The 135,755-nt window shown below is 35.5% G+C and overlaps 7 protein-coding genes and 1 long non-coding RNA gene across 13 annotated transcripts; 3 read left to right on the top strand and 5 right to left on the bottom strand.

The window, feature by feature from the left end:
• Positions 1-26,555: 26,555 nt before the first annotated feature.
• LOC111909958 (uncharacterized mitochondrial protein AtMg00810-like) lies at positions 26,556-27,425 on the top strand. Its single transcript, XM_023905751.1, has one exon. It carries the CDS (start codon positions 26,556-26,558, stop codon positions 27,423-27,425), a length of 870 nt encoding a protein of 289 aa, XP_023761519.1.
• A 5,343-nt stretch (positions 27,426-32,768) lies between these two features.
• On the top strand, positions 32,769-51,666 carry LOC111909944 (cytochrome b561, DM13 and DOMON domain-containing protein At5g54830-like). The gene is made up of 3 exons (XM_052770416.1): positions 32,769-35,832; positions 35,918-35,967; positions 51,540-51,666. Exon 1 carries the CDS (start codon positions 32,937-32,939, stop codon positions 35,664-35,666), a length of 2,730 nt encoding a protein of 909 aa, XP_052626376.1. The 5' UTR covers positions 32,769-32,936; the 3' UTR covers positions 35,667-35,832; positions 35,918-35,967; positions 51,540-51,666.
• A 132-nt stretch (positions 51,667-51,798) lies between these two features.
• Positions 51,799-53,190, bottom strand: LOC111909942 (probable CCR4-associated factor 1 homolog 10). The gene is made up of 2 exons (XM_023905733.3): positions 52,963-53,190; positions 51,799-52,792 (listed from the first exon to the last, which is right to left on the bottom strand). The coding sequence occupies exon 2, from the start codon at positions 52,763-52,765 to the stop codon at positions 51,938-51,940; it is 828 nt and encodes a 275-aa protein (XP_023761501.1). The 5' UTR covers positions 52,766-52,792; positions 52,963-53,190; the 3' UTR covers positions 51,799-51,937.
• A 3,927-nt stretch (positions 53,191-57,117) lies between these two features.
• On the top strand, positions 57,118-58,561 carry LOC128133255 (uncharacterized). The gene is made up of 2 exons (XR_008231678.1): positions 57,118-57,665; positions 57,777-58,561. It is a non-coding gene; the product is annotated as an uncharacterized LOC128133255 (long non-coding RNA).
• LOC111909941 (uncharacterized) lies at positions 58,166-74,646 on the bottom strand. Its single transcript, XM_023905731.3, has 10 exons — positions 73,630-74,646; positions 73,484-73,525; positions 63,161-64,168; positions 61,717-62,616; positions 61,106-61,255; positions 60,555-60,664; positions 59,634-59,994; positions 59,243-59,386; positions 59,034-59,152; positions 58,166-58,777 (listed from the first exon to the last, which is right to left on the bottom strand). Exons 1-10 carry the CDS (start codon positions 74,560-74,562, stop codon positions 58,369-58,371), a joined length of 4,176 nt encoding a protein of 1,391 aa, XP_023761499.1. The 5' UTR covers positions 74,563-74,646; the 3' UTR covers positions 58,166-58,368.
• A 6,386-nt stretch (positions 74,647-81,032) lies between these two features.
• LOC111909940 (uncharacterized) lies at positions 81,033-88,380 on the bottom strand. Of its 6 annotated transcripts, none has more exons than XM_042900879.2 (9): positions 87,386-88,379; positions 87,174-87,224; positions 85,839-86,849; positions 84,328-85,212; positions 83,827-83,976; positions 83,322-83,428; positions 82,124-82,657; positions 81,910-82,025; positions 81,033-81,598 (listed from the first exon to the last, which is right to left on the bottom strand). In XM_042900879.2, exons 1-7 carry the CDS (start codon positions 88,313-88,315, stop codon positions 82,579-82,581), a joined length of 3,213 nt encoding a protein of 1,070 aa, XP_042756813.1. In that variant the 5' UTR covers positions 88,316-88,379; the 3' UTR covers positions 81,033-81,598; positions 81,910-82,025; positions 82,124-82,578. The 6 variants fall into 6 exon arrangements, with proteins under 6 accessions (XP_042756813.1, XP_042756815.1, XP_042756814.1 ...); XM_042900881.2 differs by having other exon boundaries at positions 82,124-82,171; XM_042900880.2 differs by having other exon boundaries at positions 83,830-83,976.
• A 4,341-nt stretch (positions 88,381-92,721) lies between these two features.
• Positions 92,722-100,655, bottom strand: LOC111909939 (uncharacterized). The gene is made up of 10 exons (XM_023905728.3): positions 99,430-100,655; positions 98,755-98,789; positions 97,541-98,557; positions 96,184-97,083; positions 95,661-95,810; positions 95,172-95,278; positions 93,974-94,334; positions 93,738-93,881; positions 93,509-93,624; positions 92,722-93,242 (listed from the first exon to the last, which is right to left on the bottom strand). The coding sequence occupies exons 1-10, from the start codon at positions 100,544-100,546 to the stop codon at positions 92,837-92,839; spliced, it is 4,353 nt and encodes a 1,450-aa protein (XP_023761496.1). The 5' UTR covers positions 100,547-100,655; the 3' UTR covers positions 92,722-92,836.
• A 10,637-nt stretch (positions 100,656-111,292) lies between these two features.
• Positions 111,293-120,802, bottom strand: LOC111909957 (uncharacterized). The gene is made up of 10 exons (XM_042896523.2): positions 120,378-120,802; positions 118,977-119,981; positions 116,238-117,236; positions 115,125-116,018; positions 114,641-114,790; positions 113,856-113,962; positions 112,804-113,176; positions 112,428-112,679; positions 112,228-112,337; positions 111,293-111,758 (listed from the first exon to the last, which is right to left on the bottom strand). The coding sequence occupies exons 2-10, from the start codon at positions 119,715-119,717 to the stop codon at positions 111,350-111,352; spliced, it is 4,035 nt and encodes a 1,344-aa protein (XP_042752457.2). The 5' UTR covers positions 119,718-119,981; positions 120,378-120,802; the 3' UTR covers positions 111,293-111,349.
• Positions 120,803-135,755: the final 14,953 nt, after the last annotated feature.

The raw sequence follows: 135,755 nt of genomic DNA, 5'->3' as shown, positions 1-135,755 counted from the left end.
CATTTCTTAAATAAAAAACCGTATAATATTCAATCAAGTATATATGTTGATAAAAATAATTTACAATAAAGGATATGTGAGGAAAAGGTAACACAGAAACTAAATCCTGTTTTTAGATGTTCGGAGATAAAGGATATGCTTGGTAACAAAATTTTGAAAGTTTTTAGAATTTAAAAAAGTAAATAAAAAAATATTAATAATTCTGTGAAAATACGAATCTAAAACATTTTACTTTAAATAAATAAAGTTATAACATAAAAGTTAATTCAAATAGTTTTTTAAAACTTTTACCTTTTATATTTATTTCATTTTACATTTTTCTCTTTCAAAAGTTTACACTAATTTTGTCTAGCAATTCTACATATGTAACAGTTATAACTTCAAACTTTTAGCCTGAACTAATTTTGTAAAAACATACCAAAAATTTTGTCAAAACATACCCAAAATATTGCACATGATATCTTTCCTTCTTAATAAAAGAGTTGTAACTATTACATATAGCATTTTCTCATAATTTTGATTTTTCTTTATTTTATTTTCAAAAAATGATATGTTTAATTTTCTATGATTTTATTTTCAAATTAAATAAAATGATATTGATTAGCATTTACAGAACAAATCAAATTCATAATCCCTAATTAATTGGTATTAATTTTAATTAATTCTTTAAAATCAGTGGTTTGACAATTATCACATTCTATTCAATTTCAAAACTCAAACCAATCCATAAATCTCGCTTACCTTATTGCATTCCTTCAACGAAGATTCATCTAGGTACACAATTGAATCTAATACCTTACTTTATCATCCATATTTATAAAGGGAAAGAGCAACATGAAATAGAAGTTATGGAGTAGAAGAAAAATCATCAGTTTCACCCATCATGTTCTACTTCGTATTCTTTTCCATCTTGATTTTAGTTTTTTCATTGGGTTCATAGTAGATCTGCAAATCAAATCAATTTCAAATGAATCCCCATCTATGTTTTTCTAAAAAAAAATATGTCTTATATAGAAACAAGCATTTGCCAATTCTTAGAACTTCTCTATGAAGTCTGAATCATTGAGTTTGTATCTTCGTATCTGTCAGTTTTATATTTTCATTTATATATATATATATATATATATATATATATATATATATATATATATATATATATATATATATATATATTAAAAATCAAAATTTCTAGTTAATGTTTGTTCTAGTTCTTTTTTTTTTTACTTCTTATAATTTTCTTTTGTTTTATGGTTTTACTAGTTGTGAGACTCATGTATTATATGGGTTAATTTAAAAAAAAAAAGTTAAATATAAAGTCAAAATATTTGAGAACGTTGAATTTATAAGAAAATAAGAAAAATAATGAATTATTATAATTGAAATGTTTTTTATCTTTAAATTTAAATAAATAAACAAAAGAAACTAACGAACTTTAATTTTGGGAATTTAAAAATTAAAAGGTAAGTTCATTAATGACATTGATATCAATTTATTACAATTATTATATTAAAATATTATATAGAATTTAATAAATAGAAAAACTCATAAAATAACACGTGAAAAAAAAATTAATTCAAAATAACCACAAAAATGACATTTATCAAATTGAAATAGAGTATGACAAGTGTCAAAAAAAACTTTCATTTATTACAGAAGACATGTCTTTGGGAAGCTTCATATTTTTAAATCGTGATGTTTATTGCTATTAAATAACCAACGCCGCTTATGTGATTGGTCTTTTGTTGTATGATTTTTTTTCAAAATGTAAGCTCTTATTTCCTTTTTTATAGACCTAGTGTGTAAGGACTTTCCATGTTTCTATTTTGGGTTTGTTGTGGTACCACTCTTTGTATATACAATCCTTGTGAAATTAATATATATATATATATATATATATATATATATATATATATATATATATATATATATATATATATATATATATATATATATATATATATATATATATATATATATATATATATATATACCCTTGTATTGATAATCTTATAGTTCTATATGTGTGCGATTGTTTAGGGGCAATTCCAAAACGATTTGAAAGGGTTGATGTTTGACAACAAAACTCTTTGAGTGTTCCTCTATCCAACAAATGCAGATTAGCCCCCATTTTTCCTTTCATTTTCGTCTGTAGTTAATTTAAATGTGAAATGTGACCTTAACTATATTTTAACTGAAATACTAATTACTTTATTATTTCAAGTAGATGATCAAATGAGCCTCCTAGCTTAATCTTATGACTTTGTTGTGTTTCAGGCATGAAATTTGCATTCCTTGAAGTAATTCAGATTTTTTATTGAAAGAAAGTTTGAGAAGGTTGTGCATATTTACTTCATTTTTGTTTGCATCTATATATGTTTGACTTTTAATGAATTTTTTTTATTAGACGGTTTGCAATTAAGATTCCATACTTAAAGGGATGGTTCATAAGCTATTACAACGTTTGTTTTATTTTTTAGGAAAATGATGAGTATGTTATGTACAAGTCCAATTAGTTCACAACATTATAGTGTTAGTCAGTTTCCTGTTTCTTTTCTAATTTGATTCTTACATATCATTGATTTGGAGTTTTTGTTCCTTTTTTAATACATATAGAAAAACGATGTTTATATTTTTTGTTCTTTTTGGTTTTATTAATTTTTGGTGTGGATTATGTGCTAACAATTTACAGATTTATGTAGGAGTTTTCGTTTATGATTAAAGATATAAATTGTTGTCTTTTTAGTTTTAATAGTGTGAGAATCATCAACATTTGGGGATGTCAAAGAGAGAGGAACATATCTGAAAATATTACCATCAAAGCACATAGATCTAGAAACTCGAGCTCCCCGTTTAACAAACAACTTTCCCTTTTAATCTTCAAAACATGTTATGTACCCATACATTTGCATAAACAGAAAAATCTTCTAAGAACCAGCGAATAACAGTTAAAATATGGAATATTGAACCGTTTGATAAAAAGCTTTAACCGATGGGTAATAAAACTGACTACGACCCACTATGATCGGTAGGAACACGTCGCAACAAAAACATGTGTATGGATCGAAACACGTTTGGATCTTATCGGGACGGTTCATCCATTATGAATAATTATGATCCATTAATTACGATCCATTACAATCAATTAGAACACGCCGCAACAAAAAACAACATGTGTTCGCATCGGAATACATTTGGATCAGAATACCATTGTGACTTACTCCAATCCACTCTGATGCCCTATGATGCATTTTGATGCACTCTGATCGATCGCAACGGATCATATTTAAACAATAACCTTCAAGAACAAAAACTTAAACATATTCCTTTTGGTTTTTTTGGGTTTTTCTGAAGCGAAAACAAAAAATAAAAAGATATATTTTTGGATTTTCGATTTCCTGTGGCTTCAAAAATAAAAGAAAGTACAAAAACATATTTTTTGATTTTCATGTTTTTCAGGATCAAAGAAAAAGAAAAGATAATAAACGAAAAATAAGAAGTGCTTTTGAGTGTTTTAGACTAAGAAAAAGTTAAGAAATAAACATAAGAAAAAGTTTTATGAGAGTTTCAAGAGATAACCAAACTCAAAAATCCAACCTCCAAACAACAAACTCGAAACTTGAAAGTCTGATGAGGTTCGATAGATTCGACACTCGCAACCTCTCACAAAAAAAATTACCTCATATGTGTGAAATAATCAAACTTATGGAATTCCATTCGCATCAGAAATTGAGGATAAGTTGTGAGACTAATAGGTGCGACAAAAATGCTTTGCTTCCAAACACTTTCGTTGCAAACGGGCTCCGAAACTTCTCATTTTGCGAACATGTTTTTTATCCCAGAGGCGATATCTGATGACACACATTTCAGAACAAGTTACCATTAGTGTTGGCTATCACATACTTTTTGTCCTTGCTTCAATTCATTTTCGACCAGATAAAGATTAACATATTCTATTAAAATAAGTGAAATACACTTTAATGTTGCAAGTCAACACCCATTTGAATTAATATTGCGAACAACATTTTACCTTGACCCCAACTACATGTATTTTTCCAATAATAAGATTTCCCCTTCAAAATAGGCTTCAGTAATTATCATGAAAATTTAGGGGCCCATTTAAGTTGAGATAAACTATGTCAATAAAAGTTTCTCAATGATAAGTTTGATGTCAATTTATACTCACCTAATGTTTTAAATGGTCTTAAAGTCTCATGTATGCCTAATCATAAGTTAGTTTTGAAATTCGGGGTTCCAGAGAAACATTGATCAGAAAAATGGCTTATGTAATGACACTAAACTACACGTGATGTCTTAACAAACATGTTATCGAGATAGTTATCATATATGGAAGTAATATTGGAAACCAGACCTTTATTCCAAGAATGACATTAACTCCATTTGAAAAAAAATCTCATTTAAATTCCGAAGAAGGCAGTTTTCATTGGCCATTTGTTTTGCAATAACAATTAACAAAATCCTTAGTTTGAGTTCAGATAAACCCGAGACTCCGAGAGTATGTCTGAATCCTTTAAACCAAGGCGTTGATACCAACTTGTAACGTCCCATAAATAATGACATAAATTTTTCATTTTAGATTAATAAATCGTTAATACATAACACTTCCATAAAACCAAGTTAATCGAGATTTATCAAAACATCATCAGATCAAAGTAAATTACAGAATGCGGAAACATGTGGTGTGTGCTCTGCAATCATCCCGAGCTCCCTCTTTTGAAAACAGAAGTACATGAAACATAAATTGAAAAACATAAAAACAAAGCTTAGTGAGCTCCCCAAATTACCTCATACTATATATACACAAGTAAACACATAACGGGCCCCGCCCGGTATCGAGCCTCGCTCGGTATACAAATCTGTAAGTCGTCAGGCCCCGCCCAGTATACATATAAAACATATAAACATATAAACATATCAAAACATAACATATGCGATAATCACAGAGATACATATCATACAGAATGGTCATCGGACCCCGCCCAACATCGGGTCGTACCTGGTAATCATAAAAAAAACACATACATATAAATAGCATACATTATACGCATCGGGCCCTACCTGGCATCGGGTCCTGCCCGGTAAACATAAACACATAACACATGCAAGATTCATGCAGACAACAAGTATACTAAGCATAATAAACCATGGGTTGGCATTGGTCCAATGAATCCCCAAGCTAATCAATACCAAAACAACACCCAATTAACATTTGGGTTCCAATCCATAACCATAGGTCCAATAATCCATACTTGGGGTAAAAAGACCATTTTACCCCTTACCTAGTTTGGTCCAATACTAAGGCCCAAACTCACAATCTAAAAGGCCCAAAATCCAAATAATCAGCTAAGGCCCAAATATGGCCCATTTTTCCAAATTAAGCCCAAACCCTTACATGGGCCTTACCCTAAAGCCCATACATGTAACACCCCGATTCTCAGGGATTAATATTATGACTTCATTTTTTTTACGTTCAAGGTCTACTTGACGAGTCGGATGCCCTGACTCGTCGAGTAGCAGCGGGATTGGGCCACATAGTTAAGTGACCAGCTCGCCCGAGTCGGATGAGTGACTCGACGAGTTGGAGTTGGTAGATGAAACCCTAATTTTTGGGGTTTTGCTCCCTATTTCAGGGATCATTAGCACCCCCCCCCCCCCTCAGTCCCCTACAACCCCTTAAGAGCCCATAAAACCCTATTTCGTGTGTGAAGCTTCATTTGAGTGTGTTTGAGCTTTGAAAGGTGAAGTTGGTGAAGGAAGCTTGAAGATCAAGCAGCTAGAAGCAAGAAACTCAGGTGGATCTACAAAACCCGCCTCCTCTAGTTTCATTTTGAGGTATCAATTCGTGAACTTAGCCTTATTTCCTTCTAGATCTCACTTGGGTGAAGTTAGGGCCTTTTTACCTTGATTATGGAGCTATAATTGGTGCATGAGCTAGATCTGAAGTTACAACTTCAGATCTGGACCCTCCTTAGGTTCTAAGTTCATAAAGTTCGAAGCCTTGCTATGTATGAACCCTTCCTAAGGAATTAAACCCCATTTCAATCTTCAATATTGCCTTTTGAGTCTTTAAAGCCATGCAAGCACGTAAAGGTGGCAACTTTACGTTGATATCACACCCTCTGAACTCAGATCTACTGTTTGGATCGATGGGTTAGCTCAGAATCGTTTGATTATGGGTATAGATTGCATGGACTCGGCGAGTTGGATAATTCGACTCAACGATTCAATGAAGGATTCGCGGTCATGGGTTATGATTGGACTCGGCGAGTCTGGGAAATGACTCGGTGAGTCTTCTGAGGCTTCCCGACTGATTAGACACACTGGACACGGCGAGTTAGAAGTTACACTCGACGAGTCGGGTCAACATAAACGGTTGACCGTTGACTTTGACCAAAGGAAGGACCAATACCTTGAGAGGGCAGTTTGGGTAAATTGGAATTTATTATGGCAATTATTGGTGGAATAGGTGTTGGTGTTCGAGAGTGTGACTTGGAGGAGTTTGATATTGTATCTTCGATCCACTTGCAAGGTGAGTTGTCCTCACTATACTAAGGGGTCCAAGGCACCAAGGCCGGCCTAATATGATATGTTATCCTAGCAGTGTTAGATGATGAGTATGAGTTAGTGTTGCATGCTAGTGGTTATGCCAGTTAGGTAGATCTGTAGGACTACCTGTGTTGTTATATGATTATCTGCATGCTCAGTAGATGTATTATATGTTGATATGTTATGTGGGATGTGTTGAGGTGATACTGCTCCGTGCGGTAACCAACAAACTCGGGAGCATATACCAGATACGGGCTAAGGGAGACTCGTACTCTGGGCTAGGTGGCAAGCCAGATGTGAGCTGTGGGCCCGAAAGGCAATCCAGACTCACACTGTGGGCCCAGGCGTAATCCAGTCGGAAGAGCATTCTAGATACGAGCTGAGGGAGACTCGTACTGTGGGCTCGGTGGCAAGCCAGATGTGAGCTGCGGGCCCGGAAGGCAATCCAGACTCACACTGTAGGCCCAGGGGTAATCCGGTCTGTAAAGTTGTGGACCTAGTACATACTGTTATTTATGTGTATGTGTTGTGTGCAGTGTATTGGTATTTTGGGGGAACTCACTAAGCTTTCGGGCTTACAATTTCAATTTATTGTTTCAGGTATATCAGGGGTTCGCGGCAAGGCGAAGGTGTGATCGTACAACTCCTCATGTTTTGCTTATGTTTCTGGGAAAACTCTGATATTAAACATTTTTAAAACAAGATTGTAATGTTTTGATGATTTTGAAATGTTTTTAAAAGTTCAAATTTTGCTTGATTTTATGGGTGTTACAATACAAAGCCCATTCCAAAAGAGTCCAGGTCCAAAAAGCCCAAAATGTCAACCGGCCAGACATACGCATGGTGTACATCACACGTCCAAAAGATGGGTCTCAACCCAAGTATGCATGACGTACTAGCAAGGTACGCAAAACGTACAAAACAGTCACCCAAAACTCATTCCAATCCTCTTAATCCCTTAAGCCATGACGTCTAAAATTTAGAATAACATAACCTCATAGACTTAATCCATAAAGTCAAAGGCTTTAAGCCTTTTCATGGCTCAACAGGTCCAATCATGATTTCAAGCACTTAAAATTCACAAAGTCACCAATAACTCAAGCATAGGGGAAATTAATGCATCAAGACTCCAACTTTATATCAAATCCAACTCAAAAAAGGCAAGATCTAAAATCCTAGGCTCTTAGAGAGACTAAAACTCACAAAGAGCTCTCAAAAGACCATAACATGCATAGTTCAAGCCCTAACTTAGATCTTAGGATGTAGAAGCATCAATATGAGAACTTTATACCTTTAGTAGCTTGTAATTGTGATGAAGAATCTGCATCTAGAAGCTCAACTCCAATCAAGAGTTGATTACTAAGTTTCTACTTCTTCAAGGTACAAAACTTAACAAGTCAAGACCCAAGCAAATCTATATGAGAATACCATCAAGGTTGCAACTTTACACCTCCAAACGCTAGATCTATCTGAATAAAGCTTAATTAGATCCAAAAGCTCCAAGCCAATCAATGACTCTTCAAGAAGCTCCTTCTTCTTCCTCAAACACCAAATCACACTTAAGCCACTATGAAGCTCAAGAATCACTCAAATTGAGGCTAGGGTTTCATTCTTAGGGTTAAAGAGGATGGAGGGTGAAGGAAATAAGGGTTGGAGGTGAGTTAAGGATGGAGGCCCGAACCAACGCCTTTATTGATACCCTTGGTCTCTAAAACACAACCCAAACCCTTTCATTAGATAATCAACATCACCCACATCTAAATGGGTCTAAACATTTCTTCCCTAAGGTCTGAAGCCTCCTGGTAACAGATATTCGGGTTGTGGTCCCAAATTATGAATCGACTTAAAACAGGATGCTACACTATAATTATCAATTATTTAGGATAAAAAGACCATTTTACCCCTTACCTAGTTTGGTCCAAGACTAAAGGCCCAAACCGAAAATCTAAAAAAAAAAACCAAAAACCAACGAACCATCTAAGGCCCAAACATGGCCAAATTTTCCAAATTGGGCCCAAACCCTTACATAGGCCTTACCCCAAGGTATACTAATTTTTCCTAGTCCAAACACTTGCATTCAGATGGCCCAACAAGACCCCAAGCATCTAAGCCCAAAAGAATGGCCCAAAATCAAAGCCCAAGATACGAAGCCCATTAGACTGAGTATGCGGGGGGGGGGGGGGGGGGGGGGGGGTACTCAGTTGTATGCTAAGGTACACGCTAAATGGCTTGTACACCCAACGTACTCACCCATTCAGCCAGAACTCACTTTTAACCCTTAATCCATTAAGACATTGCTCTAAAATGTAGACCTGACTTCTTTGAGCTAGATTATCACGTAAAGTTGCTAACTTTACGTTCATGCATGTCTAAATGAAGCTCTTAAGCTTAAAATGACTTAATGGGTGACTTAATGCATGTATGAGACCCAATACCCCCATAAAGTTGGCACCTTTATGCTCAAGGAACTCCTAATAAGCCCAGATCTAAAAGAATAAGTCATTTAAACGTATTAACTCATCCACCAACCCAAAAAGGGACCAAAAGCTTAACAAACCAAGCCATAAAGAGATCTAAGCATTTACAAGCCAAGGTATGAACTTGATACCTCCAAAATCTTGCAAAAAGGGTGATGATGCTGCATCTATATACACCTCACCAAGAAAAGCACCTTCAATCTTCTTTACTTCCTTCACAAAGGGCAAAATAACCACCAAAATCTTCTCAAGAGCTCAAGAACACCAGAAAGAAGGCTTAAAGGGTTTTAGGAGGTTTCGGATTGGTAAAGAAGCTAGCCCTAGGGACTTAAGGTCTTTACATAGGGTGTACCACCATAAAATTAGGGTTTCATAACCTCCTCGTACGTTGGGCGTACGAGACCTCATAATCCTGTTTGCATCTGCTTAGTACACTAAGTGTACCATATGGTACGCCCCCACGTACTACTCCAAGGGCTAAAATGTAACATTTAAATAATAAAGGGCAATAATGAAACATATCAAGATCCAAGTGTTACAACTTACCTATGCACATTCCAGGTGTTGAAGTCAGACATTATAGAGTATGTTGTCGGCTATTGACTGTTGACCTGTTAAATGTTGAAGATTTTGGGTTGGAAATATATTTCTTGACCCAAAATAGGAGATAAATGGTTAGGTTTAAGAGAGGTGATTTGGGTTGTTTTGTCCAATATGATGTGTAGGTGAAACGTAAGGATGAAGATGGAGAGAGAGAGAGAGAGAGAGAGAGAGAAAGTGAAATAGGAGGGAGAGAAAAAGAAGGGGTATGGTGGCGGTGGTCGGTAGGTATTTCATTTTTTATTTTTTTTATAATTATTTAAATAATAAAATAAATAAAGAAATGTAAAAACAAATAATAAGGGCAAAATTTTCTTTTCAACTTTTTCAGGGCCAAACAATGAAAAATGCTTGATTTTGGACCTTCTATGTAAATCGGAAACTTTTTGGACCTTATCCACAGTTTTTAAAAAACCACAAGGACCAACTTTGTAGTTTTGTCATTATTTATTTTGTCTTTTATTTAAAATTAATTCTAAATAAATAGAAAGGACATATAAGTTTTTTTTTTATGTTGATGATGGACTATTTGTTAAAAGTTTTAAACCACAATGATCATTTATGAGACTTTTTGAACTTATAGACTATGAGGGTCTTTGGCAAAGCCTAAAAAAATAAGTTTTTTTAACTTATTCCAGGTTCCACATTGGTATAAGTGAAAAAAAAATGTTTGGGTAAAACTTACTTAAAACACCTTATAGTTGTCCGATAAGTCATTTTTTGATAAGTCACTTATCAAAAACTCTTTATTTCACCATTCAACGAAATTGACAAATATACCCCTTAATCTAAACCTACATTGATACAAAAACATACGCTATGAGTTAATAATGTTATAGCGTTTTGACACCTCGTCAAACATTTTTTTAAAAACTCCATTTTAGTACCAATAAGTTAGAAAGTTAAAAATTATTTTAAATAAGGTGTGCCAAACGCCCTATATATGTGGAAATAAAACCACGACATTTGTAAAATTTTCTCTAAGAACATGTGGCATGGGTATGTTAAGGGGGAAGTTATGGCTGAGGTGGCAAAGAAAATGGTGTTATAACACCATAAACACCACCCCTCGTACTAGTTAATGACATGTTATTTTGCTTTTCGTTGTAACGACACAATGCCACCCCACTTCTAGTTGTTATGACATGTTATAACATATACATACCAACTCCGCTTTTAATTTTTATTGTGTTGTCATTTGATGTGACAATTTTGGATGTTATAACATTGGATCATACTGGATGTTCTAAATAAAAACCAACTTTTTTTTTAATGATGAACCGTAGAACCAGAAGAGAGATTGCAGCACCACTCTTTCAAGATACACCCTCCCTGTATGCTATTCACGTCGCCCACCTGCGCCTCCTTCGTCTCCGATTGACGTTGCCTGCACCTCCACACCCGACCTCGACCCTCCAACTCATTCGGCCTCCATCCGATGATTCCCCCTTCTTTCATGTTGTTCACGCCCACCCCTGGAGGTACACCGCTCGACCTATCTTCAATCTCTACTCTATTTTTTCTCAAGTCATCTTTTGATTTTATTAGCTTTTAGGTTTTGGTATTTGGTAAAATCTTTGTAATTAGTTTTTGGGAGTTTGACCTTTGTGTAACTCCTGTTATATAGCTCAAGTCAACAGAACTAAATCTTTTAAATTTGGTTCTATGCTTTTCATAATTGATCTTTCATCATCAGAGATTTTTCTTGTACACAAATCTTGTCGTTTACTCAAATAATGGTGAGCCATGGGATGGTGTTATTTGTGTAAATTTATGTTTATGTCACTGTGAAATACATATACAATTTGGTGAATTGCAAGATACAATCTACATAAACAATTTGATGTGGCTTATGTGGCAACTCTCTGATCAAGTTCTATATGTTTTTATAGATTTGTCATTCTATATGTTTTTGGTCAATTGCAAGATACAATATACGGTTATAGCACCTTGTACACATATTGTTTGTAGGAAATACCCGAAGGATATATTTGGCTTGAGGTTGAGAAAGCCATAAAAACCTATACTTCATAGTGACAATTGAATCTGGAAAGTCCTTATTTACTTGTTTGGCTGCTGGAAAAAAGGTTTTGAGATCAGTTTCATTGTATACCTTAATACCTGGGTGTCTAATAGCTTTTATTGTATATTATCCTTTGTTTACTGGTTTCAACATGTTCATTACAATGAGTTTATTTATCTAAGAGGGACCAAATAATGTTGATCACCAGTGCAGGTTTTGAACCTTTATCGTTGTGTTTTCAATAGCGATAAATACCTTGTATGCTTAAGGTTAATCCTTAAATCATCAAAGGTTATGTTCTCATTTCTCAATATTCATTACTATTATCGAAGATATGATTTTGGTGTTTGTAAATTGATCAGCACTGCCAAAGTATGCATGTATGTTTTTTTGTTTGTAGATTGCCCACCAATCAAATCACGCATTGAACCACCTGTTTTATTTATTTATTTATTATTTGTGTTTCATAATGGATGATATATATGATTAACTACTCCAATGAAACAAGCTTTTCAAAGTTTTTAATTTATTTGTATATTTAATCTATTTTTAATTAGATTAAAAATACAAACAAACCCTACTTGAAAGGTCTTTTAAGTTTAAAAAAAATTATTTTTTCTTAATTTCAGGTTAAGCAGTCAAACACTAAAAAAAACAAATCGTCTTTTTCTTGCAGACTGTAAATATTGAGTTCATATCTTCTTCTACAAATGTGGTTCGCAAACTATAAATGTTTTTACCTCTTAAAAACCGAACAACACCTTAGTATCAATAATTAAGTAATTTATACATCACCATAAATATGGAGGAACTCATAGGGTCATCCGGCATACATATTAGCCAATAAGCTCTTAATGGATTTTATCATTACAAATACACATCTTACTTAATTAGCAACTTCTTGAGTTCATGGGTTGGAATGGATGATTCTAGATGCAACTCAAGCTTGTTCCACATCATTTGTTTTCAATTAACTTTCAAAAGCATTTCCATCAATCTATTCCTTAATTACTCAAACATTTCCACAACCTCGTTCTTCAATGTCTGATGATCCTTACTAATTGTTAAATCAAAACATTGGAATCATCAACAAAATCTCATAAGTTGCCATTGAAGCCATATATTGTGAATCCACAAAATGAATCTCATGGTTGTTTATGAATATCTAATTTGAGATTTGCTTTTAAATCATTGAAGTAGAGTTAATTCAATCATCAAACTCCATCAAGCATTCAAGCTAAATTACTTATGATTTCCCCATGGAAAGAGCTTCCAAAACCTCAAATCTCCACTGAACTCCACAACAATCAACTAGGGTTATTTCCAAACCTTAGATCGAGATTTAGCAAGTAAAGGTGAGTTTCAAAATTCCAAGCTACTCTTATCTTCAAACCATAGTTACTCCTTCAATCACTTCACTATAAAAGTATAAACTACCATGAAGGCTTGAAAATCGTCCAATGCAACTCCTTAATCTTCTCCAATTCAAAATTCTCTATAACGGAGAGAATACCACCCACTAGCATAAGTACTTCCACCTATTTGCACATTGGACCCCAAGTTTTGTATTTTCTTAAATGGACACCATTTGACTAGTTTTTTTCAATAGAATTTCTTATGTTCACACATTTGCCCCATATTTTCCTACTCATAACAATATGGTGTTGACTAAGTCAAATTAATCCTTCAAGTATGCTTACTTGACATTCTTAGTAATTTTTATTTATTTAACAAAAATTTAACCATCCCATAAAACAAGATATTACATGCAGGGCTAACAAAATGGGCAAAAAGTTTTTACTATATGGGCTAAGAAGATGGGCTTGTAAATCCAGTTTTAAGTGGTGCTACTGCTACATATTTACCCGATCCCAATGAGTTCGGTTTCATGGAATAAATTACACGCCTGCCTTTTGAGGAAATAGTATTTAATACTTTTTGGTTTACATTATCACCAACCAAATTTATTTCTTGATAAGATTAGAATCACCTTTTTTTCTTATATCTTGTCTAATAAGTCCATCAATTCAATTCAATTGAGCTGCGACGGTATACTGTGAGGAGAGGAGAGCTAACATAGGGATGTACCGGCGCCGGTGTCTGAGAAATAAAAGAAAACCAGCTAGCTATTTCAGAGAAGATAAAGGAGAGAAATTCGAGTGACAGGCGACCCCTGACGGATATATATGGCGGAGACCTGAGGAAGATAACCTTACTTACTGAGTGCCAGATCGACTCCAAACTTACTGTTCTAAATTGATTTTAGTTTTCCCTCCAATTTCATTTTAGTTTTCGTTTACCCTCTCATTAATACCTAAAAGCAATGAATATGTACAATGAGGCCCTGCACCCTGTTAAAGTTCATCACTAGCCCAATAAGAACAAATATTATCTAGAAGAAATTAGCTTGTTCTAGAATGCTCTAGAAGATTCTAGAACATTATGGAAGACTATGGAAGACTCTGGAATATACCGGAAGAGTCTAGAATACTCAAGAACGACATGGAAGACCCTGGAAGGTTATGGATCATTCTAGAAGACACTAGAGCAACCTAGACCTCTCCAGAACATGATAGAACGTTCTAGAAACATATGAAAGCATGTAGAGTATGTTAGATAGTTCTAGAGTTATCTAGTATGTAGTAAGTGTATGCTAGTATCTAGAACCTTCATAAGAGGCCTATAAATAAGTATGGAGCTCATTTGCTCTAAACATTCCAGAAAACCTCAAAGAAAGCAAAGTGTGTAGTAGTCAAACAAAGTGTAAGTTCTTCTTAAGTGTCATAATAAAAGTCTTGTTGTTTCCCACACAAAGAGTTGTGTTCAACAATCTGGTATCAGAGCCAGGTTTCTTGATAGTGAGAACGAGTTATTCTCATTGTATCATAAATAGTTTGTGACTCTGCAAGTTTAGTATCGAAACTAGCTTGTTTGGTATTACCGAGGTACTGCCAACATGATGGGTGATCTCCAAGTCATCGGAGGAATCAAGAAACTCAACAACAACAACTATAAAACGTGGGAAACATGTATGAAGTCCTACTTACAAGGACAAGATCTATGGGAGGTCGTTGGTGGAAGCGAAACTACGCCACCAGAGGAAGACGTTAATGGTGCTTTACGTAAATGGAAAATCAAAGCAGGCAAAGCAATGTTTGCCTTGAAGACCACAATCGAAGAAGAGATGTTGGAGCATATTCGGGATGAGAACACCCTGAAAGAAGCTTGGGACACGTTTGTGATGCTTTTCTCAAAGAAGAATGATACGAGACTACAACTTTTGGAGAACGAGCTATTATCAATCTCACAACGTGACATGACGATTGCTCAATATTTCCACAAGGTCAAGTCGATATGTCGGGAGATTACTGAACTAGATCTGCAATCTGTCATTGCAGAAGCTCGAATGAAGAGGATCATTATCCATGGACTGAGGCCGGAATATAGAAGCTTTGTTACTGCTGTACAAGGATGGCCCGTTCAACCATCACTTATAGAATTTGAGAATTTGTTGGCCAGCCAAGAAGCTATGGCTAAGCAAATAGGAGGCATCACGCTGAAGAGTGAAGAAGAAGCACTCTACACAAGTAAAAATCGGAGGAATTTCAAGCCACATTCTAAAGAAGGATACAAAAATGCTGACAAAGGGAAGAGTCAGCCAGGAACCTCACAACCATGGAGATCTCAAAAGACCGACAATAAGAGTTCTCGGGGGAGGAGGTTCGAAGGCAACTGAAACAACTGTGGAAAGTGGGGCCACATGTCCAAGGATTGTTGGTCAAAGAAAAAGTCTGTGGAAAGCAATGTTGTAACTTCCAAAAAGGAAATAGAGGATGAATGGGATGTTGAGGCATTATGTGCCATAGAAAAAAACAAGTTGGCACTCATGGCAATGATGGGAGAGTGTATCAACTATGAGAATGACTGGATCATTGATTCAGGATGCTCCAATCACATGACTGGTGATCAGAACAAACTACAAGACATGAAGGAGTACAAAGGGAGTCGCATGGTACTTACAGCCAACAATGCACGACTTCCAATTGCTCAGATTGGAAAAAAAACGATCATGCCTGGTAATAAATCTGACATGGTGTCACTACATAATGTATATCACGTGCCAGGTATGAAGAAGAACTTGTTATCGGTATCGCAACTAACATCGTCAGGCAACTACGTCTTGTTTGGCCCACAAGATGTGAAGGTCCATCGAGATCTTAAAATATCAGAAAAGCCAACAATGGAAGGACGGAGAGTGGAGTCCGTCTATGTGCTCTCAGCGGAGTCTGCATATGTAGAGAAGACTCGAAAGAACGAGACACCTGATCTATGGCATGCACGATTGGGACATGTTGGCTATCACAAGTTGAAGGTAATAATGGAGAAATCCATGCTTAAAGGGTTACCTCAACTTGAAGTCAAAACATATATTGTTTGTGCTGGATGCCAGTATGGTAAAGCTCATCAACTACCATACAAGGAGTCAAATTTTAGAGCAAAGAAGCCACTAGATTTAATTCACTCGGATGTGTTCGGTCCTATCAAGCAGACATCAGTTAGTGGGATGCGGTACATGGTGACGTTCATTGATGATTATTCGAGATATGTGTGGGTTTTCTTCATGAAAGAAAAATCTGAAACATTCTCAAAGTTTCTAGAATTCAAGACAACGGTCGAAGGAGAAGTGAGAAAGAAGATTCGGTGTCTACGCTCAGACAATGGAGGAGAATACACATCGGAAGAATTCAATCGCTATCTGAAAGAATGTGGTATACGTCACCAATTCACATGTGCCAACACACCTCAACAAAATGGTGTAGCTGAGAGAAAGAATCGACATCTTGCAGAAATTTGTCGAAGCATGCTACACGTGAAGAATGTCCCAGGAAGATTTTGGGCTGAAGCAATGCGAACTGCTGCCCATGTGATCAATAAACTTCCCCAACCAAGGTTAGGTTTCATCTCACCATTTGAGACACTATGGAACATGAAACCTACTGTTAGCTACTTTCGAGTATTTGGTTGCGTCTGCTACGTATTTGTACCTAGCCATTTACGTAGCAAGTTTGAAAAGAAAGCAGTCAGGTGTATATTTGTTGGATATAACAATCAAAGAAAAGGATGGAGGTGTTGTGATCCAACAAGCAGAAGATGCTACACTTCAAGAGATGTAGTGTTCGATGAAGCATCTTCATGGTGGTCCTTAGAGAAGAAAGTATTACCAGACTCGGAAAATATTGAAGAAGTTTTAAAACAAAAGATGGAGGAGGAAACTGCACACATTTGGTCAAGTGTTGATACACCTGAAGATCCGAGCGACACTGATGTCATTGAGCAATAAGTAACTCAAACAAGTGATACCGGTGAAAGGGAGACGCCGCCTCCACAACTTCGAAGGACGGAAAGAATCCGAAAGCCTAATCCCAAGTATGCTAATGCGGCCATTTTAGAAGACGGTGTTAAAGAGCCGGAGACATATGAAGAAGCAATTAAGAATAAAGCTTGGCAGAAGGCAATGGAAGAAGAAGTTACAACCTTAGAGAGGAATTAAACTTGGGAACTAGTACCAAGACCAAGAGATATAAAACCCATTTCCTGCAAGTGGGTTTATAAAATAAAGCGTCGCCCAGATGGATCAATTGAAAGATACAAGGCCCGTTTGGTGGCTCGAGGGTTCTCACAACAATATGGATTGAACTATGATGAAACATTTAGTCCAGTGGCGAAGATAACTACTGTACGGGTGCTGCTAGCTCTTGCAGCTAGTAAAGACTGGAAATTATGGCAGATGGATGTAAAGAATGCTTTCTTGCATGGAGAATTAGACCGGGAGATCTACATGAACCAACCAAAGGGATTTGAGGATGAAGTTAATCCCAATCATGTGTGCAAGCTGAGAAAAGCTCTTTACGGATTGAAGCAGGCACCAAGAGGCTGGTATGGTAAGATTGTTGAGTTTCTTACCCGAAGTGGTTATTCAGTTGCACATGCAGACTCAAGCCTATTCGTCAAAGAAAAAGAAGGGAAGTTGGCAATTGTGTTGGTTTATGTGGATGATTTGATCATTACCGGGGATGACGAAAGAGAAATCCATCAAACAAGAGAAAATCTATCGGTGCGATTCCAAATGAAAGAGCTGGGGGAGCTTAAAGACTTCTTGGGGCTAGAAGTTGATCGTACAAAGGAAGGATTGTTCCTCTGCCAACAAAAGTATACAAGAGATATACTTCAAAAGTTTGGCATGTTGGAGTGTAAGCCAGTATCAACACCAATCGACAACTAGTAGGTAGTCTTATCTACCTAACTTTATCTCGGCCTGTCATTGCTTATGCTATTGGAGTTATGAGTCGATACATGCAAAATCCGAAGAAACCTCATTTGGATGCTGCCCGACGGATCTTGAGATATGTCAAAGGTACAATTGACTATGGTCTCTTGTATAAAAGAGGAGAAGATTGCAAGTTGGATGGATATTGTGATGCTGACTATGCAGGAGACCATGATACCCGAAGATCAACCACTGGGTATGTGTTCAAGCTTGGGTCGGGGCCAATATCATGGTGTAGTAAAAGACAACCAACAGTATCATTGTCAACCACGGAAGCGGAGTACAAAGCAGCATCCATAGCAGCTCAAGAAAGTACATGGTTGGTACTCCTAATGGAGGACTTACATCAAAAAGTTGACTATGCAGTACCACTTCACTGCGATAACCAATCTGCAATTCGGCTGTCAGAAAATCAAGTATTTCATGCTAGAACAAAGCATGTAGAAGTGCATTATCACTTTATCAGAGAGAAAGTCTTGATGGAAGAAATTGAGACGCGACAAATCAAGACCGATGACCAAGTAGCTGACTTGTTCACCAAAGGGCTGAGTATTGGAAAATATGAAGGTTTTCGCTATCAGCTTAACATGGTACGAAGAATGGGGGATAGTGGTGAGGGGGAGTGTTAAAGTTCATCACTAGCCCAATAAGAACAAACATTATCTAGAAGAAATTAGCTTGTTCTAGAATGCTCTAGAAGATTCTAGAACATTATGGAAGACTATGGAAGACTCTGGAATATACCGGAAGAGTCTAGAATACTCAAGAACGAGATGGAAGACCCTGGAAGGTTATGGATCATTCTAGAAGACACTGGAGCAACCTAGACCTCTCCAGAACATGATAGAATGTTCTAGAAACATATGGAAGCATGTAGAGTATGTTAGATAGTTCTAGAGTTATCTAGTATGTAGTAAGTGTATGCTAGTATCTAGAACCTTCCTAAGAGGGCTATAAATAAGTATGGAGCTCATTTGCTCCAAACATTCCAGAAAGCCTCAAAGAAAGCAAAGTGTGTAGTAGTCAAACAAAGTGTAAGTTCTTCTTAAGTGTCATAATAAAAGTCTTGTTGTTTCCCACACAAAGAGTCGTGTTCAACACACCCGTTGGCGTTGATGCCCTGGGCATAATCAGAGAAGATCTAGCGATAGGCATTGGCTTCCTCCACCTTTTTTTTCACTTGAAGAAAACTTACATCAACCGACCCATCATGTCTTTTTTATTTTACCACAATCAGTTTGCTCACTTACGGATCCCACTTGAAGAGATACTCTCTGCCACCAACAACTTTTCTAGTGAAAATATCAGCAGACAAGATGGATTTGGATGGGCTTACAAAGGACAACTCTTGCGGTCAGGTGAATTGATTGACATCCTTGCACGGAGGTTAGATCGGGAATCCAATCAAGGACGTAAAGATTTATATATGACCGAGGTTTCGATGCTTTCTACACTCAACCATGAAAATTTGGTATCTGTCATTGGGTTTTGTGATGAAGACCATGAGCAGATGATCATATACAGGCACAAGAGCCATGGAAGTCTCGATGAATATCTAAGTGAGCCTAGGAATCTCACATGGATGCAAAGATTGCAGATATGTGTTGGAGTTGTGCGTGCATTGAGTTACATCCATTATGATAAGGGACCCGATTTTAGCGTCATACATCGTAATATCAAGAGCTCCAAGATTTTACTAGAGGATAACTGGAAACCCAAATTATTTGGTTTTCAACTTTCCATGAAAAATACAGCAACTCGAAGACACAGACTTCTTCTTGACGATCTTAAAGGGACGGTCGGGTATATAGACCCAAGATATGAAAAGACTGGAGACGCGCGTAACTTATAAGTCAGATGTGTACTCGTTTGGGGTTGTATTGTTTGAAGTCCTGTGTGGGAGGACAACATTCAATATTCCTGCTGAAAGGTGTTCAGCACATTCAAAAGAGGAATCACTTGCTGATGAGATCTTGGAGCATGATCAAGCCGTCAAGCAACAATACAATAATAGAATGCCAGAGGAGGATGAGATCATGGAACAACCACCTGGTCCTGTACTAGATCCCCTAGACATGTTTACGTTTATCAATAGAAGATATAAGCACATAGCTGCATATGCCAGAAGGGGAATTACTAGCTCCATTGGCCATACTCCGTTATGAAGACAGAAAACTAGACTGTATGATCGATCCGGATCTATGGGAAAACAAATGGACCCACAATCATTCAACATCTTCTCAGAAACAGCATATTACTGTTTGAAGGAGCAAGATCAGAACGTCCGGAAATAGATCAAATTGTCATAAGGCTTGAGAAAGCACTGAATCTTCAACAGAGACATGAAAATCGTGTAAGTGATCAGTTTTTTTTTTTTGTGTGTGTGTGTGTGTTGTCTTTCATCTGTCCTTTTTCACATTGAATTGGTTGCAGTTAACATTAAAGTAACGTTCAGATGTTGCCACTGAAGTTGAAGGTCCATCAACCAATCATTTGGAGGTAATTGATTTCTTTCTTAGAAAATGGAAAAAGAAATTGAAAGTATTAGGTATATTGATACACTAGACGGAGAGCTCTTGCGTCTTATAAGTTATATTAAGGGTGAAACTCGTGTATTACACGGCTTTATTAAAATTAAAAATTTAATATCAATATATAAACATTAAATATTTTATAAATTAATACTTTTACATAACAAAATATAAAATTTTGAAATATTTATAAAAAAATCAAATCGTTTGGAGCATTAATGAGAATTAATTTTCAAATTAATATATAGAATTACTCGTTTTCCTTATAAAGCCTGTTAGAATTTTATGGGATTTTATTTTAAGAAAATTAAAATCCTTAAAAAATGACAAGTGGAAAATAAAAATTCTAAAACTCCTACAAAATGACATGTGTCAAAATGAAGGAAAAGATGACATGTGGCAAAAAGATTTTCATTTAGTATGGTAGATATAGTGTCTTCTTACAGATTGAAACGAAATGTCTTTGCTAACCAACACTAGAATTATGTCTTAAACTATGGGATTGAAATGTTGTTGTTGTGAGACTTTTTAGCTTTAAGTTATAGCATTCACTCTCATACGTTAAAATACACAATTCAATGCCCATAATTTCCCCTTCAAATGCAATGTTGTCTTGCAGTGGGAGAGCCTGGAACACTTGAAGATTGGATTTCATGATATAGAGTTGGCCACTGAGAATTTTTCTCAAACACACTGCATTGGATCAGGTGCATATGGTAAGGTGTATAAAGCAGAACTCAAACATGTTGATGGCCAAAATTCCTCGAAAATAGAAGGGAAGAATGTATGTGATCTCCCCAAGATACGCACCACCGTAGCTATAAAATGCATCTTTAAAAGAGAAGACACACAAGATGAAAAAGGATTATGCGCAGAAATTAAAACATTTACCAGTTGCAAGCATCCCAACATAGTCTCTTCTTGGTTTTTGTGATGAAAAATCTCATATGATTCTTGTCTACGAGTATGTATCCAGGGGAAGCCTTGATGATTATTTGAGGGGAATTCATAACATGATTAATCTTAAATGGGTACAGCTTCTGCAAATGTGTCTTGATATTGCAGAGGGACTAAATTACCTTCACAATGAACAAAGCATAATACACCGCAACATAAAGAGTGACAACATTCTGTTGGACGATAATTGAGTGGCAAAGATTGCTGACTTTGGGCTCTCCAAATTGGGTCCCATATCTGAACAGGTCAGTTACCTGGAGACAAATGTTGCAGGTACAAATGTGTACTTGGATCCAGAATATGAAAAGACGTATAGGCTGAAAAAAGCATCAGATATATATTCCTTTGGAGTAGTTTTATTTGAGATCATGTCTGGAACTTTGGCCTATGATACAAACTCCATGAAGGAAAATGACAAGGGGCTTGCATCATTTATCAGACAACACTTTACACTTCCAAATTAAAGGGAACACTGAAGGATACGTTAGATCCAAAGCTAAAGGTAGAATTTGATGATAACGTTTTTACTCTTCACAAAGGGCCCAATCAAGATTCCTTGGATACATTTTTAAATATCTCATATCAATGTTTAGGATCCAGAAACACAAGCCCAACGTCCAAAAATTGCAACTGTCATCAAGGAACTCAAGAAAGCATTATACTTTCAAGTACGTAACGTCCTGTTTTGAGTTACTCATTAATATTTGCAACTGAGGCGAATTTATGTAGTAGCTAGGTGGTCGGAGGACCCACCTAATTTTTTAAGTTTACTTACAATTCTCTACTATTTTTTTTTTTTTTGGAACTGCCTATAAATGTTTTCTAGTACCTACCATATCCCATAAAATTTTAGAGTTTCTATAGATTTTTTTTATTTTTTATTTTTATAAAAAAGTAAAAAAATCACCTAATATTTTAGAGTTCTATTCTAGATTTACCTCTAATTTGATGGTTGTACTTAGATAGTAAATTTTGGGTCGTACTACTTCAAAGTAATTCACACAATGTCTGGTACAGTAGCATGCACATATTGTTGGTTTAATCCAGAGGGTATTTTGGGAAATTTAAGTTTATTTAGTAGCTTGACACTTTCAAAAGGCCATGTTGGCCATATTTCCTTTTCTTTAGGCGTAATCAAGAAGTAGGTTAGTTGCCCCATTAGTTTAGGAAACATTTTCCTTATTTTCCTTTTAATATGTAGTCGATTTCCCAGTCAAGTATTCGTATGAAAAATCAGAAAATTAGCCCCACTCTGTTCTTTTCAATCCTGCAGTAAAGTGAGTAGATTTTGCCCCCACCTGCACAGGCCTTTCTTGTTCTTTTTGATTACCCTATGAATAAAGCTCTTAACTTTCCTGTGTAAAAGACAATATTTTGGTATCAGAGCATAACCTGGTGTATGCCCAAATACCAACCTCGTACCCTCAACATGGGAGACAGAAATGAAAGGAACGAGAAAGACGGACCCATCACGCTTTACTACCCCATGCTCTCAAGAAGCAATTATGTTGCGTGGGCAATAAAGATGCGTGTTTTCATGCAGGCTCAAGGCGTCTGGGACGCTGTTGAACCCCGCACCCCCAATACGGTTGTCGAAGTGAAGAAGGATAAGATGGCCTTGGCGGCCATTTATCAAGGCATACTGGAAGATTTGTTACTCTCGTTGGCAGAGAAGCAAACGGCTAAGGAGGCATGGACAGCACGCAAGACTATGTTCATGGGAGCATATAGGGTTAAGACTGCGAGAGTCCAAACCCTCAAGGCGGAGTTCGAACTGTTAAGCATAAAAGAAACTGAGAAGATTGACGAGTTTGCTGTGAAAGTGAACAATGTAGTAAGTAACATAAGAGCTTTGGGTGATGTTGTAGAAGAAGATTATGTGGTAAAGAAATTACTCCGTGCGGTACCGTCCAAGTTTGTTCAAATAGCCTCTACTATTGAACAGTTAGCTGATTTAGACAACATGTCAGTTGAAGAAGTAATTGGATGATTGAAAGCTCATGAAGAACGGGTAAAGGGGCACAACGGGCACACAGAAAACACAGAAGGAAAACTTTTCTTGACTCATCAAGAGTGGTCTGATAGAGAAAAAAAGAGATGAGGATCAGAAGTCATCCCAGCGAGACAAACGACCCAATGCCAGTTCACGTGGCCAAGGGAGAGGTAGTGGGAGGAGTGGTACCTGGTCTGGACGTGGTGGGCGTCACGGTGGTGGCGCTTATCACAATAGAGATGGAGGGCACGGATCATCAAACAATAGTGACAAAGAGAAGATACAGTGTTACAACTGTCAAGACTTTGGGCACTACATTTTCCAATGCCAAAATCAACGTCGTGAAAGGAATCTAGAGGCCAACTTAACACAAGTACCAGATAATGATGAACCAGCTTTGTTGTTGTCCAGTGGCAGAGCCAGGGTTAACGTAAAGGGGTATCCCGAACCAATGGGTTCGATTTCTTGGTTTTTCAGTTTTCCAGACTCGGTTTCGGGTTTAAACGCAAACCCATTCAAAGGTTTAACTTGTTGAGAATTGAGAATCTTGTGTTGCTTATATAACAGATGTATAGGGGCTATGTTTCATTTTAGGGCCGATGTGGGATAATTTAAGAATTATAAGAAATAAGAAAGAAGGTGAAGGGATATAGGATAAAAACTGATAAATAAAAAAACTTACCATATGTCAAACCCAAGATTCGAACTTCGAACCTCCGGAAAAACACCATGTCGTCATAACCAACTGAACCAACTAGAGCTTTTGTTATTTTTTCGCAAAACACATTTATATTAAGGAATGCAAAATAAACGAAATTTTTCGGAAAAATTTATACTACTAAATTTTTTTTGAGGGGCATCTCGGGATACCCCGGGATCCAATGTGGATCCGCCAGTGTTGTTGTCTGCATACAACTCTGAAAAGGTGTTCCATGAGGTATTTCTTAATGAAGAAAAAGTCACGCCAAAGCTAAGATCAGAAGGGAATGAAACAAGCAAATCTAAGGTGTGGTACTTAGACAATGGAGCCAGTAATCATATGATAGGAGAAGAAGAAAAGTTTCGTGAAATCGATAAGACCATAAAAGGATATGTCAGGTTTGGGGATGGCTCCAAAGTTCGAATAGAAGGCAAAGGAGCAATATTATTTCTGTGTAAAAATGGTGAACAAAGACTACTTCAGGAGGTGTATTATATCCCAAGCTTATGCGACAACATAATAAGCTTGGGACAGTTAGCTGAAGAGGGTGACAAGATACTCATGCATGGAGCATTTTTGTGGATTCATGACAGAACCGGGAGGCTGCTGATGAAAGTCACAAGATCAGCAAACCGTTTGTACAAGATAGCCTTGAATGAGATTGAAGGGAAATGCTTACTCGGCAGTGAAGAAAATGAAAGAAGTTGGTTATGGCATAACCGTCTAGGGCACGTGAACTTCACTTCACTTAGATATATGTCAGAGACTAACATGGTTCATGGGCTGCCATGTATTCGAGCCCCCTTGAGTCCATGCGAAGGATGTTTAGTTGGGAAACAAACATGAACCTCACAGCCAACAGAAGCCAACTTCAGAGCAACAAGAAGACTCGAGTTAGTGCACGGGGACTTGTGTGGTCCAATCACACCAGTCACACCATCAGGAAAAAGGTATTTCTTACTTCTTGTAGATGACTTCACTCGTGTTATGTGGATTCATCTCATGAACACGAAAGATGAGACTTTGGGTGTGTTCAAGAGATTTCGGGCGCTTGTAGAAAGTGAAACATGTGACAAGATCAAGACTTTTAGAGTAGACACGGGTGAAGAGTTTGTGTCCAAAGATTTCGGTAACTATTGTGAAGAAACAGGTCTGAATCGACACTACACGACACCCTACACCTCCCCCTCCCAACAAAATGGGGTCGTGGAGAGGAGGAATAGAACAGTAATAGAGATAGTTAGAACAATTCTGAAGTTCAAAAGGTGCCAAAGAAATTATGGGGAGAAGCAGCAAGACATGCAGTGTATGTGCTTAACCGTGTGTCAACAAAGGCATTAGAAAACACAACCCCATACGAGTGTTGGACCGGAAGAAAACAAAATGTTGAACACCTGTGGGTGTTTGGCTGTATCGCTCATGCAAAAGTCATGAAAGGCCATCTCAAGAAACTTGAGGATAGGAGCAAGAAATATGTATATCTTGGAACAGAATTCGGAAGCAAAGCATACAGACTGCTTGATCCCAGCACTGGAAAGATTTGTGTGAGTAAAGATGTGTGCTTTGAGGAAGACAAACGGTGGATATGGGAGAACTCTGAACGATTTAAAGAACATTTAGGTTGTCCATTGGTTGTGGAAGGATACAACGAGGAGGCTGGTGAACAGGTACAATATGATGCACCTTCAAAAACTTGGGGCTTTAGTGAAGGTGATACCACAATGGACTTCTTCAATATAAGTCAACAAGCCCACTTCAAAAATGAACAGAGCCCAACAGAACAGGCCCACAACTCCAATAAACACTCTTTCGTCCTCACCATCTAACCTTAGTACACCCACAAGTTCAACATGATCAAATACCAGCACCTCAGAATCAACAGGTGGCGGTGCACCAAAGAGATACCGCCGGTTGTCGGATATCTACAGACAAGAAGATGAACTCCTGCTCACTTTGGATCACGAAGAACCAAGCTCTTTTGAAGCAGCAAAGAGTAATGTCGAGTGGGTAAAAGCCATGAAGAGCGAATTGAGTGCCATTGAGAAGAACAAGACATGGGAATTAGTGAAGCTACCATAGGGTCGAAAACCCATTGGTCTCAAGTGGGTCTTTAAACTGAAACGGTACCCAAAAGGAAACATCTTAAAGCATAAAGCTCGGCTAGTAGCGAAGGGGTATGTTCAGAAACAAGGGATCAATTTTGAAGAAGTCTTCGCTCCAGTGGCCCGACTTGAAATAGTGAGAGTACTTCTAGCTCTCGCAGGCAAGAATGGATGGCGAGTCCATCATTTAGATGTGAAATCAGCATTATTACACAGGAAGCTGGAGGAGGAAGTGTATGTATCGCAGTCGGAGGGTTTCGTTAAGAAAAACTCGACAGGTATGGTGTACAAACTGTCCAAGGCGTTGTATGGTCTTCGACAAGCCCCTCGGGATTGGAATGCACGCCTTGATAAGTACCTGAAGCAGATTGGTTTCAGAAGATGTGTTCATGAGTATGCAGTGTACATAAGAAAGTCGAAAGAAAACGTGTTAATAGTAGGGGTCTATGTTGATGACCTCATTGTCACCGGAGGAAATGAGGATGAGGTAAACACATTCAAGAAACAAATGAACTGGGAATTTGAAATGAGCGACTTGGGGCTGTTATCATACTACTTGGGTATCGAAGTGACTCAAGAAAAGAATGGAATCAGCTTAAAACAAACAGGGTATGCTAAGAATTTGTTGAAAAAGATGGGCATGGAAGAATGCAATGGAGCAAAGGTACCCATGGAGCACAAACTGGAATTAACAAAGGATGAAGATGGTGAACCCGTAAATGCTACTAAATATAGAAGTATTGTTGGTGGTCTGAGATACTTATGCCACACTAGACCTGACATAACATATTCAGTGGGAATTGTAAGTCGTTTCCTTGAAAGGCCCACTAAACTTCACCATCAAGTTGTGAAGAGAATTCTAAGATATATACAGGGAACTCTCAATCTTCGACTGTTTTACCCTCAAAGCTCTAGAAAGAATGAAGTGATTGCATTCTCAGATAGCAATCACACCCGAGACCTGGTTGACAGAAGAAGTACAAGTGGAATGGTGTTCTACTTGAATGAAAGTCCAGTGACATGGAGTTCCCAGAAACAGAGATGTGTTGCACTGTCATCGTGTGAAACGGAGTTTATGGCAGCAACTATGGCAACATGTCAAGGAGTCTGGCTTCGTTGTTTGATCCAGGAGATAACAGGGAAAAGCTAGGCCCAGTAACAATCCACATTGACAATAAGTCAGCTATTGAACTAGTAAAACATCCCGTCTTCCATGGGAGAAGCAAGCACATAGACACCCAGTTTCACTTTATCAGAGAATGCATTGAAAGGGGGGATGTTGCTGTAAGGCATGTTGTAAGTCATGAACAGAGGGCTGATATCCTCACCAAACCGTTGGCAAGAATCATGTTCAAGGACATGAGAGAAAAGCTTGGAATGGAGACTCTGGATTAAGGGGGAATATGTTGGTTTAATCCAGAGAGTATTTTGGGAAATTTAAGTTTATTTAGTAGCTTGACACTTTCAAAAGGCCATGTTGGCCATATTTCCTTTTCTTTAGGCGTAATCAAGAAGTGGGTTAGTTGCCCCATTAGTTTAGGAAGCATTTTCCTTATTTTCCTTTTAATATGTAGTCGATTTCCCAATCAAGTATTCGTATGAAAAATTAGAAAATTAGCCCCACTCTATTCTTTTCAATCCTGTAGTAAAGTGAGTAGATTTTGCCCCCACCTACACAGGCCTTTCTTGTTCTTTGTGATTACCCTGTGATAAAGCTCTTACCTTTCCTATGTAAAAGACAATACATATATTGATTAAAATATTTAATGACCAATATATTGAAATTTACTATTTTTAAAGATAAAATAATTTTGTTGAGCAGTGTTAATGAGTAAAATATACTTGTTGAAAACTGTGCAATGAAAAAATTTCTTGTTTCTTGTTAATACACAGGGACATCCTCAATATTCAATTGCTGCATAAGACAAAAGAATTAGTATTACATTAGTTATTAGTTCATTTGCTCAAAATATATATACCAACTTATCACTCTTGGAGCACTTGATTACAAGTAGTCAAACATTTTATCTTTCATGTCAAGATGGTAAATTTAAATAAGGTTTTCATATGAGTTAAATTACAATTTGTTTTTCAAATTGATTATTGTGTCCCAATACTATATATTATTCACAGGAAAACCACACGGGCAATCTCAAGATTTCACTTGAAGACATAAAATAGGCTACGGACCACTTCAGTATACACAATTTTGTTGCAAAAGGAGGGTTAATTTGGGGCAGTATACAAGGGAGAAGTTACAAACGCGAATGGAGGTCACACCGCGATTGGATAAAGATAGTAATCAAGGAAAAACTGAATTTTTGACTGAACCTGAAATTCTTTTGGAGTACAAACATGAGAATATCATTGGCTTAGTAGGCTATTGTAACGAAATGGGTGAAAGCATCATTATTTATGAGTACGCGTCAAGAGGAAGTCTTGATAAATACGTGAGGAGGGACGATGGCCTTAATTACCTAGATGAAACGACTTCAGATATGCATTGATATTGTGACCGGTTTGGATTTTCTTCATGAGGATACGGTAATACATAGAGACATCAAAAGCTCTAACATTCTACTAAATGATGAATGGAAAGCAAAAATTGCTGATTTTGGGATTTCCTTGATAATTAACTCCAATAACTTGTTAGGACAGAAGTATACAATCAATAATTCTAATTGAAATAAAACAAACGAATTCAAATATATTTAATATACAAGAATCAATTTACAGAAAACATACTTGTTTGATGATTACATAGAAATTTAATCATGAAAATGTAGAGATTGAAGTCTGCCTGAAAATGTAGAGATTGAAGCCTGCCTTGCAGTGTCCTAAGACGGAAATTTCGTTGGTAGGGATCTGTCACGAGGATACAACAATCAACCAAGGCCATTTTGACTAGCATCCAACCCAATCCCTCTAGTCTAAGCCTTTGATCTAATTAGTAAACAATTAGTAGCAGACTTTTTAAGGGAGTATAAAGTTCCTCTTTCTTCCAATGTGGGACAAGTCCCATAGAGAGAGTTTTCCATTTAATAAAGTTCCAACATAACTAAGGATATTGAACCTTAGCAAGAGAATCTGATGTGTATTCACTAGGTGTGGTTTTATTTGAGATGTTGTGCGGAAGATTGGCTTTTCAGGAAGATAGCGGGTTTCTAGGTTTATTGGCTGAACGAAAATGCAAGGAGGGAAAACTTGATGAGATCGTGTTTGAAGGTATAAAGGACCAAATTGCGCAAAAAATAATTCACTACATTTCAAAGCATAGCCTTTCAATGCGTACAACACGAGAGAGAAGAGAGACCAACAACAGGTGAGGTGCTACGACGAGTTAAGCAAGCACCGGAATTTCAAGTAAGTTTTCATATTCGTTGGTAATTAATATATGTTAAATATGCGGATAAAATTAAAGGTATTAAGGCTAAACTGTAGAAAAAGTTTGTGCAATCCTTTACAAGTATTAAACTCTGTTTTTTCATTAATAATAAACAAAGAAAGTTTATTTTTAGCAAATAAGCTAGGAGGATAATACCTTGAAAGTTGAAACCATGTTTTGTTGGATTTTTTAGTTTATTTTTGAAGTAAAATAATAAATAAAAAAATCTAAATAAAAAGATTTTTCTAGATATAAACAAGTGTTTTGATGCAATATATAACTGAAATATGTATTTTTAATTGTTTAACTATTACAGGAGGACTATGAAATATGGGAACCCAAATTGCCTAATGATTATAAAAAAATAATCCCCGAGATGTACAATATTACTAAAAGGGAAAAGGACCTGTATGACTTGCTTTCCAAAGGCATCCTCCTTCAAGAAGACCAAGTGGTAATTAACACATAATTCTCATGCCCAATCGTTTTGTGTTCTCTACATGCCTCACAATCTCATATCATTTTGCTCTTTAGAATCAATAAAAACCAATACATTGTTTCTATTTGTTGCTGTATGTAAATTTACTAAATTGATTTTGTCACTTGAATATATGCTGAATAACCGGAAACTCCTTCAACCTATAATTAATTTAATTACTCTTACACATGATCGATTATGCACAACTGCTTACCAAATGCCACAACAAACTAAAACTACGTGCATTTATAAACTAGTTTTCATTGATGTATGCTAGTCGTTAATATTTTTTTATGTAATTGATCTTTTCATACAAACTATATATTGAGATCATTATAATTAATGTGGAGAACAGTCTGAAATCATACATACATTTATTTACATATAATAGAAATTGGGTTTGATTTGTTTTGTTTTGTATGATAGTTGTTTTCTCTAGGCCGTAATGGAGAAAAAAATGAAATGATATCAGCAAAAAGGCTCTCGTACATAAAACATTGTCCACATATATGGCGATCAGTCCTTGAATCCAAGTATCATTCTCTTTTTTTATGTATGTCAGTATGTGTGTGTGTGCTTATATTTTTCTTGTAAATATACACCATTCTTAGATCAACTAAATTATATATTGCTATATATATCTTTCTGGGAAACTAAAGGCATTACTAATAAAAAATGACAAGCATTATATGTTGCAAAATGTCCAGGTTTCAGGTTGTAGCGGAGGTGTTAGATATTTTGAATCTAAAGATTAAAATCAAGACAAGAGCTAAACCTTTATCTCAAGACGTCGTTTATGGGGTTTATTTAGTCTTCAAATTTTCTAATCCAAAAGCAGTTTTAGGTAAACCTTTGTATGTGAACCTAAAGTACAAAATTCGGAGAAAATCCTCACATGCATATTTTGCAACACGGAGAGACAACCTCAACGACTGGATGATGATCGAGTTAAGGAAATGAGATGTAAGGAGATGAGAGGTAAATATGATATAGGAGATGACCATTAGGATAATATCTTTAGGGAAGATTAAATGAATATAATGGGGATAGGTAATTGGGTTAATTGTTTGATGATCTAATCGATACTTGTATTATGAATTGATGATTAAACATAATAATTATATTATTGTGGGTTGAAAACCCTATGTGCTCACCGGTTTCCAAACCTGACCCACTCAATATATTTGTATCACAGGTATCGATATGAAGCTATATTACACTGAGAGATTAAATGAGATGTAAATCACTAGTGTAAATAAGGTCTGTTTATGCTTATGTTTTTGTATTGACCATGACATCCCAAATGTTTTAACATGAATAAAATACATTTCTTCGAAAATGCTTTGATAGTATACTTATCATGTTTTCTAGGAACAAATTCCGTAACAGTTTTCTTTAAATGACTACTCTGATTTTAAAATAAAGCATAAACAAATCGGTTTTTTCTGACCGTGAAATTTGGGGATGTCACACTAGAATGAATATTGATGAGGATATAAGCCTATTTATTGGCAAGGATAGGAACACACTAATTTTGATAGGCAAAGACAATCATTAATTAGGCCCTAAACGGTATCCAACCAATCGCAAGACGTTATATGGACACTTCTAGAATCTTCAAGCTTGAGGGATGTGCATGGCCGCGACCATGCACCTAGGAGCAAATTCTCAAGAACCAACAACACCATCTTAGCTCCACTAACGCATTCTCCGGCTATTGTTAGAGTGCATTCAGAAGTTAGGCAGCTCCTTTATAAGGCCAAGGGCGCATTCAGCAACACGACAACGTCGTTACAAGTGCCCAACTCTTTTACTAAGTGCTCAAAACATTTACCAAGTGCCCAACGCATTATTCAAGTAGCACACTTTTTCCTTACTGCCATCGCTTTCTCCTTCCTTGCATCAGTTTCTCCTTCTTGACAACGCTTTTTGATTCCTAGAAGCACATTAGTCAAATGCTCTAACGCATTTAAGACTTAACATCATTTTTTCAATGGAGCATTCTCTTAGGGAGCATACTTCCACCAAGAATCATTCTCTTGATCAAGGGTATATTCTCTCTCCGGCTATTAATGTCAAGTCTTCACACCCCAATGTAGAGATGTGTTCTCACCTACTATAATATTATGTCTTATACTCATCTTTTCATCTTTCATTATCATGTCGGCATCATATCATTCCCTCCCCCATCTTTCATTCCAACTTTTGTGTGTATTATATACTCAAACCTAAAATGCAAGAGCCTTTCTATTTTTTCTAATATCTCCCCCATCTTTCATTTCAACTTTCTGTGTGTATTATATACTCAAACCTAAAATGCAAGACACTTTCTATTTTTTTCTAATATTAAACAACCTAAAAACGCATACTTAGCATATGAAGTTCCGGTTCCGATCCGATTTTGCGGTTCTAAATCTCAACGCTCCGTAAAAGTGTCCACACTAAAAGTCTAAAAGTGCTCTTATAGCATTGGCCTATAAAAACGCATACTTAGCATATGAAGTTCCGTAACATTGAGCGGGCCATATAGCCTATATCATTATCTTATTAAGGGAACTTTTTGGCTAAGCTACATAAATAAGGGATGAAAAGCAAACTATGCACCGGAAACAGACAAAACTTAACGGCGAACTCTTCATTCAATTTGTCATTCTCTCTCAACGGCCAACGTCCAATCACCAATCTCCGGCGATCATTACCGGTAATCTGCCAATGCCACCACTATTTTTCTATCCCCCTTATTCGTTTGTCTGCTATCTTTAAAATCCATTGGATATCTCATAATATTGATCGATTTAATGGGAAATGCACGATCTTTATTAATAATTTCATTGGGGTTTCTCATATACCTGTTCGAATTCTCCGTATCTGATCCCGATTCGAGCCACAATTGTCCCAAAACCAACACGTCTTTACTTCATTTCACAAGCCAGTTCGTTATGTCTCAGCATCAGCTAAGAGGGTATTTTAGTATAATTGATAATTGTTCTTTTAAGGTTAGCAAATTCGATATGCTCTCTGGGGGGTCCGATGTTTATTGGTGGGGTGCTGTTGGCGATAATTATGAGAATTTAACATCTGGGTTTGTTATCTCTGATGAAAAACTCAACACAACTACTTATAAAAATGATAGCTTTAATGTTACTTTGATGAGTAATGTTACTTGGGATGATATCAAGGTCGTATCTGTTTGGAAGAAATCAATGGCTTCTGATTTCGGACATTTGATGTTGAAGGAAATGACCGAATCCCCCTCCCCCTCCCCCTCCCCTGCTCCTGCCCCTGCCCCATCAACCATTAATTTTACTGGAAGTTCTGTTGTTGAGATTGATGGAGAGCCTACTATGTTTGATAATTGTAAAGTTTTATCAGACACTTATAGGTTAAGGTGGACATTGAGAGAAGATGATAATGTGATTGATATCGGACTGGAGGGAGCAATTGATATTGGAAACTATATGGCTTTTGGATGGGCAGATCCGTCCAACAAAAAAGATTATATGCTTGATGCTGACGTGGCAGTGACTGGTATTACCGAAGAAGGAATGCCTTTTGTGGATGATTATCATATCACTAAGTATAGTGCATGTATGAAAAACAAGAATGGTAGAGCTGAAGGTGTTTGTCCAGACATCTTGTATCATAATGATGAAAAGGTCAACAACACAATATTGGTTTATGGACATAGGAAAGATGGTGTCTCATTTATTCGATATCAAAGACCAATAAAATCTGTTGACAAAAACTACGATTGGGATGTAGATCTAAAAAAGAACATGACATGTATATGGGCTTTAGGTTCAATCAGGCCACCTGATTCCATCCAACCTCTTTACCTTCCTGAAAACCATGGCAAGACTTATGGTCATGTTGATGTTAATATCTCAGAGAGTGTTAACGAATGCTCGGGCCCACTTGATGCCAAAAACAAACAAGATCAAGATCTTGTAATAGCCGAAAAAAACGAGCCACTAGTTGTTACTTTAGGTCCAGCTTTACATTACCCAAATCCACCAAACCCTTCAAAGGTTCTTTACATTAACAAGAAACAATCACCTCTTTTGAGAATTGAAAGGGGTGTTCTTGTAAAGTTCTCAATACAAGCTGGTCATAATGTGGCATTTTACATCACTTCTGATCCAGTTGGTGGAAATGCAATGAGTAGAAACGTATCAGAAACGGTTTATGCAGGTGGACAAATGGCACATGGAGTACAATCAAATCCGAAAGAGTTAGAATGGTCACCCGATCGAAATATTCCTAATGAAATCTACTATCAATCTCTTTACACCCCAAAAATGGGGTGGAAAATAGAAGTTGTAGATGGAGGGCTTAGTGATATGTATAACAACAGTGTTTTCTTAGATGATCAACAAGTTACATTCTATTGGACACTTTCAAAGAAATCGATATCTATTGCAGCTAGAAGTGAGAAGAAAACCGGGTATCTTGCTATTGCATTTGGAGAAAAAATGAAGAATAGTTTTGCCTATGTGGGATGGGTTGATGGAAATGGAACTGGACGTGTGAATACGTATTGGATTGATGGAAATAATGTACAAAGTATACATCCCACAAATGAAAACTTGACATATGTAAGATGCAAAAACGAACAAGGAATCATAACTCTAGAATTCTCCCGACCTTTGAAGCCAGAATGTGATGGAGATAAAAAGGTGGAATGTAAAAACATTGTGGAGCCCACGTCTCTTCTTAAAGTGATATGGGCAATGGGGACAAAATGGTCAGCAGATAATTTGACTGATAGTAATATGCATTCAAGCACAAGTAGTAAAGCAGTTAGGGTTTCACTTTTACGTGGTTCAGCTGAAGCTGATGAGGATTTAAAACCTGTTTTAGCTGTGCATGGGTTCATGATGTTTCTTGCATGGGGTATGTTTCTGCCAGGTGGCGTTTTGGCTGCTCGATATATGAAAAATTTTAATAGTGATTTCTGGTTCAAGATTCATGTTTATTCACAGTGTTCAGGGTTGACAATTACTTTCCTTGGGATTCTTTTTGCTGCAGCTGAGGTTCGGGGTTTACATCTTAACTCATTACATGTCAAATTTGGAATCTTGACTTTAATATTGGGTTTTATACAACCGATTAACGCGTACTTTAGACCTAAAGAAGCTCCTGATGGAGAACAACCATTGCGCCAAAGGGTAGTTTGGGAATATATGCATGGTTATGCTGGAAAATTGGCTGTTTGTATTGGGGTTATTTCTATTTTTACTGGGTTGAAGCATTTAGGGGATAGATATAATGCTGAGAATGTTAAGGGGTTGACTTGTGCTTTGGTGATTTGGGTTTTGGTGGGTGTTGTTAGTGTTTTATACTTGGAATATGTTCGGGGAAGGAGTGTAAGAGAGAGAAGTGGAGGGAGAGGTAATTTTGTTTTGGGTGATGGTGAAGATGAGGAAACTGATCTTTTAAGTCCAAGCACGATAGATGAAGGAAATATGGAAAGAATTATGGGTTCTTCAATAAGAAAGGAAATTCAGCTGGAACCTTTGGGCAGATAGGATTTTTATATAAAAAAAATAGGCGTTTTTAGCAGGTTTTGTTTTTCTAATTCATTGATGCAAACTGCCATTATTTGTTCTTGGAAGGCTTCTAGGGTCAACATAGAATGATGTTCCATTCTCTGGAGACAAAATGATATGTAGTGTGGTTTTCGATGCTACTCAGGTACTGTTTTTTATTACCTTAGTTAAGATCTTACTAATACTGCAAAACTTTGACTTTTTCTATTTGGTTTTTGATATTCTTGCAGATTGGTATGCATTTGTGCTGTTGCAGGTCAATTTTCTTCTAAATCTCCAGGTAACTATTTTGGTCCTTGATAACTCTTTACTTGTAAATATGCTTTTCATGCTGGTTGTATTTCTATGGAATATGTGTTGGAGGAGTTGATTTAAAGAATTAAGAGTAATCAGTAGGAAACTTTGGATAATCTTAACGATCGTGTAGGACTCACTTTCCTCGATAAACAATTCAAAGATATACGCCTTCGTTGCACAAACCATTTTTGGATAGTTTTCTACACAAAAACTTGAAGAATCACTAAAGTCTATGTGTGTTTTCTTTCTCAAGTATGAAAACTGATTTTCGAGAATATAAATATTATTTTTCATGCCAATTGGATAAACGTAGAAATTGGTGGTTAGAAGTAGTTAGATGGTAGTTTTGGGTGCAATTGACGAATTGACATAAGAGTCGAGCTGTTATATCCGCCAACAAAGTTAGATGAATTCATTGGATCTGTTAATACCATTGTTGCCCTATGCTTGATCCCATTGTCAGTTTGCTAGAAATCCATGCCATCTTAGGATAAATCCAATTATACGAGGGTATACTCACACCTCCAAACTCACATTATACTAGATACTAAATCTGTCAGGCCTCAAGTTAATCCCGATCACACCAAATGTTATGACACTAAATCTAATTATATGAGCGTTTACTCCACTCTTGAAGATGATAATATATAGAAGTTTCTACACTACTCCAATGTTGATATCTGACCCTATTATAAGCCATGTGTACCTATTCATTCATGAGGCATCCAAAGCCATGCCCGTTAATGCGGCAAAACTTCAGATTGTAGGTAATCCTTTTATTCATGCATGTAAACATGTATTTTTTTTTATCAAAAGAACTACTAAGAAAAAAAATCAATCTCTTATCCACTTGCACTTGATGGTCCGACCCTTCAAGCACATATCTTGGGATGATGTAAACAAGTGTGTTCCAGTCGCTACGTGTAAGGCTTCCACATTGAATTCAACGCCTGGCATTTTATTAGAGGAAAATTGAGTTTCCCACCCTTAGAGATTTCAAATGGGCTTTAGCCACATCTATATTACCGACTTGTGTATCAAATCCCCTATTTCTAGATAACCGCTTCGTTAAGTGCCCTTCATATTCTTTTGAGTTAGAACAAATCCCACGAAAATCAGGTCGTGTGTCATCAACTTGCACACTGGGCTATTTCTAACACTTAGTGTCGAGACATGCTATTATACACTTGGTTATAATCCTTATCCAAACTAGGATCACTACCATAATATATAGAAATAAGTGAAATCGGTTTCAAGCGTAGTGCAATATCAATGATTAAGTTTCTTAGTAACTCTGTCTCTTTACTACAGACAACAAAGGCTGTAAACTTTGACTTTATTGTTGAATTAACAATACACATTTTCCTTTTAGAAACCAATGAAATGGCATCTCTGAAGAAAGAACGCCCAACCACTCCTAGGAGAAAAAATCTTCTACGTTGGTATTTGGTAATCCAACTTGCATTTGTAGTCAAAGGAAATCGGACATATGACAAACCACAATCCATAGTTTTATTGAGTTATTTAAGCACCCATCGTATAACTAGCCAATGATGACTGCTAGAGTTACTAGTGAACCTACTAAGCACTCATCGTATAACTAGTTATTTAAGCTCCCATCATACATTAAGCAACCACTTGCTTTTGAATATACGAGTTTTGATACCACTTTCTCGTATTTAGGCATAAGCTTCTCACTCTTATCCATAGGAGTCCTAACCAAAGAAAAATTTGGACAACTGAATTTCTTTAAGCCCTTTCTCAATATAATGAGATTGTGTAATTGAAATTCCTTTGCTATAATGTATGATCTTAATTCCAAGGATCATATCTGCTTCTTCCTTTCATGGAGAATCTTGATGACAAAAATTTGTTAGTTAAATCAACTTGTAACAACGTAAAATTCCAATTAAATTTTTAATTTTTAAAACCACAAAATGTATATCACATCACAATTTCAAATCCGAAACAACAGTGTTTTCAAAACAAATTCCCAAGATCTCTCAAAAGTGAACTCCATCGGTATGAGTGTGTACGAGTCAAGCCGTCGCCTTCCCACGGTCCTCGCTGGTACATGAGACATCAAACACAACAACTGTAAGCATAATGCTTAGTGAGTTCCCCAATATACCACATACCACAAATACGCCTCTCGAAGCTAACCCGACCCTCCGGTCAAGATGTCTCAGCGGGACCCTCCAGCCCCGCAGCTCGTTGGACCCTCCGGTCCGGTCATAGCTCATTGGGCCCTCTGGCCCGGTCTGAATCGTTGGACCCTCCGGTCCGGTCTATATAGTCATACAGCATACAAACAACACATAGCATAAAATCTCAAATATAACACATAATCTCATACATAGCACATAAGACCCTCTAGTCAACTCAGAATACCACTCAAGGTACGTATAGTGAGAAGACTCACCTCGTGGGAAGTCTAAGATCTCGCGTACTCGCTATCTCCCAAAGTCCAACGACGACTCTACCTCGCCTAATCATAAAAATATCATATTAATACTCAAAGACTTTCACAACAACATTGTTACCCCTTAACACTAATCCTCAGAGGGTAAAAGACCATTTTACCCCTCCTTGACCCAAAGTCCTCATGTTGACCAAAACCCTAAAAGTCAACAAAAGTCAACCCTACGAGTACGCGGGGCGTACTGCTTGATGTACGCGGGGCGTATATCGCCAACCCATGGATCGGGGTCTCCACCCAGTACGCTGCGCGTACTGGAAGTTACGCCCAGCGTAACCATCAGACTTTAGCATTCCTCATTTCTGGTCTTAATCGGTTAAGCCATTACTCCAACTTCTAGATCCGGCTCTGTTTATGCGTCTATACCCATAAAGTCGAGACCTTTAAGTCTTGGCATGGTTGTAGAGGCTCCAACACTTCATAACATCACTCTATTCCAACTCAAGGGCCTAGATCTCATGCATGGTGCAATGTTCACGACCAAGATTGCATTTTTATGAGTCTACAACTCCAATAGATCAGAAATATGAAGTATCTAAGCTTATGGAGGCCATTTGCACAAAAGTCTCCACCTTTGGGACTTAAACCCTAGAAAATGACATCTTAAGCATATAACATGAACCAAGTGACAAGATCCAAACTTTTTACCTAAAAATGAAGCTTTAACCCTTGCAAAGCTCAGATCTACACTTGAGCACCACTTCTATCCTCTCCAACAAGCTCTTCTCCTCCTTTGCAACCTTGGAATGGCACCACCAAGCTTAGAATACACACACAATGGCCAAAGAACCAAGGTACACTCTTTTTAGGGTTTCACTCTGAGGGATGGTGGCTGAGAAGTCCAGCCACACATTCCTTTTATAACCCCTCCAAAGGAAATTAGGGTTTGGGGTCTGAATGAGTTATGCCGTGCGTAACCTTGGGTACGCCCCGCGTACCTGAGGGGGAACGCGTCCAAATGAGGCGCGCGAGTACGCGCAACGTACACCTTGTACGCCCAGCATACTCGCCTACCATGAAACCCTAAATCATCAACTTAACCAAGATGCAAGGCCAAAAGAAGAGTACCGGGGTCCCAACTTGCCCCTCTTCCTGAATCGTATCACCCCTTTCCAAGGAGAGACCTTTAGGAGCACAAGGTCACCAACCTGAAACTCGAGTTCGGACCGATGCCTGTCCGCATAACTTTTCTGGCGACTCTGAGCAGTCAACAACCTCTGCCTGACCTGCCGGATCTGCTCAGTCGTCTGAAGCCCTATCTCCATACTACCCATCACGCGTTGCCCTACCTCACCCCAGCAAATAGGGGTACGACATCTCCTCCTATACAACAGCTCAAAAGGTGGCATACCAATGCTCGAATGATGGCTGTTGTTGTACGAAAACTCTGCCAAGGGTAGATAGGTGTCCCAACTCCCTCCAAAATCCAAAACACATGCTCGGAGCATATCCTCAAGCGTTTGAATCGTACGCTCGCTCTGTCCGTCCGTCTGTGGGTGGTATGCGGTACTAAAATGTAGCCTCGTACCTAACTCCTCGTGGAACTTCTTCAAAAATCTGGAAGTAAATCGCACATCTCGATCTGAAACAATCGACAATGGAACCCCATGCCGCGATACCACCTCCCTCACATACAACTCTGCCAACCTCTCAACAGAAGAGCTCTCACTGATAGCAAGGAAATGAGCGCTCTTCGTCAACCAGTCCACAATCACCCAAATTGCATCGACTCCTCTCGCAGTCCTTGGCAATTTGGTGATAAAATCCATGGTAACCTGTTCCCACTTCCACTCGGGAATCTCCAACGGTTGCAGCTTACCATGCGGACGCTGGTGCTCGGCCTTAACTTGGCGATAAGTTAGGCACCTCTCGACGAACCAAGCAACATCCCTCTTCATACAGGGCCACCAATACTCCTTTAGGTCCAAATACATCTTGGTAGCCCCGGGATGGATCGAGAACTTCGAACGATGAGCCTCCTCCATCAAAATGGTACGCGTCCCGCCCACAAACGGTACCCAAATCCGACTCTGAAACGTCATAAGCCCCCGACTATCGGTAACGAACTCCGACACCTGCCTAACAACCCGCTCCCGCTTTCGGTTCTCTGGTCTCGCAGCCTCAGCCTGGGCCCCTCGGATGGAGTCCAATACCGGAGTCATCACCGTCAACCTCATACAAATGCCTCAGATCGGGGGGCTCTCCGACCTGCGGCTCAAAGCGTCGGCTATGACATTAGCCTTGCCCAGGTGGTACAGGATCTCACAATCATAATCCTTCACCACATCCAACCATCTCCTCTGGCGCATATTCAGGTTTGGCTGATCCATCAAGTACTTTAAGCTCTTGTGGTCTGTGTATATCGTACACCAAACCCCATACAAATAGTGACGCCAGATCTTGAGGGCAAACACTACAGCCCCCAACTCCAAATCGTGGGTGGGATATCTCGTCTCATGAGGCTTCAACTGCCTCGATGCATACGCGATCACATGCCCTGTCTGCATCAACACCGCTCCCAACCCCGATATCGATGCGTCACAGTACACCACGAAATCCTCCACCCCTTCCGGTAGTGCGAGCACAGGGGCTTCGCACAACCTCTGGCGAAGGGTCTCAAACGAGGTCTGCTGCTCTGGACCCCACGAGAAAGTAACACCCTTCCGGGTCAACTTGGTAAGTGGCACGGCGATCTTGGAGAAATCTCTGATAAACCTCTGATAGTAGTCTGCCAACCCTAAGAAGCTCCTGATCTCCGTAGGTGACCTCGGCACCTCCCAACTCATCACAGCCTCGATCTTGGCCGGGTCAACCAAAATCTCATCCTGGTTAACGAGATGCCCTAAGAACTGGACCTCCCGTAACCAAAAATCGCACTTGGAGAATTTGGCAAAAAACCTCTCTGCTCTCAGAACTCCGAGGAGCTCCCTCAAATGCTCCTCATGCTGCTCTCTGGTCCTGAAATACACCAGAATATCATCAATGAATACAATGACTGATCGATCCAACATCGGCCTACACACCCTGTTCATGAGATCCATGAATGCCGCTGGTGCATTGGTGAGCCCGAATGGCATCACCACGAACTCGTAATGCCCGTAACGAGTCCTAAACGCCGTCTTCGGGATATCCTCATCCCGAACTCTCATCTGGTGATATCCCGATCTCAAGTCAATCTTGGAGAACCAAGACGCCCCCTGCAGCTGATCGAATAGATCGTCGATCCTCGGTAACGGATAACGGTTCTTGACCGTCAACTTGTTCAACTCCCGGTAATCAATGCACATCCGGTGTGAACCATCCTTTTTCTTGACATAAAGGATCGGCGCTCCCTAGGGAGAGCTACTGCGACGGATGAACCCTTTCCCCAACAGCTCTTGCAGCTGTGAGGATAACTCCTGCATCTCTGGTGGTGCTAGCCGATACGGCGCCTTAGCGATAGGCGCAGCCCCTGGAACCAAATCGATACGAAACTCCACCTGCCTCTCGGGAGACACACCTGGCAACTCCTCGGGAAACACGTCCAGGAACTCACGCACTATCGGCACCTCATCCACTGAACTTGGCCTCCCAGTGGCCTCTCGCACATCTGTCACGTAGGCTACGAACCCCTTCCAGCCCTGCTGCAAACTCCGCCTCGCTCTAGCGGCCGAACAGAAAACCGAACCACCACGAGTCCCTTCGCCGTAAACCGTCAGCGCTCCCCCACTAGGATCTCGGATCGTCACCAACTGACGCTCGCAATCTATGACAGCCCCAAAACGGCTCAACCAATCAATTCCCACTATGACACAAACATCCCCCATAGCGATCGGAATCAAATCAATCGGGAACTCCACCCCGAATATCTCCAGCATGCATCCACGTATCACCTCGGTAGCACATACCTCACACTCATCTGCTATGGAAACCCGCAGAGGTCGACTCAACGCCTCCCTCGGAATGTTAATGTGCCGACTAAAAGCCAAAGATATAAAAGACCGACTCGCACCTGAGTCGAATAAAACCAATGCAGGTACAGAACTCACAAAAAAGTACCTACGCATAACATATAGCAATTACAATAACATAAACTCAACATAAAATAGATAAAGATTACATACCCGCCACGACGTCTGGTGCTGCGCGAACCTCCTCCGCAGTCAACTGGAAGGCTCTCCCGCTAGCCTTCGGTGCTTTGGCCTTCACTGGTCGGGTCTCGGTAGCTCGAACCACAGGTGCAGATCCCTACGCTGATCTCTGAAGCTAGGGGCACTCGGCCTTCCGATGGCCGGTCTGGTTGCAATGGAAGCAAACCGAGAACCCCTTCGGACAGTCCCTCGCAAAATGTCCTTCTTTCCCGCATTTGTAGCATACCCCAGTCTTGCACAGCCCGTCATGGCTCTTGCCGCACTTCCCAAAAGCGCGGCCCCTCGAACTGCCTGTCCTCGAATCAGCGGGCTTTGGCCGCTTGGCGGCCGGCTGCGACTGTGCCGGTCGCCGATCACCCCTCTGCAACTTAGTCTCCTCCCTCGCTTGTGTCTCAAGCTCGATCTCCCTCTTCCTGGCGTTTGCCTAGAGCTCGGCAAATGTCTGATAAGTCGAGTTCGCCACGAACTCGCGGATGTCCCTCCTCAAAATACTCAGATAACGGCTCATGCGAGCCTGCTCAGAGGATACCAACTCCGGGCAAAACAGCGCCCGCTCATGAAACATCCTCGTAATCACTGTCACCGACTCTGTCCCCTGCTTGAGGGTCAGATACTCCTGAGCTAAACGTTCCCTCTCCACTTGGGGAACATACTCGTCACGAAACATCGCAGTAAACCTCTCCTGGGTCACTGCAGTCAGCTCAGCTGTAGAATAGCTCGCGGTCACGAATTTCCACCAGTCCTTCGCCCCCAAGTGAAGCTGGTTGAGTGCGAATCGCACCCTCAAGTGCTCCGGACACGAGCACGTATAGAAACACCCCTCCATGTCTGAGATCCACCTCATAGCGGCGATCGGATCCTGTGTACCATCGAACTCCGGTGGTTTCGTGTTGTTGAACTCTCGGTACAGCAACGAATCACCACCCTGGGGTCTCGCAGCAGCAACAGCTGCGGTGGCTGCAGCAACAGCAGCATCAGTCAAAGCAGCGTAACGCTCGTCAAACGTCTCGATCAGTGTGGTCTTAATAGACCCAAACATCTCCGGAATCTCGGCTCTGATGGCAGCAGCCACCTCCTCATGGATGATCCGATGGATCTCCTCATCGCTCGCCCCACTGCTCTCGGGGTTATGGCGTGTCCCGACCATATTCAACCTCTGAAATACAACATAAGAAATATCAGGGATATTCTCGAGTATACTCACACTCGATAACTCAAACATCCTCACTCCTGGTATCCCCAAGGATTCTTACTTGGACTGTGCACCAATCCGGTGTTTTCAATAGTACGGGCCCAATACTATTGTCCACATCGAATCAATATACAATCCAAGTCCTCCTCCTAGGATCCCAAGCCGTAAATACTCTACTCTCGCTATGCATTGGCTACCCTCAGTAGACCTATCATGAGCTCCTCACTGCTACCTACTCACTCTCAAAGTATCTCATAGCAGCAGTAATCTCGTAGGCTAAGGTATCACAAATCAGGCCACTCTAGTCCTTATAGGAATACCTAGCCTCTCTATCATGCATAAAACAATATCTCATAACTCATAACATATAATGTAAGGGTATTTTGGGGATTCACCGTTCGGGCGCTGGCTGACCGTACACACCATCCACTTTGCTCGTTTCCAAAACTTCTTTTTCTTTTTAGAAAATTTGTAGTTTTGGTTGTAAAATTTCTCAAATCCTCGGTTTGAGTTCAAATACGCCCGAAGGTGCATCGGAATCCCTCAAACCAAGGCTCTGATACCAACTTGTAACAACGTAAAATTCCAATTAAATTTTTAATTTTTAAAACCACAAAATGTATATCACATCACAATTTCAAATCCGAAACAACACTGTTTTCAAAACAAATTCTCAAGATCTCTCAAAAGTGAACTCCATCGGTATGAGTGTGTACGAGTCAAGCCGTCGCCTTCCCACGGTCCTCGCTAGTACCTGAGACATCAAACACAACAACTGTAAGCATAATGCTTAGTGAGTTCCCCAATATACCACATACCACAAATACGCCTCTCAAGGCTAACCCGACCCTCCGGTCAAGATGTCTCAGCAGGACCCTCCAGCCCCGCAGCTCGTTGGACCCTCCGGTCCGGTCATAGCTCATTAGGCCCTCTGGCCCGGTCTGAATCGTTGGACCCTCCGGTCCGGTCTATATAGTCATACAACATAAAAACAACACATAGCATAAAATCTCAAATATAACACATAATCTAATACATAGCACATAAGACCCTCTGGTCAACTCAGAATACCACTCAAGGTACGTATAGTGAGAAGACTCACCTCGTGGGAAGTCTAAGATCTCGCGTACTCGCTATCTCCCAAAGTCCAACGACGACTCTACCTCGCTTAATCATAAAATATCATATTAATACTCAAAGACTTTCACAACAACACTTTTACCCCTTAACACTAATCCTCAGAGGGTAAAAGACCATTTTACCCCTCCTTGACCCAAAGTCCTCATGTTGACCAAAACCCTAAAAGTCAACAAAAGTCAACCCTACGAGTACGCAGGGCGTACATCGCCAACCCATGGATCGGGGTCTCCACCCAGTACGCTGCGCGTACTTGAAGTTACGCCCAACATAACCATCAGACTTTAGCATTCCTCATTTCTGGTCTTAATCGGTTAAGCCATTACTCCAACTTCTAGATCCGGCTCTGTTTATGCGTCTATACCCATAAAGTCGAGACCTTTAAGCCTTGGCATGGCTGTAGAGGCTCCAACACTTCATAACATCACTCTATTCCAACTCAAGGGCCTAGATCTCATGCATGGTGATTGCATTTTTATGAGTCTACAACTCCAATAGATCAGAAATATGAAGTATCTAAGCTTATGGAGGTCATTTGCACAAAAGTCTCCACCTTTGGGACTTAAACCCTAGAAAATGACATCTTAAGCATATAACATGAACCAAGTGACAAGATCCGAACTTTTTACCTGAAAATGAAGCTTTAACCCTTGCAAAGCTTAGATCTACACTTGAGCACCACTTCTAGCCTCTCCAACAAGCTCTTCTTCTCCTTTGCAACATTGGAATGGCACCACCAAGCTTAGAATACACACACAATGGCCAAAGAACGAAGGTACACTCTTTTTAGGGTTTCACTCTGAGGGATGGTGGCTGAGAAGTCCAGCCACGCATTCCTTTTATAGCCCCTCCAAAGGAAATTAGGGTTTGGGGTCTGAATGAGTTACGCCGGGCGTAACCATGGGTACGCCCCGCGTACCTAAGGGGGAACGCGTCCAAATGAGGCGCGCGAGTACGCGCAGCGTACACCTTGTACGCCCAGCGTACTCGCCTACCATGAAACCCTAAATCATCAACTTAACCAAGATGCAAGGCCAAAAGAAGAATACCTGGATTTCGGGCTGTTACACAACTTGTCTTTGGTTTGTTCTGAATAACAGTTATCATCAACATATAAACAAATGATTACTTTATTAGTAGACTAACTAAATTTAATTTATGCACACTTATCCAATCTATGTGGAACAACACCACTCGACAAGATAACCTCACCAAACTTTTGATGTCATTGTTAAGTGCTTGTTTAAGTTCATATAGAGATTTAACCTAACTTACACTTGTCATGTTCTTTATTACCTATGGTGAAACCGATTATTATACACTTCCTTTTTATGTCACCATTCATGAATGTTGTTTTGATGTTCATTTGGTGAATCAATCGATTATCAATAGCCTCCAAGTCTAGTTGAAATCTAATAGTGGAGATTCGTGCTATCATAGCTTATATACATAGAAATTGCCAATTCAAAGTTTTTGCTAAAGATACTCAAGCCTTGAACTTATATAGTTCTTTGTACTTTCAAGTTTCATCTTCCTTTAGGGATTTACTTATAATCTAATGATTTGCAACTACATGGAAGATCTGATAATACCCAAGTATTATGTCCCGTGATGGCTTTCGTCATTGATTGCCTCTTTGTAGAAAGCAACATCTTCAGAGTCTACTGCCTCATTGGATCTTTTTGGAACCGCGTATATACAATATACAAACACAATATGATTACATGGAAGTAACCTCATCTATAGTCTATAGGATCCCTTATAGTTGAAAATTAGGAACAAATGATGTTGCTTTCCTTTCATTTGGCTCATATGGTTGTAGAGGGACTCATTAGGAGTAAATTTTTAGTCATCTTCCTTGTTAGTTCCGCTTTTACTTGAAACCACGTCTCATAAAAAATTGCATCTCCTGATTCTATTACGGTATTAACCGAAATAGATTCATAGACTGTATAATATAACCATTATAAGTCGTGGAATGCTTTACTTATAAAATTAAATACAATATATACCTCTTTCACTAATTTTTTTTGTTTGATTGTGAAACGTCCCAAAAATAAGACCCAAAAATTTCATATTTCAATTAATAAAACATTATCCCAAAACATCAACATAATCCTCAAAAGATCAAATGTATCAAAACATCACAAGTTATCATAGTTATCATGAAAATGCGGAACTATATCGTGTGTGCACTACAATCACCCTAAGGTCTTTCCTTTTGCACCAGAAGTACCTGAAACCTAAACTGAAAACGTTAAACACGAAGCTTAGTGAGTTACCCACAATACCACATATCATACATAACTAAACACATAACATGCCCCGCCCGTACTCGCATAACATGCCCCGCCCACTGAATATAATGGGCCCCACCCGAACTCGCATAATGGGCCCCGCCCACATAAAAATCATATAAGCATAACAAGGTAATAGGATACATAATAACCATCAGGCCCCACCCAGTAAGCATACAAGCACATACACATACAAGAGTCGCATAGACATCTAGTATTCTAGCATAACAGATCGTGGGTCAGCATTGGTGCTTTGGATCTGCTACACCCAGTGAGGAAACTCACCTTAGACTACTGAATCTCACAAATAATACTCTAACTGCTGGCCCGCTGAAATCTCCACACTATCAATAAAAATAACATCCAATTAATAATTGGATCCCGACTCACACTAGGAGTCTAAACTCGGGTAAAAGACTATTTTTACTCTTTACCTAACTTAGCACAAAGCCAATACCCAACCCAGCTATCCAAAATGATCACCTAAAGCCCAAACGTGGCCTAATTTTCCAAATTAGGCCCAAACCCATCATGGGCCTAAAATCAACGATCCAACCCCAAAAATAGGTGCTTACATCATGAGCAGACCTTGGTCACGTCGTGGGGACCAACTCGACTCATTCCCGACTCAGCGAGTCAACTCAACTCATCAAGAAGATTCCAGTCTCCTTCACGTCGTGACCCAACCTTGAGTCATGTTGTGGCCTAATATGGACAAAATAGACGGGATGGCTAACATTCTCACATCGTGACGACCCTAACCCTCACCTCGTGAGATTTGTACTGACGAGCTTAAAACAATAAGATCTTAATCCTTACAGCCATAACTTGGGGCTTTCCAGGGGGTCTTCCTTTACCCAAAGGATGATAAAAATTGTGGCTTTTCAATCATGCATGTCCAATGCATGGCTCAAACTCTTACTAGACCAAAAGTGGGGAAAAATGAGATCTAGACTCAAACTTGGAGTCCTAAACTACACCAAAACTCAGATCCAAAGACTATGTTAAAGAGAATGAGTCAATGATTCATAAAGTTGCCAACTTTATGGACCCATGCAAGCAATCTCACCCAACCATGAAAAAAGGAGCTTATAACTTAGATCTAGAATGAAAAAGGTAAAAAGGTCCAAGACTTATGACTTACAATGGTCCAAAAGCTCCAAGAGATTGCAAGGTGGAAGCCAAAACACTAAGAGGTTGCTCAACCAAGGTCTCCTTCCACTTCAAGTAGCTAAAAACTACCAAAGAATGCTTCAAAGATCTCAAAAATGCCTAAGAGCTTCAAGAGGGTCGAGATTAAGGTTTTCCAGAGGCTTAGAGGGTGAGAGAGGTTGAGGATGGATAAACCTAGCCTCTCATTCAATTAAATACCCGAAAATTAGGGTTTTGGGTCATTAAGTCGCGCTCACATCGTGAGGCCTTATGCCTTACATCGTGAGTTTCCAAAAACACGGGTCAATAGGTCAATGGTCACTCACGACATGATCCCCAAAATCTCACGTCATGAGGACCCTCATAATGCAAAATAAAAGAATGGATTTTTGTACCTTAGGGTCCCGGATGTTACAGATTGGTGTTACGACCATCTTAAATCCATAACCTCAAACATAACTCAAATTTGTTTTTCTGTTAACTACAAAATTAATACAAAGGCACAATGTTTCTTTTGTTTCAAACTGTATCTAAAAAATAGCAAGTCATTAACATGGATTTTCCCTAAAACCCATCATCACTCAAACCCGAATAAGACAATATGGAATTAACTGTTTCAGAACTCTATTTGTCATCTTTGGCACACCTTTTGTTATTGTGTATAAGGAATTAAGGATTCGAAGTATCATGTATTAAGCGTATTAAGCCTACGATTAAACATACATTGGATCGTAATACTCTCCATTGCTTTGGGTGTGAAGTCTTTTAATTAAGTTACTTTGTTGCAACTCAACTTCATTTTATACAACCTTAAATTTATTTATGGTATTGTCTTTAGCATGTAGTAAGATACATACCAAAACCGGTGTATGGTCTTCAATAAATGTGACAACATAGTTCTTGTCTCCTAAAGACTAGTCGGTATGTAAACCACATAGGTCTCTCGCTTTAACAAAACCTAAGCTTGCCTAGTTATTGTAGATAACATTTATTTTTTGTACTTTCCAATTAGTGTCAAAAGCTAGAATAAAATTACTTTTAGGCATTTCAAACAAGTGCTTATAATAAACGTAGTATAAACGAACATGCCAAAGAAAAGGCTCAACAATATTAGGATTTGTCATATAAATTGAAGCATGTATAAAGATTATTACTATGATTTGGCATAACCGCGCTACTACTTAAATATCCAAATTCCTCAAATAAACCACACTCACATTTGTTCAACAAACTTCCAAAAGATAAATCTTTCCTAATCGTTGAAACATGTGCATAGCAAAGATCAAGATTTTTTTTCAGGGCTAAACTCTAATACCATTAATCCTTCACCAAGAATGAGAGAGATAGAGTATTTCACTTGTTATGACATATCTTCATATGCCTTGAACCATTTTTTTATTTTTGCATACATGACTTGTTCCACTTTTGTTAATCCACAAAGCCATTTATTATCAACTAGTTTATAACCCGTGGGAATCACGATTATAAAATTAATTAAACTTTTATAGTAAAACTCAAAATTATTAATTACTTATGTTAAATAAATTATTAATTAAGAGATTTTTTTAATTATATAAAATTATAATCATTGATTTAAATAAATACGTAAAATTATATCACTTTATAATTTGTATTAAATTTATTTTAATTTTTATTCTAATGTTATTAATTTAATGTAATTAGAGTAAGAAATTTAAAATTTGAAATTTGAAATGGAGAATCAATAGGTTGACAAGTGGCATGTATTAATTAAAAGACATAATAGGGTGACACATGACAAAAGAATAATAAAATATGCATTAATTAGGAGGCAGAATATGGTGACACATGTCAAAAGGAGAATAAAACTATTCTTTTATTATAATAGGGATATATGATATGTAAGAAATTTGTTGGTAACGTTGTTTTTCCGAAACCATTCTTGCCTTGGTTAATTGACAATCATAATTGAAGTCAAAGGATTTGCCACATATCCAACACACTGTGTTACTTAGGTTTGTCTAAAACCACCTTTCCCTTAATCCCTTCGTCCAATATATTCTCTGTAAAGCGACTCGGAAATATCTTTTTTCTTAGGTTTGTCATTTCTTGTGTCGGGATGAATTCCAATGAATCACTATTTGTACCAAAGGCATCTCTTCCTTTTTGTGTATGAACACATGCTTTCTAATAAGATGGCAACTTGACAATTACACTAGATACTAAGATAACTTATTGTACTCATCATCCTCTCACTAGCTCCCTAGTCATGTTGCCTCAAGAGGTTCACCTTCCATGATCTCCGACATGGGGATACTCCAACACATACACAACTTCATTGCAGTAAGGAAGAAGTACATTTTCTTTTGCCATATCTAGAAGCCATTTCCTTCAAGCTCAACCAACTTGTTGAATTCCGTCATGATAGTCACTAAATTTAGATTGTTGGAGTTGATTGAAAGGTTTAATAGTGTCAAAAGAAAACTTGGATAATCTGAATAATCACATTGGAATCACTTTCTTGAAGAAATAATTCAACCCTATACAATTTGGGTTGCACAAACTCTGTGATAATGAAATAGGGCACTCAAACGCCTAGCACACAAAATTAAGAAAATCACTAAAGTGCATGTGTGTTTTCTTGTTCAAGTGAGACCATAAACATTTATCTGTTAGCATTATAAATTAGTTAGGGCTTATTTTATGTTGTGCTTTTTGTTCAGGCCTTTAGCTTGGTTAACGGTAGATAATTTTCCTATTTATATACTTATTGTACGTTCTGTCTTTTTATAGTTTTCTTTCAATATTTAAACTCTAGCCGTTTTCTCTTTAAATTGTTATTAGTTTACACATTATCGACATAAGTAGTGTTTTTGCAGTTTGGCATAATTGATGGAACAAAGTGACCGAAAGGAGAAATATGTGTTTCGATCTTTTCTATAGCATGATTATATGTTGTTCTTGCTAATCTTGATAGATATCTTGAACCTGCAATGTTTTGATGTTGGAGTGTAATAGAAATTATCCCCCAAAATTGCATTCTAATCAACTGTTACACCAAGTTATATTCTTGTGGTTTTTATATAGATTTAATCCATTGTTAGATTGTTTCTCTCTCTCTCTCTCTCTCTACACCATTTGATGACTCTTACATCATGATGCTCATTGTGTGGTGTATTTTTCATGTAGAACATTTTCATTACAAAGGGATGATTCTTGGAGCAGAGATTAAACATCAATGGAGGCTGTTTTGCATCTTGTACACAAAACTTGATTCGTATATGTTATTCTTAACATTATCATTTTTCAGCTTTTTATTGTGTTTTATAGCTGATTATGAATTGAAATTATTTCAAAAAAAAAATGCAATATTTCACTTCATATGCCTAATATATTATACCCTGTATATCTTTCTACATCAATGATTCAAAACTGTCCATACAAACAATTTAAACAAGAAACACAAAGGTGGGACCATATATATTGAAATCTTAAAGCTTGTTATTGAACACTAATATACAATACTCAAACATGATCAAACACATCTAAAGATGCAACATTTTTTAACCGAAAACAAAACTTAAATTTTAGTAATTTTGAACCTCCGTTTCAACACCTAAACCATATAAAACACCAGCATACTTCTCAGTGGATCCATTAAAGTAACTTTCTTTCAATTTCTTGAAAGCATGAGAAGTAAGCAAACTATCGGATCCTGCTTGATGACAAACACCGATTCTTTTAACTTCCAAGATCTCTGCAAGTTTATTCAAACCACCATGAAGATGATTGCAAAACCTCATTAAATGTTTGATATCATAAATGATTGGGAAGTAAATCCTGATCAAATTAAAGAACCCCATTTGAGATTCAGGCAATTCCTTTCGTGTCAATAGCTTAAGCAAGTATCCGAAATCATACCCACTATGAAAAGTCACCCAACAAACATTACCATTCAAAACAATCCCAGATGACATTAAAAGTTCCCCAAATCGATTTGCATCAATACCCTCTTCTGTATTCTTTTGGAAATCAATCCCACACAGTTTCAACATCTCAATGGAATCGTTTGCAAAGATGTCTTCATTAACATTAAATTCCCTGAAATTGAACTGCCAAATGCAGTGTTTTTCAATCCCACAAGTGGGAAGATTTCCATCCTCATCGGAAAATGTTAAACCCAATTGAATCAATTTCAACATATCAACATTATCCTTTAATGTGTGATAGTTGTAGTCATTTATATTCTTGAATTGTGCCAAAGGGCGAAGCACAACACCAGGGAATTCAGTATCCATTGCAATATAAGGGTAATCATCAACAATCTCCCGAATCAAAGCAAACTCTTCTTCAAGATTATAATCCCATACCTCCCTGATTTCAACGGAATCGCTTTTGGGCAGCAAAATAGACATATTGAATCGACAATTTTCCAGCTGGATCTGCAATACCCAGAAAAAGAAAAAAAAAAACGAAAACCCTAATTTCAAGCTCAAACCCAGAAATAGAAACAGTGAAAAATCTAAAAACTTCGATAATAATAGATCTTGAAGATTGAGAACAGGATTAAAGGGTATACGTATATAATTTCAAGATTGCAAAAAGATGTTACCTTTTGGGGTTTGAGAAGAGATCTTGAAGTTGTGAACACTTAAATCGTTTCTGGTTTCTAGATTCGAAGTGTTTAATCGACGATTCTTTCTTGATTTAAAGGGTTGAAAGAGATGGAGCCTTCCTAGTTCCTCCAGCTGAGCTAGAGAGACGGGGCGAAGTTTGGGGGTGGGTTGGAAAGCTCCTGGAATCGACTTGGATAGGCTTAAGAGGTGTTCGGATAAATAAGTTTGTAGCCTTATTGCTTCTTATTCCTTGTTGAGATGGGAATAAACATTTTTTTTTTAATGTATTTGGATTAGATTGTGGTGGTAATAGGCAATAAGCAATAAATATTTGAAGTGTTTGGCAAACAAAACAGCTTATATGGGTAAAATCACTAATAATCAATAAGCATTACCTCCTTGCTTATTAAAATCAGCTTATTTAACTTATTCCCACCGCAATAAGTTAATTTTTTAAGCATCCTATCCAAACACTTAAATTAGCTTATTGTGGTGAGAATAAATAATAAGCAATAAGCAGACATTTTTTTCCATATCCAAACACCCTCTAAGTGGGGAAACGATATAAGGTAAAGTATAGTGTCAAAACTAAAAAAGACATCAACGACGACCTTTACCTTCAACCAGGAGGAAAGCCCATGCTTTCCCCGTAACATTTTGTGTGTTTTTTTATGTCAAATATAAAAATTTAGACGGAATGACCAAAAGTATTAAAATGTTAAAATGTTTTTTAATCTAACTACCACCTAAAATTCATATATTATCTAATGGCAACCATCGAATTACATACATCTATGAATTACACACATCTATCGAGATTGAAAAGTAAACTTTGAATGACAATTTAAATAGATAATCATCCTTCATTTGTTTCCATATAAATTGTCATTCACGGTTCACTTTTTCACATTCGATGGATGTGTGTTAGCCAATGGTTGTCGCCATGTGATGTATGGATGTTGTGGTAGTTAGGTTTAACAACATAATAGGAACATCAACATTAAAGGAACACTCAATGAGTATATCTCACCATCATTCCCACAACGATGCTTAGGAGGAACGTAGAAAGTTTAAAGTGACCAACAAGCAATAAAGAAGTGCTTAGTCCACCATTTTATTCCTAGAAATTAGTAACAAATATATTTCATTTGTTTGTAATAAAAATATTTGTTATGTTAATGAATTATTTGTTAATAATAATATCCATTAATTTCATGGTAATTTTTAGAAAAGTTTCAATATTTTGGTTATTGGATAATTTTCAGAAACGTACCAAAATTTTGATCAAACTAATTAAAAGGGACAGAATACTAACTAAATATGTGAGACCAGCTGAAAAGGGTTTTTTCGAAGTTTTAGCAGGTATTCTGTGATTTTCTGTAAAACAAAAATTAGTTTGGGACTTTTTCATAAATTTGACTAAAATATTATGACTTTTCTGGAGATTTACCTTGTAATTAAAACAAAAATAAAGATAAAATGGACACCAACATCTCCTCCACCACCTACCCTTCCCTCTATTATTCTTTTTCCACAAATTTACTCTTTCATCATCGGTGATTAAATGTAGGTCTTAGTACGAGTTTAACAAACAAGAAATATTGGCAACATTTAAAGTTGACAACTACTTGAAATCTAACATAAGACGTCATGTCACTACATACTACATACTCTTTTCGGTTACCATTGAGCCAAAAATAGGTTATTTGAAAACCACGTTTTAAAACTCTTCTTCCTTTAAGGGGTATTGCCACAAAAAAACTCCTTAAGTTTGATAAATAATAACAGTTTGTGTTTTACCCTAACTCTAAATTTATGTTTATTAATCCCTAATATTAATATCTAACTGACTTCTGTCAAATTTGTCTTTTTTATCAGGTCAAATGGTCAATCAAATATTTTTCGGTTACCTTGCCATCTTGAAAGCTTGTGTGGCAAATGAGGTGTAATGTTGACAATGATAGAGGGAAATTACCCTTTCGTTGAACTCTATTGCAATTTTGTATAATATCTATAAACTAATTTATATAATATAAAGTGCCTCTAATTACTTAAAAAATCAAGCAGGTTTAGGTAAGAAAAAGGTATAGGCATGTGGTCGGGATTCAAACCCCATACCTCACAAACACAAAATAATCCCCTAGGACATTCGTCATTCCCACAACCCCATATTGCTTCTTTAATTTCATCGGTAGTGAATGCACCTCCACACCGTAACGATCATTGTAAGAAAGAACCCAAAATTTATTGCTCCTGAGATGATGTCTATGATGATGCAACTCTTTAAACTTAAGCTTAAAGAAAGTGTAAATCTCACGTTTGATTTTGACTGGATTGGCGACCCAAACTCGACTGATGTTCAACCCATGGTTGCGGGAACGTTTGAGATTCATATTAACAAGCCCTTGAAAAAAACTTGTACTCTCGTCCCCTTCAAGCCCCCACTTGCACCTTGCTTTCTGTCTAATGTCAAGTATCTTAGATTTTTTAAGGTCTTGAATTTTTAATATAGTATGATTTCTTTCCTTGATAAAATCGGCATCTGGCTTTCAGCCAAGACATCCAAAGCGACCACTTTGGTTTTGAGAGTAACAATTTTGTCTATATTGAAGTTTTTGATATAAATATGCCAGCTTTTAATGTCATTTTTAAGCACTCTAAGCTTTCGAGAGATTTTTTTCAACTCTAGAAAAAACTGTCAAACTGGGACGCGTATTGACCCAAGAATCCCTGACCACGACAGCTAACTCATCGTATTGGAGCCAAGAGGGAAAAAAAGGAATGATAGAGGACCGAAATTCGGGCTATTCGAGTCAAGTAAAACCGGATAGGGTCGAAGTATAGTCGCATAAAGGCTAGGGTAGACGAGTTGGGCCAAAAATGATAGAACTTATCTGAGACTAAGAACCTATCCAATTTACTAAATTTTGCAAGTCTCTGTAGTCGTTCGAGTATATTTCCTTCATCCAAGATTTAGCTCCACAAGACCCGAAGACTAGAAGAAGGAGTTGAAAATGTAAGCACCTCGTGTTGAGAAGTATGACCATTTCCGTTCGTCAATGTTTCGAACTTTATTGAAGTGGCGACATAAGATCCAATTTTTTTGGGCAATCAAAATTATAGCAGATAACTGATCCCAAACTAAAGATTGCCTGCATACCTAATGGGCATAAATATTCACTAAAGCATACGGATATTTAATGGATTTCCAAGTTCTTGTAACCACTAGGAACCATCTATATTTGTGAATTGAATCCATTTCGAGGAATGAGGGATCCCAGACCCCCCCCCCCCCCCCCCCCCCCCGGTGTCACCAAAAGAACCAACAAAAGAAGATTGAAAACTCACAATTTGCCACTTTTTGAAAACTTTTTTTGAAATAAGTTATAAGTTATAAGTTATAAGTTATAAGTCACTTTTTGAAATAAATTATATATTATAATAAGTTATAAATCAGTTCAAAAAGTCACAATTTGCCACTTTTTGAAAACTCTTTTTCAAATGCTAAACAAAAGGAGTTGTAAAAGTTCTTATTAGGTATCTAAACACTTTTTTTTATTTGTTGATTTTTCAATAAATCAATAAGTCAATAAAGAGTTTTTAGATGAACACTCAAACACTATTTTGGATTACTTGTGGCACTTTCTTAATCAAAACATCTTTGACCATGAAGCCCATTTTTTATTTTTCGATTAGCACTATTGATTTTGTTTAGAGTTTGAGACGGCAGTATTGTCCCTATCCGTGAGGAACGTATTATCTTTAACCCCACCTGATAGGTGCATGTGTCTACATCTAAATCTGTTCTAAATCCGAGACTGGTCCCAAAAAAGATTTGACCGAAAGAGATCGATCTGAAAAAAGACCGGACCAAAAAAGACCGCTCCGAGACCGACCACAAAAAGACTAGACCGTTTCGATACCAACCCAATACCGGCACGGGACCGCAATGTGCAGGTCTACTTGGTGGATTTAAGCTGATTGGGCTATTACCGAAGAATAAGCAAGCAGGCCCAATAGAGACCGAACTATGGTAATATGATCTTTTAGGCGAGGTGGGCTTATTTGAGGTATAATTGGGCTTGGAGGGTCCATGATCGTTAGACCCCATGCGTTGAGCTTTTTCTATGGCAGGCGAAAGTCGTCAACCTCTCCTTCAGTGTACAATGCTCGATTTTTGTTTCCCACTGAGTTGTTGTCGCTGACCAGGTCGTTGTTCAGCGGATTAGATGACGATGTCGCCGGAGTTTCTACCGGCAAATTCTCTTCCTCCCAATATCCGTCATCGTAATTTTCTCCAGAGAATTCACTTTGGGCAAAAATAGGCGCCCATTCAAAGGAGTCTACCGCTTTCTCCACTACTCTGATCACAAATTTCTCCCCATCCACTAAGACATTGATGGTTTCTTGAATCCAGTTACTGAAAGAAGTTGCGATGCCTAGATTTCCAACCGCTTTTTTACTTTTCTCCGGTTGACAATCTTCTTTTTCAAGCACCTCCCCCATATCCTTCCCACTTCTGAGAAAGCGTCAGAAGTCCAAGCTGATTGTGAATTGTTAGGGTGCTGTTTGGTACGCTGTGGGGAATGGAAAGCATTAATCCGTCCCGATCAGAAAATGTTGTCTGTTTCTGTTAAATCGAAAGGAAGGAGTCATTAAGAATTCCATTCTTTCAAAACGTGTATTTTTATTTCCCGAAGTACCTTCTTATTCTTCTTCTTTTTTTTTAATTGCTTTCTCCTAAGAATCAATTTACCCATTTTATCAAATGTGTATTACATAAACCCGTTTAAATCTGTTCAAATTGCAGCCAATCATCTATTTAAAATAGATTGATAATCATGTTGAAGAGTATAGGTGGATAGATTTCAGTTGTAGAAGCAGTGTCGTTAAGATGTGCATAACAAATCTGAGCAGGATACCAACCAACAGGTATGTATTGCTTTCTTTCATCATAGTTGTTGTCCATTGGTTTCCAACAGACAAAACTCCATTTGAGTTTATTTCTTATTATTTTCTTGAACAGATTTATTTTTACATGCATATTAAGTGTTTGATGAAACGACCGAATGAAATATATTGAATGGTATGCCATATTTATTTGTATGGTGTACTTTGATTCTACTTTTACTTGTAGCGTGGTAATTGTGCAAAGCATCCTCAACTTTACGTTGATCCTACTGTTATTGGATGTATATAGAACATGTAATATACAAATTATACAAAGGAATAATAATAAAAAACAATTAAACAAAGGAATAAATAAGATGGTTTCTGATGAAGTATGAGATGTCATACTCCTAACACAAGTATAGAATCATTGTAAAGCTAAAACAATTGTATAATGTTCACTATGTTTTCCATATCAGCTCACAAGTCACATCATTATCTCATATATCTGCTTACAACGGCCGAAACTCAAGGCTGCTTATAATAAGGCCAGACATAGTACCTTTATAACTTATGAGCTTCAAATTGATATAAGCACAATCATCTCGAATCTCATTACTTGAGTTAAATTTCCACACATTGACTTCCATCCATCCATCTTCCCTCTCTTTTGGAACCCGATCAGTATCATTGACATTACATGGGCTTGGGGATCTAAAATAAATAATTCCCTTCTCTTTGTTTTTGCGTTGTTGGAGTAAATCTCGTACTATCACCGGACAATGCAAGCCATAGCATTTTTCTGAGAGCTTGAACACAAGGTAACATGTGTATTCTGTATCTGGTGACAACCTTTGACTTTCAATCTTGCACTTGATACGAAATACTTGTTGTCTTAGAAGCTCAATTGCATTTTGGAATCTGGATGTATGACATGTGGTTAAAAACTTCTTGGTGATGAAATAAATATATTCCTAGGACCTTTAAAACTATATTGATATCAAGCAATAGTACAATATACAAGAATATGATTTAAAATCATGAAATCTGGTTTATAAAAATGAGCAAACTAAACTTCTTTCACAATTTGGTTAGATATATAGTATAAACAATGAAAATTTCAATGGTTCGAACGAGACAAAGGTAACCAAATTTAGTTAAAAAGAAAATGGTAAACCTGGAATGGGTTGAGGGTAGCACATTGAAAAGCTTCACATCAGTAGATTTGTAAACAGCCTCCTTTGCTGAGATTACATAATGTTTCTTTTTTAGGATCACTTTGTTTAGCGAGAACAACTGTCATAAAGGTTGATATAATTTATTACCAAAATCCCATGACAATATTTATAAATCTACTATACACAAATTACTATAGAAATGACCAACCTTTTCACCCTCATCATAATCTTCAAATCTGTCAATTTCTTTCTCAAAATTAGTTGAAAATTGTTGCACGTGTTCCATGTTCAAGTCTGATTTGATCGAGAGTTGTTGGACTTCCTTCAATTTCTTGATTTCTTCATGTTTGACCTGTATAAATTAAATTGTAAGACACTGTGCTGTAAAAGTGTAACATAGAACATGAAGATGTGGTATGCATAGTCAAATATATATATATATATATATATATATATATATATATATATATATATATATATATATATATATATATATATATATATATATATATATATATATATATATATATATATATATATATATATATATAACAAAAAAAAATCTAGAATGGGAACCAAATAATTATTTTCAAACTTGCATTATCAATGGCCCGAAACTCGATGCCTTGAATATAGATGTCATGGCTTTCACAGTAGCATCGCGAAAAGCTCTCTAGTAGAAACTCAAAGTCATCATCTTTCTCATGATTTAAGAATCGATGCATTTCAATCATCATCCACCCATCTTCTCTCCGTGTTGCAAAATATGTATGTAAGGTTTCCCTCCCCATTTTGTACTTTAGGTTCACGTACATCCGATTTGTTACAGATTTTCTTGATTCGCAAAATTTAAAAACTAGATAAACACCATAGTTGACGCCCGGAGATAAAAATTGAGGTTTTATCTTTACTTGGATATTTAGATTCGATAGATCTAACATCTTTGCTACTTTATCAAACCTGCACACATGTTAAAAGATGTCAAAGTTTGAATTAGTCACAACATCCTTGCCCCACATACACATTTAATGTATCAATAAACATTTAGATTACTAATAATATTGGTTCTTTTTTCTTGAATTCTCTTTTTTCTTTTCCTAGATTTTGTTAAATAGTCTCATTGTATTATGTGTCTAGTAGACACTGTAATTATTAACAAAGTTGTCAAATAGCCATATTTAATTATACTTCATCTTTAAGCAGAATAACTTGCACACTTTTGCTCATAGTGCATGTAATATGCATAATAAATTAATAATTGATCGGTATGTACATTATTCTCTGGTTTGATAACTTGGTAGGTGAGTACCGACTAATTGGCAAAGAAATGACACCATAATCTTGATGGGAGCTCAAAATAGGCTATCAACTAATTTGTTAGTTTAATAAACACTTGTCATATATGCAGAATAGGAAAAGCAATTTATCTTTCAAAATATAGCAATAGATACATATATCAAGGGTGCATGTTCACACATGCACGAATAGATATGCACATATCCTTAAAAAGAGAGTGGGACCTTGATTCTGGAACAGATCGCCACTTATGTGAACCTGACCGACGTTTGTATAGAAACTTTCTCGCTGATATCATTCCATTTCGTTCTCCATTATCGCCCAGTGAAAATAACTGTTGTATAAAACAAAACAAATCAAACCAATTTCTATTATGTGTAAATACATGTATGATTTTGTACTATCCTTCACAATAATAATTATTATATATCTCAAGATACTTTGGTAAGAAAAATATCCATTTAGACGAAAAGAATGATAAATAGCATAATTTGATGAAAACTAATTTTGGTAAGTCATAAGTGCATAGATTATTAGCGAGTCATGGAAGCGGTGGTGATGGATCATGAACAACAAGGGTACTTAAGTTCTAAAGTTGGAGGTAATTTAAGATATATATGTTTAATATATTATAGAAAAAGAGTGCAAATTACAAATTAATTTAAACTAACAAAGCGCAAGAAGTCAATTGGCTTTCAAAGTACTGAAGAGAAAAAGATGCAAGGAATTAAGAGAAGTTAGAATATAAAACGACTTGGATATGCGAGCTAATTACCATTTTGCCTTCTTGAAGGAGTATTCCTTTGCAGAGCATGTCGTAGAGGTTCTTTTTCTTTTCAATGGAGTGGATCTCAGGGAAGTTTGACATTTTAAATGTTTGTTCATAATCATTAGGCAATTTGGGCGCCCATATTTCATAATCCTCCTGTATATTAGTCAAACAATGTAACAGATTAATCCTCCTGTATATTAGCTAAATAATGTAAAAGATTACACTTTACACCACACACTTATCCGAAATGGTTCTCAAAAAATCATACGCCTTATTTATTTAATAAGTCATTTTGTATCGTTATTATTCAAGAAAAACGATTGTGTAATACTTGTTAAAGATAGTATGAATTTGTGTTTAGTTATGTCTTGATGCAAGAGGCGGAAGTAGGGTTTATGATATTTGTGCTCTGATACCATGTTAATTGGTAATTTCCCGTATCCCATTCCAATGATTTACAATTGGTATTTATACAATATCTTATGGCTATCTACAATGAAGATATGGTTTATCAACTATAACAATACTTTCGTCAATATGAGGAATGATATCTTCGGCTAATAGAATAATGTTAGTTGAAATGACAGAAATTTTTTAAGACTCTGAAAACTTACTTGGAACTCCAATGCTCTTTTGAGTTGTAGTAGGACCTCACTTGTTGTTGGTCGATTTTTACTTTCATCATGTAAGCATTGGTAGGCAATCGCTTGAAATGTGGTCAACGATTTGGGCACAGCTTGTTTCTTTATACCTTCAAAAACCATCTCATCGAGGTTTCCTTCTTGGTAGTGGCGTTTAAACAAATTGGTTAGAATTTGAAGTTTGCCATTGATGATTTCACACACGAGTCTACCACACAAGATCTCAAATAACACCACACCCAACGAGTATATATCGGACCCTCTCGTTAAGAAACCGGATTTCAAGTATAATGGGTCAATATAGCCGATTGTGCCACAAGGATTAGTAATCACATAGTCCATATCCTTATTTATTGGACTTATTAAAGAAACCCCAAAATCAGCAATTTTTGCTTTCCAATCATCATTTAGTAGAATGTTATAACTTTTGATGTCTCTATGTATCACTACCTCTTGTGTTACCGCACCTCCATGAAGGAAATCCAAGCCACTTGCAATATCAATGCATATCTCAAGCCGTTTCCTCCATGTAAGACCATTGTTGCTCAAGTGTTTGTCAAGACTTCCTCTAGATGCGTACTCATAAACAATGATATTTTCATCCATTTCGTTGCAATAACCTACAAGACCAATGATATTCTCGTGTTTATACTCGAAAAGAATTTCAAGCTCCATCAGAAATTCATATTCTCCTTGACCTAAACTCTTATCCAACCGCTTTGCGGCAATGGTATTGCGTCCATCAGCATATGCAACTTCTCCTTTGTACACCTTACCAAATCCTCCTTTACCAATCTCGTTCTTACTGCTGAAGTTTTCCGTGATCGATATTAAACCTTCTAGTGAAAGTTTGAGGTTGTCCTTGATGTTTTCCTGTGAACCGTTAATTAAAACACTCCATCAGCTCAATTATTCACAAATAAATTACTGAAATTTTTGTTGAAACTTCTGCTATACAGTCAGTCCCGTGTCCCGAACAAGTTCATGTCAACCACTTTCTGTATATACTCTAAAATGGTTGTTGCATCGAAGTACGTACATGTTGCAATAATTAATGAGATATTTTGCAATTAAAAAAAGCACCAATTATTATATACTAATTATATATACAACAGACATTATTTAATTAGGATGCCCCTAGACCCCATATATATACAAGAAAAGATTTTAACTTTTTTTCAGAAGCTTTTAACATTTATATTTTTTTTTTTCAGCATATGTAAAAGGTTATTATATATACTTTATAAAATATTGAAAAATATTCTAAATCTTTTATTAATGATAGAATATACTGGACATTAATATGTGTGCTATCGCTTACTACCAAGCATTGGATTAAATCTAATTATGCATGATTTATGAACATATACTTACATTGTGCAAGGTAAACCCTAATTAAAAAGAGGTTTATACTTACTTGAAAAGATAATGCTTCCTCAAGTTTCTTGATGATGACTTCCGCTGTGGGGCGCCCAGCTTGATTTTCTGCAACACACTGATATGCAATTTTTGAAAATGCGTCAAGGGAATCCTGATCAGGTCCTTTATTTAGGGTGAAAACACTTTCATGCGTTTCTTCAAGTAATCGAGGATCAACAATTTCCTTTATTGTGCCCTCATTGAAGCGTCTTCGTGCGACAGGTGCAAACCCGTTGCTATCTTCTTTGGTGTAAATCAGATCATTTGCAAACCTTCCAGACAGGACCTCAAATAAAACAACTCCGAATGAGTAAATATCTGTTTCGTTTTTCAACTTACCTGTGTTATCATATTCTGGATCCAAATATACTTTTGTGCCTGCAATATGTTCTGTATACAGAGTGTTCCTTTGTTGACTCTTCGGGTGGAATTTGGAGAGCCCAAAATCAGCAATCTTTGCCACCCAATTCTCACCTAATAAAATGTTACCACTTTTTATGTCACGGTGTATTATCCTTCGTTCATCCTCTATCTTTGTATGAAGGTAATGCAACCCGCGTGCAATATCAATGCAGATCTTTATACGTTGCATCCAACTAAGATTAGCCAATTTACCACTACCTTCCAAATAATTATCAAGGCTTCCGTTAGCAGCATGCTCATAAACAAGTATCATATGAGGACCTTCCTCACAAAAGCCAAGAAGAGAGACTATGTTGGGATGCTTACAACTTGAAAGCATTTCAATTTCAGCAAGGAACCCTTGTTCTCCTTGCTTGTCTTCTCTAACCAATATCCGTTTTATAGCTACAATGCTACGCTTTTTGGGAAGTTCGCTTTTTTGCTTCTCTTGTAGTGGAAGGAAATACTTGTCATCAAAATGGTCAAGCTCCGCTTTGTATACATCACCATACGTGCCTGACCCAATTAAGTATGTTTTAGAAAAATTCTTGGTGGCCGACACTATATCACTTAGTGGGATGCGTAAGTGTTCCACATTTTTCCCCTACAAAACTTCGATAAATTAGTCAAAAAGGATGAGACTTAGGTTGAAAATTTTATATCGTTGGTACTTTCTTATTGCCTGTAACAACATCCATAATGGTGAGTTTAATGAAAGAATTGAATGAGGTGGCAAGTCTATATGTCATTTAATGGATGAAATTCAACCATTATGAGATACCATCTTGGCATTCAATAGATTTGGAATTCAATGGTCATTGAACTCTTCAATGGAAAAAAAAGAAGGTTTTAATTCTTAAGTATTTACTATAAATTACATTTTGTAATATTCTATTGAACTTTATAGAGTTCAATGTATTGTAGAGAAAAATATAATAGAATTGTATGGATTGTTGAATGATGATGTGGTAATCTATTGAACTCTATGTTCAATGCATTGTGGATGCCCTAAGGCTTGAAGGGGTGGCATCGGGCCTTGACAAGGTCCTCAACAAGATGAGGTGGTAACCGCAATCACCACCCCATGGACTCAACGAATCCTTGCCGAAGATAGAGAAAATCAAAATTCAATATTTTTTCCCATTTGTCCTACTAATAATTCAAAAAAAAAATGCAAATGTCTATGGCAACCCATCTACTAAATGGCAAAATATAGTGTGACACCACACTCTCACTTAATACATAAAGTGAATTTATTCAGGATAGAACAAAAAATACCAACACATTTGAACAAATAAATAAATTATTTTTCTCAAGGTCTCATACCGCACCACTCTCTAGAGTCTAGGTCGCCACCTAAGGTTGCAATTCTTAACTACTTAGTTAGACGTATGGCTCTTTGCTGTTTTATATAAATTGGAATTTGAAAGATTTAAAATCTCAATGAAGTAAAGTTGTCATGTGTTTTGGTTAACCGGAAGGAAATAACATTAAAAAAAACATATGAAATACTCACGTAGTTTATAATGGAGACACATCTTATTTACACATGTCTACTGGTAGAGATTATCATAAATATTTTTGAAGGATGTTGGATGGTCACCTTTAAGAAGCATGTCTATTTAGTTTTTAGTTTCTTTTTTGTTTTTTTGGGAGGTATTGAGTACAAATAATTTTCTCCTTTTCATTTGTAACACACCATGCATTCAAGTACAAGTTCCTTTAAGGTATTAAAGGCAATTTAAGCATTCAACTACATAAAACTCTTCCATATGTTTAGTGCTTGTGATCCATGATTGATCGACTTTCGTGTAACTAAATTTCACATGAAGATCTTGAAAGATCAAGTTTGTGACAAGTGGTAGCAAAGCATATCAAAGTGAAGGAATAAAGCAAGTAGGAAAAAGCTAATGGTGGTATTGGTGTTGTAGTGGATGAGGAGAACCAATGATGAGAGGAGACGTACTAAAAGCAAACAAGAATTAGGGAAAGTCTAATGGGGTTGTAGGGAACATTAGACAAAATGGTTCACCAAAGTGGAGATTTTGATGGGCGTTTCGAGTAAAAAAATTCAAGGATCTACATTGGATATTAGGGACAAAATGGTTTACCAAAGTAGAGACTTTGATGAGCGTTTTGCGGAAAAAAAAAAAAAAAAAACTCAAGGATCTACATCGAATATTGGGAGGGATATGGACAAAATCCACAAATGTCTAGCTTGGTGGAATTTTACTTTTGTGAGTTTCAACAAGTAAGTTTGGACTAATGATAAGAAAACAGATCCAAAGGTGATGTTCACCTCGAGAATAATCCATCATATCACAACTTAAGAAAACATATCTAGATGTAATACCACTTTATCAAAGGATTGATAAGTGATGGCACCCCGAACTTGAAGAGAAATGATAAGGATGCTACTATCAACTTGAAGAAGATATTTGGTAGAAAAAAATCTAGTAGACATGTTTATCAAGGTACTAAGGTACTATCTGGCCTTTTAGATACTTAAAGCAAATACATTGGGGAGAGAGAGAGAGAGAGAGAGAGAGAGAGAGAGAGAGAGAGAGAGAGAGAGAGAGAGAGAGAGACGAGAGAGAGAGAGAGAGAGAGAGGAGAGAGAGAGAGAGAGAGAGAGAGAGAAGAGAGAGAGAGAGAGAGAGAGAGAGAGAGAGAGAGAGAGAGAGAGACAGAGAAGGTTATTACTTATTAGAGTTTGAGTTTGGATAACAGCAAATTCGTTGATCAACCTCAAAGTGGGTGATTGTGGAGTTGTAGAGACTAGTCAAATCGTTGGCCTCATTGCTGCTAATTGCTACTACAGACAAAATATGTTTTTTGTTTTTTAATAGGTAAATGTTTTTAGTCATCAAACCACATTTATAAAAGAACATGGAGTAAATGTTTACGGCTTGAAAAAGAAAAAAAAAATTGTTTTTTTTTTTTTTTTTGTTTTTTTTTTTTTTCCAGTTTTCATGTTTCATAAATAAAAGTAAACAAGATTTATCATAGATGATAAAACAAACAAACCATATATACATGTACACATAAACCATATTGATTTCTAGATGATAGTACAAGGCAGTGGTGGTGGTGGTAAAAATGGTGATGGTTGTGGTAACGGTGGTAGCAAATGAGGTGGTGACAGATGTGGTGGTGGTGATATGGAGGAGGTACGAAAATGGTAGTATAGGAGGTAGCATAGGTGGCGATAATAGAGGTGGTAGTCGTGGTTAGGGATGAACTTTTTAACCAAAAACTTGAACCACAACCGAACCAGTTGGTTGGTGGTATTCGGTCCTGTTTTCGATTCTTAGTTTACGACTTATTTAATTTTTGGTTTTCGTTTTCGGTCCGGTTCGGATCGATTCTGGTTCAAACATCTCATTAAATAATAAAGTTTTTAAATAACTAACCTGAACTAGTATTGAAATGAAATCGATTAGTGATATTTGGTCCATTTTTTGGTTCTTTGTTTACAGCTTATTCGGTTTCTATTTTTTCGGTTCTAGTTCGGTTTCAGACCAATTTTCATGCCTAGTGGTGGTATTGGAGGTGATGGTGGATGTGGCGAGTAGCGACAGAGGGGGGGGGGGGGGGGAGTAGAGGTGGTGGTGGAGGTGGAAGAAAATCATCGAAGAATAAAGCGTGAAAAATAAAATTGGTTTTCTTAGACTTAGAAGGTTATGGGATTTTGAAGACTTTTTCCATTTCTTCTACAAGAATAGGACATACATATCTTTTTATGTCTTGATCTTTTGAAAAACAATCTTTAGCAAAATGGTCTAACAACCTGTAAACAATATAGCTCAATAAGTGCCTCTAAAAAACACCACCTAAGCATAAGAACCACACCCTACATGGACCATGGATAGCTCCCTAGGAATAAAACTCTCAAGGGTAGTTGGTATTTCATTTCGATGTCATAATCCAAAAGTTGTGGTATAGGCTGCATTGCACGACCAATTGGTTATGTAATGGCTTTATGGATCAATTCCACAAGCAATTTTATGGCACACAAGTTATTTTTGGTCAACAAGTTGTTATTATTGGTCACCTATGTACAAATGTAAGCTTATATAAAAATTGTGTTTGGCGGTTATTAATAAAAGCTCTCTAGTTCGTCGTGGATTAGCCGATCACTCTTGTGTTTGTGTTTGACGAACACTTTTCTGTTTTTGTTTTTTCCCCATATTTTTAATTATGTGTTTGTGTGATTTATTGATCATTAATCCTAACATTACTTTGAGAGATACATGGTATGCAAGAGATGCTCCAAGGAAACATGAGAAAGTTGTGTGATCAAGTGGATGTCGAGCTCCTTGTCTTGATTCAGTAGATAAATAATATATAATCAGATTGATAATATGCACAATGGAGGTGGTTGGTACGCGTGAGGCATCACCAATGCTCAAATCTAAAGTTAAAATCTAGAGTCATCAACTTCACGAGCATGCAAGAAGATAGATTAGTTGGTAGATTTTGACATGGTGAAGTGTGTAGTCTTAGGGGGTGTTCAACACATATGTGGTGTTGCTAGAGAAAACCTACAAAAGCAATATGCATATAACTTTTATGGAAGTACTATTAGCGGGTGTTCGACACATAAGGATATATGAAATCGACGAAGAACTCTGCTAAGTTTTTGGGAAATATCAACCAAAAGAATCTTATGACATAAGGATATATGAAATCGACAAAGAACTTTGCTAAGATTTTGGGAAATATCAACCAAAAGAATCTTATGAAAGGTATAAGAAAAATCGATTATATTGAAGGGTAAAACAAGAATATGTAAGATAGTAATAAGACACGTTGACAATGAGAAGTGGAGTGGGGCAATGTTAATAATAAGAAAGTTCATAGTAATAGAGGAGTGAGGCAAGCCGAACCGCTTTCATCTTTTTTATTCATTATCACAATGAAAGGACTTCATGTTGTTATGGAGACAACTGATCTTCAATTTTATGGTGTCTCTCTTCCTAATGATAACCCGACTTTATTTCACTTGATTTATACCGATGACGTCTTATTCATGGAGGAGTGATCCAAGCTAAATTTTATAAATCTAAAAGGGCTTCTTAGGTGTTTCTTTCTTCTGGATTAAAGGCAGATATTCATAAGAGTAAACTTTATAGAGTTTGTATGGTAGATTAAGAGTTTGTTTGTCTTGCTAGGAACTTCTTTTTTGAGGGAAGACTTACTCTTGTGAATTCGGTCTTTTAGCCTTCCTTTATATTACTTTTTCTTATTTAGACCCCGTAAAAAGTTATTATTTTTCTTGATAGTATTAGAAGGTATTTTATTTGGGGTTGAAATAATGAAAAAAATTGTGTGCCGTGGAATTTGGTCACTTGCCTTGAAAAAAGATGCAATAGTGGTGTGAGTTGTTTGAACTCTCTTAATTTATCATTGCTTGTGAAGTGGCGGTGGAAGTTAAAAACTAGTAACACCAATCTTTGGTGTAAATATGTTAAAGTTATCCATAACCTTCTTATAGTGGATGGAAATCCTATTGCTAAAAAACATTTGTGGACTATGGTTAAACATCTTAAAAATAAATAAGAAAGTCCAAAATCTTGGAGTTTCTCTTTAAAATCTTTTTGAGAGGGTAATGGGTCGTGGTAACACTACCATATTTTGGAAATATCATTGGTGTGGTGACTTGCTTTTTAAGACAAATTACAAAAATGGTCCTTGTGGTTTATCAAATGTCACGAATCTAGTCTCTGTTATACCTGAAAAACCAAATTACCCTCACATGCTAGGCCTTAACGGCTGAAAATAGACGACGTGAATAAAAAGGACCTTCCATGCAAGTTTAGCAAACCATGCAAATTTTGCAAACCACAAGGACCATTTATGTCAAAAAAAAAATTAGTAGGGACCAAATTTATGACTTTTGGTAAATTATATACACCATTTATTTAATTTTGTCTAATATTCAATAATATCAATAATATTTAATAATATAAATAATAAACCTTAATTATTATCTTTTTTTAAAAGCCAATGCAACCATGAAACACTATAAAAACACTAAAATAATGGCTTTTTAACACAAAATAAAGTTTGCACTCCAACAACTAACTATAATTTTACAATAAAAATTATTTCAATAATATTATATTAAAAAATCAATTTCATTATTATATGTGATAATCTTAAAGCAGTTCTAGTGAATTTAATATTACCACATAATGAAAAGGAAATTTAATTTGGTGTTGGACAATGATCACCCCCAAATACGACGTCAAATTTTATGCACAATAATAGCCGTCTTTGGAGCAAAAATGGGAAAATAACCTCACTTAATTATCTTATCGTTAATATTTAGACAAATTTTTTGTATATATTTTAACATTATCATTATCACATGCTATCTCACGTGTGAATATTAATATGTAAACATATTTAACAGATAAAATAGTCAAATTTGTACAAAAAAATGTTTAAATGTAAAAAATTTATTTTATAAATTTTTTAATATTTTCTTTTTTATAATTTCTTACAATATTTTTATGATATTCTTTTTTATAAGTTTTCTAATACAATGTTTTATCCAAATAAAAATACATTACAACGCATTTAAAAATAATAATAAAATAATAAAAGACCATTAGATAAACGTGCTCTCTTGTATTATTGAGCACTACAGACAGTGATACCTCTCGAGGTGTTTGACACTTTTTCACTTTTTATTTTTATATTTAAAAATATTATTAAAATAGTGTCCAATGAAATAATAAATACAGCAAGTAAGCCCTTTCAACTGTCGAAGTTGCCCAATTGCCATATTTTCAAATATCAACATAAAAATATTTTAAATGACATATATATATATATATATATATATATATATATATATATATATATATATATATAATATACCCTATATATATATATATATATATATATATATATATATGTATAAGCTTAAGTACCTAAACTTACCATACTACGTCGTTTTGTATCATATATATACATTGTCTTTCAACTAGTAACATCAATCTTTGGTGGAAGTTAAAAACTAGTAACACCAATCTTTGGTGTAAATATGTTGAAGTTATCCATAACCTTCTTATAGTGGATGGAAATCCTATTGCTAAAAAACATTTGTGGATTATGGTTAAACATCTTTAAAATAAATAAGAAAGTCCAAAATCTTGGAGTTTCTCTTTAAAAATCTTTTTGAGAGGGTAATGGGTGGTGGTAACACTACCCTATTTTGGAAATATCATTGGTGTGGTGACTTGCCTTTTAAGACAAATTACAAAAATGGTTCTTGTGGTTTATCAAATATTACGAATCTAGTCCCTGTTATACCTGAAAAACCAAATTACCCTCACATGCTAGGCCTTAACTGCTGAAAATAGACGACGTGAATAAAATGGACCTTCCATGCAAGTTTAGCAAACCATGCAAATTTTGCAAACCACAATGACCATTTATGTCAAAAAAAATTAGTAGGGACCGAATTTATGACTTTTGGTAAACTATATAGACCATTTATTTAATTTTGTCTAATATTCAATCATATCAATAATATTTAATAATATAAATAATAAACCTTATTATATATATATATATATATATATATATATATATAATATACCCTATATATATATATATATATATATATATATATATATATATATATGTATAAGCTTAAGTACCTAAACTTACCATACTACGTCGTTTTGTATCATATATATACATTGTCTTTCAACTAGTAACATCAATCTTTGGTGGAAGTTAAAAACTAGTAACACCAATCTTTGGTGTAAATATGTTGAAGTTATCCATAACCTTCTTATAGTGGATGGAAATCCTATTGCTAAAAAACATTTGTGGATTATGGTTAAACATCTTTAAAATAAATAAGAAAGTCCAAAATCTTGGAGTTTCTCTTTAAAAATCTTTTTGAGAGGGTAATGGGTGGTGGTAACACTACCCTATTTTGGAAATATCATTGGTGTGGTGACTTGCCTTTTAAGACAAATTACAAAAATGGTTCTTGTGGTTTATCAAATATTACGAATCTAGTCCCTGTTATACCTGAAAAACCAAATTACCCTCACATGCTAGGCCTTAACTGCTGAAAATAGACGACGTGAATAAAATGGACCTTCCATGCAAGTTTAGCAAACCATGCAAATTTTGCAAACCACAATGACCATTTATGTCAAAAAAAATTAGTAGGGACCGAATTTATGACTTTTGGTAAACTATATAGACCATTTATTTAATTTTGTCTAATATTCAATCATATCAATAATATTTAATAATATAAATAATAAACCTTAATTATTATGTTTTTTTTTAAAGCCAATGCAACCAAGAAACACTAAAAAACACTAAAATAGTGGCTTTTTAACACAAAATAAAGTTTTCACTCCAACAACTAACTATAATTTTACAATAAAAAATTATTTCAATAATATTATATTAAAAAATCACTTTCATTATTATATGTGATAATCTTAAAGCAGTTCTAGTGAATTTAATATTACCACATAATGAAAAGGAAATTTAATTTGGTGTTGGACAATGATCATCCCAAAATACGATGCCAAATTTTATGCACAATAATAACCGTCTTTGGAGCAAAAATGGGAAAATAACCTCACTTAATTATCTTATCGTTCATATTTAGACAAATTTTTTATATATATTTAACCATTATCATTATCACATGCAATCTCACGTGTGAATATTAATATGTAAACATATTTAACAGATAAAATAGTCAAATTTGTACAAAAAAATGTTTAAATGTAAAAAAATTATTATATAAATTTTTTAAGATTTTTTTTTTTTATAATTTCTTAAATTATTTTTATGATATTCTTTGTTATAAGTTTTCTAATACAATGTTTTATTCAAATAAAAATACATTACAACCCGTTTAAAAATAATAATAAAATAATAAAAGACCATTAGATAAACGTGCTCCCTTGTATTATTGAGCACTACAGACAGTGATACCTCTCGAGGTGTTTGACACTTTTTCGCTTTTTATTTTTATATTTAAAAATATTATTAAAATAGTGTCCAATGAAATAATAAATACAGCTTGTAAGCCCTTTCAATTGTCGAAGTTGTCCAATTGCCATATTTTCAAATATCAACATAAAAGTATTTTAAATTGGCAGAATATATATATATATATATATATATATATATATATATATATATATATATATATATATATATAGAAGCTTAATTACCTAAACTCACCATACTATGTCGTTTTGTATCATATATATACATTGTAATTGTCTAATGTTGTTATAATTCAACTTCTAACTTGATTTCATTCAAAGATTTTTATAAATTTCATATTTATTTTTCTTTTACATAATTTTCATTTTCAACTATAATATATATAGTTTAATTGATGTTCGTCAAAAAAATGTGATGTAAGAGGAAGATAATAATAAAATTTTGAAATTTTTGAATGTAAATTAAGTTAAAGATTGAAGTTGAAAAACATTATAATAAATATATCAAACAAAACGACGTATTATGATGAGTTTGGATACATAAGCTTATATACCTTAAGGGTGTATATATATATATATATATATATATATATATATATATATATATATATATATATATATATATATATATATATATATATATATATATATATATATATATATATATATATATATATATGATTTATGTTAAATATGTTATTTTTAATGGATTGAACGGTCGTTCAAAGCTGTATACTGAATTGAATTGAAACATAGGATATTCAAAGTAAATCACTCTTGAAAAATTGCACCATTAGATCATTAAAGAGTTCGTAAAAAAATTTCTTTTTTTTTTAAAACCGATCCATATAAATTAGTTGTAGTTTATCTAACCTCGATCACCACACCTCAAACCAAAAGAAATCGTGAATATTTACCTTCAAGGTTTTGGAGGCTATGCCTTCAACCGTCGAGTAAGCCTTTATTTCCAATTGCAACAATGGAAAATAAATTAATAAATACATTGGCTATATATTATGATCGAAAATTGAATGAGAAATGGAAATAAATGGATTGGTCTTACAGGATTTTCATGTTTCTGTTGAGACTCCAATGCTTTCTCAAGTTTCATAACAATCTGATCTATGTTTGGACGCTGTGATCGTTGTTTCTTCAAGCAGTAATATGCTATTTCTGAAAAGATCTTGAATGATTGTGGATCCATCTGTTTCCATAGAACCGGATCGATCATATCATCTAATCTTCCACCTTCATAATGAGATATCGCCAACGGGGCTAGCAACCTATTAACCTCGTTAACCATCACTGCGTTCTTTCCGAACAATACTTCAAATAACAATACACCAAAGTAATACATATCCGACTTGTGGGTCACACTTCCACTCTTGACATACGTTGGGTCACAATACCCACGCATGCCACGAACATTAATAAGGCAAAGTCGGTTTCTTCGAGCTGCTTTCTGACTGATGGAAAGTTCAAAACCAGATAACTTCGCTTCCCAGTGGTCATTTAGTAAGATCTTTGAGCTCCTGATATCACGATGTATGACGCTAAAATCGCGTCGCTTATCATAATGAATGTAACTCAACGCGTGCGCAACACCAACACATATCTGCAATCTCCGCATCCATGTGAGGGTCGGGTCTCTAAGAAGTTTGTCGAGACTTCCGTTGACCTTATCCTTGTATATGATGATCTTCTCATCTTTCTCTTCACAGAACCCAATAATAGATACCAGGTTTTCGTGCTTGAGACTAGAAAGCATCGAAATCTCCTTCCAGAACTCGACGTCTCCGTATCCATGCTTACGATCTAACCTTTCTGCAACAATATCAATCTGTTGTTCCGACCGAAAGAGGTGTCCTTTGTAAGCCTTTCCAAATGCACTTTCTCTAATGAGATTTGCATTAGAAAAATTGGTGGTGCCGGAGACTATCTCTTCAAGTGGGATTCGTAAGTGAGCAAACTGTTTGTAGGAAGATGAAGACGACATAATGTTTGTGATGATCGAGTAAAGACGACAGCTAAAAGGAAAGGCCACAAATTAATGTTAAGGGAAGAGATTGGTCAATATAATGTTGGAGTTGGTAAGGACCGATGATGAGACATCGTGATTAAAAGATAAAATAGGACCCATACTATTATTGATCTTATAAATTTTAAATTCAGCTCCTTATAATATATAAAAAGCTATAAATAACATCCTTCCAATACTATACAGTATCACATTCTCTCTATAATAAACTAAAACTAAATTAAATAGGCCTAGGATGATAAGTATTGATATCATCTTCACGATATATTTACGAGACTTCATCCATTATATAATTTCTTAGTTATAATACACTTTTTATACACTGCTAATAAATAAAGTTAACACTAACAAACAACAACTAGGTGTAAAACTCGTATATTAGACGGGTTGCTTAAAACCCGTATATTAGACGGGTTGCTTAAAAAAATAAAATATTAAAATACAATAACAGTTCTCTAAATCAAATGTATTATTCAGCATGCATACGCCAATAAACCAAGTCTAAACCAAGTCTGGTAAAATAGAGAACTAGTGGCTCCTTGTATTTAGGAGTACCATTGTATCTTATGTATATAAATCTTAGACAAAACTTCAAAAATGGTCCCTTTGGTTTCTAAAATAGTGGTTCCTTGTATTTAGGAGTACCATTGAGGGGACTCGTAGTGATTCAACATTCTGTTCGGCTGCCAGAGCGAGGCAGAGTTTGCAGCAGGGCTGCAAGGGGTTCGTAGCCTATGTGATGGATACGCGTGAGGCCGCTGGGAGGCCAAGTTCAGTTGGTGATGTTCTGATAGTGCGTGAGTTCCCGGACGTGTTTCTCGAGGAGTTGCCGGGTGTGCCTCCCGAGAGGCAGGTGGAGTTTCGCATTGATTTGATTCCCGAGGTTGCGCCTATCGCTAAGGCGCCATATCGCCTAGCACCGCCAAAGATGCATGAGTTATCCTCACAATTGCAGGAACTGTTGGGGAAGGGGTTCATTCGTCCGAGCAGCTCACCTTGGGGAGCGTCGATTCTCTTCGTTAATAAGAATGATGGTTCACACCAGATGTGTATAGATTACCGGGAGTTGAACAGGTTAATGGTTAAGAACCGTTATCCATTGCCGAGGATTGATGACTTATTTGATCAGCTTTAGGGGGCATCTTGGTTCTCTAAGATTGATTTGAGGTCTGGATATCACCAGATGAGGGTGCGTGATGAGGATATACAGAAGACGGCATTCCAGACGCGATACGGGCACTATAAGTTCGTGGTGATGCCTTTCGGGCTCACCAACGCACCAGCAGTGTTGGATCGTTCGGTGATGTTGGATCGTTCGGTGATCGTGTTCATCGATGATATATTGGTGTATTTGAGGTCTAGAGAGCAGCATGAGAAACATTTGAGAGAAATCCTCGGGGTTTTGAGATCGGAGAGGCTCTATGCCAAATTCTCCAAGTGTGATTTCTGGTTACGGGAGGTCTAGTTCCTAGGACATCTCGTTAACCAGAATGAGATTTTGGTTGATCCGGCCAAGATTGAGGTGGTAATGGACTGGGAGGTACCAAAGTCTGCCTCCGAGATCAGGAGTTTTCTGGGGTTGGCTGGTTATTATCGGAGATTCATTCAGGATTCCTCCAAGATTGCAGTGCCACTTACTAGTTTGACCCGAAAAGGTGTTGCTTTCTCATGGGGTCCAGAGCAGCAGACCTCATTTGAGACTTTTCGCCAGAAGTTGTGTGAAGCCCCGGTGCTATCCCTCCCAGAGGGAGCTGATGATTTCGTGGTTTATTGAGACGCATCTATATACGGGTTAGGTGTAGTGCTCATGCAGAGGGGGCATGTGATATCGTTTGCATCGAGGTAGCTGAAGCCTCATGAGGTGAGGTATCCCACTCACGATCTGGAGTTGGGGGCAGTAGTGTTAGCCCTCAAGATTTGGCGTCACTATCTGTATGGGGTTCAGTGTACCATATACACGGACCACAATAGTTTGAAGTACTTGATGGATCAGCCAAACTTGAACATGCGGCAGATGAGGTGGTTGGATGTGGTAAAGGATTATGATTATGAAATCCTGTACCACCCGGGCAAGGCTAATGTGGTAGTCGACGCCTTGAGTCGTAGGGCAGAGAGTGCCCCGATACGAGACATTTGTATGAGATTGATTGTGATGACTCCAGTGTTGGACACCATTCGAGGGGCCCAGGCTAAGGCAGTGAGATCGGAGAACCGTAAGAGAGAGCGAATGGCAGGTGTCGGAGTTCGTTACCGATAGCTGAGGGCTTATGACTTTTCAAGGTCGGATTTGGGTACCGTTTGTGGGCGGAACGCGTACCATCTTGTTGGAGGAGGAGCATAAATCGAGGTTCTCGATCCATCTCGGGGCCACTAAGATGTATTTAGACTTGAAGAGGGAGTATTGGTGGCCCTGTATGATGAGGGACGTCGCATGGTTCGTTGAGAGGTGCCTAACCTGTCGTAGGTTTAGGCCGAGCACCAGAGACCGCATGGTAAGTTGCAACCATTAGAGGTTCCCGAGTGGAAGTGGGAACAAATTACTATGGATTTTATCACCAAGTTGCCGAGGACTGTGAGGGGCGACGATGCAATTTGGGTGATTGTAGACAGGTTGACGAAGAGCGCTCACTTCCTTGCTATCAGTGAGAGCTCTTCCGCTGAGAGGTTAGCATAGATGTACGTGAGGGAGGTGGTATTGCAGCATGGACTATCGATCTCGATTGTCTTAGATCGAGATGTGCGTTTCACTTCCAGATTCTGGAGAAATTTCATGAGGAATTGGGTACGAGGCTGCATTTTAGTACCACATACCATCCACAGACCAACGGGCAAAGTGAGTGGACGATTCATACGCTCGAGGACATGCTTCGAGCATGTGTGTTGGACTTTGGTGGGAGTTGAGACACGTATTTACCCTTGGCAGAGTTTTCCTACAATAACAACCATCATTCGAGCATTGTATGCCACCCTTTGAGCTGTTGTATGGGAGGAGGTGTTGGACTCCTATTTGTTGGGGAGAGGTAGGGCAGCGTGTGATGGGTAGTACAGAGATAGTGCTTTAGACGACAGAGTAGATACAGCAGGTCAGACAAAGGTTGTTGACCGCTCAGATTCGCTAGAAGAGTTATGCGGACAGGCGGCAGTCCGAGCTCGAATTTCAGGTCGGCGACTTTGTACTCCTAAAGGTCTTTCCTTGGAAGGAAGTGATCCGATTCAGGAAGAGGGGCAAGCTGGGGCCTCGATATATTGGTCCTTTCAGGGTGATCGTGAAGGTAGGTAGGGTAGCCTACCGGTTGGAACTACATGCAGAGTTGGGTCAGATTCATGACACCTTCCACGTATCTCAGCTGAGAAAGTGTATAGCCGACGAGTCGGCAGTGGTACCATTAGAGGATATTCAGGTGGGCGCGAGCCTGAACTATGTTGAGAGACCGGTGGCTATTATGGATCGGAATATCAAGGTTCTGAGGAACAAGGAAGTGCCTCTAATGCAGGTCCAGTGGCAGCATCAGAAGGGGTCAGAGTTGACTTGGGAGCCGGAGCGTGAGATGCGTGAGCAGCATCCAGAGTTGTTTGCAGAGTAAGACTTTGAGAACGAAGTCGGATTCTAGTGGGGGAGAATTGTAACATCCAGATTCTCAGGTATATTATTTTATTCTTTTATTTTGGAGTTTGTGGAGGGACTCGGCGAGTTGGTGCTTAGACTCGCCGAGTAGGGTCGCGAATTCTTATTCGGATTGATGTCCGGACTCGGCGAGTTCATGGGTGGACTCGGCGAGTCCGCGCTGTTTAATGAAACCCTAATATCTCGGGTTTGGGACCTATTTAAAGGCCCTTAGGGTCGTCATTTGCGGCTATCAGTCCCTTGAGAGAAACCCTAGAGTGCTTGAGTGTTTTGAGAGAGAGAGAGAGGAAGCCATTGTTGACCTTTGAGGCATTGTTTAGCAAGAAGAAGGAGGTTCTAGCCAAGAGGAAGCAAAGGAGGTTGCCATTCTGTGGATTTAGAGCTCAAAGCATCACATTTGAGGTAGTCATTCGACTTCCCTTTTGTTGTTATGATGATCATATGGATTTAGGGTTTCTTGGACCCTTTATTGATTAGATTTGATGACCAATTAGTCCCTATTTGTGATGAGGCTTTAGATCTGGATCCATAGAGGTCCAGAGAGCCTTACTCATCAAGCTTTATGAAGGTCAATGGGGGTTTTGGCCATGGGTTATGATAATTGGGGAAAAAACATCATATAGGATCAAATAGATGTTGTTTGTGCATCAAGATATAGACTTTACGTGATTATCATGCTTGGGAATGTTGGATCTAGGGATCAATGGAACAGATTTGACCTTAGGAGGTCAGTTGGGTTTGTACATAGTATGGACTCGCTGAGTCTAAGAACAGACTCGACGAGTAGGGCTAGGGTTTCCCCGTAAATCACACAGTTGGTGACTCGCCGGGTTGGGGAATGACTCGGTGAGTCAGAAGGGATCTAGAGGACGTGAGTATGCGATGGAACTCGTCAAGTTCACAATTGGACTCGACGAGTTGAGTCGGGGTGGCCCCGCGATTCAAGCAGGTGTCACACGTTGGGTAAGGGAAAGACTCGACATGTTAAGCAAGACTAGATGGGTATGGGTGGACACGGATGAACTCGTCGAGTTGCTCGAAGGCACTCGACGAGTCGGGTTAAAGGTTGACCGTTGACCATCGTTGACCAGGATTGACTAGTGTTGTCTTGATAGTGTTAGTCAAACAAATTCAGGAAAATATTAATGAGAGTTGTACTTATGATATAGGAGGACAATAGGTCGGGAGATTGGGCACGAGTGATTATCCGACATTAGCAAGGTGAGTCTTCTCACTATGCCTTACCCGATGGGGTAATTATGTGTGACCGGAAGGTCTTATGTGTATGATGTATATGTATGATATATGTGATATGTTCTGTGATATGAGTATGATGATGTGGACCGAAAGGTCAAGATGATATGGACCGGAAGGTCAACATAGTCCTGGGATGGAAATCCCCTGAGACACTTGGATCGGAAGATCCTAGGGTCTTGAAAGGCGTATGTGGTATTTTGGGGAACTCACTAAGCATTCGTGCTTACATTGTTATGTGTTATGTGTTTCAGGTACTAACAAGGATCGCGGGAAGGCGTTAGCTTGATCAGTACACACTTGCAGATGTCATGTTTTTTAGATCTTGGGTTATGGATTATGTTATGTATTTTGTGGAAACATTGAATACTTGACTTTTGGATGATTTAATAATGAAATGTTTTATTAAAAATTAAATGAAAATTGCTTTAAATTTTACGGTGTTACATCATTTATGTTAAAAATTATTATATTAAAAAACCAAATTACTCTAATATAAATATTAAATATTTTTATTTAATAACTTTGGTTCAAAAACTCTAAAAATGAATTTAACTAACATATTTTTATTAAAATTCCACCTAAAACAATACCACCTATTAATTTTTTATATGTATTTAATTTATATATTCACACGTTTAACCTAGTTTTTAGAATAAGTACAGTGACCCGTTCAGAAACCAAAACGGATATGGGTTTATGACCCCGTTCACATGGGCTGCAAATAGATGGATGGAAGTAGGCCTAGCCCGCTACTGAACCAGCTATGCATGCGGCCTCTTGGGCAGTGCGGCATTGCTGCAGGTGCCCAAACCAGAGAGGGACTTCGGATCGTCTAATTTACTTTAACGCTTTCATTAGTTTGCGTAACCACCTATGTCGATTTTCAATTGTTAGGTGTTGTTTGGTACACTGGAATGAACAAAAACTCAAAAAGCATTTAGACACTTCGATGAGAAAATGTTAGTCTGTTTTTGTTTTATTAACTCAGATTCTTTGAAAACGTGTGTTTTTTTATTGCTCACAATATCGTCGTTCTTTTTTTCATTCCTTTTCCCCCAAAGAATCAAGACTACCCATTATATCCTTTATCGATTACACAAACTTGTTTTAAAAACCATCCAAATTGCAACCAAGTGATCAATCTAAAACAGATTGATAATCATATTCAATAGTATATGTTGACAGATAACATTAGAAGCAGAGTCGCTAAGATGTCCATAAAATCAAAACAGGATACCAGCAGAAAGGTATGTATTGCTTTCTTTCCACACATTCATTGTCTATAGGTTTCCGACGCTCCATTTAAGTTAATTTCTTAATTCGCTTGAACAAAGCTGTAACTTTACATGCATGTTAAGTGTTTGATAAAGTGCCCGAATGAAATATCTTTTTAAATGTAACATCACATTCGTTGTTTTTTTGTGTACTTTGATTCTATTGTTATTTGTAGCTATTGTAATGGAGTAATTACCTAAAGTATCCTCTACTTTACTTTGACCCTGCTGTTATAGTGTTATTAGGTGTATATAGAGTATATAATATACAAATTATAAAAGAACACATTATACTCAACTAGGGCCATTTAGTGCATACAATGTAATTGAGCTTGTCTGTAACAAAGATGAACAATTGTTTGGTGGAAAATGTACAACTAGACTTGTAGCACTTGAAACAGTAAAAGTGACATCATTATCTCATATATCAGCTTAAATAGACCGAAACTCGAGGCTGCTTACAATAAGGCCAGACATAGTTCCTTCATAACTTATCAGTTTCAAATTTATAGAAACACAATCATCTCGAAGCTGATTACTTGAGTTAAATTGGCACACATTGACCTCCATCCATCCATCTTCCCTCTCTTTTGGAACCTGATTAGTGTCATTGACATTACATGGGGTTGGGGATCTAAAATGAAGAATTCCTTTCTCTTTGTTTTTGTGTTGGAGTAAATCTCGTACTATTACAGGACAATGCAACCCGTGACAATTTTCTGAAAGCTTGAACACAATGTAACATGCGTATTCTGTATCTGATGACAACCTTTGACTTTCAATCTTGCACTTGATATGGAATACTTGTTGTCGTGCAAGCTCAATCACCTCTTGGAATCTGGATATTTGATATGTGTAGGATTAGGTACTTCTTGGAGACAAATAATATTTTTAGGAGTTAAAAAAGTACATCGATATAAGGACTTGGTAGTTTATCAAGCAATATACAAGAATATGATTTCAGGTTATGGAAATCTAGTTCAAAAATGAACAATTTCCAACTATTTGTTTAAGTAAGAAAAAAATGAGGTTAAAAGATTTACAGTAAAGCTCATTCATGGCTGTGATGACTAGAATATACACAAATCAATATTTAATGTCTAAAACAGGAAGACATAATGCAAATTACATTAAAAAGAAAAAGCAAACCTTGACTGGGTTGAGGGTATTGAATCAAAAAGCTTCACATTAGAAGATTCATAAAGAGCCTCCTTTGCTGAAAGCATATAATGCTTCTTTTTGCTCACATCATTTTCACTAAATGACTATCATATAGAGAAGTCAATATAATTTATTAGCAAAATCTCAGGAAATATTTTTTTTAATTCTACTACACATAGAAGACAATAGAACTGCAAATGACCTTTTCACCCTCGTCATAATTTTCAACTTTGATTTCTTCATGTTTCACCTGTATAAAAATTATAAGACATAGTGTTAGAAAGTGTAACCTAGAACACGAAATGTGGTCAATACATCCTTCTCTGTTTCAATGTATAAATAAAAAAAGTATAGAATGGGAACTAAAGAGTATCTTCAAACTTGCATAATCAATGGCTCTAAACTCAATGCCTTCAATATAGATGACACCACTTTCACAGTAGCATTTTGAAAAGCTCTCTAGTAGAAACTCAAAATCAATATCTTCCTTGTCATTTAAGAATCGACACAATTCAATCATCTTCTCTCCATGTTGCGAAATATGCATGTAAGGTTTGGCCCCTGTTTTTGTACTTGAGGTTCACATACACCCGTTTAGCTTTTGATTTTATTGGACCACAAAATCTAAAGATGAGATTAACACCATAATTGACATCTTTAGACAAAAAAACGAGGCTTTATCTTTATTTGGATCTTTAGATTGGAGATATCTAACATCTCTGCCACTTTATGAAATCTGCATATGTTTAAAGATATTAGAGTACTCCAATTTAGTATAGCTTCTATTGTTCTATGCCCTGGCATACTAAGTGATCGAAGTGCCCTCTCCAATGATAAACACTATTTAAAAGCTTTTTCTCAAATAATAAAAGATTTTGAAAAGAGTGTCCTCTGATTCTACATCTATGCGTCTAAAGAAATTTAAAATAAAAACCTAAATGTGAAGAAATCTTTTGATTGGTAACCTTGTGTCAAAATCATCTTGGTACTATACGTAGCGATTTGTATATGATGATTTGTAAAAGTTGTACATATGCATTGCAGAAATATATTGACATACTCAGTTCTTATACTTTACCGAAACTTCAGTTTGTCTTTCATAATTTTAGAGTGTAAATATTGTAGTATGTTCTGTTTTTGTAGCTTATAATATTGTGAATATCGAGCAACATCAAACTAAAAATGTAAACTATCATGCATTATGCGAGTTCAAAATTTAGCTTCACAATAGGTTATGAACCGATATTATTAGTTTATTTTGCTTGGGAACACATGACATTTAAAATTAAAAGATATCTGAGTATATCAATTGACAATTATATAAGAGAGCTATAATTACATTTAACATCAATGTACGTACACATAAAAATAGGCACAAGAAGGGAGACAGAGAGGGTAACCTTGATTTTGTTGCAGATCGCCACTTATGTGACAATCGGTTTTTGTATGAAAACTTTCTTGCTGATATCAATTCATCTCTTTTTCCATTACTTCCAATTGAAAACCACTGTATGTTATACAAACAAATAAGTAATCAAACCAATTTCTCATATGTGCATGCAAATACATGTACTATAAACCAAAACGGTCTTTCAATTTAAAACTTTGTGTGAGGACTAAATAAGAATAATCACACACACAAAGACACAATTTTTTACATGATATGACCTAAGTCCATGGGCAGGAGGCAGTATTTTTATTCACAAGCTTGAAAATGATAGTATAGTATAATTGAAACCCTAGCTATCGGCCGTTATATATAGGGAAAGTACAAATGTAAACCCTAGCTAGAACTAGATTGGATCCGTCTGCGTATATCAACTCAGGTAACACTTTGTAAAAAACAAAACAAACATGAAACACAAAATACATGAAATGAATGAGATGGGAGAATAAGGCAACTACCACGTTGCCCTCTTGAATGAGGATTCCTTTCAAGAGCATATTGTAGATATCTTCTTTCTTTGACATAGAGTAGACGTTGGAGTTTTTTGACATTAGGATTATTTCTTTGTAGTCTTTAGGCAGTTTGGGCTCCCACATTTCATAATCTTCCTATATATATATGAAGTAACATTTAAAAAGCAATATTGATTAATTAGTATATTCATTTTCATCATGACATGTAAACAACATACATTTTACTCTAAAAACTATAATTAGAAAACCCAAAGCGACTACATAGCTTACAGTTAAAATGATTTCATATTTCATTTTTCGAGAAATGTTTTTAAGAATATTAAACATTTGGTTTCATGGAACATATATATTCCATGAAACCAAATGTTTAATATTCTTAAGATTCCACAATTTGTTTGCTTTTATATATTATAAATATCATTTGATATCCTTGATGAATACATACTATACTTTTGTTACATATGCATTGCAAAGATAAGAACTTACTTGGAATTCCAATGCTTTCTTGAGTTGCATCAACACTTGGGCTGCCATTGGTCGATCTTCTCTCTTGTACTGTAAGCATTGAACGACAATTTCTTGAAATACTGTCAATGATTGAGGCACAATTTGTTCCTTTATACCCTCAAACACAAGTTTTCCTTCTGGAAAGTGGTGATTAACGAAGTTCCCTAGCTCATCAACCTCTTTTACAAATGACAACGTCCCACTCCCACACAAGATCTCAAATAAAACTACCCCAAATGAATATATATCAGATTCTTTGGTTAAGGTGTCTGTGCTCTTTTCATACTCTGTGTCAGGAGTTGTGCAGGAAGTATTCCTGAGGTCAAATGAAATTGGGTCATCTCTTGAACTTACATAGGAAAGCCCAAAATCACCAATTCTTGCCTTCCATTCACCATCAAGTAGAATACTAGAGCTTCTGATGCTCCTATGCACCACCACATCTTTTGTTACATTACCTCCATGAAGAAAATCCAACCCACTCGCAACATCGATACTTATCTTAAGACGTTTCATCCATGTAAGATTAACGTCCTTCAAATACCCATTGAGTCTTCCTTTAGATGCATTCTCATAAATAATGATTCTTTCATCCATTTCATTACAATAGCCTACAAGACCAATGATATTTTTGTGTGTATACTCGTGAAGATTTATAAACTCAGTGGAAAATTCTTCTTTTAGAAAACCAGTATCACCCTTAAATCGCTTTGCAATAATGATGTTACTTCCATTAGCTTGTGGGACTTCTCCTCTGTATAGATGCCAATATTTTTCTTCACCAATAATATTCTTCTCACTGAAGCTTTGTGTTGCCAACTTTATGTGTTCAAGTGAAAATTTGAGGTTGTTCTTGAAGTTTTCCTGTGATTCATGACACTCATCAGTCGGCCAGTTGCTAATTGAAGATTAAATTAAAATTCTTATTTAACATTTCTTTTCTATTTGTCTCGTTTTTTGTACTTTTTTTATGTAATTATCATATGGGAAAATGACTTAAAAGCCCAACAAAGTTTTCAAACCATTCAAAAAATCTCAATCATTTTTTGTCTGTTCAAAAAAACCCAACGAACTTAACTTTTTGTCTAAAAAGTCCAACAAAATTCCAAACCGTTCAAAAAATCCCAATTTTGTTTTGTTTAAGTTCATTGGGGTTTTTTTTGAACAGTCAAAACATGATTGGAGTTTTTTAAATGTTTTGAAAACTTTGTTGGTCTAACAAGTCATTTTCCCGATACGGTAATAAGCCACGTCATCTATTTCTTTTATTTGACTTTTAGGAAAGTATAACTTAGTTGAGCTTTTTAGACAAAATGTTAAGTTTGTTGGGTTTTTTTGGACAGACAAAACATGATTGGGGTTTTTTAAATAATTTGGAAACTTCGTTGGGCTTGTAAATCATTTTCCCTTATCATAATTGATGTAAAATTGTTGTTGGTAACGAATAAAGAGAAAAAAAGGTTATAGTTTAAAACATGCATCCAACTTACTTGAAGAAACAGTGCTTGCTCAAGCCCCTTAATGACGACATCCATTTTTGGACGTTTGGCTTGAGATTCTGCCAAACATCCATAAACGATTTCGAAAAATGTGGCCAAAGACTCTTCACTGAGACCTTCATTTTGAGTAAAAAGGATTTCATCACTCTCTTGCTTCAGGACAGGATCTATCAATTCCTTAAGTGTTCCTTTATCATAGTGTCGTCTTGCGATGGGTCCCAGTCCTTTCTCATCCTCGGCCATATAAATTTTATCATAGGCCACCCTTCCACACATGATCTCACACATAACTACTCCAAGAGAGTACACATCTGTTGCTTTTTTCAACTTACCAGTACTCCAATACTCTGGATCCAAGTACACCTCTGTTCCAGCAATATGAATGGTATTGATAGTGCTGGAGTTTTCATTCAAAGAGTACAGTTTTGAGAGCCCCAAATCCGCAATCTTTGCTTCCCATCTCTCGTCTAATAGAATGTTGGCACTCTTGATATCGCGATGTATTATGTTTTGTTTGTTGTCATTACCACTGTGAAGGCAGTGCAATCCACGTGCAATACCAAGACATGTTCTTATACGTTGCGTCCAGCTAAGGTTAGCCCTGTTGCCGATGCTTTCCAAATAATCATCCAGGCTTCCATTAGAAGCATGCTCGTATACAAGGATCCTTTCAGGGCCTTCAACACAAAATCCAAGAAGAGAAATTATGTTGGGATGCTTACAACTAGTGAGTGCTTCAATTTCTGCAACAAACCCATCTTCCCCTTGTTTGTCTCCTCTACTAAAGATGTGCTTTATAGCCACAGTTTTACCTGTCTTGGGCATTAATTCATCCTTATTATTCTCTTCTATTGTGGAAGAATTTGTCCCCTGATCAAGATGAAGTACTGCTTTATACACCTTGCCATATCCGCCTGACCCAATGCAGTAACGTTCAGCAAAATTCTCAGTGGCAAACTCTATATCACTCAGTCCAATCTTCAAGTGTTCGAAATCTTTCCCCTACATATATAATTATGTGTGTCAAGGGAAAAAAAATTATTGAGATTGTAGAGGATAATCAATTAGATTTGTTGAAGTAAATCTATATTATAAACAGATGTTGATTAAAAAAAAGTGTAATCATTTAAATGTGAATGGCCATCTTCATTGTTTCCAACATTTTTATGATCATTATTTTTCAAAACTATTAACGAGAAATTAATTACAATTAGTACAAGATGGATCAAAAAAAATATTCAATCGATAGCGTACTTGATCACTGAATACTTAAGTAGGTTAAAAATGATTATTTATATTACTTAGACTCTAAAAGAAAATAATTACCTTCAGCCGGTCAAAAGATGTAACTTCACTACTCTCGCCTCCTGAATCTTCCTTTAACATGGATAGAAATTAAACAATTTGATATAAACACAAACAATATTGTGAGATGGAAATGAAATATCTTCCTCTTTCTTTTAATAAAAGTCTTGCTGTTAAAAAAATGGAAATGAAACCAAAGAAAACAATAACAACTCCAGGAGCACAGATCTTACAAGGTTTTCGAATTTCATTTGGAGTTGCAATGCTTTGTCTAGTTGTCTGACAATTTGATCCATACTTGGTCGATGTGCTCGCTGCTCCTTGAGACACGAATATGCTGTTTCTGAGAAGATTTTAATTGATTTCTCGTCCATTTCTTCCCATACATCCGCATCAATCAAATCCTCCAAAGTTTCTTCTTCATAGTGTGATCTGGCCGATTCAACTAAAGACTCCCCATCTTCGTCATCACTCCATGCTTCCTTCCAAAACAGAACTTCAAATAGCACCACTCCCAACGAGAACACATCCGACTTTTCGGTCACACCTCTTGTCTCTTCATATATCGCGTCCATGTATCCTTCCGTACCAGAATGTTTAGCATGGTGAAGACGATGCCTATGAGCAACCGGAGTTCTTATCGAATGCCCAAAATTACATATTTTGGGCTCCCAGTTTTCATCTAACAGAATTGAAGAGCTTTTGATGTTGCAATGTATGACACTGTAATCACGTCCCTCCTCATAATGGAGGTAACTTAATCCATGAGCAATACCAGCACATATTTGCAATCTTTCCATCCATGGGAGTGTTGATGCCTCCCTTAGATGCTCATCGAGACTTCTATTGGGTTCATACTTGCTTAAGATGAAAATCCAATATGGATCCCCGCTATACCCAAGAAAAGTGACAATATTTTTATGCTTCAGACCAGAAAGGATCAAAGCTGTGTTCTCGAACATGGATACTCCATCAGCATCAAGTCGATCATATGATTGTGCAACAATATCGATCAGCTGTCCAGACCAAAAAAGCTGTGCTTTGTAAGTTGTAAATTCCTTGTTTGAACTAATCACATATTCATCAGCCATGTCATTGGTTGCTGATTGGATATCTTCAACTGGGATTTCTAAGTGGTTAATCCCTTCGAGTGGATAATACATGATGTTTCTATGTATGAAGGTAAAAAAGAGGATGAAGAAAAGGAATTATGTGAATTGTGAAGCAAGAGGATACTCACCAAACATAATCATAATTTTTTGAGTAAATTACTGAAATCATCCCTATGGTTTCATTAAAATTGCATGTTTGGTCTCTAATTTTTATTTTCCACTTGGATCGTCCCTATGGTTTGATTTTGTTGCGTTTTTCGTCTCTATGGTTTGGTCAAAATTGCACATTTGGTCCCTAACTTTATGTATGCAATGGACGAAAAACGCAACAAAATCAAACCATAGGGACGATCCGAGTGCAAAAAAAAGGTTTGGGACCAAACGTGTAATTTTGACCAAACCATAGGGATGATTTCAGTAATTTACTCTAATTTTTTAATGGATTCGTAATATTTAGGCAATGCCATCTCATATATATATATATATATATATATATATATATATATATATATATATATATATATATATATATATATATATATATATATATATATATATATATATATATATATATATATATATTCTTTTTTAATGGATTGTAAGAGTAGATCCAGATCTACATAATGTGTTGTCAAAACTTTTAATATGATCAGCTGCTCAGCGCCGACAACGACCGTAGGTGTAGAGTCAACAGCAAAATAAAAATGAAGGTTCCTATCTATATATAAAGCAATTTTAAAATTTTAATTCCAATTATTTTAGACTAAATTGCAAATTTGGTCAATGCCAACTGTCCTTCGAGTCCCGATATGAAGATTGCTACATAAAAAAAAAAAAGTACAAATAGAGTATATTACAGTTTTGGTCCCTATGGTTAAGTTTTAGTCCAACTTTTAAATTATTGACATGGCTCGCCCTTGTAGTTTTTAAAAGTTGCATGTTTGATTCCTGAGTTTGCTACCATCAATGGGTTTAAGTACGACTCCCCTTCTCTCACCACCAAGCCTTTCCCCCATCATGCTATCCACCCCTACCACTCATTCTCTTCCCCATCATGGGAGGAGATTGCATTCTCGTGGAAATTACCTCCTCCTTATCTTTTTGGTCACCATAAATTTCCCGAGACCAACGACCATCATGGTAAAGATCAACATTAAATTATTTTCACTCCAAATTATGTTTGAACTTTTCAATCTTTAGGGAGGAGGGAGTCATTTCCTCCCAATCCACTGAACTTACTGTCACATTAATTTTTGTCTCTATTTTTTCTTCGTCTTTCTCAACCTATAACACAAAGAAATCCTATCTTTTTCAACCCACTTAATTAAAAAAATACAAAACAACTAAGGTACAAGTTTTAAAATACATGGTACAAAAGAAAATGAAAGGTTGAGGATGAAGTAGGTTAGTGAAACCAATAGGCCATAGGAATATTTACAAAAACCACTCAATTAAAAAAAATACAAAACAACTAAGGTACAAGTTTTAAAATACATGGTACAAAAGAAAATGAGAGGTTGAGGATGAAGTAGGTTAGTGAAACCAATAGGCCATAGGAATATTTACAAAAAGGTCCTTGAACTATTGTAGAGTAGAGTATTCGTACCTATAGGCCATAGGACGCATAGCACACAAGTTTGGCGAACCCAACTGAATTTTGGTTTGCATTTGCTAAACCCCATGCTCACAAGAGAGGCCACTGGTTCTGTAACTATTACAAGGTTCATAATGCTTTCTACTTATAAACCCACTGCCTTTTCTTTCTCCCACCCATGTGGGATGAACTCAGATCCCTTGGACTCTTTTATTTACTTTTTCCAATATCATCACTTTAAATATTAAATTATCATTCATCTTAAATTTGTTTTGGACATATGTATCATGGACAAGAATACAAACATATAAACATTTATACATTTTAATGATGTTTTACGGTTCGAATTTCATGTTAAAAAATGGGAAAACCCTATTTCTAGAATTTGTTTAAAACCGATTTCCAACACCAGGTTGTTGAAACTAGAAATCCTCTTTCTTTGCTTTTCAAGCCAATCTCTAGTTTAATAGGTAAAAGAATTATATTTATAAAAGATAACAAAAGTTTAAATATAGTTTAATGGGTAGAACTTTGCGATGTTAGCAAACACCTTTACATTGCCATTTTAATAATGTTGAGTCTTTCCATCAATACGAAAGGTAGTTTACCTTCCTGAAACGGAAAATAGCGAATTTCTTTCTATTAACATCTAATATTATTCTCCATGTAAGAGCCAATAATGTATCCAAAGTCTTTAAATGTATTCTAGATTATTTTTGAAGAACATCTGGAAGATTAGAGAGTAAGAATGTTAGATTAGAGAGTAAGAATGTTGTAGCTACACCACTAGACATGTTTGATGTTTCCATGAGGTTTAACCTTGTTTGTGGCTCTGTATTTTAGGTACTAAATAATACACACTTCAAATTACATACAAATAAATTTGACAAAATTCATTGGTTTTTTTTACTTACAAGTAGTTTTAGGGACCAGGTAAATGGAATGAAGCTTATGGTTGAAATCAAATGTTAGTGAATAAACCTTAAAAACCCAATGAAAAGTCATTTGGAAACCCCTTTTGCACGAAGAGAATGTTAGTGAATTGAGACAGAGAAGACGTAAAAGCATGTATATATTTAGATTTCGAGGTTTAGCAAAGATTTAAGGTGAGATTATGTACCCAAAAGTGGATTTAGTTTTTTGTTTAGCATTATGTTAAGGTTGCAATGTCTCAATCTAGTTCGATCTTCCACTTTGTTTAAAGTATCCGTTTGTAAAATACAGTTGAAAATTCTTGTTTTTCAAGTTATAATGTTGATGTATTCTTTGTTAATTTTATTATTACAAATTTTTTTAGGGGAAAAGGACTTAAAAAGGTAACATTGTTTTCGTTTTGTACACATCTAATCACTATTATTTATTTATTTATTTTGAAAAATTGCCCGGTTAACTTGTTGGTTTTGTGTACATTACGTCCTTATGATATATTGTTGTAGGTTTCCGACTAAAAGATGGATTCTTCGGTGATTTTGGCATCTCTGCGAGACCTCGATCATCTTCTCTAGCGATATATGGCTTTTTTGTCACTTCTGTTTTTCCATCCAATATCCAACGATTGTGTTTTTCTGGCCAAAACCTCGGCAATTCTAACAAAGGGGGTGGTGTAAATGATTGTCAAGGTTTTACTCCGACTGTGGAATGGATTTGAGTGGCTGAGGTTGCGCTTCGGCAAGGCAAAGGGAGGTAGCAAATTGGTGCTTTTGAAAATGAGGGTTTGTAGGTAAGGGTAGCAGCAGAGAAACGACAAAGTTTGATGCGTAACAGGGCAGGATCGGCGGGTGGAAGAAGGTTTCCAATGATGGTTTTTAAGGGAAGGAGAAAGATAGTGGAGAGAGAATGGTTTTCAAACTGGAGACTCACTTGAGAAGATGACCGAAAAAACAAAATCATTGGAAAAATCATATCTCACTGAAGATGCTAAAATTGTTGGTTAAGGGCAGAAACTTACAACATGTTATAAGGATGTAATGTGGACAAAATTGACAAGTTTGAGTTTTTTGCAAGAAGAAACATTAATTATTAAATGTATACAAAATAAAAACAATATTACCTTAACGAATTTTATTTATTTATTTTGCATAAAAAAAGAAAGTAAAGTTTTGGGGAGCGGAAACATGATTATTTGCCAAGATAAACCTAAAAAAAATATTGCAAAATCTATTGTATTTTAGGTAGAAAAAAGTTCAAAGAAACCAAAATGGATATGGGTTTCCAAATGAATAGTGGGCTGCCAAAAAATGAATCGAAGTGGGCCTAGCCCACGAATAAACCAACGTAGGCGTTAGGCTTATTGGCCAGTGCGGCAGGTGCCCGATCAGAGCGGCAGTTGCAACTCGGAACCTGGAACTTGGAATGGAAAACATTAATGATTATTCTATTCATATTATTTCCCCAAAGAATCCATTACACAAACTCGTTTTGAATTCATAGAAATTGAAATCAACTCATGTATAACTGGATAGATTTCAATAATAGAAGCAGAGTCCTTAACATGTCAATAAAAAAATCCGAACAAGATACTATCTGAAAGAGTGAAAGATATGTATTGCTTTCTTTCCTCGCTTTCTTTGTCTATAAGTTTTCTCACTCCATTTGATTGTTTATTTTTCTAGAACAAATCTTAATTTTACATGCATATTAAGCGTTTGATGAAATGCCTGAATGAAATATCCTTTTTAATGGAATACCAGATTTGTTGTAAGGTGTACTTTGATCCTCCTGTTATTTATTGATATTGTAGTGCAGTAAATGCCCAAAGTATACTCGAATTTACTTTGATCCTACTGTTATTGGGTGTATATAGGAGTATATGAATGCTAGTCAGGTAGTTCTTGATGAAGGATGAGATGGATAGTTCATGCAGTGGTATGAAAAATGTCATACTCCTAACACACGCACTGTAGAATCAATGTAAGACAAACAATTGTCATGTTCACTGTGTTTTGCTGTATCTACTTGCTCACATCATTGTCTCATAATTACATCGACCGAAACTCGATGCTGCTTATACTGAGGCCGGACATAGTTCCTTCATAACATATCAGTTTCAAATTGATAAAAACACAATCATCTCGAATCCCATTACTTGAGTTGAATTTCCACACATTGACTTCCATCCATCCATCTTCCCTCTCTTTTGGAACCCGATCAGTATCATTGACATTACATGGGCTTGGGGATCTAAAATAAACAATTCCCTTCTCTTTGATTTTTCGGTTGAGTAAATTTCGTACTATCACCGGACAATACAAGCCATGACATTTTTCTGAAAGCTTGAACACAAGGTAACATGTGTATTCTGTATCTGGTGACAACATTTGACTTTCAATCTTGCACTTGATACGAAACACTTGTTGACGTAGGAGCTCAACCACATCTTCAGATCTAGGTAGTACATGATATGTGATTAGATACTTCTTGGAGTCGAAATAAATTTGTTTAGGGCGTTGAAAGTGTGATGATATAAAGCAATCTATAAGAATATGATTTCAAATTATGACTAGTATATAAATGAGCAAGTTCCAACCATTTTAGCAAGAAAGTTGAGTAACTTCTTTCATGGTTGGGACGATATAGTATTAACAAAGAAAGTTTAATGGTTAAAATGAGAAGATGTAATTCCAAATTTAGTTTAAATAATAAATAAAAACCTGGAGTGGGTTGAGCGCATTGATTTAAAAAGCTTCACATCGGAAGATACGTAAAGAGCCTCCTTTGCTGAAAGGATAAAATGCTTCTTTTTGCTCACTTTGTTTGGGGAGAACGCCTGTCATAAAGTTCACTATAATTTATTACCAAATTCCCAAGATTTAAAAAAAAAAGAAAAAAAAAAATTTCTACCACAGTCTACACATTAAATATGATAGAAACTGAAAGGACCTTTTCACCCTCGTCATAGCTTTCAAATCTCTGAACTTCATTTTCACAATTAGTTGGCAATTGTTGCACTTGGTCTGTGCTCAAATCTAATTTGATCAAGGGTTGTTGGACGTCCTTTGGATCCTTGATTTCTCCATGTTTCACCTATATAAAAATTATTATAATACAATGTTATAAAGTGTAACCTACAATATGAAAATGTGGGAACAAAAATTCTAGGATGGGTTCAAACTTGCATTATCAATGGCTCCAAACTCTATGCCTTCAATATAAACACCACGACTTTCACAGTAGCATTGTGAAAAGCTCTCTAGTAGAAACTCAAATTCAACATCTCTATTGTGATTGAGGAATCGACACAACTCAGTCATCATCCATCCATCTTCTCTCCATGTTGCAAAATATGCATGTAAGCTTTCGCTCCCCTTTTTGTACTTGAGGTTCACATACATCCGTTTAGCTACAGATTTTCTTGGACCACAAAATCTAAACACAAGACGAACTCCATAATCGACACCCGGAGACAAAAACTGAGCTTTTATCTTTATTTGGATATTTAGATTCGAAATATCTAACAACTCCGCCACTTTATGAAACCTGCATATATTATAAGATATTGAAATATTGATTAGTGGTACTACTCTTTATGACCCACATACACACTTATATACACTTTTGGATTTGATGTTTCTTTTCACCCCAAAAAATGGAATAACTCCAATTTTTTGGACACGAGTTCAGTAAACAGTTAAAGTATCAGTAACTTTGATTATTTTTTTAATTTTTTTCATAAAATTAGTATCCCTATTATGTTACCTTAGATAAGGATTTTGATATTTGTGTTATCAAACACCCGCACTGAATTATATGTCTATTTAGACAATATGCTAGTTATCATTTGATTACTGATATAGTTGATATTTTAGTGAGTAATGATGAAAATTTTCTAACAATATGGTTCTTGAACTTATACCTGAATGTTGAAAAACAGTGTTTTCTAACATTGTGCCAAACCCCTTTGGTAACAAGTTACAATGAGTTGTGTAAACTGCTTAAATGTAGAAATTAGGCCCTTATACTCTTACCTTTAAGCTAAATAACGTAATTTGTATGTGTTTTTCCCATACATCTTTACTTATAGTGCCACATACACCGGGATGATAGAAAGCTTTTTTTTTTTTTTTTTTTTTTTTTTTTTTTTTTTTTCATTTGATAACTTGTTATGTGAATGGTGACCAAGTGTGACAAAAAAAAATCATGATGGGAGTTCAAGATAAGCTATGAAACGATAATATTGTTAATTGACTAAACACCTGTCATGATTAGCTAGGATGGAAAAACAACTAAATTCAACATTCAAGAAAGAGATAGCAATAAACACAATTAATAACAGTGTATGTATAAACACACATACACAGAGAAAGAGAATGAAACCTTGATTTTGGTACAGAACGCCACTTATGTGACCATCGATTTTTGTATGAAAACTTTGTTGCTGATATCATTTCATTTCTTTCTCCATCAACGTCTAGTGAAAACAACTGTTGTACACAACAAAACAAATCAAGCGCAAGCCCAATCTCTATTATACTGCATGTTATTAATTGCATGTATGATTTCGGACAATCCCTCACAATAAAGAATTGACAAGTAGCATAAATCAATGAAAATATTTATTGTAAGAGCTTACACCTTTAGTTTGTCATGGCAAGTAGCCGTGATCGATCATGAGCAATGAGTACATAAGTTCCAAAATCAGAGGATTTTTTTTTGGTAATTGAAAATATGTTCAGTTGGAAATTAAAAACTAAGTGAAATTATATAAAGTATAACAAAATGAAAAAGTCTACTGGTTTTTATAAAGTTTAAGAGAAAGGAATGTAGGGAACAAAAATGACTTGGATGCAAGAACAAGCTAATTACCACTTTGCCTTTTTGAAGAAGGACTCCGTTGCATAGCATTTGGTAGATGTCTTTTTTCTTTTCAAGAGAGTAAATCTCTCGAGAGTCTGACATTTGGATCAATTTTTCATAGTCTTTAGGCAATTTGGGCTCCCATATGTCGTAATCATCCTGTATATTATTTAAACACGAAAAAAATTGTTACTTCAGCTAATATAATGAATGACAAGGTTATCTCATATCTGCATTTTACGAACTCGTATCCATTTAGATTTTATTTACTTTCGAAAATTAATTAGAAACATTCAATAAAAATGGTTTTCAATTTAGTATACTCCTTAAAAAATGCCTATATATATATATATATATATATATATATATATATATATATATATATATATATATATATATTCAAGCGAAGCTAATTTAATAATTGTTAAAGACTGTACAGTCTTTAACAACTTTTATTTAGTTATGTCTTAATACCTTTTTATTTCTATATTTATGATACTCGTTGAAACGTAGATAGTTTCCGAAAACTTACTTGAAATTCCAAGGCTTTGTTAAGTTGTAGTAGCACCTTACTTGTTGTTGGTCGTTTTTCTTTTTCATCATGTAAGCATTGGTAGGCAATGTTTTGAAAGATATCCAATGATTTTGGGGCAATTTGGTCCTTTATACCTTCAAACACCATTTGATCAAGTTCTCCTTTTTCATAATGACGTTGAAACAAAGTGATTCGATTATGAAAAGAACCAATGATGCGTTTAAACACCAATCTCCCACACAAGATCTCAAATAAAACCACTCCCAATGAGTAAATGTCAGATTCTTTGGTTAAGAAACCCAATTTCTCGTATAGTGGGTCACAATAGCCCGGTGTGCCGCAAGCATTGTCAATGACAAAGTCCGTTTCCTCATCTATTGGAGTTATTAAGGACAGCCCAAAATCACCAATTTTTGCTCTCCAATTATCAGTTAGTAGAATGTTAGAGCTTTTGATGTCTCTATGCATCACCACCTCTTGTGTTACGCCACCTCCATGGAGGAAATCCAGCCCTCGTGCAATATCAATGCTTATCTCAAGTCGTTTCATCCATGTAAGATCATTGTCCTTCAAGTGTACATCAAGACTTCCTTTAGATGCATACTCAGTACAAATGATTTGTTCAACGTGATCTTTGCAGTAGCCGATAAGGCCAATGACATTCTCATGTTTATACTCCAAAAGAATTTCAAGTTCTGCCATAAATTCAGTTTCTCCTTGACCACCAGTTGGATCCAATCGCTTTGCAGCAATGGTGTGACGACCATTAGCATGTGTAACTTCTGCTTTGTATATCCTTCCGAATCCTCCTCTTCCAATGACATTGCTATCACTGAAGTTATCTGTGGCTAATATTATGTCTTCAAGTGAAATTCTGAGGTTGTCTTTGATGTTTTCCTGTGAATTATTAAACAATTGATCAACTTGAAAATCATATCAATGAGTTGATATTTCTTTTATGGGTCAATTTCATAAATGGACAACCGATAATATTTAGTTTCTTTTAGGGTCACTTATCTTTTAATTTTACTCAATGAGCCACTAAACTTTTTTGGTTCTCATCACACCATTAAAGTGGATTTCAATCGGATAATTCTGCAAATTTACTTAAAGCTTTTAAAAATGTACAACCATTGCAAAAAAATTATGATAAGATGTTCTTTTTAAATAAAGTTGGTGAAATCTGATGTAACAATATATAGAGTTTTAAAAGATGTTGCTCTTAGTTATGTATTATTAACTAGATACATATTTTTACAATGTTACTGATGGAGCACCCTTAAGTTTTAAAGGATGTCGTTCTTAGTTATGTATTATTAGAAAAACGTTATTTTTTCTAAAAATGTTTACTTACTTGAAAAGATAATGCTTCCTCAAGTTTCTTGACGATGACTTCTGCTGTTGGACGCTCAGCTTGAGTTTCTGCGAGACATTGATACGCAATTTTTGAGAATGCATACAAGGAATCTTGATCGGGTCCTTTATTTAGAGTGAAAATATTTTCATAAGTTTCTTCCATTAATCTAGGATCCACCATTTTCTTTATTGAATTTCTACCCTCTTTGAAGCGTCGACGTGCCACGTGTGCAATACCGTTGCTGTTTTCGCTGGTAAAAATTGGATCATTGGCAAACTTCCCAGCCATCATCTCAAATAAAACAACTCCGAAAGAGTAAATATCTGATTCATTTTTCAACCTACCCGTGTTAACATATTCTGGATCCAAATACAGTTCTGTGCCTGCAAGATTTTTTGTAAAGAGAGTCTTGTTCACTTGTTGATCATCGTGGTGGAATTTGGAGAGTCCAAAATCTGCAATTTTTGCCTCCCAATTCTCACCTAACAAAATGTTACCACTTTTTATGTCTCGGTGTATTATCCTTTGTTCACCCTCTATCTTGGTATGAAGGTAATTCAATCCACGTGCAATATCAATGCAGATCTTTATACGTTGCACCCAAGTAAGATTAGTCAAGCTACCCTCACTTCCCAAATAATCGTCAAGGCTTCCATTAAAAGCATGCTCATACACAAGTATCATATGACCACCTTCCTCACAAAAGCCTAGAAGAGAGACTATGTTGGGATGCTTACAACTAGTAAGCATTTCAATTTCTCCAAGGAACCCTTCTTGACCTTGGTTATCTTCTCTAATCTTTATACGTTTTATAGCTACAGTGTTGTGTTTCTTTGGAAGGTCACTTATATTCTTATCTTCTAATGGCAAGACATTTTTGTTATCAAAATGATCAAGTTCTGCTTTGTACACCTCACCATATGCTCCTGCCCCAATGAGGCATGTTTTATGAAAATTCTTGGTGGCCGATTTTATTTCACTTAGTGGGATCTCCAAGTGTTTCAAAAATTTCCCCTGCAACATTAATGGTGCTCAAGTTAAAGAAAAAAAAAAGAACATTGTTATAGCATAGCCTATTAATTATGCTGGTAGTAACTAGTAAGGATGGGAATGAAGTTAAGTGCCAATAAAAAAAAAGTTAAATAAAATGAGCGTGGTTGACACTTTTTAATTTTTTATGATTCACCTTTAAAATGAAAGAAATTAATTACCTTCAACTGATTGGTTGATGTACCTTCGAGTGTTCCTTCAATTAACAAAATAAATATGTAAGAGTGATGAAAGAAAACTCTCGTTCCTGAGTTTAGAAAAATAAAAGAAGAGAAAAGAAAGTATGAGAAAAAAGAAGAGAAAGTAAAGAAAAATAAATTTGTCTTTTGTGTTTCCGAGTCGGAGAGAAGTGAAAGAAAAGTTAAACATTTTGTTCTTTTTCTCCAAATTCGTCCAAATCGGAAGGAAAATTAGGAGGGAAAGTGATCATTCCACTTCATTTCTTTAACGAAACTCGGAACACTAATTTCTTTTACTTTCCTTTCACTTCCATCAATATCCATTTCTTATGGGATTATCATAATTCCTTTGAAGATCCAATGCTTTCTTAAGTCGTATCAAAAGTTGATGTATATCTGGACGTTGTGATCGTTGCTCCTTCAAGCAGTAATATGCTGTTTCTGAAAAGACTTTGAATGATTGTGGGCCCATTTGTTTCCATAGGTCTGGATCGATCATGTCATCTAGTTTTCCTTGTTCATAACCGCATATGGCCAACGGAGCTAATAACTCTAGGTCTGCAATATGCAAGTGCCTAGGTCGGAATTTGATGGCTAACGGAGCTAAGGTAAACATGAACTTTTCTTCTGTATCGATGTTAGTATTGTATTCCATACCGATGTCGGATCTTTCTCGCTGCCCCAAGTCACTGGATCCTGGTGCCTCTCCATCTCCTGGTTCTGAAAACATGTAGGTGCTAGAATGGACGTGATCTCTGATGTCGCTTAATGATGGTGCTTCCATTAGTTCTGGCAAGTTGCTGACTAATGACCACCGAAGTGGAGGGACGGAAAGTTCATATGTCGATGTCTCTGTGGAAACTTGATTGGCCAGTTGAGGTAAAAGCCCCTCATCCAAATTTTCCACCACATCCAGCAATCCCTTTGTGGAATCTTGATTAGCCGGTGTTGGTGAACTCCCGTCATCCATTTTTTTGACGAGATCAGGTAATCCCTGATCCCCTTTTCCCACCATATCGGTTGATTCCTGTTCTAAATCATGTTTGGCCAATTGAGCTGAAAACCCCTTAGGATTAATGAATGCCGTCCTCCCACACATGACTTCAAATAATACAACCCCTAACGAGTAAACATCCGATTTGTGCGTTACGCCTCCCGTCTTTTCATATATTGGGTCTATATACCCTCTAGTGCCACAAAGACCACCAAGGAGTAGTCGGTGTCTTCGAGTTGCTGTAGTTTTCATAGAAAGCTCAAAACCAGATAACTTGGGTTTCCAGTTATCATCTAGTAAAATCTTTGAGCTCTTGATATTACGATGCACAACGCTAAAATTGCGTCGCTTATCGTAATGGATGTAACTCAATGCACGTGCCATGCCAACGCATATCTCTAATCTTCTCGTCCATGTGAGCGTTGCCGGATCTCTTAGATATTGGTCGAGACTTCCGTTGGCGTCATGCTTGTTTATAACGATTTTCTCTTCATTCTCGTCACAAAACCCAATGATGGAGACAAGATTTTCATGCTTGAGTGTTGAAAGCATCAAAACCTCCATCCAGAACTCTTTGTTTCCATGCCCACACTGACGATCTAATCTTCGTGCAACAATATTGATCAATTGCCCAGACAACAAGAGCTGACCTTTGTACTCCTCTCCAAATCCACCTCGTCTGATGAGGTTTACAGAAGAAAAGTCGTTGGTGGCATCTGCTATCTGTTTAAGTGGGATTCGAAAGCGCTCTAGCTGGTAGTTGGAAGATGAAGAAGACATGATGTTTGTTTAATTTATCAAGTCAAAACGAGAGCAAAAAAGGGAAGGCAGCAAATTAACTATGTGAAGGTGAAGAGAATGTTGAATGACACACACACACACATTAGATGGATAAGTAATGATACGTGTATAAATGCCAGCCAACCTCCACTTCCATCTCTACCTAACTTTTTTAATCCAAATAGTAGATCGGTCCATAAGGTCCACTAGATAAAATAATCTTGCATGTTGACCAAAACAACTTTTATATTTTATTATAATCACTAATATAACACACAATTCGATAAATTTTGATTTTAATATTCTTAAAAATATGACTCGTCATTTTGTTATAATACAAATTGATTCTCCCTTAACAAGAGATGGATTAATGCAGTGGACTTGGGTGTAGAAATGTAAGAAATTGACATATCCACAGAAGATATTATCCTTAATCATTAATGGAGAGGGAGTCGGGTCATACCTGCAGCTTGAGGAGTAGAATGTCATGTTAGTAATTATTTAACGTGATTATGTGCCCAAGCTAAAACTAAAGAAAAATGGTTGCCAAAAATCAAAATCTACAATTTTGTCAGGTAGAAAAGAAACAAAAACAGATATGGGTTTATTCTCATTCACAGTGGGCTACCAAAAATAATCGAAGTGGGCCTAGCCCATGATTGAGCCTTGACCTTTCGTTTCCGGCTTCTAGTTCTTCTTAATGACCAATGAGCAGTACGAGTGCCCATTGCCCAACAATCTAAACTGTCATTTTCACACCTTGATTTAAGTTTAATACGTTAAGAATTTTCAAAAGTGTGCGTAACAGCCCCTGAACTTCCATAATTGTCAGTTTCTGCTGATTTTGAATTGTTAGGGTGATGTTTTGTACGCTGGGAGGAACAAAAAGCATTAATCATTCTGGTAAAAAATGTTATGTGTTTCTGTTTTACTAATTCGAAAGGAAGGAGATATTAGTGATGCCATTCTTTCAAAACATGTGTTTTTTTATATTTTTCGAAGTACCCTGTTTTTCTTACATTCCTTTCTCCAAAGAATAGAATTACCCATTTTATACTATATCGATTACATAAACCCTCTTGAATCAATCCAAATTGTAACTAAATGATCTATTTAAAATAGATTGATGATCATATTAGTATATGTGGATAGATTTCAATTATAGAAGAGTGGTTAAGATGTGCATAACAGATCTGAACAGGATACCAACCATCAGGTATGCATTGCTTTCTTTCCCACATTCGTTGTCTATATGTTTCCAACACTCTATTTAAGTTGCTTTCTTATTTTTCTTGGACAATCTATATTTTCTAATGCATATTAAGTGTTTGATGAAATGACCGAGTGAAATATATTCGTGAATGGTATGCCACATTTTTTTTGTACGGTGTACTTTGATTCTACTTTTTATTTGTGGTGTAGTAATTGCCTAAAGTATCCTCAACTTTACTTTGATCCTACTGTTATTGGGTGTATATAGAAAATGTATAGTATTATACTCAACTAATAAGGCCATTTAGTGCATGCAACATAACTGAGCCTTACAGTGACAATGATGAACATATGTTTTGAAGGATTATGAGAAAGTAGAGTTGTCTAAGGAAAAATCTTTGCCCATGAAACAATTTAATTGACATCAACGGATATGTGATCTGAAAACAATGCAGAGTAGAACAGCTTGGGGTGTCCTATTTTCTTGATTTGAGATTTGCATAATTGGCGATTGTTGTTAATGGTTCTCTTTGGACACACCATTCTTAACTCTGCCATGAAAGCCATGGTATGACTAATCGCTAGCTAGTGGCAGCATTTCTAACATAGAGATTTTAGGATGCCAGATACAACTACTTCCATGGCTTTGGTATATAGACAATAATAATGGCTACAATCTCGGGCCATTCTGGTGATTTTTTATGAAGGATGAGATAGTTAATGCGGTGGTATTACATAATGTCATACTCCTAAAAAAGGTATAGAATCATTGTAAGGCTAAAACAATTGTATAATGCTCACTATTTTTTCCTATATCTGCTCACAAGTCAAAATCATTATCTCATATATCTGCTTACATCAGCCGAAACTCTAGGCTGCTTACAATAAGGCCAGACATAGTTCCTTCATAACTTATCAGTTTCAAATTTATAGAAACCCAATCATCTCGAATTTTATTGCTTGAGTTGAATTGCCACACCTTGACCTCCATCCATTCATCTTCTCTCTCTTCTGGAACCCAATCAGTATCATTGACATTACATGGGTTCGGGAATCTAAAATCAATAATTCCCTTCTCTTTGTTTTTTGGCTATTGGAGGAAATCACATACTATCACCGGAAAATGCAACCCATGACATTTTTATGAAAGCTTGAACACAAGGTAACATGCGTATTCTATATTGTATCTGGTGACAACCTTTGACTTTCAATCTTGCACTTTATACGAAACACTTGTTCACGTAGGAGCTCAAGCACTTCTTGGAATCTGGATATATGACATGTGGTTACAAACTTCTTGAAGACGAAATAAATATATATTCTGAGGGCCTTTAAAACTATATCAATATCAAACAATAGTACAATACACAAGAATATGATTTAAAATCATGAAATCTGGTTTGTAAATGAGTTGGTTCCAACTATTTAAGTATGAAAAGGTTGAGGATAGAGTAAACTTGTTTCACAGCTGGGTTAGATATATAGTCTACACAAGGAAAAAGAAAAAGTAAACCTGGATTGGGTTGAGGGTACCACATTGAAAAGCTTCACATCAGTAGATTCATAAAGAGCCTCCTTTGCTGAAAGCATATAATGTTTCTTTTTGTTCACTACTTTTAGTGAGAACAAACGTCATGAAGGTTGATATGATTTATTACCAAAATACCATGAGATATTTATAAATCTACTACAAATGTATAAAATATGATAGATTTAGAAAGGACCTTTTCATCCTCGTCATGATTTTCAAATCTCTCAACTTCTTTTTCAAAATTAGTTGAAAATTGTTGCACACGTTCCATGTTCAAGTCGGATTTGATCAAGAGTTGTTGGACCTCGTTTAATTTCTTGGTTTCTAATTCATGTTAGACCTGCATAAAAATGTAAGGCAATGTGTTATTGAAGTGTAATATAGAATACGAAGATGTGGTCAATATGCACATCCTTCTTTAGTCATGCATATAATAAAAAATTAGAATAGGAACTAAATAATTATTCTCAAACTTGCATCATCAATGGCTCGCAACTCGATGCCTTCAATATAGATGTCCTGGCATTCACATTAGCATCGTGAAAAGCTCTCAAGTAGAAACTCAAAGTCATTATCTTCCTCATGATTTAAGAATCAATGTAATTTAATCATCATCCACCCATCTTCTCTCTATATTGCGAAATATGTATGTACGGTTTCCTTCCCCAGTGTGTACTTGAGGTTCACATATGATAAAAATAGTGACAATATTAGCCTTGGTCCAGTAAGAGCCTAACACAATCCAGTACGAAAACATGTCGAGTTTGGAGAGTATACATGAGGAGCAATCAAAAGAATATCACGTGATTGGCTAAGAGGGAACAAGGCAGTTATGACCGAAGAGAGAGAATGTTGCAATAATAATATTTTAGTAGAGGAGATCTTCAATTATCTTTTCCAATGTTCATTTTTTACATTTTGTTAGCTTGGACAGGAAGCATTCCATCTTGGGAATTGTTTCTATGAAATCATTTGAGTTATTACAATCATTTGAGTAAATTTCTTATGTTCAATATTCATTTGGTAACCATTGTTTGTTATTTGACTTCATAGTTCATACCTATCAAATTGGTTCCATTGTCACGCTTGCATATTGATGATATGTAGCTTCCTAAGGTGGTTGTTGGTGCTCTAATGATCTCCTCTAATAGGGCCAATATACGAAGTTACACTACAAAATAGATAGAAACTAGATCAAACACTAGGTTAGGAAACACACTACAGGGATAAGAGCTCGATATTGTTCTCCGATGCCTATGTTAAATATTAGACGTGAGTGTTTCTTACTTATTACTATATGTAAAGAGACTGTATCCCCCTCCCCCTACCAATATGTATCAAAGTATTAATACATGGATGGTGGACGTTGGGTTATCCTTATTATCTGGGTGATGATGTTGCCTTGGGCTTGCAAGGGTAGTACCCTTTAATATAATAGTGAAGCTTTTTCCATATTTCTCGGGATACTGGATGTTGTATCGGGTGCGTAGTTGGCCCAGACTTTTGGAGATAACTGGCTTGGTTAATATTTTCTTATCGTGCCGGTTAAGCCTTTAAGATATTACCGCACAAGCCCTTGTATATGTGCTTACCTCATACACCATTAAACCCCCCCCCCCCCCCCCCCCCCCAAACCCAATTGATAAAGGTTGGTTCTTATCGGGTTTTAATAAATGGACTTTAGATGGTATTTAGTTTTTTGCGAAGCGAACAGTTCATTATAGGTTATACACATATGTACTTGCATGACCGGTCGAACGATTATTAGTATGTTAGGAATATACATTCCCACCCTTGTGACCCTATTAATATCCGTCACATCGGTTATTGCCTATTTTATCTCACATTTGCTTCATTTTTCTGTTGTTGCTCTACTTTTTAGAAAGATTTGTTGATATTCTATGCCCGTTTTTCATTATTCTATTTCCCGTGATCGGTTAGCCAAAGTCTCTGAGAAGTATCATCTTATTGAAGAAGATTGTGCTCAAATTCTTGGTTCAGGTGCCACTATCGATTTTCCTCCTCTGGGTAAGATAGGGTTCTATATCTATTAATTTGAAGCAGGTTTGTGGTTGCCCCTTTCACCTTAGATTTGTTTATTGAGACTTACAAGATTCATATGCGCCAAAAACCGAACTTTATCTCCAAACTGATATGCTTTTGGTTATTATGTCATGCCACCCTTGGTGTCCGCCAAAAGATTTGTTTTGATATCTCTTTTATATTTGTAGTAGCGGTTCTTGGTTTTACTTTCACTCTCGAGGAAAGAGTTTTATAGAAGGTCTTCCAAAATCTATAAAAAAAAAGCGGGAAGAACGAGTTCATTTGGCTTAACGCTTTGTGATTTGCTTTTCCCAACGTCTTTTATACATCAGTTACCATTAAGGACCAAATACCTAATAGGACGGCCAATCTCGGTCAGGATATTTCCAAAATTTCCTTGCTAAGTGTGTCAACGAAAAAATTTCCTAAGGCAGTTTTAGGGCAAGTCGGCATGAATCCTCATTGGTATGTATGTGAATTGTGTTAGAAACAAAGGGATCAGAATAATAATTAAATTAGACTTGGATAGATTCAAGGATTGTGTTTATCAAACACTTTCTGAAATCTATAATTCGTCCCTTTTGTGTGGGGTACACGAATTCGGAAGTGGGATAATCCAAGAATGAACCAATCTGAATTACAGACATAATTCAGATTGAGAAACACAGAGTACCTCTTATTTATGTTCTTGAGAGATACATAATTATGATATAATTTCGAGTATATCAATGTCCAACCCTTTTTTTGAAAGTAGAGAAGAGTTCTTATACTTGTGGGAAAAGTGATTAAACCAAAAATGACGCCAAAACATTGTAGTTGGAATTAGGGGTGCAAATGAGCCAAGCCCGAGCTTGACCAAGCTCGAGCTCAGTTTGCTTAAAATTTGTATGGCTCGATCTCGAGCTCGGCTCGTTTTGAGCTTTAAATACAGAGCTTGAGATCGGCTCATGAAGTAATACATAAGGTCGAACTCGGCTTGTTTTGTCTAACTGATCCTAAATGAACTTAATCTTAGCTCGAGCTCGTTTACAAATGAATTCCAGAAAAAAAAAGCATGAATTTACTTGATTTTTAGCAAGGTGCAACCTACTTAAATTCCAACCAAAATGCAAAAATAAAATCTTCAAATTACATAAGTTTTAAACTCTAAAATACAAACCTAAAATGTAATTTAATCACCCAAAAGAAAGTCTTCCTATCATGGAAGTTCAAATTACAAAAGTACTATAAAAATGATTAAAGCCAATCTTCCTCGAAGCAATTTCAGTCTAGCAAAATCTGCAAATTAAAACATTTTATGAGATGTACAATATAATATAAGTAAACCAACAAGATTACAAATAGATTAAAATGGCTTAACCTTTAACTATTACTTGTCCATGTAGGTAATAAAACTTCAATGGACATTTCCTCCTTTTGTAAAAAGAACCCAACACAATCAAATATTAATAAATTTAAATAACCAATTGTTAGTTCATGTGTTTTAAGTTTATCAAATGTACCATCAATTTTTTTCTTGATTCCATAACGATGTTTAATCCAATCTACTCAACAATTCAACTTTTGAACACTGTCCGGTGCCAATGAAGATCGGTATGGACCAATTACTCTACCCCCAACACTAAATGTTGCCTCAGATGCAACATTAAAAATCGGGATCACAAGCACATCCATAGCCATCTTCGATAAAACACAGTACTTCAGTTTGTGAAGATTCCACCACTTCAAAGCCTCATGAATTCGATCCTTTTTGTCCATGGTCCCTCTAAACACCTTCTTCCAAATACATATCTAATTATGACTTTTCTGGTCTCTCCAAATCTATATTTTTTATAAACTCCCCAAAAGCCTCCCATCCTGACCCGAGTGATGTTGTTTTTGAAACAACATGTCCTCCATATCCATTTGCAGGCGTTGTAGCTTCTCAGACTGATGCATCATGGATTTCCAAATACTCGTCGTACATTTCATAAAGTGCTTTCTTCACTTCTTCAATGTTCTTTCCAGCATTAGAGTATGTGGCTGGGAAACTAAATTCTACTAACTTCATTTTGAATCTTGGATCTAACACTGAAGTTATAGCCATAACAAGATGACACTCCCCCCAATATTTGTCAAACTTCTCCTTCATCTTAGTCACCATAGTCCTAATGAAATCATTTTTTGATAGAGCACCTTTATCCAAAGTTTCTTTTACTCTAAACACCTCAATCAAATACAGATTGCATGTTAGATAATCACTTCCAAAAATGACATTTGTGCATGCCTGAAAATAAGTTGTTTTAGTATTAGGCATGATATAATATTTAAAAGAACACTTAAATAAAGGTAATATGCACCTTGAGAACCTTCAAGATTTCACATACATTCTGAACTCACATCGCCATCCATAATATTTGCAACATGGTTTATGAAAGAAAATTTGTCAAAATATGTACATTTAATAAGCATACTCAATTAATCAACATTCAACAATAATTTTTCCTGATAAGGATCTTTAATTAATAAACAATAAATAATATGAGTTATCTTCAGCAAAACAATAAATATGCAAACTTAAAACTAGAATTCATAATTCCAACAAGTAGAAAGATATGAACCCACAACACAATCTCCTAAGAATCTAGACTTAACAATTAAAAGTAGTATTTCAGTTAAACCGGTCAATATATCCCAGGAGACAAACAATCAAAAAATAGAAAAATAGAGATTAACAACAATCCCACATAAAAAACGATAGAGGTAAATATGTGAAACATCTGAGTGATAAATGATGGAAGCTATCTTCCACTCAGCAGAAAAAACAAACACGAACAGATGTGATAACGAAAAACGAAATAGATGTGAGCTAGCAAAACGAAAGTGATCGGCAAATAAGACTCAACAGAAAAAAATAGATCAGTGAACAATGGAAGAAACTTACATCCGAAGATGATGGAGGTGATTGGAGCCAAGGATGACAGTGAAGATGAGTCGTCGGTGGTCGGACTGATGGACCGATGGTGCTCGATGTAGGATGACAGGGCTCGAATGGAGGGCAGACGTCGATGGGAGATTGTCGTGTGGTGGTCTTCGTGGTGCGTAGTCGTCGGCTCGCCGGCGATAGGAATCGCCGAATAGAATTGAATCACAACAGAACCGGGGAGGGACGTGAGGAGTGGCGGCTCATTTTCTTTTGATTTGAAACTATGAATGAAACTCCCTCATACAGTCATACCCAAAACCTAATTCAATAATTTATTAATTTTCCAAATGTCTATTTGAATATATAAAATATAAAAATAAAATTTATACTATATTTATATATAGGCTCGTTTAGGCTCGCGAGCCTAATCGATCTTTGTTACACAGGCTCGAGCTTGAGCTCGTTTAATAAACAAGCTTAAAATTAGGCTTGGGCTCGATAAAAATTGATCTCGAGTCAAGCTTTTACCGAGTCGATCCTGAGTAGCTCGCGAGTAGCTTAGCTCATTTGCACCCCTAGTTGGAACCGATACCTACAACACCATAAGGTCATTAGTGAGTTTTTGGTGGGAATTTGTATGGTCGGAGTCATCAGTGGAACCACCGCCATGGGCTATGCCCCTAAGACCCCGCTAGGGGTGCTGCCCCTAGACCCTGCCAAGGGGCTGCAACCCCTTGGAACCCTACATCCAGGAGCGCTACCCCTGGTCTCCCATATACCCTGAGTTCACATTTATCACACCGAGTATGCACCCCACACCTTCAAACTCGATAAGTAATGGTACACAACCTATCTCATTCTTAATAATAATTACGCCAAAATATGTTGATAACACTAAAATCACCAACAAATTGTTCATGCTTTATTTTTTGAGAAAAAGGTTTCTGTGGTATATCTTCTCATTCTCTCTGCTTGGCATGGCTACAGGGTTTTTTTTTTGGAGAGGTTGGTTTTAAGAATTTCTTGACCTCTAATTACTTTGTACAAATGATGCTCGATCTCCATTTTGCCTGAGTTTTGTTGAGGGAAAGATATCCGCTAGGGATATTAGTTCTGATGATTTCGAGTTACAAATTATGGATATCAGTAATGATAATGGTGAAGGAGAAGAGGGATATAACGACGATGGAAACGGTGGCAGTGACGACAATGACGAGTCTCAATCTTACATTCATGTGCATCACTCCTATGATTCCGATGTAGACGACAAGGGTGGTTTTTCAACTGGTGGTGTATTGTGAACGGACATTGAAATTGATAAGCCTGATGTTGCTACTGACAATACATCGTTAACTACCCGAAAAAGGAGAGGGGCAAGAACTTATGTTGCTTTTGATGCGACGATGTCTGGTGGTGAAGGAACTAGTTCTGGTCGTGTCCTGAAAAGGTCCCATTCCTTGGATCCCTCTAGATTTCAATCATTCACTAACAGAGGTAGGTAGGCTTCCTTCCTATGCGGATCGCTTGAACAATTATAGTTTAAACTTAGATTTGTTAGAAGGGTATAATAGTTAACTGATAAAAATAATGATTTAAAATGATTATAGATGTTAAAAATAAGGATTTGGGAAAGTATGGTATTGTGAAAAATTATTAAGGGTAAATATGATATTTAAAAATTAGATTGGAAAAATATGATATTTTGATGTATAAAAATGACATATATAAAATTTTCATTTTTTTATTGCATTTAGGAGCATTCGACCTAGGGCGGAGCCCAAATTTTACAATAAAGGGGGCTTGCATTATAATAAGGTTAACCAATATTTTATTACCGGATAACGTAATATAATCTATAATTTAAAGGAAAATTTGAGATAAAAATTAATACATACTTTGAATAACTAAAAAAATTAATATATGCATACCGACCGTGTCCAAATCAAAAATTTTAATGATAAAAAGCAATAGAAAAATTAAAAGTAAACCTAAAAGCAATAATTAACTATTTTATCAATAATAAAAATTAAAATTAACAAAAAAGTTATAAAAAAATTATCATCCTACCAAAGTCAATAAAATAAATAAATCACAACTTATCATCCGATAAATATTACCTACATAACAAGAAAACACACACACACACACACACACACACACACACACACATATATATATATATATATATATATATATATATATATATATATATATAGATCCGGTAAGAAATTTTTTTTGGTAGGAAGGTAAGAAGTTTTTTTTTCTACATATTTTTTTGACGAACAAAAGAAATGAATCACTAGATGATTCATTTGTAAGATGATTCACAAGAAAAAATTCCAAAAAAAACATCTTTATGATTCATTTTTAAGTAAAGTAAGAAAAAATTCACTTTTGTGACAATTTTAGTGAATAACAACAAAATCATTGTATAAATTAATCACCGAGATGTTTTTTTGAGAATTTTTTCTTGTGAATCATCTTACAAATGAATCATCTAATGATTCATTTTGTTTGTTCGCGAAAAAAATATGTAGAAAAAAAACTTCTTACCTTCCTACCAAAAATTTCCTTCTTATTTGATCTTGACTCTCTCTCTCTCTCTCTCTCTCTCTCTCTCTATATATATATATATATATATATATATATATATATATTAAATAAATGGTTTATAAAATATGATTTTATAAGACTTAATATCATCACCTTCTTATTATTTGTTATCAATGTGTTAACAAAACAGTAAAAATGGTATAAGAAATGTTAGCCGTCAAAAAGCAATTATTTCAACGGTAAATCTTTTATTTTTAGATAAATCTAGTCTATGTTGATAAAGAATATGCAACATTCAACCCTTGTTATTATGAAAATCAAAATAATATTATGAATTTAGTCAAGGAGAGTAATGTATATAAATTGAAAAAGTTGAAGGGAGTAATGTATATAAATTAGAAATGTTAAGGGGGGCAAAGCACCTGCTTGCCCTGTAATCCCCCGCCATTGTTGACGGCATGAAATAGGTCCATGAACTTATGGCTATAGGATTTCAAACACACAAGTAATTCATGAAAATTAATATTAGTTATGAACATAGTATGTGACCGAAATTTTCTTATGATATCGGCCGGAACTCAAGGCCACCTATAATAAGACCGGAAACAGTTCCTTCATAACTAATTAACTTCAAATCTATACTTAAATAATTGTTTTTGAGTACTTCATTTAAGTTGAATTTCCAGATCCTAACTTCCATCCATCCATCTGCCCTTGGTATTGGAGCTTGATTACTATCATGTAAATTCCTTGGGCTTGGTGATCTAAAATAAATAATTTCATCATCTTTGTTTTCGAAATGGGGTAGATCTCTTACTTTCACTGGACAATGCAGCCCACGACATGTGTCCGAAAGCTTGAACACAAGGTAGCACACATAGTTTGTATCTCGTGATAACATGCGACTTATAATCGTGCATTTGATACCAAATACTTGTTGTGGTAGAAGCTCAATCACCTCTGGAAATCTGCATATACATATATTATATCATGTTATTGCATGCTTCCCTTGACATGGAAAACCACTTATAAAAACAAAACTGTTGTCGATCTTCTAGTGATACATCATTGGTATCTTATTCAAATACACAATAATAGCATTTGAAACCATCAAAAGTTGGTGTATCATGAGATATTGAACAGATATTTGGGTATCCATACCTAAACACATTAATTTCTATTAGAGCATCTCCAACTATACTTTATTTTTACGCTCTTATTTTAGAGTGTAAAATAGAGTTGAGTTTGAGCTTTTTTTTAGAGTGTAAAATAGAGTTGAGTTTGAGCTTAACTCTATTTTACATTCTATAAATAGAGGGTAATGACAAAAATAGTGTGATATTGGTGTAGGCATATATGAAAGGGAAATGTAAAAAGGAAAAGTTTCTAGGCCAGAATGAGAAGACTTAATTAAGTTAGCCAGATCAAAAAGCAAACCTGTATTGATCTGTTTGTTGTGTTTTAAAACATTCCACTTCCGAATAGTTGTGTAGAGCCGCCTTTGCTGAAACCAGATGATGTTTCCTTCCATTCACATTGATCGATATCTGTAGGTCAAAGGTTTTCACAAAATTTATCACAAAAGCAAAAGGAAAATTTTCATCTTACAGATAACTTTTGTTAATAAAAAAAAGGACCTGTTCACCAGCATCATCGTTTCTGGAAAAAAAATTTGTAATCGAAGTTGCCTGGCTAGTTCCCAGGCTACGTACACTTGATAGACTAGTTCGCAGGCCATAAATACTTGGCAGGCGAGTTGGCAGGCTATAGATACTTTGCAAGCGAGTTGGCAGGCCAAATGGTAGGAGAGTTCGGATCCAATCCACATATGAGTTTGATGTTAAGACTTCTTGAACATCCATTAGTCCCTCCAAATTTTCATGTTCCGCCTGCATAAAAATTGCAAGGCAATTAATTATAACATGTAAACTAGAATCTCCATACGTCTTTGTCTGCTCCAAAAACATAAATAAAGAATCTAGATTAGGAACCAGAGAGTATTTTCAAACTTGCATTGTCAATGGCTCGAAATTCAATGCCTTGAACATATATGTTACTATCTCCACAGTAATATCGTGAGAAGCTCTCCAGTAAAAACTTAAAAATGATGTGTCCCCTGTTATTCAAGAATCGGCACAACTCAATCATCATCCACTCATTGTCTCTCCATGTTGCAAAATATGCATGTGAGGTTTCTGCGGTTTCGCCCCCATTTTTGTACTTTAGGTTTACATAAACAGGTTTAGTTGAAACTGTTCTTGGATCACAAAATTTGAAGACTAAATACACCCCATAAACCACATCGGGAGATAAACGATTGGGAGCTTTTGTCTTGATTTTGACATTTAGATTCATAATATCCAACATCTCTGCTACCACTCTAAACCTGCACATGTTGTAAAATATTAGCCATGACCCCATTCCCCTGTGTACCAGTTCTACTTTAAATTTAATATCTTCTTGCAAAAATTGTTCAAATATATGGTGTTTATGTAACGATATCTATGATTTGTTGAACTATGTGGAATCTAATGAATTCACACATCATCATCATATTCTTAGACAACTATACTATTTTTTTTTTCATACAATGCACTTAAATTTATAAAAGTTTGATTGAATATATTATTTTTTTAAATTAAAAAAAGTATATATTTCCAATTGAAAATTTTAATGATCATTAACGCCAAAATGGCATCCCACTATGATGGAGTCTAACCCATTAAATGTTAATTAATCATTTCATCATATTCAACCACTCCATTAAACTATACTGTGCCGATGATGTATTATATATGGGAAGTGATTCGTAGGCAACAGTTTTTTGTCATACACAACAATTCATGCATTATATAGTTGTATAATACAGCATTTTAAAGCACCAATTGTTGTGTATGGAGAAAAATTATTGTGTACGGATTAGCTCCCATTATATATTTCTTCTATTTCTTTAATGATGGAAGTTACAAATAGACTACGTCTAGACTATAGGTGAGGGTTCATTTAAGATGCTCCATGTTTATATGCTTGTATAAACAAACATGCATAGAGAAAGAGGGTAGAACCTTGATTCTGGAACTGATCGCCATCTATATCGACAATGGTTAATGTATGAAAATGTTTTTGCTGATATCATTTCATTTCTGTCTCCATTGCGGTCTTGTGCAAACAACTGTTATACAAAAGAAAACAAATAAGCCCAAATTCTGTTACATGTAAATGTATGTATGATTTGCACTATCTCTCACAATAATTGATTATATCCAAGATACTTTGTAAGAAAAGATTCGTTATTTAGTTACGCAAGCAGCACTGAACAATCAGGAGCAAGGGTAGTTGAGTTCTAAAGTTAGAGGACATTTTGGTAATTCCAGATATGTTCAAGTGAAAAGGCTGAGTGAAATTAAACAAACCAACAAATTGAGAACACTACCGTTTTTATAAATTACAAATTTAGAGACTCCCCCGCCCCCTAAAATACCCCCTTTTTTTTTCTTCCTCCCACCAGTGTAATCCTAGTTAAATTACCTTGTTTGTCCCGAAATCCTTCTTTTAAATCCCCATTAATCATTACATATGACACTAATAATCCCAAGTTTAGGGATACTCCATATTTTGTATTTCTATTTTACAAATTAAAAATAATTAAATTTAAAGCATTTATTTTGAGGTCCAAGGAGTATTTGGGATGGCTGCCTGAAGGGTGGAAATCATATCCAAAAGACAAAATGAACCACCACTAAAACTCATAGACTAAATTTATAATTTATCCTAAATTTAAAATAGAAAAAGCTGCAAAGGAATTAATGTAGATAACATATAGAAGTACTTAAATATGAGAGCAAGTTACCACTTTGTCTTCTTCAAGAAGGACTCCGTTGCACAGCATGTTATAGAGGTCCTTTTCTCTCTGATTAGAGATATCTAGAGAGTTTGACATCTGCAGGAATATTTTTTTATAGTTCTTGGGCAATCTGGGCTTCCATATTTCATAATCCTCCTGTATGTATATCAGTTAAACAATAAAAAACTATGTACCACACGCTTATTTGCACTTTCTGAACGCAACAATTTGATTTAGATAGATTCTGTTTATTCCTTACTAATTTCAAAAGAAAATTTAAACTATCCAAAAAAAATGGTTTTAAAAATATTATCATCCTTATTTATTAAAAAGATTATCTCTTTGTTTACTATTCAGGAGAAGCAGTACGTAGTTTAATACTTGACCAAGATTGTGCAATTAAACTTTTCATTAATTTAGTTTTACCTTTCATAATATCGGGTATTTTAGACGAACATTATTATTCTAGGAAATTACATTGAAATCTTACTTGGAATTCCAATGCTTTCTTAAGTTGTTGTAGCACCTCATATGTTGTGGGTCGTTCCTCTCTCTTGCGATGTAAGCATTTAAGGGCTATGCTTTGAAATGCAGTCAATGACTTTGGAGCAATTTGGTCCTTTATGCCTTCAAACACTAACTCATCAAGTTTTCCCTCATTATGGTTGTGCTCAACCAATTGAGATAGACAGGAGTCCTTCTGAGCATCATACCCCAATCTCCCACACAATATCTCAAATAAAACAATGCCAAGTGAATATACATCAGATTCTTTAGTTAAGCAAAGTGATACCTCGTATAGTGGGTCAACATAGCCGTGCGTGCCATAAGCCTTATCAATGACAGAGTCTATATCCTCATTTATTGGGATAATTAAGGAAATCCTAAAATCACTGATCTTTGCTTTCCAATCATCAGTTAGCAGAACGTTGGAGCTATTGATATCTCTATGAATCACTAACTTATGTGTTGCCTCGCCCCCATGAAGAAAATCCAACCCACTTGAGATATCAATGCATATCTCCAGCCTTTTCATCCACGTAAGACCACTGTCACCCAGGTGCTTGTCAAGACTTTGTCTGGACGCATACTCATAAACAAGGATTTTTTCATTCATTTTCTTGCAATAGCCTACAAGACCAATGATGTTCTCGTGTTTATTGTTCATAAGAACTTTAAGCTCGTTAGAAAATTGTGGTTCTCCATGACCATGCTTCATATCCAACCGCTTTGCAGCAATAGCATTACGTCCATTAGCATGTGTAACTTCTCCTTTATAGAGGTTCCCAAATTTTCCTCTTCCAATGAGGTTGCTGTCACTGAAGTTATGTGTGGCCAATTCTATGTCCTTAAGTAGGAATTTTTTGTAGTCTGAGGGGTTTTCCTGTAAATCATCAAATATTCGGTCAAATGAAAGGTCATGGGTTCAAGTCTCACTAGGAGACATAGGTGGTGTTTAGGATTAGATTAGGAGTAGGATAGTTTGCCGTTTCAAAATAATAATAATAATAATAATAATAATAATAATAATAATAATAATAATAATAATAATAATAATAATAATAAACATTGATTATATATAGTTTTAATATATACTACTTACTTGCAAAGATAATGCTTCCTCAAGTTTCTTGACAATTTCTTCTGCTGATGGACGTCGGGCTTGAGTTTCTGCCACACATTTATATGCAATTTCTGAAAATACATCCAAGGAATCTAGATAGGGTCTTTTATTTAGAGTGGAAATGTTTTCATCAGTTTCTTCCATTAACCTAGGATCTACCATTTCCTCTATTGTTTCGTTATGGAATCGTTGTTGTGCAACTGTTGCAATCCCTTTTGTATTTTTCTTGGTGTAAATTGAATCATAGGCAAGCCTCCCGGAAAGGATTTCAAATAAAATGACCCCAAAAGAATAAATATCTGATTGTTTATTCGAAGGGTGATATTCTGGATCCATGTACACCTGTGTGTGTACAATATTACCTTTCTTATCCATAGTGCTTGGTTTTTGATTCTTGTGGCAGAACTTGGAGAGCCCCAAATCAGCAATTTTCGCCTGCCAATTCTCAGTAAAAAAAATGCTACCGCTTGTTATGTGACCGTGTATTATACTTGGTTTGTCCTCCACTGGTCTATGAAGGTATATCAACCCACGAGCAATATCAATGCAGATCTTCAAACGTTGCACCCAAGTAAGATTACCCAAGTAACCAATGTTTCCCAAATAATCACGGAGGCTTCCTTTAGAAGCATGCTCATAGATAAGTATTATACTAGTACCTTCCTCACAAAAGCCAAGAAGAGAGACAACGTTGGGATGCTTATAAGTAGTAAGCATTCGAATGTCTGCAAGGAACCCTTGTTGTTTGTCCTTTCTAACCAATATGCGTCTTATAACTACAGTGCTACAACTTTTCATGTGGAGTTCATCTCTTGTCTTTTCTTGTATTGTAAAAAAACAATTGCTATTGAAATGGTCAAGTGCTGCTGTGTACACCTTACCATATGCATCTAACCCAGTGAGGTATGTTTTAGAAAAATCCTGGGTGGCCGACTGTATATCAATGAATGAGATCGGCAAGCGTTTCAAATTTGTCTCCTGCAACAATAACGCACTTATATTAATAAGAGAGTTACAACATATATATGTTAGTAAGGATGAGAATAAAGGTAAACAAGTTCAAGTTATCAAGTCATTCGTAAATTTTGTGTTCATGTAAAAGATAAATATCCAAAATATACAAGACATAAAAGAATCATCATTAATTTTTTTTTTTTCGATTGAGTTAACCGTCTTAATATGGGACTTCCAAATTAGAAACTGAAAGTAAGGGCTTTGGTAAATAACGGTGAACTAATTAATTAAATGGTTCCTACCTCTTACTCTTAAAGGTTAAAACTTAAAAGAAGGTAAGATTGTTTAAGCATCAGTTCCAAGGCCATGATTAATTCAGAAGTTGTACCAAACGCATAGGATGTTTACTGATTTAGATGTAACAACGGAATACTTTCATTCAAATGTTACCAAAGAGTTGAAAATGTATTCCAAAAACAAATTAGGGACATTAGAACATTAATTGTAGCAAATACCTTATTAAAGTTGAAAGTGAATGTATAAACACACTTTAATTTTAAGTAATTTTTATCACTTGAACATTATATTATTCTCAAAATAATCCATGTCGACCTAATTCATGATTTTAGGTTCTACCGGCCAACAAATTCAACCGCTTAACTAGCAACCAGTCACTTAGCTCTTAAAAACCGGTTGTACACATAGCCAATGAAAACTAAGTGAAAACTAACCGGTTAAACTTCATAATTGGGCGAGATGATGATAGCAGGCCAGTTGGTTGATGGTTTGAAACATAGAGTCCTTGAGTAATACTCGAATATGGCTTACCTCACGTTTTGGCTTTTATAAACTAAACAAACTAGGATAGTTTCTTACAAGAAGCAATATTGTGGGAGCGGAGGGACTAATATTTCATTTTTTTACTCATTTAAAAAACAGATCGCATATCTTTCGATCCCTTTCACCCACTTATCAAATATGAGATTTCTTAATTAATGACTACACCTTTGCTTTTCTTAAACCCAGTTATTAATAAGAAAACACCATAGCAACTTTGCTTTTCGTAAACCCAATCACAATTAAAAGCTATATAACACAATATTGTTGGAACTAGGAAGTTGAAAGTTATAGCTTTTATTTGTATAGAAACGTTTGGAAAAATAGCTGAAAGCTTTTAAAAATATAAAATTACATGATGTCTATGTTTGAAACTTTACGATATATGTAGAAGTACAAAAGTTTCTTAATCTTTTAAGTCCAAGAATAAGTAATTAAAACAAATTAGTGTTTCGAAGTTTCAATAGAGAAAAAAAGTGGAAGGTTCATTTCCCTCCCTAATTTCCTTCCAAATATTTGGAAGTTTTTGAAGGGAAAAAAGCAAAATGTTTGATTTTCTTTTTATTTCTCCTCAACCCGGTAACACAAAATACAAATTTCTTTTTCCTTTCCTTTATCTTCTTTTCATTCTTTCCCATTCTTTTTATTTATTTATTTATTTTTGCTAAAACTCAGGAATTAGGTGTTAAGGTCATGTGATGGATATTATCCAAAATGTCTAAAACTAGTAGATGTATTTTATTATAACTTTTCTATAGTTTGATAAATCAATAAAATTAATATTTAAATATATTAGTAATACAAATCTGTATAAAGTTCAAGTCTATTGGTTGTGTATTTAAATTTCAAATTAACATCATAAATACCACAGTTACCTTAAAATGAAAACGAAGCAACATCAAGTTATTTTTGTGGATATTTACTTACTTGCAAACATAATACGTCTTGAAGTTTCTTGATGATGTGTTTCGCTGTTGGACGTTTAGCTTGTGTATCTTCCAGGCACCGATATGCAACTTTAAAAAATGCATGTAAGGAACATTGATTGGGTCGTGTAGATATAGTGGAACTATTTTCATGGGTAGTTTCCCATAATCTATGATCTACCATATCATTCATTGTTCCTTCTTTTAAGCGTCGACGTGCCACGTGTGCAATCCCTCTTGGATGCTCCTTGGTGTAAACTGGATCGTAGGCAAGTGTGCCAGACAAGATCTCAAATAAAACAACTCCGAAAGAATAAATATCTGTTGCAGTTGTTAGCTTACTCTTTTTCTCATATTCTGGATCCAAATACACTTCTGTACCAGCAATATGGACTGTATGGAGACTTTTCTCTTTCGTATTCTCGGTGCCATATTTGGAGAGCCCAAAATCAGCAATCTTTGCCTCCCAATTCTCAGTTAACAAAATGTTACCGCTTTTTATGTCACGGTGTATTATCCTTGCTTTTCTCCCTGCCTTGGTGTGAAGATATTTCAGTCCGTGTGCAATATCAATGCACATCTTTACACGTTGCAACCAATTAAGATTAAGAAAGTTATCGGTGCTTCCCAAATACCTATCAAGGCTTCCTCTGGAAACGTACTCATACACGAGTATAATATGAGGGTCTTTACAAAAGCCAAGAAGAGAGACTATGTTCTGATGATCACAACAAGTAAGCATTTTAATCTCTGCATCGAACCCTTCTTCTCCTTGCTTATCTTTTCTAATTTTTATACGTTTTATAGCTACAGTGCTGCGTTTCTTTGGAGGTACTCCACCTTTCTTCTTCTTCTCTAATGAGAAGAATACTTTTCTATCAAAATGATCAAGTTCTGCTCTGTATACATCACCATATGTGCCTTCGCCAATGACTGTCTGAGTGAACTTCTTAGTAGCCAATTTAATATCTTTAAATGGGATCTCTAGGTGTTTCAATTCGTTTCCCTGCAAAATTGTGCTCAAGTTAAAAGAGTTTTGTAGCCAATGTATTCTAGTAGGATATATAAGAAATAACTACAATGGAAAAAATTTACTCGAAAACAGTAGGTAGGGTTTTTTTTTTATTAGAATTTGTTTTTTTTTATTAGAATTAAGTATCATTAATGGGACTTCCATATTAGGGTATCAAGAGTACTCCATGCCACCATATAAAAGTGATTTCACCACTTCACATCATCAAAAAAATAAAAAATAAGTTTTAGTTATCAAATAAATTAAACAATAAATGAAGCATTTAAAAAGTACTAAATTTAATAAAAAAAATAGGTTACATTAACTTTTATAAAAGAAAAACTACATAAAATTAACATAACTCTGGAGAAAACAATCACATCTCCTTACATTTTTTGTCGATTCGTCTTTTCCGTGGTGGAGTATTTGGATTTTGTTCCATTGGGGGAGAGTATAGAAAACACTATTAGAAGGTAATTTAGTGTGTGTAATAAAGAAAGAAATTAATGATGTGTATAACTATAGGTGCACTTATATGTATTTATAGGTAAATTTTATAATGATTTGATTTTTTTTTTGTTCTTAGCTGTTGAACAGTCGAAAAGCCAAACAACCCCTCTTTAACATGCGTTGCTAGCTCGTTGTTTCAATTTGCATGGGACCACACAACGTCCTACCATACAACCACCAAGATGGTGTATACGTCTTGTGGGTCCGATTAGAAACTCTATTTCCCTATCATATATAGTCTCTAGGATTTGTGATCAATGTTTTAAAATCTAGGTCAACCCGGCCGGTTCAACCGGTTGGACCGTGACCCAAGGTAGAAGGCGGATCAATTGAGAGCAGTTTTTTTTTGTAAAAATACGGATCAGATTGAACCGGCCGTGTTTCCCCTAAACCGCGGTTCGACCGCTTATGTCGAACCGATTAAAACCGGATTGACACGTTTTAATAGAGTTTGGATAGTTGGATACAAGTAGCGAACGCCAAAACAACGAGCCGTTCAGTGGCGGAGCCAAGATCAAGGTAAAGGGGTATCCCAATTTTTTTTAGGGTAACCTAATTTTTTTCCCGGGGTACTTGGGTTTCCCCGGTTCGGTTTCGGTTTTAAACCCAAATCTTAATCGAATCCTTAGCTAACCTCAAGTCTTGTTATATAAACATGAAATTGAAGTATATTTTGATATTTGAATCGATGTCGGACTCAAAGTAGATATTAAATAAAACTTGAGCGTAACAGGTTTATATAATAGAAAAAAATGGTTGAGTTTAGATGTGTTTAGCGATATGGGATAGAATAGTTGGGAAAATAAAACAAAAGTAAACAAAGAATATGTAAGAAACAACAATTGATCTAAGACCTTTGCTTGAATAAGCCAACGCCTTAACCAACAGACTAACTATTTGTCTGTGTTTATAAGTGGAGGGATGCGTATATATACACTATACCGAATTTTTTTTTAGGGATACGTAAACAAAAATTACACTACCGAAAAAAAATTTGAGGGGTATCCCGGGCTACCCCGGGATCCCCTTGGATCCGCCCCTGGAGCCGTTTGCAGTTTCTTCAATGTTTTTCAATGTTTAAACTTTGTGGACAATAAATTATTGGTTTTATATGTTTATACAGTATGCAGGAAAGTAAAAATATATAAAAATAAAAAAAGACCATAAACCAGGTTGACCCGTGAATCGGTCATCATACCGGGTCAACTAAAAACCCAGGTTTTAAAACATTGTTTGTGATTCAATTTTTTTATCACCATTATTGTCGGCCACTCAGTTTCCTCTATCACTTGAGAAACATGTATTTTTCTTCACCTTACTCTAGCTATCCCAATACACCATCACCTCTTCCATCTCTCTGTACCCAAGAATGGAGCGACCATATCCAATATTCTTTCTCGTATTAATTTTTACTAACGCTTCAAAATACCCTCACTATCGGTCTATGTTAACAGCACGACCTCCTTCCACAAAAAAAAAAAATCTTACAATTATTCCTAAATTGTTGTCCTCATTCGTCTCCGATATCACTTAGTATCATCGCCTTCATCCATCATGCCTTTATACAACCTTATACAACCACGACTTACCATTTTCATGTCTCCCATTTTCTTGGTTTTTATCTCTAATAGATAACTGAAAAGATGAAAACCTAGTATGAAATTCAACCTAGGGAGCTTTGATGTAAGTTTTACAATAACAATTCATATTTTGTTTTTGAAGCTATTTGTTAGAGTATCTTCTCTTTCTCTTTATCTTTTTACATGATTGCTTCCATCTTTACAATAGTGAAGCAAAAAACCCCAATTTTAAGCGAACGACCTCTCCCCTTGTTACTCCCACCATCCATTTTTTTCTTCTTCTTCAAAGGTCACCGTGTTTCCTCTCTCCTTTACTTTCACTGAATAATCCTTCAAATTAAACAAAAGAGCTCTTATAGATTATAAGGGTGGATAATCTCCTTCCTTGCTACCTCAAAAGACACCTTCTATCGTCTTAAATGTGACTTGAGTACTGATGACCCAGATAGATGTCAGCATGCCTGAGCAATGTTAAAAAATCCAAAACCCAATACCTAAGTGTTTGGGGTAGGTATAGTTATGTGTTGATTAGTGTACGTAGTTGAATCCGATCCTGCTTTAGTTAGGGTTACCTTTTGTCTTTTGCCTAAGTTATAAGAACGATAGCTAGGGTTTTAGTTATACAATCATAAAAACTAGGGGCCCAATTTTCATCTCATTTCCTGGTAAAAAAAATTATTTATAAAATGTTTAAAAGTATTAATTAAAAAACATCAATTTTTTTCAGGAGTAGAGCTGACCTTAATTAGGAAAACTATCTAGGTTCGAATCTCATTAATTACATTTCAATAAGTTTTTTATTTTACTATAAATTTTTTATATAAAACATGTTACAAACAAGAGTTCATGTGAGTTGCTTTGTATGCTCTCAAATATACTTTTGGAGTTCTCTATATAAATTTATATTCAAGGGGGGGCTTTTTTATTCTTAATCATGCCTAGATTAACTCTAGACAAGCACTTTGTAGACAAAGTAGGTCGACGTATGCCACATTAACTGAAACGGGGTTAATTTCAATTGTCTTTACGTGTGGTATTTATTCTTGCTTATTCCCAAGATGCTGGTTTCTATTACTAAATCGCAAGCTTTCTTATTTAAAACCCCTCCATCCAGTGATGTTAGTATTGTTGTTGTAAGATACTTTTAAATAGAGAATGATCGAACAAATCATGAAGAAGAACATCGTGAGGAGTGCACGATTAAAGAAGCCAAAATGTATTCCTTTGCTATTACAATATCATCTTGTCTCCATGGGGAAAAATGTCCTCTTAATGTTTTTTTCTTTTTTCCAAGGCTACACTCTCCTTCTACCTATATATATATATATATATATATATATATATATATATATATATATATATATATATATATATATATATATATAGACCTGGCAATTCCAGACACGAATACACGCGAATACACGAATCTATGAGAGACACGACATGACACAAATACATCTTGAAAATTGAGATAAAGCTTATTTCTCATTGTGTAATCATATCGTGTAAAATTTGTGGCTTACACGTTTTCATGACACGAATACACGAATTGCCAGGTCAATATATATATATATATATATATATATATATATATATATATATATATAGTGGATGGTTCAATTGAGAAAAAAAGGTTGAGAACGAGAAAATAAATCAGGCCACTCATTTTGAATCTGCCACTTTATCGCTCCAGCGTACCGAGCCGACGAAACAGATCATATTCGTATATGAATACATATATTCATATATGAATATGTATAATGGAAGTGATTCTTCATATATGAATATGTCGCTGGCGGGTGGTGGCAGAATTACCGGTTGTTGTTGGTGGGTGGTTATGGAGGTGGTGATGGTGGCAGCGGTGGTTGGTAGCGATGGTAGTGGTGGTTGGTAGTGAAGGATGGTGGTGTATTCATATATGAATACACTTATATTTAGATTCATATATGAATATTACTCATCCTTCATCGGCCTGGTACGTTAGAGCGTTTTGCAGCAAAGATAAATAATTGGCTGAGACTGATTCCCCATCTCAGTCTTTTTTATTTTCTCAATTGAGCTTACCCCCCCCCCCCCTCTCTCTCTCTCAATATATATATATATATATATATATATATATATATGGGTTTATTTAGGGTTAGATTAATGTGTTTGTTACATTTATTGTATGCTAAAATGCACCAGTAGGATTTTGTTAAAATTAAATAATTATTTAATTAAATAAATTTAGATATTAATTGATTTCCATAATTGTATATATATTAAATGTTATCCATAATTATAATTGTTTTTTTATGGAAACTAACTAAATTCGTCATTAATATCAGTAATAACAATATTTCAGAATGATTTTTTATTAAAGTTTTAATGTATGGATTCGTGTTTTATTGCAGGACACATTCACTTAAAATAAAATAAAGTTGCATTGAATATGAAGAATGAAAGTATTCTAGTAGAATACACTCCCGTTATGTTAGAATACAATCTCTATTTTTTTTATACAAATTCATTCTAAAAGAATATTATTGCTGACATCAATGATGAATTTAATTAGTTTCATAAAAAAAAGAGTTATTATCATAAATATCATTTAATATACATATAATTATAGAAATCATTTAATATTTATCTTTATTTGATTAAATAATAATCTAATTTTTATTAAATTCTTATTGGTATAGTCTAGCACACAATAGATGTGAGAAACATTTGAACCTACTTTATATATATATATATATATATATATATATATATATATATATATATATATATATATATATATATATATATATATATATATGTCCGAATCCAGTAGTAACCTAAAAATTTGTAGGAACCGCGATAACTATTCTCCACCAATTATTTTGTCAAGGCACAAATGCCAAACTCATTTACTTGGTCGTGACACGTTCGCACGCGGGGCATATACATGGAACATAAGACAGACTCGAGGGAATAATCATGTGCGACAGACGTCCGTGCAATGTCATTTAAACGGGTTTTTCTTTTCTTTTATAATTGTTTTGGTTTTTTTTCTTTTTATTTATTGTTTTTTTGTTTTTCGTAAAAAAAAATCAATGTGTTTTTTAAATAGATATACGCTCGTTTTAAATATTTTATTTATTTTTTTCATTTTTTTTCAATATATTTTTTTCTTTTCTTTTTGTTTTCTTTTTATTATCTTTACTACATACTTGAAGATAGTAGGGATTTTTTTTGTTATTTTTTGCTTCTTTTTTGCTTTTTCTTGATCTTTTAAACTAAATATCGGTTTAAGTTTTTAATGTTTAACAATTATAAAATTTTAAATAAGCAGAATACTGAGGATCATAATATTTTTACGTTCATACTTTTTTTTAATCATATTATTTGTGGATTATAAAATTTTGAATGATAATATTTTAAATCATAACGATATTATGCATCATATATTTTTGGATTATATTAATTTGGATCATTTTAATTTAGATCATAATATATTGAATTAAATAAAGTTTTTGTTGAATACAACATTTGGATCATTATATTTTTTGAATCATTTGATTTTAAATCATAAAAATATAACAATTAAGGATCAGTAAATATTTTAATCAAAATATTTTTAGATCATAACATGTTAATGATCATAAATATATTGAATCACAATATTTTTTTAATCATAAATATATTGAAATATCTCTATTTGGATCATATTCTATTCAACATTTAAAAAAAAAAACTTTAATCTTTTAAAATCAAGTTTGGTATCTAAAAAACCTTATTTTTAAAAAATTCTTTTTACAAAGTTATTAAAATAGTTAGTAGAAGTATTCCTTAATTTTGAATAAGTTTTCGATAAATTTTTTTCTGGGTTTTTTATAAATATAAAAAATAAAAAATCACATTTTCATGATTATGCTCATTTTGAAGAGAATTAAATTTTATGAACTTTGGTTTTTTCATAATTGTTTTTCAAAGAAAAAAAGGTTATGGCCAAAAAACAAAATGGGTGGAAAAATAATAAGCACAACCACTCAGAAAGTGACATGTGTCGCTGATCGGTGGAGCGTGTGTGGTGGAGCATAGCAGCGAGTTTGAAAGCACGTCTATTGTGACGCTCATTTCCGGATTTTCCATTTTGACACATTTAACCATTTTTCAGAAAATTTTCAAATATTTCAATTTAATTACAAAATCTGCCATTACGAATTTAAAAGAAAAATGAAAATAATATATTAATCATAGCCATTCAATTTTGAAGATTAAAGGACAAGATGGGTCCTCGCGGTTCATTTTAAATTTTAGGTTCTTACTTGATCATATATATATATATATATATATATATATATATATATATATATATATATATATATATATATATATATATAGGGTGAGGTTCAATAGAAAACTATAATTAACCAAAGAACCAATTTTTTTTTCAACTTTTAGAACTTATTTTTTTATCAAAAAAAACTAAAAATACAAGAATTCATGACTTTTTATCATTTTTCCAATGATATAAAATTTGATTTTTTTTTACGTCGAATTCACAATATGAATCTTCGAAAATTCACAACGTGAATTCAGATTCACACGGTGAATCCGAAAAATATTTTTCACATTCACAATGTTAATATATGAATTTAGATATTTTTAAATTTTTTTTTTCGATAAAAAATAAGCTCTAGAAATTGAAAAAAATATTTGGTTCCTTGAAGAACCCATAATTATGGTTATTTATTGAACTTTTCCATATATATATATATATATATATATATATATATATATATATATATATATATATATATACATATATATATATATATATATATACACACTAGATTATAGTCGCGTTAAACGCGGAAAACGCATAAAAAAACATATAATCGTTTATAGATATTGTATAATGATTATAAAAAATATATATATATATGGTTATTGGTGTTATTGAAATGTGTAGAAAATACATTGAAAACGATAAATATATATAATCATTGAAAGATCTCTTTGTAGACATCATTTTCTGCTTTATTAGTTAAACGACTTTTCTCGTCTCATATAGTTATGATATTTATATATTTATAAACATTTTAATTAGACCTTCGTTGCATAATAATGTTACCTAATTTAAAGATATATTGACAACCAATATACCGCTTTTTCTATGACATTAAATATTGACAACTATTTCCTTTATTCAAATAAAGTTATGTAATATAATTTATAAAATGTTAAATGTTATAGAGATTTAATTTTAGTATATATCATCAATGGAGATTCTTTTCTAAATCACGATTGGTTTATTTTAAATTGATTATAGATATAAATGTTAGCTTTTATGTTTGTTCTTATTTATTTGGTGTTCGCAAGAACTTTGCATTAGTTTTGACGCAACTTTGAATAATTTTAGTATATCATCAATGTAATTTGATATATCTTTCAATTATATGAAATATCAAATAATGACATTTCATTACTATTGTGATAATTTAGTTTATATATTATATTTTCACTAATCTTAACAGTCTTATTTTTTCTAATAACCGTAACGCTTTTTACTAAATGTACTTTTTACAAATCTCCTAATATCTTATAATTTTTATCTTACTTTATAATTTTTCATAACTATGTTATTTTTAAGATTGACTGCTTTAATAGTGTTTTTTTTTTCAGTCTATTCAATTTTATATTTCATTGTACAACATTATCGTTTGTATGTATTTTGAAATTTCACTTTAAAAATGCTTAATGTTTACACCTTGATATTAATTTTTTTAATAAAATCATGTAACAATTATGGAATATATATCTCATTTTAATGAACATTCACTTCCTTTATTATATCAAATTTCTCATTAAACGGATATACTTTTGGAAAATAATAATTATAATAGGGCAGCATTATCTAAGACGTAAATGTTTGATATATACTTTTGGAGAAAAAAAATCAGGATCATTAAAAAAAAATTATATAAAGAAAATACAAATTTAAATTTGTTGAAATTATGGATGAAATTACCGGCGAAAATTTATTTTGGAGGGACTTGTATTTTGTAAGGTATAATAATATTACAAAATTTGAAATATCTATATTTGTTGTGTAAATTAATAATTTTTATTGTTACTATACAAAGATAAAAAAGTAGATTCATATGATATACAAAAACATAATAATTTCAATGATATTTTAAAATCATACCAAAATTAACCGGATTCTTATGACATAGAAAATAAAAAAAAAAATCATAATCATATCTAATATATAAAAGTAACATTTTCGTAATTAATGTCAGTTCCCAAGATAGTTAATTTTTGTTTTGTTAAAGGTACCTAATATCTTTTCATGTTTATTTGAAAAGTTTCAGAAAAGTAATTAACTAATTTCATGTAATTTGTGACAAAGAAAATCGAAATATATGAATACATACATTTGATATAGGAACAAAAAATAATCAAAAAAAATATAAAAAGCGAAAGAAGATACTGACCTTCTAGCGCACAAGAGCGAATGTTTATGACAGAGAATGATGATGGAAGTTATAAGCAATATTAACGATGTTGTAGAAGAAGGTTTGAAGAAAAGAAACGATTGAAAATAAATGCGAGTCGCGAATTCAATGATGAATCATATATGTATGTGATAATTTGAATATGATTTATCGGTATTAATGATTTCCTAATAAAAAAAGATTTTATATTAATGGTTTACTAATATAAACGGATTTATATTAATGGTTGATATTAATGCCTTGATTGAAATGATTTGTTAGTAATATGTTTTTAAAATTGACCATATTAAAATCTTTATAACTAAAAATTCAAGATGTAAAATATGGAAAGTTTTTATTGGAAGTAAATACATTCCATTGCAACGAATGTAAGTTATTGATTTATGATTGGAAAACGTTTATTGGAATTAAATATATTCAATATGGGGAAGATGATGTAATCAATTTGATCTAATGGTGGAAAAAATAAGATTGAAATACAATCAATGGTCCAGATTATTTAAGATGATGTCATAAGGTTTCTCTTTTAGTAATATTTAAGATGACTGGAAAATGCTATGCCCGAGTTTGTGCCAATTTATAAGGGTATTAATCTTAAATTTGCATCCTATCGTTTTGCTTATGTTCAACAGCAAATCATATTCTTGGGATTCTTTAGGAGGTTAAATTACATGTTTTAAGAGAAGGGGCTCCATCGTTAATTTTCCATCATCAGCGCTCTATTAGGCCGGTGGGTGTGGACTCGGTTAGAAATCGGCGAACACTGGTCTGAGGCCCGCGAACCTCGCTCGGATCGGCAACTCGGCGAGGGTAAACTGATGAGAGAGATTTCCTTTTTTTCTTTTAACCCATTTATATTTAAACATGTTTTTTAAAAATTACATTCTTTCCAAAAAATATCCAATTTCAAAAATATAACCGTTTTCTTTTTCAAAATTTCAAATTTTAAACCCTCAATCTTCAACTATAAATACCTTCATTCTTATTCACTCTTCACCCCATTCAAATATCCTTCATTTTATTCTCTTAACTTGTTTATTTTTCCATTCTTTCTACACCTCATCACAAAAAGTGACTATTGTTTGGTCGACTGAAGAAGAGATCTTACTCGCTCGTTCATGGATTGATGTATCAGAAGATTCACACCACAGTGACCACCCTACGACTACTTTTTCAAGTAGAGTTGTCGACATATACAACCGCCTAACCCTTCAACCACGAAGAAAAGATCTACTCTACGCCAAATGGAGAAACGCACACGCACTTGCAACTCGGTTTACCATTGTGTTTCGTAGGATGATGCGTGATGCTAGAAATGGTGATAACGATAATGCTTTGCTACAGAATGTTCTTAAGGCTTATCCTGTTGAAACTGACAAAGATTTCATGCTTGTTGAGTTTTGGCAAATTGCGAGGCAGAGCCCCAAATGATGTCAAATTTGAAGTCTGTGTATTCTAATTTTTAGTGGGTTGTGTGTGTGAATTTCTAGTGTGATGTTTCCGAATTTGTAGTTTTCTTGTGATATTTTTAATTTCTATGTTTTTTTAAATTCTAGTGTGATATATTTTTTTAGTCTCTATGTTTTTTGATAGAATTTAGGTTTTTAAAAAAATAATATGTTTGTAATATTTATTTTTTAAATTAATTAAAGAAAATATATATTTAGCATGAAAAGTATGGCAACCTGTGTCTAGCAAATAGCAAGTTTTAACGTAAGTGTGACAAAAGTGACGTAGCATCTATGTGGACTGTGGCAAGTGTGACACCACCCACCAGCCTTAGATCCTCCTTAAAATAACATTTTCATTTTACCTCTCTTAATTATATTTTATATTTTATATTTATATTTATTGGGTTTTTAATTCTCTTTTCAAATATACCAAATATATAAAGATCAATATTTCTATATAATATCTATATACTTGATAAAAACAATACAAATAAAAGACTGTGTTTAACAACACAGTATTATAGGCCAAACTTTTTTTTTTCATTCAGTCGGTGTAATTTAAAACATTTTAAGTAGGAGTAATGGTTAGATATTAAGGAGGAAGGAGTCATTCCCTTCCAACTCACTGAGCCTACTGCCACATCAGCGTCACATCAGTTTTTCTCTCTTATTTCTTTTCCAACCCTCCCAGCCTACAACATATGGAAACCCTAAAAAAAGGAATCAGGTAATGTTTACAAAATGAGAAATGATTCGTACACAATAGTTTTTTTGTCATACACAACAATTCATGTATAACCCAAAAAAAAGGATTCACTGCGTTGACTAATCACATGCAAGCATTTAGTTTGAATTGTAAACAAAAGAGGTCACGGGTTGGTAAAGCCGCTACATTCGAAATTATTCTCCAACCCGCCCATCCCAATGTTCATGGAATCACAACCCTTTGATATCGCCGGTACCTACCCTCAAAAAACATACAATACCGTCCTCCCTTAGAGAAGGATTTTAAAATAGCTTGTGCAGTTGAAGGCAATTTCAAAGATAATTTTTTTTGTTGATTTATCAAATTAATAAGCTTTGAAATTAAAGCAAAAGTTAAATGGAGTATTTAAGGGAATGAAAATAGTAAATATTTTCGTTATGTTGTTAATTGACGTAGGGACAGGTGGCTATTTGTAGTGTGATGGTTAATGGTATTTGGAAGACTAAACCGATTGAAGTTAAACTTGAGTTTCAAAATCATTTCTCTTCTTGTTCTTCAAATGAGGGGTGGGTGGTTCTCGGTCTACTCTTTCCTCGAATATTTTTAGTAGGCTTGCAGAGGAGCAGATTACTTTTTTATGCTTCTTTCTCTTGTGATGAGATAAAACAGGCGACGTGGGACTATGAGAATGAAAAGGGTCTCGGACCCATTGGTTTTAGTTTCAGGTTTCTGAAGCAGTATTTGGAGCTTATTAAACAACATGTGTTTAATCTGGTTTGGTATTTTCAAGACGTGTCCCATATTCTTCAGGGGTGTAATCCTTCGTTCTTTTCCTTGATTCCAAAAGTGAATGATTCGAAATTCACTTCTAATTTTCACCCAATTAGCCTCATCGCGTCAATATAAGATTATCGGCTAACTTCTTGCTAATTGTCTTGCTATTGTCATTAATTCCATTGTTAGTTCTGAGCAACTTACCTTCATAAAGGAGTAACAAGGTCTTGATAGTCCGGCTATAAGGAAGAAAATAATGGTGTTTAAGGTGGACTTCGGAAAAATGTATGACTCCTTGATATGGGAGTATCTCTATGAGGCCATGGATAAAATGTACTTCAATTTGAGACAGCGCAAGTGGATTATGTGAACTCTCTCTTTAGTTAAAGCCTCTGTTCTTCTTAAATGGGGCTCCAACTAAGGAGTTCCTAAATGACCAGGGGCTTAGACAAGGTGATTCTTTATCGACTTTTTTGTTTTTATTTTATTTATTTATTTATTATTATTATTATTATTTGCTATGGAAAGATATCAAATTGGGTTGTTGGAGGCTAGTAGAGCTGACATTTTTAGAGGAGTGACTGTGAGGGTTGGTTCGGGGGATTTAGAGCTTTCCCATCTTCTTTATGTGGATGATGCTATTATGTTCTGTGCCTAGAACTTGGAAAATGATCGTTACATTGTTTATATGCTTAAGGTGTTTCAATTGGCTTTAGGATTGAAAATTAACTTGTTTAAAAGTAAGTTAATATGGATGGGTGTCAATTTTGATATGGTTAGTCACTATGCTACAATTATCCGATATAATTCCATTCATATTTCTTTTGTTTATTTTGGAGTATCTATTGGTAGCAATATGAACTTAACTGGCTCCTAAAATCCGGTAGTTGATAATTTTTTTTTCAAAATCATTAACTTGGAATTCGAAAATATATATTATCGACTGGAGAAATATTGACTTTGCTCAAGGTGGTGATGGGAAGTCTTGCTAACTATTATATGCCCATTTTTAAGACTCCAGATGTTGGAACATGAAAAAAGTGATCCTTATGCAATCCAAGATGAAGACTTCCAAAATGAAGATTAAGTTTGAAGTGAAGATGTTCCAAAGATGAAAACCTATTCGAGATCTATGTTTGCTTAGAAGCAATTTGTGTCTGTAATGCATTAATTGTTGCAAATACTATTTTGTATTGTTCTTATTTTTTTTTTCTAGTATGGTACAAGAGACAAGATCAACAACAACGGTTGTGTCAACCTGTTCTCAGTCCATGCGCACCTTTTCTAGTATGGTACAAGAGACAAGATCAACAACAAGTATTCTCTCTTACATTCTTCTTGTTCTTGAATGACTTTACATTGTTCATACTTATTATTATTCCATATTGAGCACTTTGTTGATTATATCTATTTCGAGACAAGATTGGTTTACCATACTTGACTGGATCTTCATTACAAGCAATCATTGATCTTAAGTTAATTCAATGTTTGAGTTCTCAAACTTTGTCCATGAAAATCCTTGTATTCTTAATTGGTATTAGAACGTAAGTGGTTGTCCTTTGAATCCATAAGAACATATTATAGTTGATTGAAGATTACCTTGGTATCTCAATCATTTCCTTATTCAGGATAAAAGTTCTTCTATGTACCACTTCAACTCTAATATCTTAACTTCAATGGTTGTTTCTAATCAATCTCAATAAACGCATTCAATGCAAATAACAAATAGCGTAGGTTGCCTATCGCGTTCCCCGTTGCTAATTGTTGAAGAGTACGATCACTGGGCAGTTAGAATGGATAGATTTTTGCTTGGCAAAGAAAAAGGTGAAGAAATTTGGAGGTTAGTGAATGAAGGTCCTCATGTTCTTGTAAGACAAGTGGTTAGAGATGTTGTTTCCACTCTCATGGTTCAAGAAGAAACTCGACCATCACCACTAAACGACATTGAGAAACTTCATGTAGATCAAGTCGCTTTCTCTGAAATGGTTTTTGGTGTACGTCCATCTCTGTTTGAGCACATTAAGTTGTGCAAATCTGCAAAAGAGATTTGGGATACACTACAAGATCTATTTGAAGGATCAGAGAACATGAATGATAAGCGTTTGACGTCTATGGTAAATGAATTTGCCACCTTCACTACCATTCCTAGTGATTATGTAGCCTCTGCATCAAAAAAGTATAGGACCGTGGTGAATAACATGACTGCACATGGAGTAATCCGAACTCCTCTCGAGTACAATCTCAAGTTCATCAACAATTTAGGAAAAAGATGGCGTAATGTTAAATCTTGTCTTTAGAGTGATGGATCTCTGAAGAAACTGAAGCTCTATTAGTTGTTTGCGAACCATAAGGTCATGAATCCAACGTTGCTCAAACGTTAAGAGAACTCTTAGGAGGTCCTCGCACTTTAGTTAACTCGATCAATCCACTACATCCAAACCCATTTATTTTGGATCCTTTTGGAACCATCCCACATATTCCACATGCTTAACCTACATGACCCACTCAACCTGTTGCACATGTTCCTCTAGTTCCGAACTATACGTGTGAAGATAATTTTGATTCTAAAGTCGCTGATTTTGAACATTATTTCTAGCATCAGTTTTCACTTCTGTCCATGAAATACATAAGACCTTGGAATCCTAATCAAAAACCTCCTCAAAACAGATTTCAAGCCCCTCACCAAAGCAATCCTCAACCTTATCCCAAAACTACTGAAAATCCACCAGCTTATCAACCCAACATTACTGGTCGCTCCTTGGAAACTCAGGAAGTTCCAAACTTAGCCAAAACCAAGATTGTCTGTCATGAATGTGGTCTCGACAACCATTATGCAAAGGACTATTTGGTTGATGTTCCTCAAAAACCAAAGGTGAAATACTCTGCCTACTATGCTTGTCGAGCACAAGAACTTGCTAAAAGTGAAAAGACTTTTGTCACTATAGTTTCAAGAAATGTTGATATATATTGGTTATCTAGTGATGATGGTGAAGGAAAATATGGAAGAAACCTGTGTCTTATGGCTAAAAAGTCAATTAAGTGTAATGAAGGTTAGTGGTTTTCTTGTTCGGAAGCTGATGATGAGCCAAACTATTGCTATGTGGCAACTAACGACCCACTTGGCCGTAGCATCATCCAGTAGGAAAAATTCATGATTACTCATAATAATTTTAATTTGTCTTATTGTGAACCTCATCTAACTTAAATTCAATCAGATATGACAGATATTCATAAAGCATATGAGTCTGCCATAGAAGTTAGTGAGAAGTTGGATAGCGAGTTGACCCGTCTTAGATTATGAGTGGAAGACTGCAAGCTTAAGATTAAATCATTGGAGAGAGAACTTGTAATGGCCAAATATGACTTTATTATTCTGAATGACAAATGTGAAATTTCAATTACTGAAAGAAATTTTTTGGTTGATGATAACAAGCTTCTTAATGCTAAAATTGATAGTTTGCATAACTTAATTGATGTTCTTGAAGCTAATGAAAGAATGAATCATAATTTCCATCATCCCCGGTCCAAAGGTCTTGGAAGTGAGTTTCCGAAACCTATTGCTCGTCCCTGAAGGAACTCCAAAACTTAACGTTCATGGGAGATATTCTCAATCATTAATTCTAGAGTTCAAACCAAATACTATTACATGTCCTGATTCCACGCAATTTCCGCCTCTAATATCCATGGACCTGAATCTGTCTTCGGAACCTTCACATTGAACAGGTGGTACTGGATATTGTTTTCCTAACTCTAGTCATCTGAACAATTGTGTTATTGAGGAAATCATTCCTTAGACAAACACACATGACTTGGACAAACTTAATGACACGTATAAATTCATTTTGGGCGTCTTTTGATAGTGATGTAGATGAAGAAATTATGTATGATGATGACACCTCGTCTGATTCTTGTGTTTCTAACTCAAAAGTGGTTTCTAAGTCAAATCTAGTTTCATTTAAGCCTCGTTTCAACAATACATCTGTTTGACAAAAAATTTCAAGTCATCATGTGAATCTCGAAAGAAGCCCTGGTTGAATAAGAAGGATATTGTTCATCCAAAGGTCGAAGCTAGCAAAGCTCTAGAAAAAGAAACTAGGTTTAGGCAATACTCTAGTTTCCTTGAAAGATTCAAGAAGAAAGTACCTCAAATAGTCATTCTAGCTACTAGGAATCACAATACTTTCATGCCTGTTAAGATTCTTAAGAGACCATGTATTCATGTTAGCTTGAATATTCATAATACATCTATCAAAAGTTGT

Source organism: Lactuca sativa, chromosome 1, assembly GCF_002870075.4.
Source record: "Lactuca sativa cultivar Salinas chromosome 1, Lsat_Salinas_v11, whole genome shotgun sequence".
Lineage (NCBI taxonomy): Eukaryota > Viridiplantae > Streptophyta > Magnoliopsida > Asterales > Asteraceae > Lactuca > Lactuca sativa.
The sequence above is the reverse complement of the archived record's forward strand: the minus strand, read 5'-3'. Positions and strand labels throughout refer to the sequence as shown.

Coding starts and splice junctions, on each gene's coding strand:
- LOC111909940 (XM_023905729.3), bottom strand. CDS start 88,315: ATGTATTATCCACTCGAAGGGATTAACCACTTAGAAATCCCAGTTGAA. Junction 83,977..84,327: donor AGAAAGCATTGGAATTCCAA/GTAAGTTCTTAT, acceptor ATATATATATAG/GAAGATTATGAAATGTGGGA. Junction 83,429..83,826: donor TCATTCAAGAGGGCAACGTG/GTAGTTGCCTTA, acceptor TATAACATACAG/TGGTTTTCAATTGGAAGTAA.
- LOC111909944 (XM_052770416.1), top strand. CDS start 32,937: ATGGGAAATGCACGATCTTTATTAATAATTTCATTGGGGTTTCTCATA.
- LOC111909958 (XM_023905751.1), top strand. CDS start 26,556: ATGGTGTACAAACTGTCCAAGGCGTTGTATGGTCTTCGACAAGCCCCT.
- LOC111909942 (XM_023905733.3), bottom strand. CDS start 52,765: ATGTCTATTTTGCTGCCCAAAAGCGATTCCGTTGAAATCAGGGAGGTA.
- LOC111909941 (XM_023905731.3), bottom strand. CDS start 74,562: ATGTCGTCTTCATCTTCCTACAAACAGTTTGCTCACTTACGAATCCCA. Junction 60,665..61,105: donor TCCTTCAAGAAGGCAAAATG/GTAATTAGCTCG, acceptor TTTATACAACAG/TTATTTTCACTGGGCGATAA. Junction 58,778..59,033: donor CTACCCTCAACCCATTCCAG/GTTTACCATTTT, acceptor TCATACATCCAG/ATTCCAAAATGCAATTGAGC.
- LOC111909957 (XM_042896523.2), bottom strand. CDS start 119,717: ATGCTTACTTGTTGTGATCATCAGAACATAGTCTCTCTTCTTGGCTTT. Junction 113,963..114,640: donor TTCTTGAAGAAGACAAAGTG/GTAACTTGCTCT, acceptor TTTGTATAACAG/TTGTTTGCACAAGACCGCAA. Junction 112,338..112,427: donor ACGATGATGCTGGTGAACAG/GTCCTTTTTTTT, acceptor TTTGACCTACAG/ATATCGATCAATGTGAATGG.
- LOC111909939 (XM_023905728.3), bottom strand. CDS start 100,546: ATGTCTTCTTCATCTTCCAACTACCAGCTAGAGCGCTTTCGAATCCCA. Junction 95,811..96,183: donor ACAAAGCCTTGGAATTTCAA/GTAAGTTTTCGG, acceptor AATAATATACAG/GATGATTACGACATATGGGA. Junction 95,279..95,660: donor TTCTTCAAAAAGGCAAAGTG/GTAATTAGCTTG, acceptor TGTGTACAACAG/TTGTTTTCACTAGACGTTGA.